This window comes from Abramis brama (assembly GCF_963993115.1).
Source record: "Abramis brama genome assembly, chromosome: 7".
In the NCBI taxonomy this organism is placed as follows: domain Eukaryota; kingdom Metazoa; phylum Chordata; class Actinopteri; order Cypriniformes; family Leuciscidae; genus Abramis; species Abramis brama.
In genome coordinates, this window is record NC_139969.1 from 37,968,119 (window position 1) to 38,107,731 (window position 139,613).

At 38.7% G+C, this 139,613-nt stretch overlaps 4 protein-coding genes and 1 long non-coding RNA gene across 9 annotated transcripts; 2 read left to right on the forward strand and 3 right to left on the reverse strand.

Annotated features, from left to right (window-relative positions):
* Positions 1 to 19,474: 19,474 nt before the first annotated feature.
* On the reverse strand, positions 19,475 to 31,479 carry LOC311086239 (uncharacterized protein). The gene is made up of 3 exons (XM_084119022.1): positions 31,364 to 31,479; positions 24,286 to 24,402; positions 19,475 to 22,788 (listed from the first exon to the last, which is right to left on the reverse strand). Exons 2-3 carry the CDS (start codon positions 24,341 to 24,343, stop codon positions 21,128 to 21,130), a joined length of 1,719 nt encoding a protein of 572 aa, XP_083975148.1. The 5' UTR covers positions 24,344 to 24,402; positions 31,364 to 31,479; the 3' UTR covers positions 19,475 to 21,127.
* Positions 31,480 to 47,264: 15,785 nt separating this feature from the next.
* LOC311087183 lies at positions 47,265 to 48,185 on the reverse strand. The gene is made up of 2 exons (XR_014607180.1): positions 48,058 to 48,185; positions 47,265 to 47,982 (listed from the first exon to the last, which is right to left on the reverse strand). It is a non-coding gene; the product is annotated as an uncharacterized lncRNA (long non-coding RNA).
* A 19,088-nt stretch (positions 48,186 to 67,273) lies between these two features.
* Positions 67,274 to 73,669, forward strand: polr2d (RNA polymerase II subunit D). Of its 2 annotated transcripts, none has more exons than XM_084118827.1 (4): positions 67,274 to 67,480; positions 68,695 to 68,875; positions 71,516 to 71,611; positions 73,456 to 73,669. In XM_084118827.1, the coding sequence occupies exons 1-4, from the start codon at positions 67,411 to 67,413 to the stop codon at positions 73,532 to 73,534; spliced, it is 426 nt and encodes a 141-aa protein (XP_083974953.1). In that variant the 5' UTR covers positions 67,274 to 67,410; the 3' UTR covers positions 73,535 to 73,669. The 2 variants fall into 2 exon arrangements, 1 of the variants encoding a protein (XP_083974953.1); XR_014607014.1 differs by having other exon boundaries at positions 67,280 to 67,480; positions 71,516 to 72,299; positions 73,011 to 73,669.
* A 1,690-nt stretch (positions 73,670 to 75,359) lies between these two features.
* Positions 75,360 to 94,860, forward strand: abcf3 (ATP-binding cassette, sub-family F (GCN20), member 3). Its single transcript, XM_084119419.1, has 21 exons — positions 75,360 to 75,471; positions 76,800 to 76,941; positions 78,434 to 78,510; positions 79,864 to 79,919; positions 80,056 to 80,153; positions 80,288 to 80,410; positions 83,509 to 83,775; positions 85,883 to 85,963; positions 86,161 to 86,220; positions 86,359 to 86,415; positions 86,595 to 86,617; positions 86,705 to 86,760; positions 86,929 to 87,129; positions 90,105 to 90,181; positions 90,281 to 90,325; positions 90,425 to 90,557; positions 91,584 to 91,672; positions 91,752 to 91,843; positions 92,638 to 92,770; positions 94,088 to 94,175; positions 94,366 to 94,860. The coding sequence occupies exons 1-21, from the start codon at positions 75,396 to 75,398 to the stop codon at positions 94,522 to 94,524; spliced, it is 2,133 nt and encodes a 710-aa protein (XP_083975545.1). The 5' UTR covers positions 75,360 to 75,395; the 3' UTR covers positions 94,525 to 94,860.
* A 7,248-nt stretch (positions 94,861 to 102,108) lies between these two features.
* Positions 102,109 to 120,158, reverse strand: LOC311086972 (oxysterol-binding protein-related protein 1). 4 transcript variants are annotated; one of them, XM_084120218.1, is made up of 13 exons: positions 120,020 to 120,158; positions 118,656 to 118,745; positions 116,103 to 116,178; positions 115,772 to 115,906; positions 113,124 to 113,221; positions 112,870 to 113,052; positions 112,616 to 112,723; positions 112,390 to 112,479; positions 109,265 to 109,388; positions 108,994 to 109,113; positions 106,450 to 106,573; positions 105,498 to 105,597; positions 102,109 to 102,799 (listed from the first exon to the last, which is right to left on the reverse strand). In XM_084120218.1, the coding sequence occupies exons 2-13, from the start codon at positions 118,712 to 118,714 to the stop codon at positions 102,697 to 102,699; spliced, it is 1,320 nt and encodes a 439-aa protein (XP_083976344.1). In that variant the 5' UTR covers positions 118,715 to 118,745; positions 120,020 to 120,158; the 3' UTR covers positions 102,109 to 102,696. The 4 variants fall into 4 exon arrangements, with proteins under 4 accessions (XP_083976344.1, XP_083976346.1, XP_083976347.1 ...); XM_084120220.1 differs by having other exon boundaries at positions 105,507 to 105,597; positions 120,020 to 120,151; XM_084120221.1 differs by having other exon boundaries at positions 105,507 to 105,597; positions 120,024 to 120,102.
* Positions 120,159 to 139,613: the final 19,455 nt, after the last annotated feature.

The following is a 139,613-nucleotide window of genomic DNA, read 5'->3' on the forward strand; positions in this document are numbered from 1 at the left end:
CTCAATCAGGATTATTTTGCTATTCAGGTGGTGATCCTATCACCTGGCTGCCTGTTACACAGTGCACACATTGCTTTGAACAAGAAATCAAGTAATTTAGAGGGTTTTTTTACAATTAAGGACGCAATTTTCATCAAAGTACTTTGCACTTCAGCAAGTTTTATAGATACCTCTAATTGTTATAATATTGTAGATGTATTATTTCTCTTCTAATAAATCTGTTAAGTTTAATCATTTGATAACTTCTAAAATAGATTTTTTTTGTGGTGCAGATGCAGTGACTGAGACTGGGAGATGGGCCTTCCCATTGCCTTGGGGTGGTAAGTATTGATCTATTGGCAGTGGAGAAGACACTTTTAATAGTACCACCTACTCTCTTCCTGCACTGTTCTCTCTGTCCACAGAAACTGCTTTTCAATTATAGCTGTGGCTTGTTTGTTTTTTTTGTTTTTTGTTTTGTTTTTTTGGATATCAGATTATTTCATTTCTTTGGACTTTTGTTTCTTTCTCCAACACTGCTGTTACTAATAACAAACACTGAAGCTGATTACAAGAACAACTGTGAGCTAGCTAACCTTGCTATTCTAACTGGAGCAGTGTAATCATCAACAAATGTGTTTATTTATTTCAGTGTTCCAGAAAAAGGTCCTGAGCCTACTGGTTGACATCCGCCATCGCCTGAAGGAAACGCAGCCTCTTCAGCTGTCCATATAGAGAGGATTGACACCATGGAGGACTTTGAGAAACAGAAGCAACATCTCTCTAGCCCCTTTCACACAGAGATCCTGGAAAATACACTGATAAAGTGACGCAGGATTTGACCCGGGTTCGTTTGATTTTGGTTCATTCACACTGCCAGTGATTTTCCGGAATCAGAGAGCGCGTTCACACACAACCCATTAATGTCCCGGGAAGACGCGTGATGTTAGGATGTGATGTGTAAGGTACATGTCGAAAAGCGGAAGTGTTTGCATTACTTTGAACAACATGGCAGCTGATCAGGCATTAGATGTTGCTGTTCAAACTTTGTTGTTTATGTACAACATGTTTCGTGGTCAAATCACTAATTTATTTTCAATTATGACGTGTTAATTCGATACGGAATACGCTGGAAGAAAAATTGGCGGAGAGTATGAAACAAAATGAAGCAGCGAGATGTAAAGCACGGAGACGCCATCAACACTGAAGAGAAAGCTTTTGAAACGTTTAATCTCCTTGCCCAAAGGAGAAGCTCTTCAAAAGGCTTTAAATGGGTTCGCTGAACGTGGGTATCCTTTGTGTGCTGGTGCCATAGACGGTAGCCACATCCCTATAATTGCTCCTCAAGAAGATGCTACAGCTTACTACAATCGTAAGGGATGGCATTCAATTGTACTTCAAGCTGTTGTGGACCACAATTTCTGGTAAGAATGTAGTTCCTAAGCTATTGTGATCATTACAGAAATTCAATTAATTTTTTATGTGTCCATATTTTAATGCCATGTCTCTTGAACTAGCTTTACAGATGTATATGTGGGCTGGCCTGGGCGCATGCATGACGCTTGTGTGTTGTCCAACTCTTCCATTTTCAAAATAGCAAAGCAACAGGGTGGATACCTGTTTCCTCATGAGGTACGCAATATTTGTTTTACTGGCACATTTTATTTGTCATATTTTGATATCAAGATGCAAGTGTATTAAACCATGTATGACATTAACAGCAGCATTGTAAAAAACTGCATTGTGATTTTTTTTTTATTTTTTTTTACAGAACTCCTGTCCATTTAATCGGCGATGCTGCATACCCCCTCAAGAACTGGCTTATGAAGGGTTTCACAAACCACCATGCCCTGACCCCTCAACAACGACACTACAACTACCGACTGAGCTCAGCACGGATGGTTGTGGAGAACGCCTTTGGTCGCCTTAAAGGTCGTTGGAGGTGCTTGCTTAAGCGCAACGATGTCGACACTGCTCTGATGTCTGATGTTGTTGCTGTTTGTTGTGTTCTGCACAATATTTGTGAGCTGAACAAAGAAGTTTTTTTGCCTGACTGGAACATCACAGATGATTTGCAAGAGCCTGATCAAGATATGTTTCAGGGGGTGGGAGGACATAATTGTCAAGGAATTCGTGAGGCTATGATGACTCTCTTGTCATGACTCATGTTACTTTACCTGCACAACCATTTATACACCATGTCAAAGTTTTTCAATAAAAATGATTTATTGTAAAACTATTCAATAAGTTTGTCATTTACTTTTTTTCATAATTGAAACAATGGAGTGTGGTCACAGATGATTTGAAATATAATTTGAAAAACATTTTATGTACATTTAATCATTTAGCAGCTTGTCCGAGTTAGCCCAGCATTTTTAGTTTTTTTAATAGATATAGAAAAGTGTTAGTTAAATATAGACGAAAAAGATTCGACTTCAGTAGTTTGTATTTCAATTAAATGAAATCTTTTTAATATTTATCTTTTTTTAAATGCATTTTATGTATTTTATATGTAATTGATGTAGTAATATGGCACAGTACACAAAGTTATATTGAAAAAGCAATAATGAAGCACACACCAAAGTGTTGCACACAAACTTTTATATGCAAATAAAACTTATATACTGTATACATTATATGAAACAATACAAAGTGTTTAATCTAGATTGCAAATATAAATTAGAGCACAAATGAAACCATTTAAAGAAAAAAATATTTTAAAACACTTTAAATATATACTGTATACTATATACAGGGAAGAATACACTTAATATGACATTTTGCACGTTAGATTTAAGTGCGATTCTGGCTTCATAAGCTTTTTTCACGTTCATCATTTTAGAATGTCCCCAACAATATAGCTAACGGTTATATAGAGGCAACTGAGGGCAAGGGAGAACTTTACTTATGATCTGCTCTTTCGATCTCGAGAAACCACGCTTCATCAGTTTTTTCCGGATTCGGTTGTATACTAACGCATCACTTACCGTTCCACAAAGCTGGCGAACGATCTCAGCTTCGGCGCAGATAGCAAGGAGCTCCCGGGTCTCTGCTTCAGTCCAGTTTGCAGACATTTTTTTTCGTTCTTTCTTGTATCGATGACGAACACAAACTTTCTTCTAGAGCAACAGAGTCGCACGATAACTACGGCATTGCGATGGCTCGTGCATCATCACTACGACACACCCCTTATGGCATTGGTCCTGGCTTTTGTTTGCACAGTGCACGCTCCGGGACTGAACACGGCAATGTTACTAGGTCCCCAACCCGGCATCGATCCCAGCATCAATCCCGGGTCGTGTTTGCGTTCACACAGAAGGCACTCTGGCAATTTGCCGGGTTCAAAGCGCTGTGCGAAAAGGGCTTTAGATGCACAGGCCTTTGATACCCTGGTAGGTTTTACAAGTCTGGAAGTAATGGATAGCCTAGAATAAAATAATACAGTGCACTCGCACACTGTCAACTTTATTATGGACTTATTCCAACAGGTGCTGCAAATTTCAAGAATTGGTGGGCGGAACACCGAGGACTGTGTCCACAAAGTGTTGGACAGGTATCTACAACATTTTTTGCATGTTCTAATTTGCCTTCTTTCTGAGCATGTCAGAATAGGTGAAAATTAAATGAAAATACAAGTTCACAACCAAATGCACTTGCTGCTGAGACAATCAAATGGAGTTTTTGGAAAATGATCTAGTCCCATTTCAGAAGGTGGCAGATCCAGATCCAGATCATTTTCCAAAAACTCCATTTGATTGTCTCAGCAGCAGGTGATAATTGGAGACAGCCACCCTCTTGAAAAATGGGACTACAGTTATAGAAGTTGTATAAAAAAGACGGACGTCTAAAATAAGTCTAAATTTTATGTTGAAAAGACATGCACAAATGACCACATTTGGACTATAAATAGCCCTTACACGGAGGTCCCACGGACGTCAAGATTAGACATGCGGTAGACGTCGAAAAAAGACATCACCTGGCAAAACAACCCCTTCAGTGGACCGAAATTGGACGTCCAAAAATTACATGGAAAAGACGTCACTCCGATGTCACATTGCGCAGTGGGTTAAGTCGATTACATACTAATAAGACTGCACGCTTAGCCACATTTAACTGTCATTTGTGTTCTTGCAGTGATATAGTGTCAGAACGGGAATACTTTTGTCATATCTACAAACACCTTAAAGGAGTCATATAATGGTACATGCACTTTTACAAGTTGATTGTACTGAAATGTGTGTTGGCAGTGCCTGTACACAACCATCATAAAATTATAAAAATCTATCCAGTTTTTTTTTTTTTATCTTCTTATATGTTTTCCCCTCTCTCAAATCAAGCCGTTCGATTTTGTGACGTCACAAAATCGACGCCCCTCCCACGATTGTTGATTGACAGCAGCGTTTCAACACAGACCCGCCCTCGCTTGTGAACGAGCTGTCAATCATAGTCCGCGCGGTCATTGTTGATACGCTGGAGCACTGTCTATGAGCAGAATGGCGTCTAATCGATTGTGGTGTTCTGTTCTTGGGTGTAATAAGGAACTCAGCAGTCATTTTGATGATCCTAAATCCGAACCGCTGAAGACGCAGTGGCTGAGTTTGTTTTCGAAGGGAATATTCCCCACGATCAACATCAATGCTTTCATGTTTGCACCAATCATTTCACCAGGCTGCTTTACAAACGAGGTCAGTATAAAGCTGGTTTTTGCTAAGAAGCTGCTCATGAAAAAAGGATCGGTACCAACTATTCGTGTTCCTGCTGAACCTCCAGAAGAAGAAGTGAGTGTAACGTTTTATTAACCTTTATATTAATATTAATCTTTGCAAATCGCTTGCTGCACGCTTCACGATGAATGCGGCTGTTTACACTCAGGGTACATTACGGCATGTTTTATATATACTACGTTCTCAATATAATTCATAATTCCACATTTATAATGAACAACGCGTTATGGTTATTGTGTTATTATTAAAAACGGTGTACGCACAGAACAGAGGGGCGGGGTGAGCAAAGCTCATTATCATTTAAAGACACATGCACTTAAACGGCGTGCTGAAAACAGAGCTGTTTTTGACCAGGTAAAATGAGTGTTTTCTTATAATACTAATGAGAATTTTTAATTAAAGTATATTACAAACTTTTAATTTAGACCCTAAAGAATCATATTAACTTGTACAAAAATGGCATTATATGACCCCTTTAAAACCATGAAACGGTGCGTTGCATGTTTGAGAATCGCTCTTTCCATACAAATGTGTATGGCACATTCAAGTCCCATAAAAATAGGAAGCACAATCCATATTCTCTTCAAGATTTCAAACAAGGGATCATCATAGAAAGTGGGGCCGAAATTTCCACTGATGAATTCAATGAGACTGAATTGCCAGTTGAGGAGGAGAATGTAGATGTTTCAAGTAATGTTGAAATTGGCACACAAGGACAAGATTTGTCTAAGATAATCGAGCGAAAATTTGCAAGTATTCTTCTAAAACTAGAAAATTATTTTAATTTTCCCAGCAGTGCAATTGATGAACTTCTGACAGATTTACGGTACTTACATTCTACACCAGTGCCCATATCAACTCAAGTTATTCTTGAGACCTTTAAAAAACATGATATCCATGTAGATCAGCAGGTTGTTCAAGAGCTTTTCAGTTCGTTATCATTGCACAACCCTCTGTTGAAATTTACATCACAGGATGGTCCTTTAGTCACTGCTTTCAAGTGCATGAAATATTACAGAGAAATTGTTGATGTCATTGATCAAGTGGAATACATTCTTCAGTCAGAAACAAACCATTCTTTTCACTATGGGCCAATCTTAAAATCGTTACAACAACTACTTAGTCGGAAAGACATAATTAGTAAAGTTGTTGACAGTCATAACGAGCAACACAACATAAATGGGGAATTTTACAGATCTTTCAAAGATGGTCAACATTTTTTAACATAATGAGTTTGTCTCAGACAATGAGCTTAAACTATCTGTGTGTCTGTACATAAATGACTTTGAACTGTGCAACCCATTAGGGACCTCTTGCAAAAACGCAAAAAAATGGTGCAGTTTACTGGATTTTAGGAAATTTGCCACCAGGTAGTAATTCATCATTGTCCTCAATTTATCTAGCACTGTTATACAAGAGTGATGATGTGAAGACCTTTGGCTACCAAAAACTTTTGGAACCTATTGTGACTGATCTCACCACTTTAAAGCATCAAGGGGTGTTTGTCAGTCACCTGGGAGCTTTCCTTAAAGGTACAGTGCAATATGTTTCTGGAGACAGCCTTGGAGCGCATTGTTTGGCTGGTTTTGTTGAGAGTTTTTCGGGGGAGTACTTTTGTAGGTTTTGCACTGCTACACACACTGAATTTCAGGCAAAAGAGGTCAACAATGGTGTTTTTCCTCTCAGATCTGAAGAGCAGCATGGTGTACATTTATCAGGTGCACGTGAAAAAGGAGAACATTGTTGTGGTGTGAAAAATGCTTGCCCATTAGCTGAAAATCTGTCTGTCTTTAAAGTCACTTCAGGCTTTCCCCCAGATGTTGCCCATGATCTCCTGGAGGGTATTGTACCTTTTGAATTAGCAGGGTGCTTTGAAATACTTCTAAAGAAGAAATATTTCACCTTTGATTCTCTTAACAAACTGATTAAAGAATTTCCATTCAAGTGGGGAGATAAGACCAACCGTCCTCATGTGCTTCCACAGACATTTGTCCAGAAAAAAACAATTGGTGGAAATGCACACGAGAATTGGTGTTTGCTACGGCTATTACCTTTAATTGTTGGAAAACTTAAAGATGAACCTGCTTGGGAAGTAATTCTACTCTTGAAAGACATCGTTGAACTTTCTGTATGTCCTGTGTATACTAACGAGTCTGTTGCATACTTGGAGAGTAAAATATCTGGGCTGAGTTTCCCGATAACGTTGTCTCTTAGCGCGCTACGAAGACTCTTAAGGTATAACTTAACTGAAGGTATACCATTTCTAGGCGTGTTCCCCGAACTATGCCTTAGGAAGCTGCTTAAGATATACCTTCTTACGTGCGACGTTACCCGGCGCTGTCCGTGGCGATGGTGCTGAATTGGTTGATATCGATGGCTCGAGAATCAATTATTCTCTCGTGCAGGGGCTGTTTATGTGAGAAAGCGGTGTTCTTTATAAAAGAAGCACTTCATAAATAGTTGAAATTGCATTTATTAGGATATTATAAAAAATAACCCAAACTATAATAGCCTTGCCTACATATTTTAAAATTGTATCATATATTGCTGCCGTAATAACCATTTCAAATATTTACGTGCTTTCATCTCTTTCCCATTTTTGTTCGCTGAGGTGGAGCTGTGATGAAATATTGTTCTTGTAAATACTTTCCAGCATTTCAGTAATAAAAGTGTACGTCATGTACGGTGCTCGGCAGTGATCAAAAAGGATTTAAACAGCGGATTTTGAATCTCTTTTTGTAAACTCGGAGATGTGGATTCAGACGGCAGTTAAATTAACGTACGACCTGTTTGTCAAAAAACAGTAGGTACTACTTTGGACAGGGATTTTAACGCGGGTTGGGTGAGAAAAAACACTGATATTATGGATTCGGACAGCACTAAAATAACCGACTTACTGTACGAGGCCATGAGAAACAATATTAGCGTCCGAATAGTACTTAACTGACAGTAGCCTATGCTTTCACTGGCCTTTAAAAGCGCTCTTTTATTAAAATAAATTTATAAAATTGTATTATATAATAATATAATTAAAATTCTAACAACAATCAGTGTAATGACAATTTTATTCTTTGCATGAAAACACTTGAATTCGCCTAATTGAACACTGTCTGGGTGTATTAAAACTTCAGAATTATATTCATATAGACCTGCAACAGTGATAAGGTAAAGCTAAGAGTGGTCCAGACCAACCTTCCGAACGTATGACTTACAGAAGGTATACTTAACTAAGAACGTTTCGGGAAACACGTATTAACGATAAGGTACAGCTTAAGGTGTAACTTAAGAACGACGTAGCGTTAAGAAGTTTTCGGGAAACCCAGCCCTGAACACCGAAATCGATACCAGGTACTCTTTTAAGAAAAAAGGCTATTGCCAAAGCATCAATTTCTGGAAAATTATACAGAAATGATTCGTCTGGATGGCCCACTTGTCTTGGTGTGGACAATGAGATTTGAAGCCAAGCACAGTTTTTTTAAACAGGTGGCTAGGCATACAAACTGCCTCAAAAATATCACAAAGACTTTGGCCAGGAAACATCAGCTCATGGTTGGTCAATTTATGCAGTCACCTATCTGTGACATTTCCTCTGTAGAGTTTACTCGTATTTCAACGGTCCCTGTTGATGTTCTTAATGAGGATGTTGCTCATACCTTTAATCAGAAATACCCAAATGCTGCTGCTATTAATTTAGCTTAGACAGTATTTTCTGATGGCATAAAGTTCACAAAGGGCATGATAATTGTGCATGGAACAGTCAGTGGACTTTATGCACTTTAAAATTATGCAGATATGTGTTCTGGATGATGGAATTGCTTTTATAGTAAGAAAGTTAGATTCCTGGTACAATGAACTTGAACCAACTCCTAGGGATGTTTCATTTATAGAGCTGAGTAAATTAGCAGATTGGTATCCTCTCTCTGATTACACTGTTGGATCTGTTCATACGGTTACATTGAAATGGTACATACATGCTACTTAATTCATCTTTCTCCTTCAGAGTGTTGGATATAACAAAAACAATGAGTGCTTCAGCAAAGTTTTGGTTTCCACCAGGAGACAATGACTCTGTGAAATTTACACTGCCCTCTGGAATTCCTAAGACCATTGAGGAGCTAAAAACTGAGATTAAGAAACAATGTGGAGTTACAGGGGATTTCAGGCTGCAGTATCTAGACACTGACTTTGAAGATTATGTAAATCGTACCTGTACTGTGGACCTCCAAGATAAGTCAACAATCAAAGTACTAACACAAAGATCATTTAATGTCTGCTCGCCCTCTTCTGCTGACACTTATATACGCTGATCATCATCTTCATCGTCAACACCTTGTTCTTCAGTTACAGCATCACAGTCAGATTCGTCTGGCTCAGCATCTGAGTCAATGTCGTCTTCAATAATGCTGAGGAGTGAAACCTGGCCAACTATTTTTCCAATCCCTCAGTTTCCCTACAAGGTAGAATTGGAACTGCAGAGAGCCCATGAGCAGTTCTTGAGAAAGAGAGATTGGCTCTGCTGTCTGAAATCCAGAAAAAGGACAACCATCAAACAATTAAACAGAAAATGAACAAAACTTTTGCTTACAGACGACATGAAGAAGTCCAAGATATGCCAAAATGCGGCATCATTCGCGCCGCAGGACCTCCAGACGAGCGTAAACTTTACATTGACTTAACATGGAAATCACTCGCACCAGACGCTCTATTCGCGTTTGGTGTGAACGCAGCATGAGAGTGCCTGGAACGAAACTGGCCAGAGTCTTCAGGAAAAAAGGAGGAGCTGCAGGGTGCAAGATCGGTGAATTGATGTCTACCATTGGCGAGGTTTGTGATGTGTTGATTGTGAATTATTTCCATAAATGATTTATAATCAAAAATGAAAAATTGCTGATAATTTACTTACCCTCAGGTCTTCCAAGATGCATCTGAGTTTCTTTCTTCATCAGAACGGAATTTAAATTTTTTAGGATTTCATTTCTGGCCTCCAACTTAAACATGCAGTTTTTTGATGGTCCATAATTCATCAAAATAATTTGCATGAATCCAGTTGACAAATAAAGTTTTTGCTGTTAAATAAAGCAATATATCTAAGAAGCTGTGGGTTTAAACACCCTTGGCTGTTCTAAATTCACTGTAATCCATGGCTTCACAGGACTTATTGCTTTTATAAAACGGTTAGGCCATAAAAATATTTATTTTTATATTTATTTTATTCATAAAGTATAAACAACAACAAAAATGTAATGATATTGATAACATATTTATTCTTTCTCGCAAATAATGTAGTTCTTTAGAAACAATTCAACAAAGTAGTTGCCAAGCAACACAGATGCAGCAACAAAGATGCAGTGCAAAGCATGCATAAAGATTGAGGTGATTATTACCATTTTCTGGATATCGGCATTAATTGTGCAAATGTTGAAGTATGTTCAAATAAGTAAGCACTCTTTGCTGGATGAGTTGTTTTTAATGGTGTACACGTGCGCTTTAACTGTGTGATGCCAGAGGCAAGGATGCAGCAACGCACAGAAGCAATGGCGGAGTAATACTGAGTAATGAGATCACTGGTGAATGTTTATAGAGTCATTTACAACAGCTTCGAAGGATAGTTCAGTATCCACTAGATATTAGTCTTGCCATGATGTCATAATTTTCATACCGGTATGCTATCTAGGGGTGGGCGATATGGCAAAAAATCATATCATTGCAGCCAAACTAATTTCCCTATTTTAAAAACAAAGACTAACAAGGTAACAAAATACAAAATAAAAAAGAATGGCAGACATTTAGGCCAAAGTGGCGAACATAGCATTCAAAAATGAAATTAAATGATCAAATATAAAAATAAAACACTACATAGACTTTATGTCAGGCCTTTATGTCTACTTCACTGTCTTCACCTGTTGAGTTCCTTGTTATCTTCAACATTATTAGTTTAGTTCTAGCACCTGTGTTCAGTTAATTAACCCATCATCATTATTTTCTTCACCTGTTGTTTTGTCATCAGTGTGGTAATCATCTGTGTATTTAAGTTCCTGTTCTTGATTCAGTGTTCGTTGGTCAATGTTTGAGCATGCACTCTCTGTGTAGTACCATTTGTTGTATTTTACCTTCTGGTAGTGGTGGGCAGATCGAGGCTTTGTGAAGCAATGAAACAGTTGAACCAAATGTGCCATATTGTTTCGAGGCTTCAAATCAATCCGATACCCGTCTCAACGGTGACACCTAGTGGTCACTTGCAGGTAGTATCTATCTATCTATCTATCTATCTATCTATCTATCTATCTATCTATCTATCTATCTATCTATCTATCTATCTATCTATCTATCTATCTATCTATCTATCTATCTATCGGTCACTTGCAGGTGTTGATCTGAAACAACCTTGACGAGCCATAAAAAAAGTGTTGTTTTTTTATTATTGTATTTTTCTAATATGTGAGGCTTGTAACCTATAGGCTCCTCACTGTGCATAATGCTATTTTGGTCCTGCAAAATGAATATTAATAAAAGAAATGAAGCCACAATGTCTCACTTTTTTAGAGATTTTTATTCAAAAATATTAATTTCTCTGCCGTGGAAGGACTTAGCCTACTTCTTTTTTTTACAGATAATTTCTCCAGCCATTGAAAAAACCTCTCACAAGGGACACTTGTTGCTGGCATGCAAAGATATTTTTTAGCTAGGACATACAAATGAGGAAAGATTACTGCTCTCTCTTTCCATTAAGTTAGTGGATCATGTGTTAGAGGATCAGTAGGCTGTTGCCGATCACAATACACGCATCTCACTTTATTTGGGGTTTCTAAATGGAAATGCTCCCACACCACAGATATACAGTATCTCTTCTGGGGAGCCTCCATTTTTATCTATCTATCGATCTATGTATCTATATGTATCTATAATCTATCTATGTATCTAGATATGTACCTAGATATGTATCTAGATATAATCTATCTATGTATCTAGATATGTACCTAGATATGTATCTATAATCTATCTATGTATCTATCTATGTATCTATAATCTATCTATGTATCTATAATCTATCTATGTATCTATAATCTATCTATGTATCTATCTATTAATCTAGCTGTCTATATATATTTATATCTATGTATCTATTAATGTGTCACTATATGTATACTCTGTCTGTCTCTAGCCTATCAGTCAATGTGTTGTGTAAATTTAAATGTAAGCATAAATAGCCTATAACTAATCAAATCGCACTATATCATAATGTCACTATATCACCAAAAATCCGCTATCTCAAAATCAAACCCACAAGTTCAATATGCGTTGATTACACTTTTATACAGATGTGCGATTGTGTGGTCTGTTCCCGACCGTGTCAATCAAACGCTGATTGGGCGGACCACACCTGATGAAACACTTAGTGAAACACTTAGTGAAATACTTTGAGGCTTCGTTTGGCCATAGTCACGTGACATGGGTGTTTTGAATCACGCTTCGGATCAGTGTTTCGAAACATCTGAGCTTCGGGATCTCGCAAAGCTTCGGAACGACTGTTTCGCGTCAGCCATCCCTACCTTCTGGAAATTAAATCTTTGATTTAGTGGTAGTTATTCGTCTGCCTCCTTCATCTCCAATCCCACGCTTGACAGATTGACCGACCTAAGAACGAGATGGAGGTAGACACTATGGATAAGTTCATTTTTCATCAGAACGGGAGTTCGATTGAAGAATTTGTGTAAGTATATCTTTATCTTCACCAAGATGTTTATTGGGAAGAGGAATACTTGAAGCGGCGTTTTTGGGAGGGACTAGAAGATACTCGCACCCAGTTACTTTTGCTCGGGGACTTTTGTTTACCTTTTGTAGAATTCTTGGACCGAGCTCTTTGGGTTAGTGGATCTTCTCTCAAAATAGAGCCAGTGCCAGAGCAGCCCGATCATCCAGTGCCAGAGCCCGATCCGATCCAGTGCCAGAGCCCGATCCGATCCAGTGCCAGAGCCTGGTCGTGAGCCTGAGTTAACAGGAATAATGGTTCCTCTCTCACTTTGGGAATGCCCTGGTCCGATCCTGATCCCAAGTCCGATCCTGTCCCAAGGCTCTTCTAGTCCGAACAGCCCAGCCCAAGATTCTCCTGCTCAGAGACGCCTTCATCATCGCCGGTCTCGTCTGGCTCAGAGACGCCCTCATCATTGCCGGTCCCGCCCGGTTCAGAGACGCCGTCATCTTCGCCGGTCTCGCCTGGCTCAAAATCCCCTGTCACCGCTGGTCCCGTCCAGCACAGAGCCTTCACCGCTGGTCCCGTCCAGCACAGAGCCTTCACCCCTGGTCCCGTCCAGCACAGAGCCTTCACCACTGGTCCCGTCCAGCACAGAGCCTTCACCACTGGTCCCGTTCAGCTCAGAGCCCTCTTCCCCGCTGGTCCCGCCCAGCTCAACGCCCTCTTAATCGCTGGTCCCGTCCAGCTCAGAACCCTCTTCATCGCTGGTCCCGTTAACAGATGGAGCTGCTGTCATGACTGGTATGCACACATGTTCAAAGGCTGTTTCAGTGTGAGTTAACAGATATTGTGGTGTATAACTAATGGTGTCTCCAAACAGGGAGAGTGAATGGTGTAGCCAAGCAACTTGGGGATGCCTTCCCCTGGATGGTGTCTGTTGCCTGTGCTGCCCATCGGCTTGCCCTGTCATGCAAGGATGCGTCAACATCGGTACCCTACATGGGAACATTTAGGGACCACCTGCAGAAGCTCCACCTGTATTTCCGCAACAGCGCCAATAGGACTGCTGCTCTGAAGATGGCAGGGCAGACCTTGGGCATCGATGATTTGAAAGTCAAGGCAAGTTTTGCTGAAAGTAAAACAATACTTGCATCACCAATTGTAGGTTGATTTGGATAAGAGCATATGCTAAATTAAATTGTAACACAACTTATGACTTGCACCTTCTGGGCCTGCTCATGTTTTTATCTTTTTACTCATTAAATATTGTTTAGGAGGTGAAGGGCACACGCTGGCTTTCGCAAGATGCAGCTATTAAAAACCTCCAGCGCAACCTCTGTGCAGTCCTGGCAGCCTTGGCTGAAGAGTCAGAGGTCAACAGATGCCCATCAGCCAAAGGGCTGTATTCCTTCCTGGCAACATACAGGTTTGTGGCAGCAGTCTACCTGCAAGCAGATGTGCTGCCACACCTAAGCTGCCTGTCCAAATTATTCCAGAAGGAAAAAGTAAATTTTCTGGCACTGAAATACCAGGTAAGAATTTATTTTAATAGGATATTTCAGAAGCTCTCTGCAGCATTTACCACATTTAATCCCTGTCTTTTTATTAGGTTCCTGTGACAGTGGCTGCTCTGAGGAAGATTAAAGATGATGGAGACAATCAACCTCCTGGGTCATTCCTGTCCCAGCTAAATCAAGACCTGGATGATCCAGCAAGACTGTCTGCCTTCAGCATAGTCCACGAGGAGGAGAGGGACCGGAGAGGGAGAGGACTTGAAGAAATGTCCAGCAGAGAACAGCTCTGGTCCAGATTCAGGAGCCAGGTAAGTGTTTGAAATGCTGTGGTGTTGTTGCACAGTTGTTGTTGAGTTTGGAGAAAAGGGAAATGGGAGGAAGGGAAAAATGGGGAGGACTTGAGCTGTCAAAGTACTTAAGGGAGGAGTCAGTTTGCTTTGCCCATAATTTGCCATTTAGTCCAAATATAAGCAATCTTTCACCATGATCACTGATTTCCTCTCTAAGACAAACAAATGAGCTTACTTTTGTTTGTCATCTTTAGGTAATGGAACCATATCTGGATGCCTTGATTGACAGCCTGGACCGGCGCTTTTCTAATCTGGACCTATTGAGCGCTTTTCATGTTCTTGGGCCTCAGGCAGCCAGAGGGGATGAAGCTGAAAATTTGTCAAACCTGACCTTGCTCTCTGAGAAATTTCAGATAGACAACCACCAGGTGCAGCAAGAATGGGCTTATTTCAGGCAACACATCCTGTGTGGAGCATTCCAAGTATGTACATAAAAGTGATCACCTTTCTGACAACAAGTAGTGCAAGCTGTGAAGGTTACTAAGTGTGTTATGTAATTTGTATGCAATATTCTTCCAGGACATGGACCAGCAAAAAATGGAGAAGCTTGCGGCACAATTCGATGAGTGGGGACAGCTCTACCCTGGATTAAGTAAACCGGCTGCCATCGCCCTCAGCATACCAATCTCCAGTGTGAACTGTGAGCGTGACTTTTCCACAATGAATAGGGTGATTTTTAATCAGATCCATTATTCTTTCATTAAGACATATTGACGTGATTTCTGTATTCTTACAGCTCCAGGCACACTGAAATCTCTTCATGCAGTGTTTGTATTTGCTTTATTTCTAGGTGAAGACAGACCTAAGGAATAGGCTACAAGGACAGCATCTGGCCACGTGCATGCGTGTCAGCATTAATGCCCCCCCCCCCTGTTTCTGACCAGTTCAAGGTACGAGCTGCAATAATCATGCCTTCCGTTTATGGTATGTCAAATTTGTATGTCTCAATGTCCATTTCTATCCACAAAACTTGCCAGAAGTCATGGTTTAAGGGGTTATAAAAAAAATAAAAAAAATAAATCTTCCCCCGCGCGCGGCTTGGTAACAACCTCCAGCACGTAACAGCACCGCCGCTGGAAAAATTTATAGGGGAAACACTGTACTGTGTAAGATGCCCTTTAGGTGACCATACATTTTAAAGCTATTTTATTCATTATGATATTAATATAGTGAGTGTTGTTGTCAAAGTAAGTTTCATGTTTTAAACTGTTTAACTTTTGTTGTTTGTTTTAGGATAATGACTTGGAGAAAGCTGAGAGAGACATGGCTAATACAGTCATTGTAATTTTCATTGTCCGAGCTGAGGAAGCTGAAGGTACAGGACCTGAACAACCACCGTTGGATGCTGGGATCCTTGTTGAAGGAGTGAAAGTGCGTCAGCAGCTTGGAGACGTCACCAAGGCTTGTGCTCTCCTCTTGGCGGTAATATATAGCTTGAATCTGAGCTATCCATCTGATCTCAAAAACAACTTTGAGTTTCTTCAGAAGGTGTTAATGGAACTTGATGCAAGCAAACTTTCTCACAAAATTCAGGCTCTTAAAAACAAACTTATGGAATAATTCATCAATGTTTAGTTCTCATTCCAGTACAATGCTGCTGTTTATATTGTTTTTGTTTTTATTTTTTGTTTAAAAAAACATGCCAGTCATAAATATTACTTTCTATAAGGGTCAAGTTCTGTAGCACTTTGGGGTGCATGTTAGACACGAGTCGTCATGCTCATTTGAAGAATGTATTAAAAAAAAGAAAAAGATTACAAGTTCAAGACTTGGTTGTATTGCAAATGAAAAACTATTTGTTTCTGAAAAATAGTAGTCTGATTATTTAATGGTTTTCTTGAACACTTGTATGGCAAAGCTTTGTAATTACAAAGCAACTGAAATCCATAATATTGCACACTAAATGTTCATACATTTAACCTAACAATAAGTATATGTAATAGTGACTTTACTAGGATTTCTTTAGTCCATGCAACATTTAAATTGTCAACTTTACACAAACAATTTAGTAAATGCAACTTACATTTTCTTGTTGAGATTACTTAGTTATGTGGAACCCACTTGACAGTTTTTTAAGTAAATCCAACATGTACATTTTTTGAGTGTATTACTGATATATTTTTTTTTTTAATATATATATATATATATATATATATAACTTTTTAGAGAGTGTTACTTATATTTTTTTATTGATAACTTTTTAGAGTCCTCTGATGAAGAGCAGCAGCCTCAGTGTGTCAGAAAAAAAGATAAAGACCCAAACCACCTGCACTTCAAAGGCATCAGCAGGACCAACATCAAATTCTCCTCCTCCTTCACACAGACTATCCTCAGATGCCAGGGTAACCAGGTTTTTGAAGGTTTATGGATAACTAGCATACAAGGAGGGGTTGGCCTCTAGACAAATGGTCTCCCTGCACCCAGAGGTGCTACCTCTGAATGCAAATTTATTTTGTTAGCACATGTTTCCATGTGAAAGAGGTCTGGCTATTTAATGAAATTCAGCAGGGAGTTCGGGGCCCTTTTCTTTACTTCAGATTGGCCCGTGAGGCTGAGAGAGCGATCTCTTAGCCTCACGTATTTCTTAAAGTTGGGTTTGTATCTTCTCTCTATTCCAGAGCATTTGATGTTTTGTATCGATTATCTTTGAATTGATTATGAAATTGGCATGATACATTTACCTGACATAATAAATTGTTACATTTGATTATTCTAACTAATAATAATAATAATAATAAAAATAATAATAATTCGTTACATTTATATAGCGCTTTTTCTGAGACCTCAAAGCAATTTACATAGAAGGGGGGAATCTCCTCAACCACCACCAATGCGCAGCATCCACTTTGATGATGCGACGGCAGCCATATTGCGCCAGAACGCCCACCACACACCAGCTTACTGGTGGAGAGGAGACCGAGCGATGAAGCCAATCAGTATATGAGGATGATTAGGAGGCCATGATAGACAGAGGCCAAGGGGCAAATTTGGCCAGGATAACTGACTTTGATATTATTTTCATTGAAGAGTTAAACGGAATAGTCAAACATTCACTCATGATTAATGATCCGCAGATATCATTAAAACCTTTCATTTATGGAGTCAGATGAATTAACGAGTAAATACATATGATTAATGTATTACAAATTTAACCAACCAATACTTTGCATGAGTGAGGACAGACCACGTGATACCTTCCCCGTGTATTGGCGAACCGGCAGATTGGACCAATATATCGGGCCTTACATGTGGCACAATCTTTCTGAGGCACCACCAATGCCCAGCTGTGCACCTAAACGGCCTCCTGGACCACAGCTCAGAACTGATGAGCTGTATTCTCCAATCCAGTTATTTCAGTTGTTCTTCAGCAAAAGTGTGGTCTCGGAGATCATACCGAGTACAAATGCACACACAGAAAAATTGTCTAACTCTGAGCAAAAATACAACTGGCAAACTGTCACCTTGAACGAATTTAATGATTATTTGTCTCTGATCATTTACATGGACCTTGTGAACTGAGTGATAACTGGTCAAAAAGCTGGGTTACGATTTTAGTTTCCCACCTTCAGTGATGTCCCGGGATAATTTTTGGTCGATTTGATGATGCACTGATTAATACGACCCTCTGTACCAAATAAAGCATCTCTACATAGGCCTCATCACTGCCTGCAAGACATTTTACCAACCAAATCAACATCTCTCAACTGGTGAGAGATTTTTGGCAAACCAAGCTCATATTGGCCTTAAGCAATGAAGGCCAAGCCCACTAGGTGGGGCTTTAAGCTTTTTGTTCTGGCTGAATCAATTACCAGATACACTGTCACGACACGCACACGAAACGGCAATAGTCCACGTGCAGTTTTATTTAGGGTAATCCGTATCATAATCCAGTAACAAGCAAAGGTCGAAATCCATATAGCAGTCCAAAACACAGAAAATAAACAGGCATGAAACACAGAGAAGCGGGTGACACAATACAAGGATACCAGAACGAATGATACAACAGGCAGGGTATAAATACACAAATACTGACAAGGTAAGTGAGAACAGCTGAGTGCAATGATAGTGATAAGTGCCGACAAAGGATTGTGGGAATTGCAGTTCATGAAGATGTGGTGACGGTATGGGGAGAGACCTCTAGAGGACAACCAGGGGACAACAACCAGACACTGTGACATACACATGGCATTTCTTTGTGTATGAGGGGAAAAGGGCCACATGTCCCTGTTAGGCTTTGCTCTGCTAGGCACTGTATACAAACTGTATGTGGACAATTTTCAAGACCTTTTCAAAGACCAAGCAGGGCTACAGACGGGTGCATGTGGCACGATCAGAACGAGAAGGAAGGGCTTTCCACAGACAAGGGAAAATGACATGCCCAAAAAAGCTGAAAGGAGAACCATCATATGGATAAGGAAATATGGCATTTTTTTGTTAAATGGATGAACACATGGGAGGTGGTCATGTGTTCCTCAATGCATAAGGCATATGGAGGACAAACTGTCAACAAGAGAGTGATGGTGGACCAGGGTCAGTGGATGAGGAGGACCATTCCCATTCCTGAGCTCCTGTACAAGTACATGGGAGGAGTCGATCTGTCCGATGCACTGATCGGGTTCTATAATCTGCTACATAAGACCCGGAAGTGACACAAGAAGCTGTTTCAGCGTCTCTTGGACATTGCAATTGTTAATGCATTTATCCTGCATAAAGGGCAAATGAAGGCCAAGCGTTTGCTGCCACTGACGCAGAAAGCATTCCAGGAGAAGCTCACAAAGGAGCGTCTTGAAGCAGCCCAACCAGACACAACTCAACACCAGCCTTCACAAATGTACAGGCCTGCATATGTACAAGAAGACAGCACTCTGGGATGGAAGAGGTGTGTGAGGTGCCACAATAAAACAATACGTTTCCTGCACAAAGTGTAACATGGCACTTTGCTTTTTGCCCAGCAGGAACTGTTTCCAGGACTGGCACACACGCTCAAAAATCTAGGGAGGAAAGAAATATTGAGCCTAACTGTTTTTGAACTCTGTGATGCTAGTATACACAAAAAATTATAAAGGTTCTTCATCATTCTTCATCATTTCATAAATAATTGTTGTTTTTATAGTTATGTTATATATCTGATTTGCAATAATGTTTGTTTCATTGTGGTGTTTGTGTGTGTAAATAATTGTTTTTCACACCAAAAAAAACAAAACATGAATTGAATCAGTTGGAGAGTTTTATTGAACACTTGGCAAGTAAAATGTAAAAGCCAGCATGGTTATGTCTATTTGTCTTTTTTTAATAACTTATCAATTCCATTTTTATAATTAGAAGTATTTTGTGATTTTTTTGTGGTTTCTGTTCATATGCGTAGGTCTTGTGTTCAATAAAATGACAAACCGAAAACACTTGTTTGGAGAGATTTTTGGATGCTCGGCTAAACAAAAATGCAAAACAAAAACTTTGTTCCTAAAGCTATCACCACAAAATTTCAATCAATTCTATCAATTTCTCAATTCCCACAGCAGTTCAGAGAGAAGCTGAAAGAATATTGATGAAGGATGATCAGAGATTGATTAAGCGTGTGAATGTGCACAAAGTGTATAGACAAAGGAACAGTTTGAAATTCAAAGAATTAACTTTAAGACTCCAGTTATGTGTGTCACCTAAGACTTTAGCATTATTCACAGCAGTGCAATTAGAAAATCATTTTAAATAAAACTATCCAGAAAAAAAGCTTTCTTGTATGGAATGGAAACTTTAGTAAGGGTCACAGGTGAATCATAATTTTCTTAAGTACTCTTCTCATCTGGGCCGCTGTTGAACTCTTCTGGAGACTATTCCTTTGGTATGGTCACATGCCGCTACTAATAAACAACCCCCGCAAACACAATTACAAAAAAATATAGACAATGTCTTTTCCCTTTGAGGCTGAGTTTTGTCAGGACTTCACTGGAACAGAACATCCACACAAGACACATTTCCATTTCATTATACAGTATAATACAAGAAAAGGGATTGTAAATACCATTGTTTTGGTGCTTTGGCTCAACGTGACTGTGCGAATGAACATGGTTATCTAATTGCTCATAAAACATTGACTACTAGCCTTAAGAGATACAACCAGCTTAGAAGAAAAGGATCTCAAGCTGAGGAGCTGAAGACGTTACTGTAGTTTTACCCATTAATAGACACGGTACTTCCTTGAAAATAAATTCCAGCACAGCGCTACGCTCACCATACTGAAATGAGCCTTCACAATAGATAATGCTTTACAATCAACTCTGTTAGAGAGATACATGTCAATTTATCTGTTCAATGAAATACCTTACTCACCTGTTCCGAGTCACTTTTACAACATTTTAAATCCCTACGTTTTTCGCCATCTCCAAAAAGCTAATGTTGATTCTTGTTTTATTACAAGCTCTTGCGTTCTCTTTTGTCAGCAGACTCTCCTCTGTCCAGCGTATGTTTGAAATGGGTGATTCCCCAGAGGTTTGAGATTTAGCTTCTCCATGTCAACCTTTCTGGCTTGCTGTGACAACTAACCTATGCCACTCCCACACGGGTCAAAGTAGCCGGAGCAACTTTTCTGCATTTATGGATATGATGAGACACTTACGGACGAGTGACGCAAGTACGCAATTACGCACGAAAAGCATCCCGCTTGGTCTGAACTATAAACACTTACAACGGGCTTACCATAGTGAATTAGGGTAAGACAAAAACACATTTTGAAAGAAGGATTGATGTATATTGACTCGTTATTTAAATTTGAACAAAAAAGGTTACATAGTGCACATTTAATCTGAATGTTAAATGATTTACTTGTGAGTGTATTATTTGTGAGTGATGGATCTGAACATGGACATTTGCTCATTGAGGCAACTTCGGGCAATGCTTTTTCTTATGAGTCTGTAGATGAGATATTTGGTTGAAACTCTTCCCACATGAAGAGCACTGGTGCGGCTTCTCTCCAGTATGAACTCTCTCGTGATCTTTCAAGGATTTTGAGTAAGAGAAACTCTTTCCACAGTGTGAGCACTCATATGGTTTCTCTCCAGTATGAATTCTCTGGTGTGATTTTAAAGCACTGGATGTAGTGTATGTCTTCCCACATTCAAAGCACATATGAGGTCTCTCACCAGTATGTACACGCTCATGCTGTTTTAAAGAGTGCATTTCTAAAAAACTCTTCCCACAAAAAGAACAAATGTGTGGCTTCACATCTACATGAACTTTAAGGTGTGCTTTTAAGCTAGATGCCAAAACAAATGTTTTATCACACTGATCACAGCTGAATGACTTCACTCCAGTGTGAGAGCGCAGATGACTGTTGAGAACGCTTTTGCGCTTGAAACTCTTTCCACACTGAGTGCATGTGAACGGTCTTTCTCCAGTGTGAACTCTTGTGTGCTCATTTAGGTGTCTTTTATGTATGAAACTCTTTCCACACTGAGTGCATGTGAACAGATTCTCTCCCGTGTGAATTCTCATGTGTCGCTTAAGGTCTGATTTATGCATGTAACATTTTCCACACTCTGTGCAGGTGAAAAATCCTTTGAGTCCAGATTTTCCAGCTTGTTTTTGTGTGACATCCTCTTCAGTGTTTGAAACGACTGCATTTCCAGATTTCCCAGCTTGTTTTTGTGTGACATCCTCTCCAGTCTTTGAAACGACTGCATTTCCAGATTTCCCAGCTTGTTTTTGTGTGACATCCTCTCCAGTCTTTGAAACGACTGCATTTCCAGATTTTCCAGCTTGTTTTTGTGTGACATCCTCTCCAGTCTTTGAAACGACTGCATTTCCAGATTTCCCAGCTTGTTTTTGTGTGACATTCTCTCCAGTCTTTGAAACGACTGCATTTCCAGATTTCCCAGCTTGTTTTTGTGTGACATCCTCTCCAGTCTTTGAAACGACTGCATTTCCAGATTTTCCAGCTTGTTTTTGTGTGACATCCTCTCCAGTCTTTGAAACGACTGCATTTCCAGATTTCCCAGCTTGTTTTTGTGTGACATCCTCTCCAGTCTTTGAAACGACTGCATTTCCAGATTTCCCAGCTTGTTTTTGTGTGACATCCTCTCCAGTCTTTGAAACGACTGCATTTCCAGATTTTCCAGCTTGTTTTTGTGTGACATCCTCTCCAGTCTTTGAAACGACTGCATTTCCAGATTTCCCAGCTTGTTTTTGTGTGACATTCTCTCCAGTCTTTGAAACGACTGCATTTCCAGATTTCCCAGCTTGTTTTTGTGTGACATCCTCTCCAGTCTTTGAAACGACTGCATTTCCAGATTTTCCAGCTTGTTTTTGTGTGACATCCTCTCCAGTCTTTGAAACGACTGCATTTCCAGATTTCCCAGCTTGTTTTTGTGTGACATCCTCTCCAGTCTTTGAAACGACTGCATTTCCAGATTTCCCAGCTTGTTTTTGTGTGACATCCTCTTCAGTCTTTGAAACGACTGCATTTCCATCTTCATTCTTTAAATGATGAGGTTTTTGAATCCGATGGTGTTTGTCTCCAGTCACTTCCATCGAGTCTAAAAATCAACATATCAAGTTCCCACAATTCAAAATAAAGGAGGACAAATGCGAAAAAAAGAAATGTAGCTGAACAAGTTACATTTTTAAAAGTTTTTTTTTTTTATTGTCAGTTTTCATGTAATGTTCCTCAGCAGTCATTAAAGAGAATTAAGGAAACCATCTCAGGTTATGACCATGTTTCCCTGAGAAGGCAACTTGGATTTACGCTGTGGGGAAAGTCATCAGCTTGACCGGTGTCTGAAGCACATGTGAACACACTCCAATATCATTGGCTGGCAACAGTCCATGACATCATTAGCAAAGCCCCCAGAAGTATAAGAGGGTGCCCATAATACACGTAATCAACTTTTTATGGCTGAAGGAGACATGCAGGCAGGCCCAATGGGATGGCAATCAGAAGCTCTCATTCCCCTTCTCAGGGAACCAATGCCTGCCTCACTGGGTGAGAATATGCTCAAGCATACATCGACTACTTTACTTTAGCTGGAGTCCAAGCATCAACACAAGGCGGCGCATCCATAAAAAGAGGTACATATCACATCTAGTGATAGCATCCCCTAACTCATCATCATTTCCTATAAATCTAGAAAATATTCCAGCTTCTATGCCTTCATAGCAAGGGAAGTCCTGGCCTATATAACATCGCAATCAAGCACTGCTCAGCATGCATCTGAAACAGACGATAGAAGAGCGGTTTCCGATTCCCGTTTTGCCAAGAACCTGCTTTAATCCTGTGTCAAAACGGCCATGGTTGCTCTCATCACAAATGCATCTCCGTGGAAAATATAGCAACCATTAAACGCCCAATTTCATTTGCCATGTGCTTTGTGGTACTGATGGCTAATTCTGCTGCAGGAGATAGTACAACCTTCTCCAGTGTGTGGACAGCAGAGGGAGCAGATTTATTAATAACATCCACCTCAACACTCTCTGCATCTAATACCTTAGAATTAGAAATTCCACATTAATCAATGAGATTAGGAACCCTAATAACCATGGGTGGAACTTCTCACAGCAACGGCATCACAAAGAATGCATTCAACTTGAGAGCTGAACGCGCTCCATTCAAACGTTAGATTATCTCACTAACGAGAGTCAAGTGAGAACAGAGTCTGCTATCATCAATGCATTGCTATTACTGCCTCCAACTTCCTCGAGCGCCAAACGTGCTTATGCAAACGCTAGATTACCATCCCTTGGGAGGAATCAAAGAAGAACAAAGCTCCTTACCACGAATGCATCATGATCCAGCTTCCTCGTGAGTCGGAGGCACTCCACCGGAGTGTTTGTCTTACACGCGCATACAAACAAGTGGAAGACAAAAGAGTAGATGACATGTATTACAGGCACCCTCTTATACTTCCGCTAATGACTTTTGTCAGCCAATGAAATTGGACTGTGTTCACACATGCTTCAGACACCGGTTACACAGATGACTTTCCCCATAGCGTCAATCCAAGACACAGTGTTCCACTTAAAAAGGGAGCACCAACCTGTTTGTTCCTCTGAATCTTCATCTCTCATTCTGCAGGGTTCTTCCTCAAACTCCATCTTTAAAATAATATGTCAGTTGTTTCTCCTGGAGTAATTCCTTCTGCTGTCTTCTTCACCTGTAGGAAGATGGGAATGTGGGTTATGCAAAACGAACTTCCATGTTCTTTTGAACAGGTTGCATCATTACTGCTTCCGATCCTTTGTAGTGTTTTATTAAATATAAAGCTATTTTACTCAAGATGCCTTCAAAGGAGCTACCAAAGATGAGTATAACCGATGTCCAGGGGCGTCTGACAGGGGTAATTAGATACCCGCTGATTTTACCTGCATTCAATGGTCCTGTGCGTATTCTTGTTTGTGCTCTGAACAGAGTGTAAAACATAACATTTGCAATGTAAATAGTTGCAGCATTGAACATTCTAGCCAATCATAGAGAAGTCTGTTGAGCAAATGAATGCAGTGGCCAATAAGACATGTTTATTTTAGTCAGGATCCCCTCCACCCAAATTGCCATAGTTTTCTTTCAGTGCGAGCTCACTGAGTTCTGAACGCACGCTAATTCTTTCATTATAACAAACAGTGAAGACTCAATATAAATAAGAGATTCATTGTGCTTCTTTGATTATAACAGGAGTTTTCTAAAGAGTGTAAAACTGAACTGAAGTGATTGACAGGTTCAGTGATTATAAAGGAAGCACACTTTGCAAGCTATCTGTATATAGGTCTATCCCATTCACTATTGCAATTGAAGTTTTTCATGCTGCTAACACACTACACACTGTTTCAGGAGTGACAACAGTGTATGAATAAGGGTGTGAATCCACTGAATTACCGCTCAGTCTCTCCTGAAACAGAGTGATTGACATAGTGATAACCATAGCAACAAAAATGATATGTAGGCTAATTTTATTTTGTTCTTTTTATTACTAAATTTTCACTTGATCTTTTTAAAGCAATGATTTCTTAATTGAAAAGGCTATATTCTAATGTTTTAATGCATTATTAACTTATAAATAAAGGTTGTAAATCGTAGTGAAAACAAAGCAGTCTTTGGTGTTTGGTGAGGGGCCCACTCCTTGGTTCTGTGACAGGGGCCCAACGTCCTTGCATCAATGTCCATCGCATATGAGGATATCTAAAAGTTTATTCTTTTTCTTCTTTTCATTAACACTCTCAGATGTTAAAATTTAATAAAATGCCAACTAGGGATGCACCAATTAGAAAATTTGGCCGATACCAATAATTCTTTATAATCAAAAGCCGATAATCGATATATTAGCCATTAAATCTAAATCCAAATTTGTATATAATTTTTGTGAGTCTGATCACAAAAACAAAAATTAAAAGCCATGTCCCAAGCACTTCAACATAAATCAAACATACAGTACAGTAGCCTAGTTTGAACCAGTGTAAGTTTCAAAGTTAATTTAACACTCCTGGCCAACTTTTCTTTAAAAAAAAAAAAAAAAAAAAAAAATCTATTGCCTTACAATTAAATTGTCACAGGTGGTTGCAGGCAAACAGATGAAGATGAAGTAAAGAGTTCCAACCCGAAGGTTTAATCATAAGAATCTAAATAACAGGCAAACAGGTAAAGCAACACACACTAAATGTAAGAGTGACTGGACAACAAACAGAGGAAGAGGAACTTAAATACTGACACAATTAAATTATTTGATCTTTGATCTATATAATTATTTACACTCATATATAAATATACAATTGTTAAATCTATGAATACATGAATGAATTTTATAAGAGTACTAATAGTAATTTGTTTTTATCAACATGTTTAGATTTTATAAAATTACTGAGCAGATTTTTTCAAGAATTACTTTTTTCTGCTGATTTATACACTCTCTAGGTTTAATAATAATTAAAAAATCCTAGCTATTGAATACATTTATTTAATATTTAAAGGTGTTAACTGTAATCTTACACTGCAAAATTATAACTTATAAAGGAATAAATTCATCAAAATTATTTAATGAATGAAGCACTATATATATATATATATATATATATATATATATATATATATATATATATATATATATATATATATATATATATGTGACACTGCACTCCCTTGTGAAGTTGATTGGATGAACCGTTCTCGAAATAATCAAAATGCAAACGGACAGACAGACACATAGAGAATACTGCCTTTATTAGAGAGAAGAATGTTCAGCCCCCTCTCTCCAAAGCTTCGAATATTCGATGTTCATTACTACTGAAGCTTTGAAGCTCAAAAAATGGTATTAGCCAAGTACAAGTCTTCAGAGCAGACAATTTGATATATTTTATCATACCAGGTACTTCACAAATGCAGACACTTTGAGACTTCGAAAGGAAGCATTAATGGTGGAGGTAAGAAAGATGGAGGAAGTGTTGAGGACTACATCTGAAACTACAGCCTCTGAGCCAGCAGACAAAACTCCACGGATGGAGGCGTTAGGCACAAGTACCAGCAGCCTTGGCAGCGTCTTTAATGAAATCCTGGAGGAGAGCCAAGTATCACCTGTTCCTAAGATAACCACAAGTGCACAAATTCAAGTGGAGACCTACCTAAGTGAGGCAAATATTCCAAGGTCAGACAATCCCTTGCTTTACTGGAAAGTAAACCAACCTTGACTGCCCTCCCTGCAGCCACAGCAGCTAAGTTCATCTGTGCTCCCTGCACAAGTGTAGAGAGTGAGAGGCTCTTTAGCACAGCCTCAAATATTATTGATGAAAGAAGGAGCAGGCTGATGTCGGAGGACCGCTGAAAAACGAATCTTCCTAAAGAAGAATCTGCCCCTCATGGTTTTGTGAGCAAACGTAAAACATGTTCAAGAGCTTTGTTACAGAGAAACGGCATCTGTGAAAGTGATTTTTTATTTTTATAATTGTTAAAAATAAAGCAGCTCAGTAAGGTCAAGGTAAGGTTTAAACTGCTTAAGTTCAAGGTAAGGTTTAAACTGCTTGTCAATGTTATGTTATTTATTTGGAATATTATACATATGTCTTTCAGTGCCTTTTTGTTATTACTACTGTGATTTGCACATAGCTGCACTGTGAGGGATAGTTCTGTATTTATTTGTTTTCAATGCTGAATGCTGCTGTTTAAGTTGTTTTAACTTTAAACCTGTTGGTAGCTTTAAGTACTGAAGTACCTGTATTTTTATTTATTTTTTAAATTTTTTGTAGTGTTTGAATAAAGGGTGAAAGTCTTTCATAATCAACTGTTGTTGTGGACTATATACTGGAGAAGTATTTGTTCTCCATTTGAGTGAGATGTTTTTAGGTGGCTAATTGAGCAAAGTGCTTCCATATATTTTATTATTAGTATTAGTATTAGTTCAAGTATTAGTTGATATCGGTATCGGCAAATAGCCAAAGCTGCGGCATCAGTATCGGTAGTGAAAAAGTGGTATCGGGACATCCCTACAAAAAACGTTTTTGTAAACTGAAATAAATTCATAATAAATGAAAAACTAAAAACTAACAACAGTTACCGAAATAACAAAAACTATTTATTTTTGCTAATTATTATTTTATTTATAAACTCTTTACTGTGGCAGAAAATCTGACCTGTGGCTGTTTAGGGAAATGCCTGATTAACCGCTCAATGAAGGGCCGTAACCTAGAACACATCGCTAGTCCTAAGCGGCTGATCATAAAGGATGCGTCTGTGGCAGTGGAATGGGAAACAACACAAGGTTATGAGACAGAAGTTGAACTTGAGCGCAGCATTTTTAGAGAATGCCGTTTCATGTGCGAGACGCGGGTGCAACAGCAAAACAACTCCGTCAAACACAAAATAATATTAATGTAGCCTCCTACTGCTGTATCTTTGAGATGTCATATTTTCATGAAGGGTGACAGGCTGAAAGGTGCTGTTATTATCTCTGTTTCTACAAAACATTAACTGCTAATAATATTATCATCCATGTGGAGACATTTCCCCACAATGTAGGGAATACCAGGACAACACACACACACGCATACACAAACAAACAGACACACATGATTTCATCTTTAATATGAATTAGTTTGTCTGAATTTGTCAGTTTTTTCTTGTATACTTTTAAGTTCCATTTATTTGGATCAATCTCAAACCATTATTGTATTTTTATTATTAAGATGTCTGCACAAGAGTTAACTATAATCTCGGCAAACATTAAACTTTGCTGAAATGAAGCGTCTCGCTTTGGTCTACACTGGAAGTGTTTTGTTAGCGCTGCTAAACTATGATTACTAAAACTAAACCTGAAACTAAATAAAATAAAAACGTGTTAGCAAAATAAAAAATAAATTAAAACTAACAAAACCATTGATGAAACTAACTAAAACTAAACTGAAATTTAAAACAAGTTTGAAAACGATATTAAAATAAAAACTAATTTAAAACTGCAAAACTATCATAACCCTGTGACGGACGTAAGGTTAACTGGAAGGTCGTTGGCTCGCACTCCAGCTTGGCACTACTGACAGAGACAAAAATGTCCATGAATACTTGTTTCCTAATTGGAAAACACATGGCTTAGTGCAATAATGAAATCGCAAAGGCTGCGATAATTGTTTTGGTGCATGGACAAATTGTATTGTCTGTACCACCAATCCCCCAAGAATGAAAGGGAGCTCAGTTCTGCCGTCTCTGAATTGGGAATTGTGGTTAAGAGGATTGGCAGAGTCCTGAGAGTGAGGTGGACGGCCTCATCACACAGAGCAGTGAAGGCAGTGTGGACAATGCATGAGGCGCTTTACGCTCACTTCTGCAGAGCCAGTCATGATGCTCATCAGGGGACTTTATAAAGAACATGGGTCTCATGCTTGATGCTTTGGAGGAGCTTAAAGAATTATCTGAAAGTTTGCAGTCACGGGCCATATCGTTATCTCGAGCTGTGCACCTGAGAGAGAGAGAGAAGTTGATACTTTTTTAGCCAGACAACACAACCCTGGACCATACTGTAGGCATATGGAAGCAGTGGAGACTGGAAGATTTTATGGGGTAACACTGCAAAAGGACCCTAGGGTGAAACCAGTTGATCCTCAAATGTTATGAAGCTCTGGCTGAAAGTGTGCGCTCAAGAATGGTGACTGAAAGTGAAAAATCACTTTTTGACAAAATCAATGTTCTTGTGGCAGAAGCCTGGCCATCACTGTTGCCCGTGTTTTACGGAGAGGATGAGATAAGAGAGCTCTGTGACCTTTTTGACATCAGCTTTTCTGGAGATTCAGAGATTTCAAAGGCCATCCAGAAATGCCTGTCACTGCTAAAACTGCACAGGCAGTGAAATCACCTGCTGTTAGCAGTGCTGACTGTGAAAGGGGATTCTCTGAAATGAACATCACAATAACACCTCTAAGAGCTCAACTAAAAATCCAAAGGGTGTCAGCACTGATGTTCATTTCTTTGGTTGGGCCTCCTGTGAATCAGGGGAATCCACAGAAATATGCAGTATGCTCAAGAAGAGCAGCTGATCACACCGCCTGTCCACAAGAAGACCACTGCAAATCAAGTCACAGTACCAGTCACTCTGGGAGCTATTTTGACTGGATGTGAGAATAGAAACACAATATTTGGACCATCATACATTGTTGTTTTGTTGTTGTTGTTATTGTTTCTTATGTTTTATGATACAGCAAAACTTGACTTTGACTAGGTTGTGATTTATTTCTGTTATAGTTGTCTTCAGCCATTTTGGTGTGTTAAATTCGATTCGACAGTTTCGACAGTTTTGGACTTTCCATTTTTATGTTCGAATTTACATTGTGAGAAACAAGGTTGTGTTCAGCAATTTTACCATAGTATCGTCATCATATCAGTGTAGATGTAGATGAACCAAAATAAAACCATTAAAATATCAAGTAAATAAGTATTTAAATAAGATGATTTTTGTGAGTTATCCGCGTACTGGTGTGCATGTAAACGTGCTCAATATTACTACAGAGAGATTTGCAACGCCTAATTGAAGAGAACGTGATGTTAATCGAGAATTTTTTTGTTTAAAGACCAAAAGATGTCCCGCTAAATTCAGTGGTAAGAAACAAATTTACTCAAATTTAAGTCAAATAATTGCTTATAAATTTTTTAATGTCTATGAATAAATGTCATTATTAAACAAATCTGTGATGAAGCCATTGTTATTTGGTGCTGAAGAAATGTAAAATCTGGGCACCCTGTGAAATTTAGTCAATCTTTAATGGACAAATTCAATTTTATTTAATCTTCCATATGATGGTTGATATGTGCTCGGATTATTTTTTATTATTTAAACAATAAATACAAACAAGATATGGTTTAGCCTATTTAATACTGAATCCATATAATATGGTTCTATTTATTATTAAAGATGTACGTTTGGTTTCTACAACCCAAAAACTAATGTTCTGTTTGTGTGAATAGACCTTATTCAGAGCGGGGCCATGACAAGTGAGGGAGAGACTTGCTCTGTTTTCAATGTCATACGCTGTAAAAGGCTGTATAAAGCTCCTAGATCACTGATAATTTTCCACAGCTCATATTGTCTGGAGTTTTTTCTCCACTGAAATGTCTTATATTTGTGCAGTGTTTCGTCATCTGATCAACCCACACACCCACTGAAGAGATGCATGTCCATCCCTCACAGCCCCGCTTTCATCCCCGTTCACAATCAAAGATGGCGCTGCCGTGAATAAGGTCTATTGTGGTCGCTGTTGCTCGTCACACTTACAATCGCTCTCAGTTATCCATGTTTTGTTTGTTTCAGCTTTTGTTTCTTTAACTGTTTAGAAATAATTCAATTATTTGAGTTTATTTTTTTTACTAGCTTTAACTTCTAACTCCTCTAGCTAATGTTTATGTTGACATTATATTCATCATTAAAAACAGGTTGCATTTGTTCATGGCATAAAATGAAAACAACTCAATCTTTAAAAAAAAAAAAAATGTGAAAAACAGTCAGTCAGTAACGAGTTTACGTTTCACGAGCGTAATCTACAACATCAGTCGGTTTATTTCGATGAATGTCTGAGTGATTCAATAATCAACTGACTCCTTTAACCTTTTGGATTTAGTTGTCTCCTAATAAATGATCAAATGAAAATACTCACCGTCTGAAACACATCAGATTTAGAGCAGAATGAACGGCTGTGTTCCACTTCTCATGTTTATGTTCCCTTGAATCCCTTCCTCGCTCACTTCTCTTCTTCTTCTCATACACTCGGGTGTGTTTCAGTGCTTCGGTTGCACGAGCGCCTCTACTGGCGGAAACTAATCTCTATTACACTATCTCACCTTCATAAATTAGATACAAGACAACCAAGATAAAATCTGTTCTTTTTTTGAGATTATACCCAAAAAAATCATCTCACCAAATATTTGATTTGGGATAAAGATTCAAACTTTAAACACCTGTTAAGGAGTTTGCATTTGTATTTACCTTCTGGACTCCTTCAACTGTTGTTTAATATAAATTTTGACTTAATTTTAAAGTTAGTCAAGTACTAACAAGTATTAGTACAAGAGGAATTATTACAACAAGTATTATTGATAAAAAATGTGAGAGTTATTCAGAGGCTTTGAATTAAATCAACATGGACTCAGCTAGAACACAAAATTTCAAAATCTGCTTAAAATGTGACAAGTTAACCTTCATTACTTTTTTGGATTAAAATAAAAAAAAATATTATCATATAATTTAAGATCTTAAATTAATCCTAATAGGCTATTTTAACTAGATAGGAGCTGTAAAACAAGTAGGCTATATTTAACTGCTCAATGCGTCAATGCTATTGCATTGAATTAACGTTGCAAAGTGATGTTATTTCAATTTTTGCACCCGCAATAATGTTGAAACAATGAGATTTCAATGAAAAATCAACAGTAATGTCACTAAATCATCGTTACATTATGATGTTGTTTCTACATCACTGCTGTTGAATCAACATTGAAATTAACAAAAATAATATTGTTCGATCAATGTTAAATCACTTTTGAACACTGAACTGACTTCAGCTGATCAATGACACTATTGTCTTTTTAGAGCTGCTTTACAGTAACATTGAACTGTTTGCATTGAATCATTATTTCCCATAATTTTTCATTATTACTCTGCATATTGGTTAATATATCTATATACAGTATATATTATATCTGATTTGAAACAATCTGTATTGTATAAAGCACTATAGAAATAAAGGTGACGACTTTTGTTAAAACAAAATACAACTGAAATGTAATGATGTTTGCTATCTGATGTATAGAGTTAATTTTGAAACAACATTAATATTTCATCTACACTTCAATGTCAACAAATTCCTGACCATTTCAAACTTAGGGGAAAACATTTTAAAATTAAAATAAAAAGTCTGAAATTCTTGCAAGTTACTTGCACTTTAAGAAGTCTGTTAGATGTTGTTGGAACTTTGTTAAGCGGGAAAGTCCTAATAAATATTACTAAAGCAATAATAATTGATAAGGTACAAGCTTAAACCTTAAACTCAGATCCCAACACTGTCTTTGGCCTAGAAGGGCTGAGTGACCCAAACAATAAAAAAAATTTAATATAAATAAATAACACCAGGAAAATTGCAGTATTTTTTATTTTATTAGCTGAAAGTACAGTACAATGGCATAGCACATTATTCATTCACGAGGCGGAAAAGCAGAGGCTGAAAAAGTGAAAATCACACCAGCGAGAATGTTTGCGTGCTATCAAGTTGCAAATTACGAGGACTTAGGACTATATATGAAAAGCTCTTTTCCAAAATGCGATAAACGCCATTAAAAAAAAAAAAAAAAAGAGTTTGTCATGTCATTTTGCTGTGTACTGAACAAGCGTGCCGCACAAGCCCTGAAAAGTGAAGCCAAAGCGTCTCGATCGCCCCCCGGTGACTGGTCCTAGTATAGGTCATAAGCCCCGCCTCCCTGTGTTATTCAACGGGACGTGAGACCAACTAAACAATCAAATTACACTTCAAATATCTTTTTCCCAAAGGTGGTTTCTTTCATTTGCTGTTGTTTTTATCACGCTGATGTAAGTTCAAGTGTCTGTTTCAAAAATAAGTTGGTTTTTAGTTAGTTACGTGATGCGGTGGTGTAACGTCATGATTGACAGCTGTGATTGACAGGTTCTCAAGCGAAGTAGTCACTGAAGCACCAACGGACATTTTTTTCGGGATCTTCGGAGGACTGAGGAGATTGTATTTACTTTATTTTAACAAGCCTCTTGTCGTACTGCAATCAATTTTTAAAAAAGTGTGCAGAATCCACTCTCCCTGAGTGCATTCTGCGAGAGTGAGGGCGGAGCGTTGATTTTGCGGCTTTACTTCCTGCTCACTACTGCGCAGGTCTGGTACCGAGATCGCTACTGCGCAGGTCTGGTCCCGAGATCGCTACTGCGCAGACTCAAGTTCCAATATGTCAGCGCCATATCGGGACTCTGGCGGCTTCAGTTCTCATCAATGGAAGAGAGCGAAGGGGCGTCGTCCATCTTTTTTTACAGTCTATGGTACTGAACCTAATCACTGCTCCATCAACGTTTCATGCCAAATCGCTATATTTCCTTGTTTAAAATGTACTGCAAGATGCAGTTTCTTTCCAAACTGCGATAAGTGCCGAACCTATTTTTAGCCTAAACGAGATACATCATACGAGATACTCAGCAATCTCACGCAATCCTACTTTTTTTTTAAAGACAAACCATCAATTTTTGGATAGATTTATAGCGCTTTGAAAAAAATAAAAAAATAACTGAATTTATCATCAACAATATTGTTGTTTGATTTAATAATCATTGTTCAACATGTTCAGACTGAGCCAAAAAACAACAACATTTTAACAGGATAAATTGAATATTCACAAAATGTGTGGGTCTAGGTAAAAAAATTAATTTTTCTGAAAACTATTAAAATGGATTTATAGCGTTTTGGAAAAGAGCTCCTCATATGTATCTTTATATGTACTGACTGATTTTAAGAGTTATTTGACTGGCATTAAAGTGGATCATACTAATGCAATTACCTGAGCAGTTGAAATACTCTATAGAAAACCTGGATCATTTGGGAACGTGCATTTATTGCATACACTATTAAAAATAATGGTTCCATCCTTTTCACAATGATAGAAGAGCCAATTCTGCCAGAATCAGAACAGTTCTGAAAAGAACCTCTTTTTTTTCTTGGTATGAAGAACATTTTAATAATCTGAAGAATGTTTTCCACAATAAAGGACCTTTTGTGCAACAAAAAAAAAAGGTTCTGTGGATGTTTAAGGTTCTTCATGGAACCACAGATGCCAATAAATAACCTTTATTTTTAAGAAAGCAAGGCTTTTGTGACTGCAGTGTCACATGTAACAGGAATAAAGACAATAGTCTAAAATCTCTACCGGTTGACAAATTTCTGAGTTTATATTGTCCACCTGGTGCGGCTTCTCTCCAGTATGAACTCTCTCATGCCTTTTCAGGTTTCCTGGCCAAGAGAAACTCTTTCCACAGTGTGAGCACTTGTACGGTTTCTCTCCAGTATGAACTCTCTGTAGTATTTTAATTCACCAGATCTAGTGTCTTCCCAGTCAAAGCACATATAAGGTCTCTCACCAGTATGTACACGCTCATGGTTTTTTAAATGTTGTAGTTGTAAAAAACTCTTTCCACAAAAAGAACAAAAGTGAGGCTTCACAGTAGCATGAACTTTAAGATGTGATCTTAAGCTTGTTGCCAAAGCAAATGTTTTATCACACTGATCACAGCTGAATGACTTCACTCCAGTGTGAGAGAGCAGATGATCTCTGAGAGCGCTTTTGGATGTGAAACTCTTTCCACACTGTGTACATGTGAACGGATTTTCTCCAGTGTGAACTCTCATGTGAACATTAAGATTTCTTTTATGTCTGAAACTCTTTCCACACTCAGAGCAGGCGAAAGATCCTTCGACTCCAGTTGTTCTGGCTCGTTTCTGTGTGAAACTTTTCAGTCTGTGAAATGACTGTTTCCATCTTCATTTGAGAAATTATGAGTTTTCTGCTGTTTGTCTTCATTCACTTCAATCAAGTCTAAAGTCAACATATTCAATTCCCATAATTCAGTAAAAGAAGGACAAATGGAAACAAACAGAAATAGTAGCTTAGTATCTAGTTTTAGATGTACTGTTACATCTGTCAGTTTTCATCTTAATGTTCATCTTAAGTCATTAAAGAGAATGAAGGAAAGCACCAACCAATCAGTTTCTTCATCTTTTACTCTGCAGGGTTCTTCCTCAAACTCCATTTCTACAATAATTTGCAGTTTCTCCTGGAGTAATTCCTCCTGATGCTTCTTCTCCTGTGGGAAGATGGGAATATTCATGAATGGCTGTGGGATCTTCACTGACTGAAGGAGTGAATTGTGGTCGCTGTTGCTCATTTAGCAGATGATGATCACACTTACAATCACTCTCAATTTTCCAGGTGCAAATGTTTGAGTTGTAACTATCTTTAACTTATAATTCATCTACACTCAAAGAAATAAACCGCTTGGTTGTTCATTACAATGCAATATTTGGCAAAGATGCATGCAAAAAAACATGATTTTATAACAGTACAATACAATACAATACAATACAATACACTGTTTATTTATAAAGCACAATTTAAAAACAACCAAAGTTGACCAAAGTGCTGTACAAAAATAAATAAATTCTAACAATAAAACACAAGCTGTAAAATAGGCTGTAAAATTGAATAAAGGCTGAATAAATAAATTCTAACACATGAAAGTAAAATCATAGAACAGCAAGTCAAGATATATTAAACACCAAAGAAAATAAATGAGGCTTAAGAGTAGACTTAAAAGTAGATAAAGTTGTGGCAGTTCTGATATGAACCGGGAGACTGTTCTATAGTTTAGGGCCGATGACAGAAAAGCACGATCACCTCTATTTTTTAGTCTTGTCCTGGGAACTTGCAATAGACCAGAATTAGCAGATCTAAGTGACCTTGACTGAGCGTAGGGATGTAGCAGATCTGACAAGTACTGTGGTGCCTCATTATGAATAGATTTAAAAATAGAATAAATAGAATATGCACCGATGTGCAATGAATTACAGTAGTCCAGTCGAGATGTTATGAAAGCATCCATAACGTTGCGATTTTCTTTAGGGAAAGAAATGGCTTCCCCTTTGACAGAAGACGAAGATGATAAAAACACGACTTAACCACAGTACTTATCTGCTTATCGAATTTAAGCTTATTATCAAGCCAGATGTCACAAACTGCTCTGAGACACAAAGGTTGAGGATCCAAATGCAGTATTTATTTAAAGGGTTATCCACTAGTGATGTTACATTTGACACTGAAGCTTCAAAGCGCATATCGAGTACGCAGCGAAATTTCTCATGAAGCTCCGTGCCGGAGCGCCTATTGTTTTCAGAGAAACACGTGATCAGCGAAAAACAAAGCCTCACTTTTTTTTCCAGTCACGTGAATGCTTCACTTTGTGAGTCAGAATGTTTGAACCAAGACCATTCTACAGGTTTTTGGAAGTTTAAGTCCATTTACTAACATTCTTTTTTCACATTCTTTTCCAACATTCCTTTTTAATATATATATATAGATAGATAGATAGATAGATAAAGGGTCATACACAAACAAACATACAAACAATGACAGATTAGGGCTGAGGCAAAGAGAGAAATCCAAGGGGACAGGCAGAGAATCAGGGGACAGGATACAAACACGCTCAGAAATGCAGTGAGACACATACAAGACTTTACAGACAATGAGTGAGAAAACCAGGCTTATATGGGGTGAGCTAAACTAGATAATGAGACACAGGTGAATGTGATAATGGATGAAGAGTCCGGGAAGTGAGTTATGGGAAATGTAGTTTGTGAGGGAATGACAATAGTCTGATGTGGAGTGCCCTCTGGTGGCTCTCAAGGGCACTCCATCTGGTGACCGTTACACCACACACCCAAGTTTCTGACACATGTAGTACTATAAAATGACAAAGATGCAAGTTCAAAATCATGTTCATAGTGTTTGTTTGAACCAAACACAATTAATTCAGTTTTACTCTCATTAAGACTCAGGAGGTTAGTTGCAAGCCAGAGTTTTAGTTCTTCCAAACAATCCATAATAGGCTTTAAGGCCTGCTTGTTTTCACACTTCAGAGGGATATAAATTTGGGTGTCATCTGCATATAAATGAAAAGAGACCCCGTGCTTGTTAAAAATAGACCCTAGTGGAAGCATATAAAGGGAAAACAGTACAGGACCAAGAATTGAACCCTGGGGAACACCAGAATTTAAGGTTATTTCAGAGGAAGAATGGTGTCCAATATTGACAACATACCTCCTGTCAGAGAGATATGACCGAAACCACTGTAATACTGTGCCACGAAGACCAACACACATTTCAAGATGTGATGTAAGAGTATCATGGTTGACTAAAACAAAGGCAGAACTGAGGTCTAACAGAACCAGAGCCATAGACTGCCCAGAGTCAGTGGTTAACATGATATCATTTAATACTCTTAAAAGAGCTGACTCAGTACTGTGACAGGATTTAAAACCAGATTGAATTTTTTTGTGAACAGAATTGATAGTCAGATAAGGCTGAAGTTGATTTTAGACAACTTTCTCTAGAATTTTAGAGAGAAAAGGTAAATTTGAAATTGGACGAAAGTTAGCCTACAATGTGGAGTCCAAACTTGTTTTTTTAAGATGAGGCCGCACTGTGGCGAGTTTAAAGACAATAGGTACAGACCCGGTATGGAGACATTTATTGATTACAGACAACAGGTCAGAACCAACAGTCTCAATAACTTGCCCAAGGATGGAATGACATCGTTGGGACATCGTTGGGTTTCAGATGAGACATGGTCTCGATCAGAGTATTCAGGTTAACAGACTCAAAGACAGACCAAGTGGAAGATGAGAATGGAACATAAGACAGTTTATACGCCGAAATATGCATTGTAGATGTAATTTTTGAGATCTTATCGTTGAAATATGTTGCAAAGTCCTCACATAGAGAAACAGATGCTTCAGGGAAAACATTAACACTTAGATGGAGAACAGACTCGATAGTGGAAAATAGAATATTTGTCTTATGGCTATTCCGTAAGATTAACTCTGAAAGGTATCTACTCTTTGCAACCTTAGCAGCTCGATTCATTATGCCAATTATGTATTGAATTATGCTTGTGTTTTTTCGCTTTTATAGGTGCGATAGAATTTAAGATGTTAAAGCAAGTAGTATTGAAACTACTTAGATGTTCATCAGCATCTAAGTGACATGTGGAAAGGTTCATATCCTGAACAGCACTTTTTTTTTTTTTTTTTTTTTTTCTGAACAGCACTTAAAGGGATAGTTCACTTTGAAATTAAATTTTGGTATGTTTTAGCTTACCTCAAGGGCATCCAAGATGTAGGTGTCTTTTTTTCCGCAGTAGTTTCAATTTTTATATTTTAAGGTCAAACCGTTCTTATCTGTCAGTCATTTAATGCAGGTCTATGGTCACTGTCTCAAAGAGCATGCACAGAGTCCAAATTAAAACAATTCCCCGTCGTCCAAATTAAACAATTCCCCATCGTAAGTACACATTGATGGCCTAAGACACGAAACGAGCGGTTTGTGTGAGAAAACGAACAGTATTTATATCGTTTTTACCTCTTATACACAGCCACGTCCAAGTGATCTGATCTGACGTGTACGCAGACTGGTGCATAGATATATACACTAGATGTCGCCTTAAAGACATTCGTTCCAATGAACTGCCGTAGACAAGGCGACATCTAGTGTGTATATCTATGCACCAGTCTGCGTACACGTCACACACTAGGAAGCGCCCGCGCCCTCAGATCACTTGGACGTCGCTGTGTACAAAAGGTAAAAACGATATAAATACTGTTCGTTTTCTCACACAAACCGCTCGTTTCGTGTCTCAGGCCATCAATGTGTACTTATGATGGGGAATTGTTTAATTTGGACGGCGGGGAATTGTTTTAATTTGGACTCTGTGCATGCTCTTTGAGACAGTAACCACAGACCTGCATTAAATGACTGACAGACAAGAACGGTTTGACCTAAAAATATCAAAATTGAAACTACTGCGGAAAAAAAGACACCTACATCTTGGATGCCCTTGAGGTAAGCTAAAACATACCAAAATTTAATTTCAAAGTGAACTATCCCTTTAATTGTACATACTTGAAGGAAAATTTATCACATGAACAATCTGTGAAAATACGAGTCCAGCGTGGCGGTGGAGAATGTCCATCAGTATTTCCATCAAATGGCACAGAAAACAATATGGGCAGATGGTCAGAAAAGCCAGCCTCACCAATTTTGATGTTGATAGACCACGAGATAAAATCAAGTCCAAAGTATGTCCCTGAACATGAGTTGGTCCAGACACCCATTGCACAAAGTCAAAAGAGTCGAGAAGGCTAAGAAAGTCTTTTGAAAGAGGCTTGGAGTCACAGCACACATGGATATTAAAGTCCCCAATAATGATTGTTTTTAAACACTGTCGCTAAATCTGATAAAAAATCATTTCATTTTCTGATGAAAAATCTGATATTTGGGGAAAATTATCATATGGGGTAGTACAATAGAATCCTGACTTTTTTTTAGAGAGACTTTCACGTGCAAGGCGTTCTGGGATGTTGCAGATTTGCAACATTGGCCCAGTGTGGTAATTAGACACTGACGACTGAATATGATATGAACAATAACTTTTTATATACAACTTTTCAAACAATGTAACAAAGTGCTTTTCAGTGGCAGAACAACAACAAAAACAATATGGGATCCAAATCCAATATCTCAAATCCTCATTGAGTAGGGCATGTTTCCAAGTCACTTTGTCATGTGGTACTCCAAGAAACAGTTTTTGTCTTTTGTAAAGCACAGAAGTACTTTGCACTTCAGGCAGGCCATTTGCGTGTAGCCATTCTTGCACAGTCTGCATCGTCCACGTTTCTCAGCATGGATGGGGAAATGATCGCATCGGTCTAATCTGACATCAACCGATGGTGCAGAGATCCTCTGAAGTGGAGGTGGAGGTGGGGCAGCTTGATGGGACGTTGGATCATCTTCCAATGACGGTCGTCCTCTTTTCCTACTGTTCAAGTCAGCCTGTTTGCCAACCTTGATGAGGGCATCTGCAACTTGAACAGGGAAGTCAAGAAGTGGCATATACTTCTTCTCCTGCTTCTGGGTGAGATGACGGCGATAGAGGAGCCAACCATTGACCAGTGATAGGTCAATCAAGTAGTACAAGATGCGCAGATACCAACGACGTGGGCGGATGTCAATGCGATAGAGAGCTGCAAACATGTCTGCTAAGTCTACTCCTCCCATGTTGTGGTTGTACACCTTGACAATGTGGGGTCTGTCCACTTCCACATATTCCTTCTTCTCTTTCGACCACCTTCTGCATGTCTCAACAGGTTCAGGGCCAATGAAGGATGATGCCAGCAACACTGCCTTGTTATCATACCACTTCACGATGGACATCCCACTTGTCTTTTCGTATTTCACTTCATACGCACCACGCCCGGCCTTTGAGAGTTCCTTGTCACTCTTGAGGGTACATCCACGGAGACGGTTACGATTGATGGTAACGAACGAACGAACAAACTCCAAATTATTAAATTTTCCATATGATATACCCTCAGTGACACCTCAAATACGTAAACACTGGTGATAGGAAAATAACCCTAGTATAAACTGTTGTTCAAAATATAGGCAAACTAGTATATAAAGCATGTGGTATCCAGTGGTACCTATCTGGCCACACGTTGCAAATCTGCTACATTGAAATAGAGCTGCACCAGGGGAAAAATCCAGAAGAGATAAAATCTACTAATTGGCATTTACTGTGTCTATATACACTTATGATTCTTCTTATGCAGTTTTAGTTTCAAATTAATGGAGGTTGATAGTGATACTTACACGAAATTGATGCCAAGAAAATCAGTTTCAGGGAACCCATGGAAACAGACATGTTGGAAGTGAGACTACTCTGCCATCTGGTGAGCAAGTGGGAAACTGTTTGTTGCTAATGGACAACCAAGTCCTGCAGTGGTACTTCTGAGTAAAAAAAACTCATAAAATATGTATCTGGAGTAATAAGGTAGTTAGTTTTTAACTGTTGCAAATCAGCAACGCCTGCCTTGAGACTGTGATTTTTGTATTTTTGCTTTATTTACTATTGTCTTTTGACAATACTATTGTTCATTAGTTTTAGTTTGTTTGTTGGCCCATGACTAGTCAGTTTTTACATGGTTTATTTTGTGAACTATAGCTAGGCCATTATTTACAGCCTTGAATATTGTAACCAAAGGGGGAAGCCGTTCACTCTGATTTGTACAAGTGTGGTGTGGAAATAGTGTTTTTCTGGTGAGTGTATTAGTGCATTTAGTGTGGTGTGTAGGAACATTTTAATTTATTTTGGGGTTTATTGTATTTATTCATTTGTTGTGTGCATTTTCTTTTGAAGTGTTATGTTACCCTCCACAGTTACTTGTACTGCCATCTTTCATGAGTTTGGCCAGCTTGAAAGTGAGATCAAATGAGACCAGAATCCATGTATTTAATAAAAGTGATTCTTTGTTTATAGTAATTTTGCCTTAAGTTTATTCATTTAATTTGATAGCTGAGCGGGAAACCCTCTAGTGATTTGGGATCTCCTACCCAAACAAAATTGGAGTGGCGTAGTCAAGAGCAGTTAAAAAGCACCCCTATTGCCACATTACAAAACACACCAGTATATGATGTGGACTAACATACGACACCATCTTCTGTCCAAGAACATCTTCTCCCAGCACATTATGACGAAGGAGGCCACTGTATGAATGGTGCTTCTGCATGTCCTGAGAGGTTGCAGCCTCTGCTCGGTCCTCAATCAATCAATCCAACAAATCAATCCAACAATCAATCAATTAATCAATTAATCAACAACTAATCAATCCAACTAATTAACAACTAATCAATCCAACAGGTAGGCCTGGAAAAATGTCCCATCGTCCCTAAGATTTAAAGGAAAGAACACTTTAATATTACGTTACTTACAACCAGGGGCGGTTCTAGGATGAGTGAATATCCGGGGCTTAGTCCAGAGAAATCCATGTATGTGTCAGGACAAACTTTAAATTATTATTATTATTATTTTTTTAAACAAGGTAAATCTTTCTTGCTTATTAAAATAAAAAGTAACAATGTCACACTGAGTTAAACTGAAAACATCAATCCGCAATCATCGTTAATACTGAACAGGTTTAAAATCTACAATAGCGACACCATGGGACCAAGCTTTTATTGCTTTCCTACTCATCAACAAAAATTCAATTACGCATTCCAACGTAAGAATACCAGACATTCCAAGATGCTAGATTTACAAACAAAGGGAACAGCACATTAATTTTTCCTATACTATTCTGCTGATGTTGTGTCTCCATCTCACTTTTTTTGTCTCCGTCTCTCAGTTTTCTTTTCTTTTCCAATCAAGCCTGACTGGCCACACTAGTCCTGGTAGAACAGGGATATTAAGAAGCAAACATTAAGCATTGCACTGACATACTCTTACTCTACAAAGATATACCAGTCAAAGGACGTTATCTCTGTTTAAATGCATTGCAGTAAACCGATTCACTGATAAACCTTACCCTCTACTGAAGTCTGTGCATCATTCCTGTCCTGTTGCTGCCTCATACAGTTTTGTCCTAGCTTTGCTGTTGTCTGCTTTCCTCTTTTTTTTCTTTTTTTCTTTTCATCATAACATCTCTCCTTTTGATTTGGGCTCTCCTCGCCTCTCTCCACTCCTTTTCTCTGTCATCTTCTTAATCTAATGTCTTCATTCATCTTCTTGGGACAGTGGAGACCGAGAGAGGCCAGGCCTGGATTTATGTTGTGTTTTATTTTGTTATATGTGACAGCAGTCATCCGTGAGGGGCTGCTGTCTTTACTTTCATTTTGTATTTGTGTATTTATTTAGTTATTAAAGTTTTTTTAATGTTGGCCTTCTTCCCGCAACAACGAACCGTTACCAGTGGAGTTCCTTTAGTGGAGCCAGTTAAGCACATTCTTGGAACCAATAGCCAGGGGAAAAAGGACACATTTCAGTATGTGCCTATCATAGATGTTCTGAAGACTCAGTTGGAGAAACATGACATATTTGAATCATATCGAAGAACCTGTGAATGTAGTACTCCTGTAAGTAACAAGACAATGAAGAGAAGAACGCAATTGTGATGGCTTCTCGTCTCTGCATTTACTACGAATGAATCAATAAAAGTATATGCATATTACAACCTTTCAGCACATTACATGGTCAACACATGTATGACTTTTACTTACTATGCCTGAATAAAACATTTCAACTTTAAACATTTTGCACATTCAGGATTTACAATTGCCAAAGTGACACCCTAATGTATAATTTTTATATATATATCACTTTAACTAGCATTTACCCTTTATCTAAATAATAACATGAGAATGATGATGTAAAAATACATTACGAATTCACTCCCTATTCTCAGTTTAGAACACATACAAGTTCGTTGTCTGATATATTACATTGAATGACAAGACATGTGAAATTCACTCAAATGTAACGCATTACACAGTTTACAGACATCACCGCCGATTAACGACCACATATGTAAATTAGAAATAAATGTATAACGCTAAACAATATTATACATTATAGATTCAAATAGTATTTATACTTTAACCAGTTATGTGGCGGACTCTGGCGCTAATCGCGGAGCACTTATGCTAACCATGTGCTCAACATGACAAACTCATGACGCACTATTCATATAACAAAACAACTGCGTTAAACATGCGCACAACTCATTCATATATTATTAACAGTGTTTATGCTTAAATCGGAAGTGTGTTTTGGCATTATACTTTGCAATAGGGGTTATGCGGAACGCCCAACGTTCGAACCGGAAAACAGGTATAAACATTTCTCTGAGGTAACTTATTTTGCGCTTTTTTTTAGAATACAATTCTTATTTCTGTTTTAATTAAAATGTCACGAATGCTTAAGTATCAGAAAAAAATGTTTTATAAAAAATAAAATGCAGTCTTCATTTGATTGTTTTAATCGTCTGCAAGCAAATATAAAAGGTTAAACTACTATGATAGCATACAAGTCTAAACTAACTTACTGATAGTTAGCTAACTCTACATCGGGTGCCATTAGCAAAAGCTACATAATTAACGTTATACTAACTTACATACCTTCATAATCATGAATAAATGAGGAGGCGTAAAAACTTAAATCCTTTATCTAACGGAGTACTCGGGGCTCTGGAAGTCCGTTTGGCAATACGATGTACATCTGAAATGGATAGGATGGGTAGCTCCTGTAAACACCGGCTATAAAAGGTCGCCATTCCTACGCTGTGTTTACCTCAGTAGCTGACGACCGGAAGTAGTTATATCTGTTTTGTAGAACCCGGAAGTATGTTGCGCATAACACCTATTACCTGTAAGTAACAAGACAATGAAGAGAAGAACGCAATTGTGATGGCTTCTCGTCTCTGCATTTACTACGAATGAAGCATCACTAGCGCGCGCGTTACTATGCGATGCGTGCGATGACGTCATCACGCTGGTATGCCAAGCGAAAATAATTATATGAATAAATGCGCATAACACACACTCCTTTTTAAACATAAAGCACAAATAAGCATTTAAACCATATTTAAAAGTATTGGAAAATTAACATCACACTATATTACAAAGAAATGTACAAACACAAACGGCCTGTACTCACTATTACATGAACAAGCCCCAAATACAGATTTTTTAAGCAGTTACACAGATGGAGAATTCTTTCATGAGAGCCCCCTTTTTTGGAGATCCTAATATTGTAAGATTACCCTTGGGGCCTAAAAGATCAGTTCACAAATTAGCAGTCTTCTATTTTATGATTGGCAATCTTGAATCTAACTGCAAATGAGGCATATACATTTGTGCTTACTTGTAAGAAATCAATTTCTAAAGAAGTATTCATACTGAGACATCTTGCTGCCCCTGATTAATGACCTGAAACTGAAGGACTGCAGGTCAGTGTAAATGTTCACAACATCAATTTGAAATGCGCTCTTGCCACTGTTTCAGCTGACATCTTGTCTGCTCACAGCCTGGCAGGTTTCACCTGCTGCTTTAGCAGTGGACGGATCTGTCGCTTTGTATGATCCATGTTAGGATTCAGATTACAGGGGGGGTTCTAAACAGATAAAAATCATGTCTCACGATTTACAAAACAAAACTTCATTAAGTGGTAAAAACCCAATATATTGGGCATCTTATGATCCTATATTTTATTACAATTGTTTTTGAGCTAAAATGTAATACACATCATATATACACACTGTATATTTCTTTTATCAAACATGTTTGGGGCCAGTCAAGGGGTAATTAAACTGCACGATCAGTTATCGGTTATGATACGTTGTTTATTATTGCAAATGTTTGTTCTGACCAAGCAATTACAGGAACGTGGTTATAGGAAAAGTCCACTTCTAAACAGATCTATTAACCCCTTGATCGGCAAGGATCACTGGTGATTCTGGCTTATTTATTTTTTTATATTCATTACTCGTCAAAACATCACACTCTTACTTGATCTGGACAAACTCAGCTTCATTAGAAATATTTAAGACTCCAGCTTCGATATTTGACCACTGTTTATAATTAAAATGGTTTGCAGTGACATTAATTTCTTAATTTATGCCAGGAGTGCAAAATATTTGTAACGTTCGTTATTTTGAACAGAAATCATCACTCATACAGCAGCCATTCATCTCATTTCCGGTTTATTTGTGTTCGTATACAATAATATCCACGATCCGCCAGCTATTAGTCCAATGGTGCGCTTGTTTGGAGAAATAATAATTATGACATGTTTGTAAAATATTTCGTCATACAGAATAACATTTCTATTCATTTTCTCAAACAGCTAATAGAGCTAGCGATGACTCCCCTCTTCCTGATTCGCGTCAGCTATGACATCAGCGTGATATGATTAGGCCGGTGACACACTGGATGCGTGGCGTAAGCGTCTCAGCTGCGTGGCGTGTCCGTTTTTATTTCGGCTCCCATGTTAACAGGTTAGAGCTTGCACACTGCCTGCGTGACACGCGCGTCTCAGGGAAAACACGTGCATGCTAGAAATAGAACCGACACCTATTTTTCACGCGACACGCAAGCGTCTTGGAAGCGTTTCCAAGCAAAATTGAATAGGAAAAGATATTTATATGACATTTTGACACGAATACATATTAATAAATGTCATTTTGATGTTTGAAAGTGTCTAGGGTTTGACATAAATGCAAATATAAATGCAATTTAAAAAAAATATTATTGATTTTCAAATACTGCACCTGTCAATACAGAACGAAATATTCTGTAGCCTATTTTGCCGTCAACACTGCCGACGTTGTCTTTGCTGCTATATATTTATGTTTAACATGAAGTATCCATCCACAACTCTCTCCCCATATGTCAAATATATCACCAATGAGGCTTATCATATGTCACCTAGCAGCAGCAGCGCCGCGTCAGACACGCTTCTGGTGTGCAAAGACATGGAAAACGCCACGCACACGCCACGCAGCTGACACGCAACAGAAACACCACGCTCACGCCACGCAGCCAGTGTGTCACCGGCCTTAGTTTGTAAAGCTGTCAATCAGCTGTTTACACTTCCTCATTCTGAGCTACAAGACAAACAAAACTAAACATCTCTTCATCTGATTCAAGAAGCTAATAAATGCAGGATTCAAGTATATCTGGTTTGTGTGTGTGATTTCCGTTCGATTTTGGTTATTTTATGGGAACAAAGAAGGTTTACAGTATGTATGCTAGTGTGACCACTACGGGTTTTCTTTATATATTCTCAATACTACTTAAATCAAAAACCCATAATTATAAAATAGTCAGTTCAAAGAACTACCCGGTGGCACGCAAGCCACCCTAATTAAAGGACGTAGATGGAAGCTGGTGTGTCAAAAAAATATACATTTATTTATTTCACAATAGTTCAATTATATAAACAATTCTAAAAGACAACAGTAATACTTTATGAAACTTCTCTCAATCAAAACACCAAATGGTTAAGGGTGTGTACAGAGTTTCCCTCCTGAGACATGTCTGAATATAAAGCACACCACACGTCACTCTTAATAAATAATTTAAGAAGAATACATAGGTGAAACAACCCAGTTACATATTGCACGTGATTCACAGCAATTTCCCCCCTTCACTTCACACACACACACCACTGCAGGCGTTTGTCCCTTTAGGAAACTACACATTACCCAAGTATTTCAATTAAAAGAACCTCACCATGTATACATGAGTTATCAGAGAGAGTCAAGACAAAACAAAACAAACAAACATACAATGTAAAAGCTCAAACCTCCGCTCTCTCTCTCCCTCCTCACATGCCCCAAGGGCAGTCAACAAACAGTCGTATAAATTATGGTAGGCAGTTGGTATAACTAAAACTAAAACAGGAAAAACAGTGACTGGACACACGTCCTGTAACAATAATAAAATGTCATGAAATAGGTTTCTTTTGTAACAACATACAATCAATAGTTATAGGCATGTTCATACCTGAATAGCAAACAAATGTTTGCACAATGCGTCTTCACCACAATCGCACTGCGTTACCGTGACAGAATAGGATGCATCCTCACCACAATCTCAAACTGTGTTACTATGACAGAAGATACAAAATCAATATACCAAGCTTTTACGATCATTCACAACATTTCATAATCTAACTTGGTACCTGCAACAGTTTTTCCCAGAACAACCGTTTTGTCCACTGGCCAATCTCCAGCCTCAAGCAATGACAACAGCACTGGTTTGAACCATCGATTTTGGTGCTTTCATTCCCCACGCTGTACCGACACACTATACTGGAATGCTAGCTTGGCTTGTCGCTCTGTGACTACGTCACACTAAATAGCCGGCTGAGCAATGACGCGCTCTGAGGTGGTGTCTACTGGGTCCTAATGTCCTACCCCTTACATTCACCCCCCTCGTAAAATGTCACCGTCCCGGTGACAGAAACAAAATAAAGTCAACACCAGGGTCTAAACACAGCATATAATGCATTGACTGTAGGGTGCGTTGTAGCCTCCTCCCCACCCTCCTCATTTCTTACGGCTGCACGAGGGAGATGAAAACGATTTGAGTGCTGGCCTGCTGTTAGCCGGGTGGTTCGTCGAGTTGTTTGAATTGATGCTTGTTCTTCTTCCTCCGATCTACCACACTCAAGGTCTTGACTCAATTCCATGGAATCGGAACTTGGACTAGTAGGTTGTTCATTTAGCTGCCCGGATAACAACGGGGCTGCAACACATCTCGGTCTTTCTGAATCATATGGATTCAACGGTGCACACACCCCCAAGTCAAATTCCTCGTCTGTGCTAGGGTCAGGACTAAGTACTACATCCCCCTTGGGCACATCTCCAAATAACTCCACCTCAATCGCACATGGGTGCGGGGAGCCTAAATGGATTGGCAATGGGCGCAATTCTTGTCGATGGATATTCCGCTCTGGGCCTGACTGACCCTTGGGCTTGATTTTGTATAATGACCCAACCTCATCCAGACATCGCACTACTTCATATACAACAGGCTCCCACTGATCTTGGATTTTATGGCGACCAGGGGGATGACTTCGCCTGTACACAAATGAGCCAATAGGCAGAATTGGCAATGGGACCGAACGATGTTGTGCTCGAGAAGCGGCTGCGTCTTCCAATTGAGTTCGCGCTTTAAGATAAATTGATGTTAAATGCTTCTGATGTTCTTGAACCCAATCTTCTACTGTCCCACCCGATGTCACCTCAGTCAGTCCCAGAAGCGAATCTATAGGAAGAAGAGGCTTTCTCCCAAACATCAACTCGTAGGGAGAGAATCCTGTAGAACTATGCACTGAGGTGTTATAGGCAAACAACAACTGAGGCAAATGTTGAGGCCATCTCTTTTTCTGTTCTGGAGGTAAAGTGCGCATCAGATCGTGCAATGTCCGGTTGAAGCGTTCACATTGCCCGTTTCCTTCTGGATGGTAAGGGCTAGTTCGTGACTTCTCAATTCCATACACTTGACAAAGGCGTTTCAGTAGCTCTCCCTCAAAGTTTCGTCCTTGATCTGAGTGGATCCGTTTTGGGACACCATAGGCATAAAACCATCGTTCCGTAAGAATTCGAACGACCGTCACAGCTCTCTGGTCAGATGCGGGATATGCTTGTGCAAACTTAGAAAACACATCGGTCACAACAAGGAGGTTCTCTCTACCATCACTAGCTCGTTCAAGCGTGGTAAAATCAATGGCCACAATCTCTAGGGGTCTAGAAGCAAGCAGGCTGCCCATAAAAGTTCTCACCTTTGGCTGTACAGCTTTGGCTGTCAGGCACCTAGTACACTCTTGACACCAACGTTCAATATCTTGACGCATGAAGGGCCAATAACAGCGTTGACGTACAAGGGTGGTAGTACGTTCCACCCCTTGATGACCGTGATGGTCATGGAGATTAGTAAGTACTTCACTTCTCAGCCTCTGTGGTAACAACAGCTGTAACACCTCCTCTCTACCCCCAGGGACATGACTTCGCCGATACAAGACTCCCTGCTGTTCTTGGATTCTACTCCACTGGCGAACCATTTCCAGGACTGCTGGAGATTCCTTGGTCCGCTCCACAGCTGAGGGAACGCCACCACGTTTCCAATACACCAAGAAAGCCTGTATCACCGCATCTTCTGCCTGTAACACTTGAAGGTCAGCTTTACCTCTTGCTGGAGTTGCCTCAATAATAGATGTAAACGCAGAACACCGCTGAGGGTTTTTAATGCAAGCTTGTTCAACCTCTTCAGGAACTGAAATACCAGGGGCGACTTCTCCCATAGAACTTGGCAGCGGGGCAGGAGGCAAGCGAGAGAGTGCATCTGCATTTTTATTAGATGTTCCAGGTCTGTACATTAGAGTGAAATCAAAGAGTGCCAGCTGTGATGCCCAACGTTGTTCTACGGCACCTAGTTTAGCAGTACGGAGATAACAAAGGGGGTTGTTGTCTGTGAAGACTGTAAATTTAGAGCCGAGAAGGTAATCTCTAAATTTTTCCGTTACCGCCCATTTGAGTGCAAGCAACTCTAATTTCATAGCTGAATAATTTGTCATATTCCTCTCGGTAGGTCTGAGCCCACGGCTTGCGTATGCGAGTGGCCGACGTTGCCCTCCTTCCTGTTCCTGGGACAAGACTGCCCCCAGCCCCAGATTACTAGCATCCACTTCCAGGACAAATGGTCTGGTAAAATCTGCATACCCCAACACTGGGGCCCCAATCAGCTTTTCCTTAAGCAAATGGAATGCCTGTTCGCAACTCCAATCCCAGTGGTCACTCCAGGAGCTATTTGATCTGGGCCTAGCTCTTTTACTAGAAGGCTGCAATTTTGCTACTAATTTGTGGAGAGGGGCGGCATACTTTGCAAAATCTTCCACAAACCTCCTATAATAAGAGGCAAAACCCAAGAAGGAACGCAGTTCCACAACAGTAGATGGAGTTTTCCACTCCTTAACAGCACTGATCTTTTCGGGGTCAGTGGCAACACCAGATGCGGAAATTACATGCCCAAGGTACTTTACCTCTGGCTGGAAGAAGTGACATTTTCTGAGCTTAAGTTTCAGGCCATTCTGTTGCAACCGGTGTAACACTAGCTCCAACCGCTCCAGATGATTCTGAAATGATGATGAAAAAACAACCACATCGTCCAAATATAGGAGGAGGGAGTGAAATCGTTCATCTCCAAAGATGCGCTCCATCAATCTCTGGAATGTCCCTGGTGCATTACAAAGGCCGAATGGCATTCGCTGAAATTCAAACAGACCAAAAGGTGTACAGAAAGCAGTCTTAGCTTGATCCTTCTCAGCTACGGGGACCTGGTTGTAACCACTCGCCAAATCCAATGTCGAAAACATGCAAGCACCAGTCAGGGCATCCAAAGATTCCTCTATGCGTGGAAGGGGGAATGCATCCTTCCTGGTTTTCGCATTTAATTGGCGATAATCAACACACAGGCGAATTGACCCGTCCTTCTTCTTGACCACCACAATGGGAGAGGAGAAAGGGCTACAACTCACCCGCACTACCCCCTGCTCTACCAAATCTTGAATATGAGCCTTCACAAGATCATACTGAGAGGGAGGGAGTCGTCTATAACGTTGGCGAATAGGTGCATTATCTAGCAAGGGAATCTCATGCTCTATCAAGTTTGTGCATCCTAAATCCCCATCATTCTGACTGAAAACCACACTATACTTCGCCAACAAAGCCTTAGCATCTTCCTGTTCTACCTCTTCTAGATTAGGCCATGATATATTGGCCAAACCAGGGACAGTTCGATTCACTACTTCAGCTGACTGAATGAACACGGTAGGGCTTTCACAACTCTCTTCGCTGCCGAAAATTACGGGTTGACTATGGGGACATACACTCACCATTTGAAGTCTACCCAAAAAAGTACGGGGTCTTAACCACCTGTCCTGAGTACCTATATTAACCACGGGTACAGAGACAGTTCCCTCCCCAATAGTTACCAAGGAAGATGGAATAAGGAGGTCTGCAGGTAGTTGCCAGTCACCTATACCTGGGGGTTCTAAAAATGCGGCAGGAATAAGTGAACCAACTCCCTGTCTACATGAGGCTGTGACTAGCTTAAATGACCCAGAGGGAACACAAATGGAGGGACCTGGGGGAATTGAGACACTACCAATAAATTCTGAATCAGTTAAACGTTCAAGAACCTGACACTCAGACATAGCGTTTTTCAGCACATCAGGTACAGCTGGTGGGGAATGAAATAACGCAGTGCCATGTTGACCAAACAGCTCTTGATAACAACTTTGCAGAATATTCATTCCCAACAAACCGGGAACATTGCGTTTTCTTGTCTGAGTCTGTACATCAGGGGGATCTCGTACAACCAAAATACCCATTCGAGACAAAGTCCTACCAAGTACTTCTACATCCAACTCTAAATATCCTTTATACGGGATATCTAGTCCATTGGCGGCTTTCAACTGTAGCCAGCCACATGACTGCAAAATACCCTGACCCTGGGGTTGGAAATGTTCTGCAAAAAATTCCTCTGTAATAGTTGACACCATTGAGCCTGTATCAACAAGACATGGCACAACTACACCTGCCATTACAACCTTCATTACTGGACATTGACCAATGAGTATAGAATGTGAAGGTACCGTTGATTTTAAAGAGGAGCCACCCAATCCACCATCTAGAGCCTGACTCTGAGCACTAGATGAAGCTAGTTTCCCGAGGGCCCCATGACATTCCTGCCCCGACCCCCAGCTCTACTCTGAAACTCCCCGGCTGCAGCAGCTTGATGGGCTCCCTCCCAATTACGACAACGCCTAGCTATATGACCTGGGTGTCCACACCGCAAACAGATAGGTTGACCTTCTGAATCAAACCGATATCGCCTAGGCTGGGTGCTAGGGCCACTGGGGGCAGCATGCCAAACTGGGTTAGACAAACGTTGCAAAATTGCATCTAACTGTACTTGTTGCTTGCGCAAAGTTTCTTTTAATTCACTAATTTCTTTAACTGGTTCTACCGCTACCGCACTTGAGTTTACCCCCAATTCACAGGCATCAATATGGGTATCACAAGAATAGGCTCTAGCCCGGGGAAGGCTAGGACGCTCCCCGTCATCTGACCAACGCAGAGCTTCACTGCGAACGTCAATAAAGGACATACTAGGTTGTAATCGTATGAGACGTTTTAACTCTCTGCGAAGCATATTATCACGGACATACTCAGCAAAATGATCACGAATTACAATATCAGAATCAGGAATTCCCCCTGGATTCTTACGCTCAATTATCTCCATTAAAGACATTACTGCATGAGAAAATTCACGTAAAGATTCCCCATCACGCTGGCGTCGTTGAAAGAATTGTTTCTGAGCTTCAATATAAGATTGAGGGCAACCAAATGTTTCAAGCAAAATAGCCAGGATTCGATCAGGGTTATTTCTATCTGCAGTGGGACGAAATCGGATCTCTGACTTAGCTTCCCCATCCAGATGGTCATACAGAAACAATGCCTGCTCAGTAGGGGTCATATGTTTGGAATTAAAACATCTACGGGCTTCTTCTACCCACTCCTCAACCCCCAGACATCCAGTACTATTATTACCTGAAAACCTTGGGCATTTCCGCTCTCTTGGGATAATGACATACCTTGGGTTGACTAAACTTTCTTGCTGACTGCTGGTTGCCCCTCCCTGTCCTGCCACAGCATTTGGTTGTGCTACTGCTTCCTGTTGAAGCCTGGTATTAACAGCCTGCAGCTGCTGGAGCTGCTCGGTCAGAGCCCTAACCTGATCTTCTAAACCTACAGACATGACAACAACAACAACAAAAAAAAAAAAAAAAAAGATAATAATGAAAACAACAATGATAAACAAAGTAACAATAATGATAAACACACAAAAAAAAATTTGTCTTGAGGTTAAAGTCCAGCTGGTCTTGGGCGGCTTCTCCGATCCTCCTTGCCAGCCACTGTTTTTCCTTTACCCCAATAAACCCAACTGCCCACCAATTATACAAATAAACACCAAAAAAAAAAAATTTTTGTAAAATATATATATATAAATATATATGAGGAAGGGGATGACACTACCAGCAACCACCCTAACGACCCTGCCGTCTACGCCAAATGTGACCACTACGGGTTTTCTTTATATATTCTCAATACTACTTAAATCAAAAACCCATAATTATAAAATAGTCAGTTCAAAGAACTACCCGGTGGCACGCAAGCCACCCTAATTAAAGGACGTAGATGGAAGCTGGTGTGTCAAAAAAATATACATTTATTTATTTCACAATAGTTCAATTATATAAACAATTCTAAAAGACAACAGTAATACTTTATGAAACTTCTCTCAATCAAAACACCAAATGGTTAAGGGTGTGTACAGAGTTTCCCTCCTGAGACATGTCTGAATATAAAGCACACCACACGTCACTCTTAATAAATAATTTAAGAAGAATACATAGGTGAAACAACCCAGTTACATATTGCACGTGATTCACAGCAATTTCCCCCCTTCACTTCACACACACACACCACTGCAGGCGTTTGTCCCTTTAGGAAACTACACATTACCCAAGTATTTCAATTAAAAGAACCTCACCATGTATACATGAGTTATCAGAGAGAGTCAAGACAAAACAAAACAAACAAACATACAATGTAAAAGCTCAAACCTCCGCTCTCTCTCTCCCTCCTCACATGCCCCAAGGGCAGTCAACAAACAGTCGTATAAATTATGGTAGGCAGTTGGTATAACTAAAACTAAAACAGGAAAAACAGTGACTGGACACACGTCCTGAATAGCAAACAAATGTTTGCACAATGCGTCTTCACCACAATCGCACTGCGTTACCGTGACAGAATAGGATGCATCCTCACCACAATCTCAAACTGTGTTACTATGACAGAAGATACAAAATCAATATACCAAGCTTTTACGATCATTCACAACATTTCATAATCTAACTTGGTACCTGCAACAGTTTTTCCCAGAACAACCGTTTTGTCCACTGGCCAATCTCCAGCCTCAAGCAATGACAACAGCACTGGTTTGAACCATCGATTTTGGTGCTTTCATTCCCCACGCTGTACCGACACACTATACTGGAATGCTAGCTTGGCTTGTCGCTCTGTGACTACGTCACACTAAATAGCCGGCTGAGCAATGACGCGCTCTGAGGTGGTGTCTACTGGGTCCTAATGTCCTACCCCTTACACTAGTAAAGATAGCCCATATAAAATGCTAAATATACATTTCAAAATCTTTTTTTGACTTGAAACCATTTTAAACCGCGACCGGAATATGATACAAATACTCGAAAGTGTTTTATGTGTCTATTCAGAATGACTTCTGAGCAGAAACGTTTTTCTTTTGGGTAACGTTATGTCATGAATGCATCACTTGCCAAAATTGGGGGTGACTAGTAAGGAGTTAACTACTAGTACCTAGAAAAGCGCTATATAAATGTAACAAATTATTACTACTCTCCCTCAAAACCTTTTTTTCCATTTGCATTCACGCAGGCCAAGTGGCCATAGGGACTATAGGAGGAGTAAGGGAGTGATGCAAGCACGGCAACGATCTTTATAGCGTTAAAATCAGAAAACAAATAGCCTACACACACACAAAAAAAGTCTAGTAGGCCTATCTAAATATGTTGTCGCGTGCATATAAATTAAAATGTCATTTATAACCAATGTAAATTATATATTATTAGCAATACATGCATAATCAAAATGCCTAAAAACAAGGAGGTCGACACCAGGATCGGTTTTCTAGATGGCAATGTATGTTTATTTTAAAACAACCACAAGTAGATTAAGTGTTCATAAACTGCATAACGGCCAAAAAAAGTAACAGACTCTGCAAAATCTGTCTTATATATCCGACAGTAATATGTGATTCTAAATTAAATAAAATTCTAAAAAGTTACAGACTATTCGTTTCTTTATAATAGGCATGCATAAATCACAATCATATAGGCTACCATCTGGGCCTGCACGGCGGCAGGAAAAAGACGCAGAGATGTAAGACACCGTGTCTCTACCTTACGATGATTTTGGTACACCAAAGGTAGATTTGCGCTCTGGAGTTCGGCTGATAAACTTTGCCATGAGACCCTGAATATCCAGATCATCCAAAATGTTTTTGTGGATGTGAAGCAGTGCCATGTGAGAAAGTCTACTCTGAGTGATAGTGCTACGGAGCCAGGTTTTCAGGCGGCGAAGAGCTGAGAAAGACCTTTTGGAGCCAGCAGTAGACGCTGGTAAACAAAGGCACAAGTGGATCAGCCGTTCCACCTCGGTGAAAAGTCCTCTTGTTTGTGGATGCAGAGCTGATACAAAGCGAGCAAGTTCTTGGACTGAGTGGAATGCATGTTGTTTGGTGAGGCCACCCAGCATCCTCAGTTGCAAGCCTAGGGACGCAATGTCCATCTGTGGAAGCTGAAGGTTACTCAAGTCAGCATCTGAAACAAGGCCCTTTGCAGAATCCAGCAGCACTCTCTCCCTCTTTGCAGCTGTTGACAAACCAGCTTGATCGAATCTGCGCTCCATTTCCGAATTCATTAAATCCACTGCCTCAAAAAAGTCCCGTCGCCACTTTAATTCACCACTGTCTGCTAAATCCTCCAGCACAGTGTCCCGAAGACGATTTGGTGTTCTGCTGACCCTGGAATCTTTTGGCCACTTCAGGCTGAGAGCAGATGCAGACGCTTTTGCTTTCAACAAAATAGTGTCCACAACTCCTTCTCCCCTCAGTGCACCTATAATAATAATAATACATGTTATTATTTACGTTTAACCCTCTGAGGTCGCCGGCGCGTTTTGCTGGATTTTCTTCACATTGTAGCACAATAAACTTAAATTACTTCGTCATTTATGCTCATACAGAAAAAAGAAATATGAAAAAAGAATCTGTGATATTTCTACTTTTTTATGTGTCCACTTACAATCAAATCAAAACATTGTGCTTTTGTTAAATAAAGAAAATAAACAGGGTGTGCTTTCTTCCTCTCCGTCTGAACTTTTTTTTTTTACCACGCCAACACGCGTAAAATTTGAGGGTTTTTTTTACCACACCAACGCGCGCAAAAGAGATTGACATGCAAATCGTCCACAAAAAAATAGCAATTATAGGTAACAAAAGCAAAGAATAAAGCTTACCTACAGTATGCGCTCTTTGAGAACTTTAATGCACTCAAGTGCACCAGAAACGCTTGCATTAGCCTTCTGCAAACTTCTTGCCACAGCCTCACAAGGTCCAAACATAGCCTCACAGCACAACAGCCCGAAGACAGTTCTGCCCTTCATAGCTTGCTTGAGAAGTCCTGATATTTTCGACCGAGTCTCCCCACGAACACTCCGGTCCTTTTCGAGAGCTCGTAGGGTCTCCAACAGCGGCCCATATCCTTGCAGGAGTCTGGATATCGCCTTGGTCCTTACGCACCATCTTGTCGGACACAGAGCTGCGACATTGGACACGGGTTCTCCGTCAGGGAAAAGAGACTGATACAAACTCTTGCGTTTTGCTGACTCTCGGATGAGGTTGGAGGTGCTCTGTACAAAGTTAAATACGTCTGCGACGAGAGCCACATCCCGAGCCACCTCTTGCAAAGCAAGATCCAACGAGTGATTGCAACAATGGACAAACAAGGAGCCAGGGCAGGCTTCTGCAAGACGCGCACGTACGCCGGTGAAACGTCCAGACATATTACTTGCCCCGTCAAAACAGTAGCCTTGAAGCTTTTCAATCGGCAGGTGCAAGCGCAAAAATATGTCAGTGATGCACCTGAATAGAGTGTCTGCTTTCGAATCTGGCGCGCTGTAAAATCCCAAAAACACACTCTGTTGACACAAATCAGCATCCACATAATGCACATGGCAGGAAAACTGCTCGGATGAGCTAATGTCTGTAGTGCCATCAGCCGTCAGTCCAAAGTTATGAGAAACCATTGCCCCAGAAACCAACCTTCGCTGCACAGCATGTGCAAGCAGTTCTATCATCTCGTTTTGGATCCAATTCAAAAATCCCCCTCTGATGAATACGGCATCAACTCTGTAGAAGTCATGTACCAACTTTTTGGCTACCACAGAACAACAAATAAAACACAGTGCTTTGTCAGTGTCATTGACATAATGGAGCCATTTCCATCTTTCAAACCAAGCTGATTTAAACGATATTGAAAAACCTTCAGTCCCAAAACGCTTGGTGGGGAAGTCAAAATTCCTTGGCTGAAATGGCTCAGATGGTAAAGGTGATGTCCCTGCTGCAGCAGTCTCACTCTTGTCGGGGGCAGACTGAGAATTTTTTTAATATGAAGTGCTAGCGTTAGTGTCACCAGCAGCCTGGTCGTATTGGCTAGCACCGGGAACGACAGAAGCTAGCTTGTCCTGCTCGGGCGGGGCTGTAACGTTAACGTTACCTCTGGATGAGGAGTCAGTTGGAGAATTCTTCTCGCTAGTCCTCGGCCTCAGGTTTTTGGGGTTGGATTGAAAAAAATCCAAAATTCTCTTTTGAGACATTGCTAACTAATTCTCTTGCTATAGCGCTGATATTGATATAGACTAACGTTATATCACTAGTAGTTTTTTAGACTAGGTTTTTTTTTTTGTGCTGCGTAGGCTGAATCGTAATCGCGTGATTCGCGTCAAGACACCTGATTGTCTAATACTACACACTGAAGATAAATTAAATAATTTTTAATTAAATAATTACCACAACGACTTCAAGCCTCCAGAGCAAGTCATGTAGTCTGAACAGCACAGCGATCTGCCGACGTTTAAAGTTGTGTAGTGTGAACTAGGCATAAGTTGTTGATTGAGCAGTTTGCCAGATCGGGGCGTCAGTTTTGAGAACGTTACTTTTGGTTCACAACTTGTCCTAGTTACACATCCATTAACTTGCATTTAATACTGACTGATATTACTGATGACTAACTGTTTGATTATGTTATTTTGTTAATTTAGATGTAATAAATTCCTTCTTTTGAGCTTCTGTGTCGTCTCCCCATAATGTCACATCCTTGAGCCAGCTGTGACATCAGCTACAAAGACCTAAGGTCTCACGTTAACGAAGATGATGTAATAATTCGATCTTCTCAGGTACATCAGTACCATCTGCAAGCACTCAGGGAAAGTGCTGGAATATCCAAACAGACATATGGTGTGGTCAGTGAGGGCCCTTTCACTGAGCTGAACTACTTTGATGTAACAAACTTTCCCTTGTCTTAATGCACGGTTTTCTGGAGGGTGTGGTGCCTCTTGCATTTAAAGGGGACCTATTATGCCCCTTTTCACAAGATGTAAAATAAGTCTCTGATGTCCCCAGAGTGTGTATGTGAAGTTTTAGCTCAAAATACCTAACAGAATTTTATTTACAGCACGTTTAAATCATCATTTTTTGGGTCTGTGAAAAACGCACTGTTTTAGTGCTTCTCCTTTAATGCTAATGAGCTGCTGGTTCACGGCACAGGGGGCGGAGCCTAAGCAGCCGCGATCAGAGCCAGAACAGGGAAGATGATAATAATAAAACAGACAGTCACAGTAATGGTGTTCATTTCGACCATAAAAATGCCTACAGAGTCAGAGAATATATGCTGTATGGAGTTGGAACAGGTGTAGTTTAGTTTAATTACGATTATAACCTATTTGGCATTGCTTGTATACACTATTAATGCAAGCCTGCTGTAGGACTCCGTCTGACGATCTGAATTGTCTGAATGATGACACAAAATATACTGATGAGTTTAATAAAGTTTACTGTATGTCACACAAAAGATGAAGCATCAGTTTTTCTTCAGAAAATCACTGTTAGAGCTGAGTAAACAGTATAAGAAGTGCATAAGTAACTTACATAAATTTCTGTAGAGTTGAGGGAGCATTTTCTTTGAAAACAAAATGAATCCACCTCGTCTTCAGTGGCTGGCAGATTTCAAGAGTAAATAGAGCTATGTGAATGAATACATCCAGCTACAACACCTTCAACGCTTGGGAGATGCTTCGACGCTTCTCGTGAGTGCATTGCTGCAGCAATGGCTGATGTGTACAACTCGCAGTGAACTCGATCAGGGCCGGTCTAAGTTATAACGGCAGTGTCAGTCAACACTCGTGGGCAGGGCCTGTGGCTTTAGTGATGTCACTAAAGCCACATTCTGAAAACAGGTCGTTTGGAGAGACTGCTTATGATTCATGGGGATTAAAAAAATCCAATGAGTGGATTTTTATCACTGTAGGGTGGTTGTGTACACACACTGCCAACACACATTTATGTCCAAACACCATACAAAAGTGAATTTTGCATAATAGATCCCCTTTAACATACGGACTAACCTCCCTCAGAAACTTCCACATTGTGTGCTAAAGAAAACACACTATCAGGGTCTGCTGCTCAGGTCTGGTGCCTCTTCAGGATTTTGCCATTTCTCATTGGACATTACATTCCGGAAGGTGAGGTGCACTGGGACATTTACCTGAAGTGTAGGGATATAGGAGATGTGATTTTGTCCCCCACCATACAAAGGAAAATCATCCCTTTCCTAAGCCTTCAGGTAGGCGAATTCCTGTCCTCCTTCCAGTCTGTATTCCCTGAGACTTTCACTCCGAAACTACACTTTCTCATTCATTATCCACAACTGATACTAAAGTTTGGGACACTGAAACAGCTGTGGTGCATTAGATTCGAGGGAAAGCACCAATACTTACATTACATTACTTACATTACAAGAGGCACCAGTTAAGGCAGTGCTGGGAACTGTTTTAAACAGTTTTTTTCAGTGCTTCGAAACTAGACGGTCATTGGATAAATGCTGTGATTATGTCCCGCCCACGACGCTCAGCGTCTCTAGAGTGAATGGAGGAGTGGGCTGGCCTGGACTCCGGGCTTCTGCGTGATGATTGGAGGGTCTGTCGAAAGGCTGCATCTCCTTTTGATTGACAGAGATTTCATACAATAAAAAGTCGCTGATGCTGAAGCTATTCGAGCTCAGTCCCATCGCGGATTTTGCAAGTGTAGTCGAAAGACAAACTGCTGCAACCTATTTCTTGATATTTGCTTGGCGAAAATTGCTAGCCAATTTTCATCATACATTTCACACAATTATACACCACATTCCTTGTTTCAGTTTAACCTAATTCCCACATTTCCTCCATCGAGTTTAATATCTTTGTTTTAGATCGTTTGTTCATTCATTCATTCGTACAGAGCATTTTCTTGAAAAGGAACGTAGGGCAGAATTTACGTATAAATAAATGGACAGTATTTATGATGTAGGCCGAAAATTAGCTTCCCCTCTTTGAAAGACCAGCAGCCGCCACTGCTAGAGAGTGACACAATGGGCAATAGGGGTGGGGAAAAAAATCGATTCTTAGATGAATCGCGATTCGGGACGTGGACGATTCTGAATCGATTCACAAATGTCAAAAATCGATTTTCAAAAAAAGCGGACGTGCAGTGCGCGGACAGTCTGTGGCGTGCACATAACAGAGACGAGCACATAACAGACGCATGATGGCTGAGCGCCAAATCCGAACGGCACCAGATAATGTCTTCGTTAAAAGCTAACGTATGGAACATTGGCAATTTCATTGTGATCTATTTAGTATTTTTTTGTATGAGAGCTAATTTCTGTATTGTTTAGTTTTCACATCAATATGCTGTGTAAACCGATCTGATCTGTATGCAATATGTGACCCTGCCTGTGATAACCCAGCTAAAGTCATTTTTTTATGGTATCTATTTTTTTACATCAGGTAATTCTACCCAGTATAAGGAATAGACTGTGATAGTTTCTCATTGATATACCTAATATTGACTGAGTTAGGCCATTTCAAAGATTTGGAGAATTCCGAGCTCGGAATTTTAGGTTTTTGAGAAATTCCAATTTGAAAATAAGTAAAATTTAAAATGGCAATACCTCTGATCCATAATTTTCCTGACTATGTGTCATATACCAAATTAAAGCTTACATCCTGCCCTATTCAGTGATGTATGATACTTTTAGGGGGAAATTCTATTAATTTGGTAAATATGAGTCTTTTTACATGATACGCATGACCAAAATGCATACAGATAGCATTGAAGCGCATGGGGAGGAAAGAGATACTACAATACTGTGTACAGAGTTACTGTACAGACTGTACTGTAAAGGCCTACCATTACCAGCACTCTAATAGTAGGATATGCATAATCAAGAAATAACCTGCCAATACAACTCAAGTATAATTCATAATAATTTATTTAATAATAATAAAAGAGAGAGAGATCCACTTACAAGAGAGTCAGTAGGTAGGTAAATAACGCATATCAGAAAGACACAAGTGAAAACAACATTCACACAACCTAGAACAGTCTCACCCTGCAGTGATTAACAAAAAAGAATAAATAACACTGTACAAAGACGTGGTCAGTCAAGTCAACATTTCTGCAGCAGATCTCCATTGATGGCCCTGCGGTGGGCCCAGCACCGGAGAATGGAAAACGTACTCCGCCTAGGCAGTCCGCCAGACGATGATGTGGTCAGTCAATATCACAATAACAATATCAATTACAATAATAACCAATATAATCACAAAGGTATTTTTTTTTAATTATTAGTAATCTAACTCTAAAGGGAGTGCATATGCATGTTCTATGCCAGTTTTATTCTTTTGGCAAGCGCTCGTGGGGTCTTTTTTGGTCTTCCCACACCATGAGTTGGGGGTGGAGCAGGTGTCACAACCTCTGATTGGACAGCATTTTCCATCTGCATGTTTGGGTCAGGGCAAACCAGATCCCTGTAATTTTCTGCTACAAATTCCCTGATATCATGGAAAAGGTACTTTTTCCTTTCTTCACTAAGACCCTCTGGTTTTAAAGTGGCAGGTTTTTCACACGGTACATCTGCTAGGTTACACTTCAGCAACTTGTGTGTGACTGGCTCAGATTCTGACAGGGTCTTGCACATTACAGTCCCATCTGCTCTGCAATCAATGTGATGGAGTGGCTTGATAGAGGGGAGCTTCCTGAAAAACTGTAACAGGTAACTGTCCCAGCCAAACATAGGAACGATGACATTGCCCGCCTCGTCACCACACAGTTGAGGGATCAGCACACCACTTGGAGAAGCCTGGCGCACAACATTCTCAATGTCAGCCAAGCAGTCAACTTTTGAAATCCTGTACTTGCGCTTGAACAGGCCAAACATAGAGTCAGGAACAAACTTGGTGTGTCCGGCTAACATGAATGAAAGGGTGATACTCTGATGCTTCCCTGTTACAACGCGCCAAAGAAGATATTGAATGACTGCATTGTTTTTATTTTGGCCAGAGCAATTGTCTGCATGTAAGTGCAAGTGGGTCTCCTTCAAACCATAATTGTCGAAAAAGTAGTCCAGAAGACTGATGACACAGTTGGCCCCTTTGCCTACCACAGTTGCCTCATCTAGAAGGAAGACCACCATCTGTGGAAGCCCTTCCGTCACGACGCCGAACACAGCACACTTCCGTGGTGTCTTGAAGAAGATGGGTCCTGGTTGCATGGGATTGTGAGGGTAATGGAGCTGTTGCGCAAAATCAAAGCTGTAATGAACCTTAAAGAGATAGAGAGAAGACAGATAATATTTACTGAATTTGTCAATGCATCATCAAAAATTAAGATCTATTCAGACACAAATGCTGCCATGTTGTCAATTACATAATTTTAACTAAATACATGAAATTGTAACAATTATAAAACAATTACATTAAGCTAGAGCTTAATGACAGACATCACAAGATAGCTTAGTCAATGATGGATTTTATGCAATCTTGTGAGGTCGACTAACAGCAGATGGAGAGTATGCTCGGTAATCTATTGCTTTTCCTGCAGTTCCTGGACGTCAATGTTGAATTTACTGTCGAATTTGAATCACTGAATTTGTGGAAGCGAATTTTGCAAAGCGAAATAAAATGGCCCGAAAATTGCCTGTTGAATATTATTGGTTGTATTTTTAAACAGTTTGAATATTTTGGAAGTGAAATATGAAAGGTGAATATGGATTATTGAATTTGTAATAATGAAAAGGTGTTTGAAATGTTTTTAATTGAAATATTCACAGCTTAAATATTCAACCATGTTGAATTTCAGCCCATAAAAATGCAAGCCCTAAAAATACAATGCATTAAAATGCAAGCATGGTTAATGCAATGCCTTTTTTTTTTTCAAGTAGTGCAATTCAACAGGCTTTTTATTTCAAAAACATTTGACATTATTTTACTTCCATACTATTTTTTGTGCCAAATTCTATCACGATTTATACACATCTAAATTTAGCAAACAACATGCTCATCAGTATTGACACTGATCAATTAGGTAATGCTGATCAAGCCTTCTGCGATTCTCCCATTTACTTTAAAAGAAATTGATGAAGCAATTAAATCTTTAAAAACAAACAAGTCACCTGGTACAGACGGTCTAACTCATAATTCTATCATGTATTCAGTGAAATCATAGCTCCTTTTTTACTGTCTTCAAGGAAAGCATAAACAAATCGTCTCTCCCTCCTACATTATGCCAAGGACTGATCACTTTAATTCCCAAACTAAATAAAAACATTACTTTAATAGATAATTGGCGTCCAATAACGTTATTAAACAATGATTATAAAGTAATTGCTTTAGTATTAGCCAAAAGATTAATAGGAGTATTACATTATATTATTGATGAAGCACAGTCTGGCTTTATGCAAAATAGACAAATATCTAATAATATAAGATTAATATTAGACATTTTAGATTATTCTGATATAATTAATAATGACAGCTTCATTTTTTCCTTAGATTATTACAAAACATTTGATACTTTAGAACAAGTTTTTTTTTCTTCTTTTTTTCCTTCAAGCACTTAAAAAATTGGATTTGGTGATTTTTTTTCTGTAAGATGGTTAAAATGTTACATGTAAATGGAAATAGTTCTATTAAAATAAAAAACGGTACCTCTCCCAGATTTTTCTTTAATCGTGGTGTTCGACAGGGATGTCCAGTGTCTCCTTATATATTTTTTAATTGCAGTACAATTTCTTATAACAATAAATATAACAAGGAGCAACCTAAAAGGCATCACTGTTGGAAATACAGAATGAATCATTAGTCAATTAGCTGATGACACAGCGTTGCTTTTAGAAGACTCCTCTTACATATCCTTCAATCATTCTCTAAAGCTTCTGGTCTAAGTCTGAATAATGATAAATGTCAATTATTTCCCATTAAAAATTGTAGTGTTTATTCAATATGTGGCCTAGCTGTTAAAAGCACTGTAAAGTATCTTGGTATAGAAATAACTAAAAGATAAAAATAGATGTGCAACAAATTTTAATCCGATTATTGCTAAAACAAAGAAAAAACGTAATGGTAACACTTTACAATAAGGTTCCTTTATTAAACATTAGTAAATGTATTAACTAACATGAACTAACAATGAGCAATACATTTACTACTGTTTTTGTTAATCTTTTGTTAATCTTTGTTAATGTTAGTTAATGAAAATAAAGCTGTTCATTGTTTGTTCATGTTAGTTCACAGTGCATTACCTAATGTTAACAAGATTTTAATAAAGTATTAGTAAATGTTGAAATTAACATTAACAAAGATGAACAAATGCTGTATAAGTGCAGTTCATTATTAGTTAATGTTAACTAATGTAGTTAACTAATGAACCTTATTGTAAAGTGTAATTGCTGGCTTCAAAGGGATCCATCTATTAAAGGAAGAGTTTTGCTCACTAAGGCCGAGGGACTGTCACGTGTCTCTTATCTCTTTATGTTGATAACTCCACATGTAAATTGATTGATAGAGATCTGACAGATTTTGTCTGGAAAAATAAAAAACACTATATGAAGAAATCGGTTATTCTAAACTATTACAATAAAAGTGGCTTACGTTTGATTGATTTTAGTTTTTTTAAATTATACTTTTAAAATAAATTGGCTTCATCTGTATTTGAGAAATCAAGACTCCATCTGGAATATGTTCAACCCACATCAAGCATTTTCACCTTTTATTGATGTGCAATTACAACATATCAAAAATTCCTATCAAACTTTAAAATCTCCACCAACAGGTACTTTTGGCATGGGCTTTAATATATAAACACAATTTCACCCCCCATAAATTCTTTATTTGGAATAATCAAAATATTTGATACAAAAATAGATCTTTATTTTTTGATAAATGGTTTAATAACGGTTTATATTTAGTACGTCAGCTATTTAACAACCAAGGCTTTTTAATGAATTTCTTTCTGAATACAATATGCCAGTTATCCCCAAAGAGTTTGCCATAGTTATGGGAGCAATACCAACAGGAATCTATAATTACTACTTTTCCTGAGCCAACTGAAACTCCTATAGTTAAAATATGTTTTTCAGGGGAAAAAAAAGATATAAATAATAAAGTTAGATCCCTTTTTCTTGAAGATATCATTTCTGTTTCTTACTGGACTAATTTATTAAAAACATTAAATTGGAAAAAGATTTGGTCCTTACAACAGAAATATTTTCTAACTAATAAAGTAAAAGAAGTGTCCTTCAAAATAATACATACATTTTACCCTGTTAAATATTTTAAAATTAAATATAAAAATTATATTGACACAAGATGCTCATTTTGCCAAGTTCAAACAGAAACTGTTTATCATTTATTTTGGTCATGTTTCTATACTGAACAACTATGGAAAAATATTGACATATTTATTAAAGATAATATCCAGCAAGATATATCGGTAACCTTTAAAGACATTATTTTTGGATACTTTATTCTGATACCACTAAAAACAAAACTTGCTTTGTTACTAATTTAATATATTTTATTGGCCAATTTTATATCCACAAATGTAAATTCAACAACAACAAACCAATTTTATTGTTTTTTTTTAAAGAATTTAAAAAGTACCTCAACACCATTTCATCCTCAGCAAATAAGAAAGCAATTAAAACAATTTCAAATTGTAATGACTTTAATTTGTGTAGTCTACACTAAATGATGTATAAAATAATATCTTACCCTCATGATCTTTTTTTTATAATTATTGTTTTTTCTATCATCTATTTCTCCTTTATTTTAATTCTACTCTTTGTTTAGGTAGTTATGCATTGCTAACTTCTTCCTTTATTTTGTATATGTTCAGATTACATTGTTCATATTGTTGTTACATTTTGTACAGACATTTTTGTAATTTTTTTACAAACTTGTATACCATGACTGTCATCTGTTTACAAGCATAATAAAATAAATAAAAATAAAATAATAATAATAATAAAAAAGACCCTTCTCGCAATTTTTGGCGGCTGCTTCCGGTTTTCTATTGTGATGCGATAAAGGCCTATCCGGTAGGTGGCGGTGATGCTCCTAGGAGTGAACAGCCATTTAGAAGAAGAAGAAGATAACCGGAAGCAGAAAGTGTTTCATTGAACGGCGGTAGCTGTAGTGATGCGACTGTATGTGCAGCACACAGGGAAGATTTACTCATTTTCACAACATCTTCTTCATTACACAGTTATTGTGTGATGGCGGCGGCAGGAGCGACGCAGGTGGGCGATGTGGAGGAGGACGCGTCTCAGCTCATGTTTCCTAAAGGTGAGAGTGATACAGTAAACACACCATCAGCTCTTCTTCATTATGGACAACACACACACACACACACACATTCACTGGAGTCTGTACTGTAAGTTTCGTGTGATAATTCAGTTTTATCTGACTATCACACAGTCCGCAGGGCTGCTTTCTCCAACATGGGATGAAAGTGATACAATATTATCATATATTCAGTGGCGCTGTTCAATGAGGAGGCAAAGTCCTCAGTTTTATTTGTTGCTTTATATATATATATATATATAGCTATTAATATATATATATATATATATAATTAGAAAAAACAAATACAAATCTATTTTGTATTTTTACGTTATGTAATAGCTAATTATTCATATTCAAATATTCATTAAAAACCAAATATAAATGTCGTTAGTTTTTTACCATTTTTACATTTATTCCAAAATAATAACTAAAGACTCAATTTAAACAATATAATTTATTTATGAATCTTGTGCTCAGCTCTTCTTTTTAATAGTCCACTTATTTTCATCAGCCAGTCGTCAATCTTGTACACACGCCACAGACACAGACACAAAAGATGTATCTTTAATTTCCCCAGGCTGATTGCTCACTAAAAAAAACCCCACAGTCGTCATGTTTTCAAGCTATCTCAAGTTTGATTTTGACGTGATATGAAGCGGTGATATCTAAAATGAATTACTTTTTTATTAGTCTTCACATTAACGCCATCATTTTGGTCATTCAGTCCGATTCGAGAACGTGCACGAAAACAAGAGGTGGGATTTATCGCAATAACCGATCATAGCCAATCACAGCGCGATGGAGGCGTTGCCTCACGTGACTTTCCTCCATTCATTCTCAATGACCCCCCACTAAACCCACCACATGCTTTAGTGGATCCGATAAAAGTCAATGGTCTCAGGGGAGGCAAGAGAGAGGCGGCGTCCCGCTGTAACTTCACCTGCTGGTGACAGTGTTCCTTTAGAAAAACGACTGATTTATACACTTTTTAATGTCACATTTTGTAATATTCGCTTTGTTTTATTTTTTTAATATGCATTATTGTCTTATCCAATTGTTTGAGGAGGCACTGCCCCCCTCGCCTCCTCAGAGGAAACGCCCCTGAGTGTGTTTTAGTGGTTGAGTGTTACTTTCTGCTTGATGTCTTGATTGGTTAAGGGTGTTTTTTCAGTGTTGTTCATTTCACACGCTGACCGATGTCTGTTGTGTCCCAGAGTTCGAGAACTCGGAGACGCTGCTGAACTCGGAGGTCCACATGTTGCTGGAGCATCGCAAGCAGCAGAACGAGAGCGCGGAGGACGAGCAGGAGCTGTCGGAGGTCTTCATGAAGACCCTCAACTACACCGCCAGATTCAGCCGCTTCAAGAACAGAGAGACCATCGCCAGTGTGCGCAGGTCAGCGGCTTCACACAGCAACACACACTGATCTCTGAGAGACACACTGACGGCACTAGCTTCTTCTTGCGATGGTTCTCCTGTGATAGCTTGTTTCCGCCACTAAATATAGGCAAGGTCATTGTGCCTTTTCACCTCGATATTTTTCTCTCAGAATTGTGCGATTTATAAACTCACTTTCATGAGGGGAAAAAGTCTGAATTGTCAGATAGTCTCAATTACCTTTATTATTATTTTTTATTCTGTTTTCTATTTTTATAGTCTAATGCCTGTTACAGACATTACCAATCACACTGTACGACATGGATCTAATAAACGTGGGTACGACATGTATGTACGATGATGACACCTATTAAATCATAGGCTATGGCGCAAGTTAGTATAGAGGAATAAAACATCATCAGCATGCGCTGAACCATTTTTATTGGCTAATCAGCGTTAGGGGTGGGCGATATGACCTAAAATTAATATCACGGTATTTTTCATCTTTTGAACGGTGACGGTATAATATCACGGTATAACTTTTTTTTTTCACCAATAAAGAAATTTTCATTGATTTACTCCTTGATATTTATTCCTTTATAAGCAGTTATATATTACTGTATTCTAAATATAATTAGCCTATGTTTTATCCACAACTTTAAATGCTTTAATTTAGGCTCTTTTGTAACAGCGCCACAGTTTAGCGCACCACGTAGAACACTCGGGAACCGCACCTGTGGCTGGCTGCACTGCTGCTTCGTGCTCAGTAAGGAATATAGGTAGTAATCTCTATGTGTCTGTCTGTCCGTTTGCATTTTGATTATTTCGAGAACCGTTCATCCAATCGACTTCACAAGGGAGTGCAGTGTCGCATTTGGTGCAATATAGACAGACACGCGAGACGCGACACGTTCAGAATTAATAGTAAACTACAGAACAACGCGAGCGGGAAGCGGCGCACCTCACGCGAGCAGGGCGGCTATATTCTCCGAGAACGGACACTGCACTAGTGATATAAAACGCACACAGTCTGTTAATTAAGCAATACTTTTAAGGTAGTCTAATATTTTTCTGACTAACAAATTACTGACACAGTAAAGGGTAGATTTAAATAAAGAAAAACGAAATTTAAATAAAGAAAAACGAAATTTAAATAAAGAAAAAAACGAAATTTAAATACAGAAAAAATGAAATTTAAATAAAGAAAAACGAAATTTAAATAAAGAAAAACGAAATTTAAATAGGCCTAAAGAAAAACTAAATTTAAATAAAGAAAAAACGAAATTTAAATAAAGAAAAACGAAATTTAAATAAAGAAAAAAACGAAATTTAAATACAGAAAAAATGAAATTTAAATAAAGAAAAACGGAATTTAAATAAAGAAAAACGAAATTTAAATAAAGAAAAAACAAAATTTAAATAAAGAAAAACGAAATTTAAATAAAGAAAAAACGAAATTAAGTTTGCCTAAATTAAAAACGAGATTAATTTAGATTGATAATAACGGGTAAAAAGTCTAATACATTTTGTTTATTCTATTTTCCACAATGTCAAAGCAACAGCAGCAATACAAGCTCAGGCATGCACTTCGGTTCATACAAACTCCGCTGTTCTGCGCTCTAGCCAGAGAACACTCTTGTTGCAGGAACACTCAGGCGTCGGTTCTATTTCTAGCATGCACGCGTTTTCCGCGTGGCTCGAGCCGCGCCTGAGACGCGTGTCTCACGCAGGCAGTGTGCAAACTCCAACCTTTTAACATGGGAGCCGAAATAAAAACAGACACCCAACGCAGCTGAGACTCTCACGCCAGCAGCCAGTGTGTCGCCGGCCTTATTCAAGCGCGAATGAGAACCGTTTCGCGGGGGATCCCAGGTGTCAATAAAACAAAAACGTTTTTTCGTTGTTGTTTTATAAATGCTCTGACAATTGTTTAATAAATGTTCAATCAAAATGCAAAACATCGCGTCTTTTTTTTATTTTTATTTTTTATTTTTATTTTTTTTAGTCGACTAATCGTTGTGCAGGACAGGACTTTGGTCGACTAAGCATTTCTTTGGTTGACTACAGCCCTAATGTAAATGCAGCCGTTCAAGGAACATAATTGATTTATTACGGTATTGACGGTATTAGAAAATCCATGTCGTGGCGCAATGTCACACCGGTGATGACTATGACACCGGTGTACCGCCCACCCCTAATCAGCGTAGTAAAGTAGGTCGTGTTAGCAAAACATTTTGAGGTTTTGTTTCACATGTGGTTGTGTTGTATTGAGCTGTTTATGGTGGTTTGTGTTTGTGTGAATGACACTGTGTGCATCTTCTACATGTCATCATCAGCTTGGGGGAAAAGCTACTTGCATGAACTTTGGTTCATTATATGACCTTCTCTTTACTCCCTCTGTTTAAGGTGGTTGTTAGTATATTATAAAGGTAAAGAACACATTAGTATTTTTTATTTTACTATAAATTTGACAGGTTTTTTTTTGTTGGTTTTTTTTACAGCAAGATCATTTTTCCCGAAATCTTGATTTAAACTAAATGGGATGTTTCTGAGATTGTGTAGTTTTTTTTTTCTTGTATAATTTTACTGTCATTTCGTGAATATGACGTTCATATGATTTTTGGTTGCATTGCTGTTAACCGTGGCCGTGTTTCACAGCTTACTCCTGCAGAAGAAGCTTCACAAGTTTGAGTTGGCAAGTTTAGCCAATCTGTGTCCCGAGGCTGCGGAGGAGGCCAAAGCCCTCATCCCAAGGTTGGTCATGATAATCTGCAGATTTGCTTTATTTCAGACAATCTCATGTTGTGTGTCAGTCTGTCATGTTGTTGATTTTTTTGTGCAACTTTATACATGTTGTCTTGAATTGTGCATGGACTGCAGATCTTGACCCAGGACTACATTTCCCAAAAGCATCATAAACCTTAGTAGTTCGTCGAACCATTGGTCTCAACCACCAACTTGGCTCACAATGCTTTTGGGAAACGCAGCCCAGAACTGGGATTTACACTATTGGGCCACAGTGAAAAGTAAAAAACAGAAGTCGTGCTACTCTCATGTAGTGTGTAATAAAGCTGTTTGTGACAGTAAAAGGTCTGCAAAGTTACAGAGATCCAAGTGCAGATAAATAGTTATTGTCTCCCAAAAGGAAGAAGCGATTCTTCATCGTCCTCCCGCAAAAAACGTCTAATTTTACCCACCTTCAAAAACACGGTAGTTGTAGCTGAGACTGGAAGAGTTTGGTTAGTGCTGTTCAAGTCGAGAAGACACTTGCTGCGTCCTAATTCGCTTCCTATCCGTCCTAAATTGTATACGAAATTAGAATTAGTGAGTCTCAAATCATGGCATGTTGAAATTAATATCTAAATAACCCTAATTTTCATGAGAGTCCTTCAGACCCACAACTGACCAATCAGAGCAGAGTAGACCAATCACAACAGACTGAGCCATCTGACCAATCAGAGCAGAGTAGACCAATCACAACAGACTGGGCCATCCGACCAATCACAACAGACTGGGCCATCCGACCAATCACAACAGACTGGGCCATCCGACCAATCACAACAGACTGGGCCATCCGACCAATCACAACAGACTGGGCCATCTGACCAATCACAACAGACTGGGCCATCCGACCAATCAGAGCAGAGTAGACCAATCACAACAGACTGAGCCATCTGACCAATCAGAGCAGAGTAGACCAATCACAACAGACTGAGCCATCTGACCAATCACAACAGACTGGGCCATCCGACCAATCACAACAGACTGGGCCATCTGACCAATCACAACAGACTGGGCCATCCGACCAATCACAACAGACTGGGCCATCTGACCAATCACAACAGACTGGGCCATCCGACCAATCAGAGCAGAGTAGACCAATCACAACAGACTGAGCCATCTGACCAATCAGAGCAGAGTAGACCAATCACAACAGACTGAGCCATCTGACCAATCACAACAGACTGGGCCATCTGACCAATCACAACAGACTGGGCCATCCGACCAATCACAACAGACTGGGCCATCCGACCAATCACAACAGACTGGGCCATCCGACCAATCACAACAGACTGAGCCATCCGACCAATCACAACAGACTGGGCCATCCGACCAATCACAACAGACTGGGCCATCCGATCAATCACAACAGACTGGGCCATCCGACCAATCACAACAGACTGAGCCATCTGACCAATCACAACAGACTGGGCCATCCGACCAATCACAACAGACTGGGCCATCTGACCAATCACAACAGACTGGGCCATCTGACCAATCACAACGACTGGGCCATCTGACCAATCACAACAGACTGGGCCATCTGACCAATCAGAGCAGAGTAGGCTCTTGAATCTTTTATCGAACCGTTTAGACACTGAGAAAAAGAAAAAAAAAGTAGGCCTATATAATGAGAAAATGAAATTGTTTCTTGACCTTGGATGCATGTGAGCGTATTGTAGGACATTTCAAAACAGAAGCTTTCTAATTGCATAGAAGCGGCACTTTAAAACATTGGCCCACCGATGGCTAATGAAGGTGTTTAACTGAACAGCACATTAACGCATCTAACTAGCTGTTGTCTATTCTCTGTCTAGTGTGGAAGGCCGGTTTGAAGACGACGAGTTACAGCAAATCCTGGATGACATTCAGACCAAGCGCAGCTTCCAGTACTGAGCTGATCTCTCCATCAGTCACAGTGATGCTCCCTGCTCTCTCTCCTCTCCACGGCTCTATACATCACACCAGTGTTCACGTCTGTAGTTGCTTATTATGTCTTTGTTTGGAAAAAATAAAGTGTTTTTGATAAAATTTATAGTGTTTCTCAATGTGTCACTGTACAAAATATACTATTAATGTGCAAAAGAACTATTAATAATTATATTAATTCAGATATTGGGTATCATGAGAATGTTAATGTCTGCTTAAAATAAAAAATACATTTTAATTAATGCTTTGGGTTTTAGTACATTTAGTCTAATTTCAGCCTCATCCCTGAATGTTTACCCAGAAAGTGAGACTGCGTCCCTGTCCATCATGGCTAGATCCCAGCATTTTGAAGCAAATGTCACTACCGAACACATTTTTAATGCAATTAAATAAAAATGTTGTTAAAATGTTTGTTTTTTTATACATATACATATACATATACATATATATATATATATATATATATATACACACAATTGTTTAAAGATGTGTTTGTCAGGCATGTGCTCAGTTATGCTAAAAAATACCTAAAATTGTCACTACCAAAATAATCATGTCACTTCCAAAACTTTATCATACGTTAATTGAAAGAAATCTGTGACGTAGTCCCCCAAATAAAAAGGATTTTTAGTTTAAGAAAGTCAGATTTAAAGATTTTAAATGTGTTTCACGTGTTCAGAGATATAAAGATCCCTGTGTCAGATAAGTGAGCCACGTTATCCAGATATTAGATAATATCTAATAATACCAGATAGTAGATATTTTTCAGTTATTATTAATGGCTAAGGGTCCGGTTACTGCAAATCTAGATAGTCCAGATACACATTTGTGTAATTCCTGAAGAAGAAGCAACACTCATTTGATTTTCATTGTGGTGATTTCTGTTTTTAGCATAGCCCTAATTCTTTTTTTCTTTTTTTTATCTTGTAGTGTTCATCCTTACAAACACATACAATTGACACATCAATTTTTTTTATTATTTTTTTTATCATAAAACATTTGTTTATAATTTATTTTTATGGAAGAATGTGATAATATTGTGGTCACTACCGAAACGTGATGTTGTCAAAACATGTATAAACATATCTTTCATTTCATCATGAAGTCTGAAATCAATTTGATCAAATTGCTGTGAAAATGAACAGATATATGATGTTTGTTATTTAATGCATTTCTATAGTCATTTAATAGATTTCTATAGGGTTTTCGGCAGTGACAAATACGTGAAAATACTAGAAAAGTTATAGTTTGAAAAAATAAGCAACTGCTATATAAGAGTAGCCTAGGCTAAATGACGAAATATTACTTAATATTATAAGAATATAATTTTTGCAAAAATAAATTATGTATGTTATGCGAAATGCAAAAGCAGACGTTCTATTTTTACTATTATCTATGATTGATATGTGAATAATAATTCCCCTTTTTAATATATTCACTGTGTGTTTTCAGCTCAATAGACATTAAACTTTCTCCGGGTTTTTATTATTTATTACATACAAAACAACTGCGTACATGGACAGCGTTGTCACGTGGTACATGTTACTTTTTCCAGCGCTGTTCACGATGCACCAATCACAGTGCATTCTGATACATTTTATTTAATTGTTCATATTTTTGCTGAAGTGGCTTTTCATTTGAATGTCAGTCTCCAATTTTGGACATTTAGAAGAGTGCACTGCTATAAGACATAAAACGTGGTGAGGTTTGAATGTAACAACTCCTCCTGAGCCGCAGAGCGCAGAGATTCTTGCTGCGCTCGTCCACGTGTTATTGATGCGCCAGTGCGCATGCGCGTGGTGTCCGGCGGCCCGGTGTGTGAGTGTGTATGATGGCGGCGTATGTGGAGATACTGAAGAACGAGTTTCCACAGATCGACTCTGAACTCTTCGATTATATCACTGGTACGGTACAAATATATGACATTAATATACACACGTGACGCCTTATATGCGCTGTTAGTGTCCAGTCCTGCGTCAATGACACGAGTTCATTCATTATATAAAGTAGTTCTGGTGATGTGTTGGTCATGCTAGCAGACAGTATCTGATACATCTGATCAATTACTGACATTAGCGCTTAAATACTTTCATGGACACACGAGTTATCGATTCAATCAAAACATAATTGCATTATAAGTTGACATTTGTGAAATAAAGCAGTTTGACAGTGACACTGGTCTCATGTTTCCAGACAGACAGATGGTTTACTGCAATATAATATATAATATAGTGCTGTTCATAAAAGTTTTTGTTTATATAATATATATATGTGTGTGTTTATACATACCCATATGTGTGTGTGTGTGTGTGTGTGTGTGTATATATTATATATATATATATACACACACACACACACACACAACATGTATATTATATTCATATATAAATATTATAATATATATACACACATTATATAAACACACTTTTATGTTAGATGTGATTAATCGATTTGGCATCACTCATAATATAATATAATAGTTTGTGCCTGACAGATGATTTTCTTGAGCAATACCGCAACTTTGTGAAAGATGAGTTCTGCAGATGATCATAGTTTCCCAGGCATCACTCGAAATAACTTATGAATGGCGTTAGAATGAAATGAATAAATTAACACATCTTCGTTCCATCTTAATTATGCCTTCATTTGTTAATATATTTTCCCCTAAAAGATTTATATGCAGCGACAACTGTAGATTTCACTTATTAATATTAATTTAAGTTATTATATTATTAAAGTGTATGCGATTACTTAGTATGCAGTGTAATTTTAACTAGTGCTTTATTTCCTCAGGTGAAAACCGACTCTTTTAGGGCCCTTAATAAAAGGACGGGCACTATAGAGTCGGCCCAGATCCGGCCCACATCTGGCACATGTGGATTCAACCCGGACCAGATGTGGGCCGGATCTGGGCCGACACTATGTTGCTGTCTGGGTAGATCTTCACATTTAATCATTAAAAGATCGCGATTGTACCTTTGACAAGTACGATCACACCGTAACATTCATGAAATGAAAGCATTGCTCAATAAAATCATCTGTAAAGTGTGATAACTGCCCTTTAACAGTTCTGAAACTATATTTTTCCAAGTGTGTTACGCTTGCAACTAGTTCTTTTTCATGTTGACCTCGCAAATCCAGAAGAGCAGAGTGTGACAAGGTGCATTGATGGAGATGTTGAGGATGAGGTGTGTGTTCTGACTGTGTGTGTGTCGTGTGTTTTACGGCACAGGAGTGTTGGGCAGTGGCGGCTCAGATTTCGAGGATGGGGAGGAAGTGTTTGAAGCCATCGGTGGCGTTCTGCAAGAGGTCGGGGACAAGAATGAAGACGACATCCGAAACATCTGCTTCCAGATGTTCAACACACTCCAGCTGTAAGTGCCACACTGCAAAACATGAATTTCTTACTTAGTATTTTTATCCTGTTTCCAGTCCAAATATCTAAAAATTCTTCAATCAAGATGCATTTACTAGGTGAGGAAAATTACATAAGATATTATGTCACTAATTCCTGTTTTCCGGGGGAACTAATAATAAACTAATACAAATTAAGTGAGTTGATGCTTAAAAAAAGCTAAATTATTTGCCAATGGGGTCAGAAAAATAATCTTAATTCAAACAGAAACAAGATTATTTTTGGCAGATATTTTAGCTTGTTTTAAGCAAAAACTCACTTAATTTGATTTATTTTTCCAGAAAACAAGACTTAATATCTTATGTCATTTTACTACTTTAGTAAATGCATCTTGATTTAAGAAAAGTTTGACATTTGGACTGGAAACATGACAAAAATACTAAGTAAGAAAAGCAGTTTTTGCAGTGCTGTGAACCGATCCTCCATCAATGGAAATATTCTTTCTAAAATAAAAACATTGCATAGGGGGAACTCGCTAATAATGAATTGTGTCCGCTGATGATGTTGTTTATGTTTATTGTTTTAGTGTTCACTAAAGGAATTATGCAAATTTAATGATTACCACTCGTGATCTGAATGATCCACTGAATGATCATCGTGGTTTAGATATAAACGTATATTTGAGGTCTAAACAACCACATGCTCACCTAAAAAGCTCTTAAACTACATTCAGTGTGTGTTGTGTTTGCTGCTCCGCCATTGACGCTCGCTGTGAGAAATGAGTGATTTCAATAATTAGTGATTTGTGATATTAGTAGAATATCGCATGGCTGGAAAAGGCTCTCAGCCAATCAGATTCGAGATCCAGAACTAACTGCTGTAAAAAGTTTATCAATAGTTTTAATTTCCGAGTTATGAAAGGGAAACTCCTGCGGCTCTAACGTCTTCTGCCGTGGTCGTTCTTTAAGATGAGCTGTCAGTCTGTGTCACACATTGAGACTTCAGCAAATGTGAAATGGATGCATGCAGGGTTCCCACGGGTCCTTGGCCCTGGAAGGGTTTGGAAAATAAACACACATAGACACAGGTCCTTGAAAGTGCTTGAATTTATTTTGTGCAAGAAGTTTTCTGGAAAAAGTGAAGTGTTTCCCGCGTGAGGTACCTTGTGTTGTATGTTGCCATGACGTTCACGCGCGCACAAAACTACTACGATCGTACCTCAAGGTTTGTTGTTGGACACAACAAATGTGTTCCCACATTAAGTCCTTGAACTTGAGGGTATTGGACCTGGAAAGTCTTTGAAAGCTCCTTGAATTTGAAGTTAACCAAGGTGTGGGAGCCCTGAACTATTTGAGACTTCAGCAAAAGTGAAAATGATTTAAAAATGAAATGGATGCCAAATTCAGTGACACACATGTGCTTTTCTGTGACACTGGCCTTTACTAAACCTCTGTTGAGCGATGAGAGAACCTCATCTAACCCATGATCTCGCTTGCTCTTGCTCTTGCCAGGACGAAGTGTGACTCTGGGCAGCAGCAGATGCTGCTCGAGGCGCCGGTGCAGTTATCTCAAGTCTCTGCTGACGCAGGTGAGTGACATTTATTTACATGTATTTCAACTTCATTGTTTACACTCTCAGTGCTGTTAGACAACAGCTAGATGACATAAAGCATACAGGTCATGGATTCCTGTTTTGACATAAAGGATGATAATACTTTATTATTTTATTATTTCATCTTAGGTCCACTTAAAATGTTAACTTTTTTTTTAATAAAACCAAAAACCAAACAGTCATAATTGTAATACACCATCATTTCTTTAGCTATGAGAATGAAAGGATTTGTTTTGGTGCTGCATGGAATCAATAATTGTATCCCTTAAAACTCATCTTTGATCACCATAATGACATATTTAAATGTTTTGTTCCTTAAAAACAAATTTATTCATGCCTTAAAATAGCTTGAATGTAACTCGACACCCTTGCCTCATTTAGTATGCGCGGGTCTATGAATATGCAAATGAGCCCCGCCTCCACTCACTCACTCAGCTCAGAGATCCACTGGTTGACGATCACACGTTGATCTGATTGATTACAAGGTAGTTTGTGACGTCAGAAACACCAGCGATTTCAAACCGTGCTTTTGAGACTGTCTTTGGTTCACTGCAGTTTTAAGGAGAAAATACTCAGCAATGGTGTCGACTTATGTATTTGCACATGGTTTGTCTTAAAGCACATTTAAAACACCACATAGACATATAAACAACATTAAAAGCTTGATTTTCACCACAGGGGGGACTTTAAGTCTTTAAGGCTATTTTCAAAGATCATTATTTTGTGTATTGGGTGTAATAGAATATGTTAACATGATTTAATGCTCAAAAAATACATTATTTTCCACATGCTGTACATTTTTATAGCTCCTCTATGCCCAGTCTTTCTAAAACACGTTGATTTCTACAAAGCCCCTCCTTCCGAAAAGCGTGGTGCGTTGTGATTGGGCAACAGACCTGGTGCGTTGTGATTGGACGAACACTTCAAGCGGGTGTTGGAAATGTAACGCCCCTTACCATAATCGTGAGCTTCAGCTTTCAAAGCTATTATAAAGCACACTGTGCTCTGATTGGTCGGCTGGATCAGTGTGTTGTGATTGGTCGAGCGCTTCGAGTGTGTTTGGGAAATGTCCCGCCCCTTTCCATAACCACCAGTTTCAACACACTACTAACTAACTCAACCAGGCCCCGCCCCTTTATTCTGCAAATTAATTATTTAAATGAGGAATATTGTGACGTGTTCGTTCCCCGAAGAAACTCAAGACTACAATGGAGGTGTTTCAGGAGTTCAGAAACACTGACACTGATATAGAGAAGAACTCAACATTACACACTAAAGAGAGGTCCAGTTTAACATCAAAAGAGTGTCTCAATGTTTCTGCTCTTTCAGCGACGTCTGCTAATGACGTTCATGGTATCTGGATGATGAAGAGGAATCCGAGTACAGTAAGATCATCTCACCTCATACAGTCTTTCATATACTTGATATGATGTTTTGAGCATGTCTATGTCCAGCACCATCAACTATGTGACACTTTACTTCTGGTATAATGTAACTATCACTCTCTTCTGTTCATGTTAGACTGTGAATGCCAAGAAACTAGAGAAAGCTGAAGCCAAACTGAAAGCCAAACATGAGCGCAGGAATGAGAAGGACTCCCAGAAAACCTCCTCTCCACTGTGAGTTCTTCATCGCGGGAACGCTCCAGTTTCTGTTGCTGACTTGAGATTCTCACAGTGCAGCGGTGTACTGATAAACCTGCGACTGAGATCACTGAGCGCCTGTTGTTCTGCTTCTGAACGTGTTTCCTCAGGGTTTTGGAGGAGGCCTCGGCCAGTCAGGCGAGCAGTAAGAAGGAAAACCGCGTCGACTCCTCTGGGAAGAACCGCAGTTATGACATACGCATCGAGAATTTCGACGTGTCTTTTGGGGAGAGGTGAGAGATCACATGATCAACAGACACACTGGTATCTAAACCACCACAACATGAGTTACGAATATATGTGACCGTAAGCACACAAAACATTCTTGAGACCGTAATGATTACTTGCGTGATTTAGGGAAGGATTCGTCAGACTAACTTTGGGTTCGGAAAGTTTTTTAATGTTTTTAAAAGAAGGCTCTTCTGCTCACCAAGGCTGCATTTATTTGATTAAAAATACAGGAAAAACAGTAATATTGTGAAATATTATTACAATTTAAGCTGTTTTCTATGTGAATATATTTTAACATGTAATTTATTAAGCTGAATTTTCAGCATCATTACTCCAGTCTTCAGTGTCACATGATCCTTCAGAAATCTGTCTAATATGATGATTTGATGCTCAAGAAACATTCATTATTATACAGTTGTGTGTAAATTTTCAGTTCTTTGATGAATAGAAAGTTCAAAAGAACAGCATTCATCTGAAATAGAAAGCTTTTGTAATATTATACACTACCGTTCAAAAGTTTTGGGTTCATTTTATTTTATTTAAAAAAAAAAATGATGAATTAAATTGTTCAAAAGTTACAGTAAAGACATTTATAGTATTAAAAGTTTCTGTTTAAAATAAATGAAATGGAACTTTCTAGTCATCAAAGAATCCTGAAAAAGAAAATTGTACACAACTGTTTTTAACATTGATAATAACGAATGTTTCTTGAGCATCAAATCATGATGTCAGACTGATTTCTGAAGGATCATGTGACACTGAATATTTAACAATATTAGTTTTTTTTGTTTGTTTGTATTTTTAATCAAATAAATGCAGTCTTGGTGAGCAGAAGATCCTTCTTTTAAAAACATTAAAAAACGTACCGATCCAAAACTTGTGCAGTGTATATTGGATCATATTAACCTCGTTTTTTTTTTTTGTTGCCAAAATTATATTATTTTGTACTCTGTCTGTTGATGTCATCACATTCACAACTTACCATTATGACTTTGTCTAAGGGGTCATGACATAGATTTTTTTTTATTTTAATGTTCCTTGAGGTTCACTTATAATGTTAATAAAAAAAGTTTGCAGGCACAAAAAACAAATATATATGTATATGCTGAAAAGGTATAATTCTCAACCCTCATTCTCTCACTCTTTCTGAAATAACCAGTTTTTAAGGCGTGGCTCCTTTAAGGCTTGTCAGTAAATGGCCAGTTATGATTGGCTAACGTCATTGCATAATAAACAGTATCAACGCACACTCGCTGTTGGATGTGAGTAAGTGTTTTAAAAACATTATCCATATAAAACCGTCACTTACAGACAAAAACATTATGAGATCTTTTACTTGCTGTTTGTGATGCAGCTGCTGTCAGATCCAGTACAGGTAATGCTCATCTGTCAATAATAGTGTATTTGCGAACTCTCCATTACACGGCCTCGTTTACGAAACATAATGTTGCTTTTCTATCAGCTGAACCAGTCTGGTCATTCTCCTCTGACCTCTGACCTCAACAAGGCATTTTCACCCACAGAACTGATGCTTACTGGATATTTTTTTTATTTTATTTTTGGCCATTCTCTGTAAACACTAGAGCTGTTTGTGTGTGGAAATCCCTGTAGATCAGCAGTTTCTGAAATACTCAAAAAATATAATAAATTAATACAATTAAATTCATAAATTAGCCCATGATTTATTCACCCTGAAGTCATCGAGCACACGAATACAATCAGAGTTATGTTAAAAAAATGTCCTGGCTCTTCCAAGCTTAATATTAGCAGTTGAATTTTTTAAAATATGTCTTAAATATGTGCACTGCAGTTTTAAGGAGGAAATACTCAGCAATGGTGTCGACTTATGAATTTACACACGGTTTGTCTTAAAGCTAGTGGTCGACCGATATTGGTCTTTTGATGGCCGATGCTGATATCTTAGAGAGCAGGGTGGCCGATAGAAAGCTGATTTCTTACCGATATATATATATATATATATATATACTTTATTTTAATCAATATTTAATAAATTATAAATAAATTACGAAACAAATCCTTAAAATAAACATGCATATACTTTAGATGGCAACTTCTTGAATCTGCAATCCTATTACAGTATTTTTCACAAATAAAGTAATTGTTTAAAAATATATGAATATGTGAATAAAAAGGAAGTAAACACTGTAACAGGCTCTCAGTAACCTGGTAATTACTTCGCACGGACCGACCGTCACTCGCAGAGTAACACGTTTATCAGGCTACAAATGCACACTTCACAAGATATCACAGCTGGACTCTATTAAATCTGCAAGGTTTGTGAAATTAAATGTTTATTAGATATTCAGAGATTTGTTTAAATTATGTAGATGCGCATTTGCTGAATGTTGACAGTAAATGAGAAAGTATTTTAGCCTGATTGTTTGCCTTTTCTGTTACAAATAATATAAAAGCAACACTTTACTTTTTCGCATACCATTTACTTTCTTTGTTTACCAGTTCTGTCTAACAAAGTATTAGATGTGACTGACAGAGATCGTAAACTAATGAAGACGGAGAATGTGAGTGAGCGCTGTTTGATCTTCTCGGGCGCCGTCAAAATAAAAGTCCCGCTTCCAACACATCGGCCAATCAGAAAAACTCATCGGCCGATGCCGATATTTTAAAAATGTCAAATATTGGCCGATATATTGGTCGACCACTACTTAAAGCACTTTAAAAACACCACTTAGACGTATAACAACATTAAAAACCACATATTTTCACCACTGGGGAACTTTAAATCACCTGATGCTCAGTTTGAACTTCAGCAGATCATCTTGACCATTTCTACATGCCTAAATGCATTGAGTTGCTGCCATGTGATTGGCTGATTATATATTTGTGTTTACATAAGATATAGTTGAACAGTTTTACCCAATAAAGTGGCCATTTTTACATACCCAAAAAAATGAATATCAATTTGAATTAAATCGAATCGAATCCTGAAATGTATGTCAGACACTTTACTCTTGCGTAAGACAACCCTCACACTTAGAAAAATGTCTGCATGGCCTCTTGTGTCTTATTGCTTTAATAGAAGTGCATTAGTTGGTGTGTTAACGCTTGTTCCCGTGCGCAGGTGTCTGCTTCAGGGCGCTGAACTGTCTCTGGCCACCGGCCGGCGCTACGGTCTGATTGGCCGTAACGGGCTCGGTAAGACCACTCTGCTGAAGATGCTGGCGAGCCGAAGCCTGCGTGTGCCCTCACACATCTCCATTCTGCACGTGGAGCAGGAGGTGGCCGGAGACGACACCGTGGCTCTGCAGAGCGTCCTGGAGAGCGACACCGTTCGAGAGGCGCTGCTGAAGGAAGAGCGCTCACTCAACGCACACATCGCCAACGGGACGTACGTCAACTACTCTCACCAATGCCTCACACACTTCAATATGCTGTTGGATGTTTGTATCCAGGGTTTGACATGAACCTTTTTTGCTCAGCAGCCGCTTGTGGTTTTCTAAAGTTACTAGCCACTCATTTTCACTGGCCACAATTTTGACATCGATACCATAGGGAAAAATCTGCCGTATTGATATTTTTAATATTATCTCATATATATCTCCATAATTTGGCAGCCGGTAGGCTATATTAGGCTGCTGTAACTTTAAGACCTGACGCACGGACCCATTATACTGTGCGCGCACTTTGGATGCGAGTACAACATCTGCGGGAATAAGTAAAATTAAGCGCAATGTGATCCTTCACACACTGAAATGAAAGCCCTGTAACTGTGACAATATTCACCCGGAACAAATGAAACGAGTGAGTAACAGGACGGTTTATGTGTGACTCGCTGTCGGAGCGATGAGAGAGTGAGAAAGCTCAGCTGGTATTGTGTATCTATTCTGTGGAAAATGAGTATTAGAAGCGCTTCAGATATCGAAAAAACGCTATTGTACTTATGGCGCTTTTCCACTACACAGTACCAGCTCGCCTCGGCTCGACTCGACTCGGCTTTGTTTGGTTTTCCACTGTGTAAAAGTTGTACCTGTACCTGCTTCCAGGTACTTTTTTTCGTACCACCTCCGGCGAGGTTCTAAGTGAGCTGAGGCGGGCTGAGGCGATACTAAAATGTGACGTGAAAACACGGCAGACTGCTGATTGGTCAGAGAGAATCGTCACTATTCACTGCGTCATCATTGCACACGCCAGACGGAGTATCCTGAATAAAAAACAGCAAAAACAAAAACATCCAAAAACAGCATACACTCGATTTCCTCCATTGTCCTGTGTGTGTGGGTAGCTCTGTGTGTGTGAGGAGTCCGTAGGCCGTCCCATTCAGCATTTTACTGCTCTGAAGTGTGCTCAGCAGCGCCCCCTTTGTACCCTTGAAGCGGTCTTCCGCGAAGCCCGCATAGAAGCAGGATCCACACACTTTAACTACCCAGGATTCCTAGCAAAAGGCCAATCGGACAATGGATGGGAGGAGATTTCGCTCATGGATAATTGTTGACATGGCTGAGAAGAAAATATTACGGTTTTTATGACCTAGATGTACATTTTACCAGTTGTTACCTACAGTTTATACAAACATTATGGTCATCGACCAGTGGTTGATGTCTCAAACATAATAATAGTGCGTTGGATAATACGATCACATTATGATTCATTAAATAAATAGAACCGAATGTCAGGGCTTTACTGACTCATATGTAATTTACATAGTATGAATATTGAAACCTGTAAATTCATCTGAAACTCGTGCACATTTTCATTATGTGTTAAAATTGTAATGTTAGTTCAAATGTAACATTATGTATTATGTAGAACTGTATACATAATTTAAATAAGCATGATGTATCTCTAGTCTAAAGCCCAGGTGGCATACACAATATCAGAATATAGAACTGTAAAATTAGGCTGTGTAGTTGACATGCAGATAAGACGTCGGAGTGCAAAAATGTGATTTCTCCTGTCCAGCAACAACCAGGCCGTTATTTCCGGCGTGACGATCGAGTCTGTCCCAAAAATACCTCTCAATGCGCCCTCGTGGACTCGAGCCAAGGGCCCTATAGGTCTGCACTACATGACGTCACCAACGTGTGGACTCTGAGGAAGTCCACAAGTCTAGAGTATGCCATTTGGGACAGGGCCTTAGTTAGTAGTGTGTTGAAACTGGCGGTTATGGTAAGGGGCGGGACATTTCCCAAACACACTTAAAGCGCTCGACCAATCACAACACACTGATCCAGCCGACCAATCAGAGCACATTGTGCTTTTCAGAAGGAGGGGCTTCATAGAGACAGGAACTAAACAGAGTGTTACTGACAGACTGGGGAGAGAGGAGCTGCAACAATGGAGAATATTGGAAAATAATCAACATTCAAGCAGGAAAACCTGCTCTAGTAGAGCACAACAACAAACAGACGTTGTAAAAGTGCATAATAGGTCCTGATTAATACATTATTAGTGTTAGCTAAAACCTCTGTGTCTGTGTGTTTCCCTCAATCTTTCAGTGCTGAAGGGTTAGAAAGTGTCCGTCTTTCTGAAATTTATGCTAAACTGGAAGAAATTGAAGCCGATAAAGCGCCCGCCAGGTGAGTAGAAAATGATTTGCATGTTTATCAAATAAATTAGAATTAATTTAGTTTTTTTTCGGACCGGCGCAAGATCATTTTACACATAAGTTTCATGTATTTGTAGATTCCATATTGTTATTCAGGACATGCAAGCATAGGCAAACAGTGTGATGGAGAAAGTCATGTGATGCTCGTTTTCCTCCCCACTCTTTCAGAGCATCAGTCATCCTTGCCGGTTTAGGCTTCTCACCTAAAATGCAACAGCAAACAACCAAGTGAGTATGTAGCCATGCAGTGATGGCTGATGTTTCGCTCGTATAAATCTTCTCTCTTCATAATTGAAACCTTTATAAGTGAATGTGTGTTGATTTATCAGTGGCTGCGGTGGTTCTTGATGTGTGTGTTTCCTGTAGGGAGTTTTCTGGAGGCTGGAGGATGAGGTTAGCTTTAGCAAGTGCCCTGTTTGCACGGTGAGTTTATTATATGATGGTGTATCCTATACTACAAATAAATGCATTACACTATTATTTCATAATTGTGTGAAATTAATATATAAGTATAATTTAAAAGGCTGCATGGTTAACTAGTCAGATTATTCAGTGTACTGTGAGATAATAATGATTGTTTTGTCTGATGCTATTTTTTTCAGGCCTGACCTTTTGTTACTTGATGGTGAGTAAAATGTTCTGAATATGGTGGTAATATTGATAATCTGCGTTAAATATTGATGCATATCTTTTATTCATCACTTCTATACAGAGCCCACAAACATGTTGGACGTAAGAGCCATTCTGTGGCTGGAAAACTATTTACAAGTGAGTGTCTTCTAGACGGTTCGATAGTTTGCTTTCGTGGCTGACGTCTCATTTATCAGCTCTAAATGAAGCCTAATGGAATGTTAAAATGTTTTAATGGCCGAAATCTGATAAGATGGTAGTTCCTACAAACGTTTTGGAAGTGATTGTACCTTTCTTTCACCCTAGACATGGCAGTCCACCATCCTTGTGGTGTCTCACGATCGTAACTTCTTGAATGCGGTGGTAACGGACATCATACACCTGCACTCCCAGCGGCTGGAGAGTTATCGCGGCGACTATGAGAACTTCATCAAGACCAAAGAAGACCGACTGAAGAACCAGCAGAGAGAATATGAAGCTCAGTTACAGTACAGAGAACATATACAGGTATCAACCAGCTTCTCAGAAGAACATCTTCCTCACCAAGACTGTGTCTAAAGCAGGAGGAGGAAGTCAGACAGAGGTCTTACATTTGAGTGAAATCGTGTCCTTAAAAGTCTTAGTTCACGCAGAAATCATTCTAATATGCTGATTTAGTGCTTTGTTTTAGTGTTATTATCACTGTTGAAAAAGTTTTTCTGCTTAGTAACTTTGTGCAAACCGTTATACACTACCGTCAGGGTATCCGCGGGGTTTTGAAAAGTATTAAAAGGTGATAAATCAATTTTGGGAAAATTAAGACCCTTAAAAAGTATTAAAAAGTCTTATCACAGCTTTATAAAGTCTTACATTTTGAAAGTATTTTTTCTGAATTAGCTGTCCAACAGTTTGAGTCCCAAAAACATCGTAAAAGTGTGTGAATTTAGTCATTTTTATTAAAAAAACGAACAGGTACATAAAAAACTAGGCTATTGTGGGTGCGTTCGTGAATTGCCTCTGAGAGCACCAGAGCGGGCGGGCGGAAGTTCAAAAGCACAATGTACGCTCTGGCGTTCCCAGTGCGTATTACAACGCACCGAAATGTGTTAAGAGAAGGTTGGTGAACGCATGAACAGAATGCAATAATATCTGTCTGCAGAGCCACAGTTTTACCCCACGCATGCGCAGTTTCATCACAACAGTTCGTTTACCGTTACATTAACCCATACAATTTGTATTATGCATTTCCTTAACATGTACTTGCTAATCAAACACTTTATATGAACAAACTACTAATCTATAAAACACAATCGGTCTTCTGACCTTTTACTATTGTGTTGATATGCGCGAGGGAGAGAGAGCAAGACAGCGCTCGTGTTGTTTGAAGGCGGTGAGAGTGCGCGCGCGCGGGGCTCTCTCTCTCTGTTTGTTCTTGCGCCCTGTCCACTGATCTAAATAATTAGTTGTCACGACGACTTATTTGTTCCCTCATTTTAATAAATCGTGGACACGTTGAACTAATTCCCTCCTTCATTTTGATTTAACGAATTACAACGTGGCCAAAAACAGTTTGATACTATTAATTAGTGAATGCTAAAGACCTATTTTTGTGAATTGGTGAATATTCAGGTGAATTATTTCGTGGCCACGAATTAATAATACCTCAGCACGTTTTACAAATTTACAACGTGGCCACAATATAGTAAAACGAGGGAACAAATTAGTATAACCTGCTGAGGTATTATTAATTCGTGGCCACGCTTGAAGTGGTGGTGAGGTATTAAAAAATATTGAGAAGGTCTTGAAAAAGTCTTGAAAAGGTATTAAAATTAACTTCAAGATTCCTGCATATACCCTGACCGTTCAGAAGTTTGAGGCAAGTAGTGTTGTCAGATATTCGATATGTATTGATACTGAAATATCTGAAACGGTTCCAATACTCCTTTTCTGCAGTATCGATACATCAATACCAGCTGCACGCTCTTGCTTTCTCTTTTTTCTGACGCTGAATTGACACACACCCGCCTCCGCTCACTCACTCGTCTCATTCGCTCCGGTTGAATAGTGTTACTGGGCCGGGGTTGCAGGTATTGCACATCATTTGAGTCATTCCCACAGGCTTTGCGCGCACATAAAGCCGCCTCTCAAACAGCTTGCGAGTACTAACATTTTGTTATCTTTCTTGGCTTATTGTGTTTAAACGGTCAAATACACACAATATTATGTCAAAATGGCCATCTTACCAAATATCCAGGTAAATGCAGTCAGTTTTGTAATGGGGGGGGGGACGCATGTTGTGTAACAGTATATTGGATCCGTGCACAAGCTCTTAAAGGGACAGCAGCCTAATAAACCGTCAGCTGTCTGTCATTAATGCTAATCAAAGAACAAAAGACAAAGAGAACATCACTCACTGCTCTTGAATGAATAACTTTTGTAAATTTGATTGTTAGCATTAATCTGGATTCAATTTTTACAATGAAGACTATTCAGTATTAATTTCTGTAGTATTTATTACCTGAAAAACTTAAACTTTAAACCCACCTGAAAAACTTAAACCCATGTTTGTTTCATTTGTATATATAATATCTAGAATATCCATCTATTGATATAATAATATCTATATGGAAGTTTTTCGCCATGGTATCGAATATGGATATTCTTCAAGGTATCGTATCAAAGTAAGTAATAGAAAGACAGAAAGACATAAAAGACTGAAAGAAAGTTTATTATTGAATTATTGAATTATTATTGAATAAAAAAGATTTATTCAGCAAGGATACATTAAATTGAGTGACAGTAAAAACTTTTATATTACAAAAGATTTCTGTTTCTAATAAAAAATCCTGAAAAAATAAATGCATCACGTTTCCACAAAAATATGAAGCAGCAAAAACGAAGCAAAAAAAAAAAAGTTTTCAACATTGATTGTAAAAAAAAAAGTTTGAGCACCAAATCAGCATATTTTTATGGTTTCACCTTTTAAGGACATTGATAATTTATAATAATTGAGCAGCAAATCATCATATTAGACTGATTTCTGAAGGATCATGTGACACTGAAGACTGGAGTAATGATGATGAAAATTCAGCTTTGATCACAGGAATAAATTACATTTCACAATATATTTGCATCGAAAACGAATTATTTTAAATTGTAATAATATTTCACAATATTACAGTATTTACTGTATTTTTAATCAAATAATAGCAGCCTTGCTGAGCATGAGAGGCTTCTTTCAAAAACATTAAAATATCTTAATGATTCCAAACTTTCGACCAGTAGTGTAACTTCTATATGAATTATGGCTTCAAAAAATTTTCTTCAAATATTGTGAGTATAATTTGATCGATGTGGGTTTTTCCATGCCTGATGCTGATTCACCACAATTACTGAATTACTTTTTACACACAGTTTTCTCAGTCCACCATAAACTGACAGTGCTTCTGATCTGTAGACAAAGCTGCCAGTTGAAACGCATGTTAATGTTGTGCTTGTGTCAGGTGTTCATCGACCGCTTCAGATATAACGCCAACAGAGCGGCTCAAGTGCAGAGCAAACTCAAGCTGCTGGAGAAACTGTAAGTGTGACACGAGCAGCTCATGTTTACTCACTGATCAAACACTCACACTCGCTCACTCGCCCTCTGTGTGTGTGTGTGTGTGTGTGTGTGTCACAGGCCTGAACTCAAGCCCCTGGTCAAGGAGTCTGAAGCCATCTTACGGTCAGTTTCGCTCCGTCTTCCTGTGTGTGTGTGTGTGTGTGTGTGTGTGTGTAGTGTGTGTTCAGAAGTGAACGTGTGTTTGGTTCTGATCTCCAACAGTTTCCCGGATAACTTTGAGAAGCTGTCTCCTCCGATCCTGCAGTTGGATGAGGTGGAGTTCGGATACTCGCCCGACCAGCGGCTCTTCAACGGCCTCAGCGTCTCGGCGGATCTCGAGTCTCGCATCTGCATCGTATGTGTTCGCAATAACACTAAACAACTTTGTCTAGCTCTGCAAACCAATTCCAGAGCTTACTGGCCTTTTCTGAGGCGATCACTATTACCATTGTTTAGAATGATTGTAAAAGCCACATTTTTTAACGTAACAGCTGTGAAACCTAGATAGTTATAAATATATATTTAGTTTATTGAGTAGTTGTAACAGTGTCGCGTGATCGAGATCGGCCTGCGAGTAAACCTGTTATGACGCTGCTGATAAACGGTCCGCGCTGCAAAGCTCACACTAGAAGAAGGGTTTAGCCAAGCTTTCGTGTCGTTTGCCATTTGATGTTTCTCAAATGCAACAGAAATGTTGTAACTACTATAATAAGTACATGGTATTTACAGTAAATGCGAACAAGACTGTGAAAGGTTACACTTTGTTTTTAGGTGACGTAGTTACATTGTACTCGCAATCTTAATTAACTACATGTACTTAATATATAGTTAGGGTTTGGTTAGGGTTAGTTGCATAATTTACTGTTATTACTATACGAAGTACATGTAGTAACATGTAACTACGTCACCTTAAAATAAAGGGAAACACTTAATTTTATAGTGTCCTTGTTACATATGTTACATGCCATATTACCATAGTAATAACAGTAAATTATGCATAATTACATGCAACTAAATCTTAAATCCTAATCCTACCCTAACCCTATAGTAAGTACTTAAATATATTATTACACTGTAACAATGACACATTAAATAAAGTGTAACCAAATAAAGTGTTATCCTCGGTTACACTATATTTTACATTACGTATACTTAGTGTGATTACAGTGTACTTATCCAAGAAAGTACTGGTAATAAAAGGTAACTACATGGGTTTAGGTTAGGTTTAGGGGATCGGGGTTAGTACCTAGTTATTGTAAATGCTATAATAAGCACTTAGTATGTACATGCGGAACAGGACTGTAAAGTAAAGTGTTACCAGTAACTCTTATCAGTTAACCGAGAGCACATCATCTTTCATTGATGGTCTTTGTGTCTGTAGGTGGGAGAGAATGGAGCTGGTAAATCCACTGTACTGAAGCTGCTAATGGGAGAGTTGACGCCTATCAACGGTGTCAGATACGCCCACAGGTGAGCTTCACTGCCACACCGAAGAGACTATAACCTGCCTGTCTGTCTGTCTCTCACGTTTCTGTGTCTTTTCAAACAGAAACTTGAAGATTGGTTATTTCAGTCAACATCACGTGGATCAACTGGACCTCAATGTCTGCTCAATAGAGCTGCTGCTGAACAGATTTCCCGGTAATGCCTCAAATTGCCACTTACATTATCATCAAAACCATCAGGATTACACCCCTGACCCCTACAGAGACACTTCTGATGTCTCAAGTCCTGTTCATTAATGAAGATATTAGTCACATCATTCACACTGAGAATGTCAAACTGTTATTCTAGGCCTTGTCACTCATGTCATATCATCTGTGTGATTGACGCATTTAAAGTCAACATGAAGTCAATCATTTTTTATTGTCTTTAAAACATAGTTGTGTGGGTGGGGAAAGTAATATTAACTAATAACAGTGTCATCCAACCCGCCCTGCATTACTTGCCAACGAATATTGTTTCTACTAATATTAAAGTCCCCCTGTAGGCAATAATTTTATCCCTTAAAACTCATCTTTGATCACCATATTTAAACGATTTTTCCTGGAAAAAATGTCATCGTCTTAAAATATCTTGAATGTAACTCTACACCCTTGCCTCATTAAGTATACACGGTTCTATGAATATGCAAATGAGCCCCGCCTCCACTCACTCAGCTCAGAGATCCACTGGTTGACGATCACACGTTGATCTGATTGGTTACAAGGTAGTTTGTGACGTCAGAAACACCAGCGATTTCAAACCGTGTTTTTGAGACTGTCTTTGGTTCACTGCAGTTTTAAGGAGAAAATACTCAGCAATGGAGTCGACTCGCATATTAAAAACAGCACATAGACATATAAACAACATTAGAAGCTGCATTTTCACCACAGGGGGACTTTAAGTCCATTTAGCTGAAGTTTGAACCGTCTCCTCTGTGTTGCTGTGATCAGGTCAAACGGAGGAAGAGTACCGTCATCAGTTGGGTCGATACGGCATCACGGGGGAACTGGCCACGCGGCCGGTGGCGAGTCTGTCAGGAGGACAGAAGAGCCGCGTGGCTTTCGCTCAGATGACCATGCCCTGGTAAAACACTAATCTAACCAGTGTCATAGTAATATCATTGAGATACAATTTTTACAAATACAATTTTTTTTTTTTTACTTTTATATTTTCCATTTAGTTAAAGTTCTAGTAATTTAGTTGTTTGTTGTAATTATATAAATATAGTTATTTTTTATTAATTTCAGCTTTAGTTATTTTAGTACATCAAGTTAAACTAAATGAAAATGAGAAATGTTGCCTGAAATAAAGTTTCTATTTTATTCGATTCTATTTTATTTCAGTTAAAGGTACAATAAAATATAAATATCCCACTAAAACAATGTTATATATTTTGTTGACTTGTGTACTTTACACAAGTTATCCCAAATGTTTCCAACAATGTTTAAATCCAGAGTAGTCCCCAATTTAAAGCTGTGTCTTTATTGTTTTGAATAAGTGACCTCTAGTGGTGAAACTTTCATATTGTGCCTTTAACATTTATTTTATCTCAAGTAACAAATGTTTCTTATGGTTTTAGTTAACCACAATAACCTGCTTCTAATGGACATTTACACCTGCATTTACATCACCTGACCCTCAGGCTCTGTTTACACCTGCTATTATGATGTGTTTTGGTCGATCAGATCACAAGTAGACGAGAGACATTCCCGTTTACACCTGGTGTTTTAATCCGTCTCTTTTTCCACTTTCAACCACTGATTTCTTCAAGGGGAGGGTCTACGGGAGGGTAAATATATGGGCTTTTTTTAAATCTTTTGATCTAATCGACTAAAGCTCATGCAATTTAAAAATGAACACGCCCGGAAATGACGGAAAAACACACGGAGAGCTTCAGCTTTAGTTTCTGCTCTGACAGACACAAGACCAGCCGAACGCTGTGAGTGAGTGTTAGAAATCAGGAATGGTGAGAGAACATTGTGCTTGGTACATTTTCACCTTTAAACCAAACTTGGGTCTCCAGCCGACAAAGTTTAAATCCCGTCTGGCTCGAGCTCTTCCCATAATGTTACTCATGAGGTCAGTAGACGGAGAGAAGACGGTCTTTAGTGGCTGTTTGAACACATTCGATCACATGAGTGTTTACACTACGAAAGCAATCCGGTTAAATGTGTTTTCAACTTCCTGTGGAAGTGGTCAAAAGTGGACAAGCTCAAAACCTCTTAAACCCCGTTTACTCCTGTATTTAGTGTCATCCACTTGTGATCCGATCGACCAAAACACATCTTAATACCAGGTGCAAACAGGGCCTCACTTTCATTGACTGACCTTCACTTGCGCCCTCTGAACTGTGTTTACACCGTATGGCCTTCATTTACATATTCTGACTTTCATTTATAGCCCCAACTTCTACATTCTGGATGAACCCACAAATCATCTGGACATGGAGACGATCGAGGCCTTGGCAAAAGCCCTCAACGTTTTCAAAGTAAGTGCAGAATCTGCTAATGTTGTCCTTCACGTTGAAGAAACAAATCTGATGTGAACTTCTGAGGTGTTTACAGCATTTTCATTATGTAATTGTAATCACTTGATGTAAAACAAAACAGCAGGGAGTAGCAGCAGCTAATTAAGTGTTGTCTGCAGAAACTTGACGTGTGTGTGTGTGTTTCTGTCAGGGTGGTGTGGTTCTGGTGTCCCACGACGAGCGTCTGATCCGGATAGTTTGTAAGGAGCTCTGGGTTTGTGAGGCCGGGCGAGTGCACCGCGTGGACGGAGGCTTTGACGAGTACAAGGATATCTTACAGGAACAGTTTCGTCGGGAAGGATACTTGTGATAGTTTCCTCGAGACGTCTGTTTACCTGCTCTACATCACAAACACCAAAACTGCCATTTGATGAGTGTCCACAGTCCCACGCCAGCAGGTCGGATGTTCTTACTTGCCAGTCGGATGTTCTCACTCAAACCCATTCAAACTCCCTCAATCACGCGGCTCAGACACGTCCTCCGGGTTCAAGGCTGGACGCCTCCTGAACTTTTATGTAGAACCACATATTAAAGTTGAAAGAAAGGCGAAGTGGACATATGCACTAACAGATGTTATACACCATACCGCTTTTAAAAAATAACTCAAAATACAGAAATAAAATAATAACTGTCCAAATTTTTTTAATTTTGTGTCTGGTCACTATTGTTAATGTTTTTCATTTGATTGTGTTTCTTCATTTGCCGGATAACCAGATCCATCAGATGTAGTTCACTTGCTTAAAATAATGCATTTTGTATCTTCTCACTCTCTGGGAAAATGTTCTTTTTATTTATACATATACAGGTAAAACTCGAAAAATTTGAATATTGTGCAAAAGTTTGTGTATTTCAGTAATTCAAATTAAAAGGTGAAACTAATATATTTAGTATATATAACTATATACATATATACATGATTATACTTTTCAGAGGGCCGACATTTCTGTATTTAAAATCCTTTTTTTTTTTAAATTGATTTCATGTAGTATTCTAATTTTCTGAGATTTTGAATTTGGGGTTTTCATAAGCATCAAAATTGTAACTTTTGCATGATATTCTAATTTTTCGAGTTTCACCTGTAAGCTTATCACACTTCCTGAAATTAGGGATGGGCAATATGACCAAATTCTTATTTCACTTTAACCAATATATATATATATATATATATATATATATATATATATATATATATATATATATATTATATATATTATATACTATATATATGTATATACATATATTTGTTTAAGAGCTCTCCTTCAATTGGTTTACATGTATCCAAGGTCAAAAAACACTTCTCACACAAAATGTTCTCATAATATACATTGCAGCATCAGATTTATTCTCACAGTGTCTAAAAGGGGATCACCTGTTGTGATTGGTGATTTATCAAAATTGAATAGCTATTAGCATATCTGAATTTCAGCTCCGGAGGCTTCCTCGGCACTTGATACACAGCAATACGAACAGTAACGATGGCGTTCGTTTTACTGTATCAATTCCAGCATGAGTCCGCATCCTTTGGAAATGCATGCAAAGTGGATTGGCTTCTCAACAACACGAATCAGACAATTCCAGTCTCGGCTACAACTACATGAGGCCGGGGTAAAATGGTCGTATGGTCAATGAAGACCACAGGCTGGCATTATGCAAGTTTGTTACAAACATGCGTGGGTTCGAACAGGAAATCAGAATGTATTTTACTGAAGAATTATTTCAGGCTGTTCAGAATCGCTTTTTCTTTTGGGAGAAAATAACTCCATGTATCTGCATTTGGATCTTTGAAACTTTGCAGACCTTTTAAATTCATAAACAGCTCTATTACACACTACATGAACGGTCATATTCGAACAAGCATAAAAGGACCACTTAATTTGAAACGCTTCACACGCCAAAGAAAGTTGAATATTTAGCTCACATTTATTTTAATCTGACATTTTTTGTACGTCTGAACCGTGCAATAAAAGGATAGATCACCCAAAAATGTCATCATTATTCAATTAGAAAAAGAACGTGTAATTAATATTGAATAATAAGGTTTTATATTCTTAAAAATAGCACCAAAAGAAGGCAACACATGAAGTTTTTCATGTCAATTTAGACTAAAACCCGCTCTCGAACAGCGTGTACGAGTAGAGTGACCGATTTAGTCTCCGAGACCTCAAAGCGTTCTGTAATCACTCCAGCAATCATGGAGGGAAAGAAAGCGCAGACAATCTGGCTTTCCAAAAAGAAAAAAGCCAGATTGTCTGCTTCTACTATGTTCCTTTTTTTGGGATTGCCAATCAGGATTTAGACCGTATCTTAGTAGAAGACTGCTCTCATCAGAATTACAAATGGCTTCCTCTTATCATCCAATCGTGGTTGTATCTCTCTATTAGTGTTACTTGACCTTAGTTTTGCATTTGATTCTGTCAACCACACATTCTTTTGAATAGACTCAAAAATTATGTTGGCATTAGTGGAATTGCATTAGCATGGTTCAAATCGTACCTATCAATTATTGTACCATTATTAATTTGTAGCAGTAAATCAAGAGAATGGAGTACCTCAAGGCTCAGTACTAGGACCGTTGCTTTTCACCCTGTATATGCTACCCTTGGGAGATATCATTAGGAATCATAGTGTTAAATTTCACTGTTACACAGATGATACTCAGCTCTAATTCTTCACAGCCTGACGAAACATACCAATTCACATAACAATCAGAATGCATAGTTGATATATAAGAAAAATATGACTAGTAATTTCCTGCTACAAAATTCTGAAAAAAAATAAAATAATAATTATATATATATATATATATATATATATATATATATATATATATATATATATATATATATATATATATATATATATATATATATATTACATGGCTTGGTTGAATTCCAATGTAGAATGTGGTCTGTTATTTCTTGATAACAGACCGCTGTGAAGTATAACACACCGTTGCCATGAAAAACATAGCGTTGCTATGGACGCAACCGTAGAGACGGAACGGACTATTTTCTTTAGCGGAAGCAATACAATCGTTTTTAATCAATAAACTCCTTTTTAAATCAATATTTTGTGTCAAATTATTGATTTATTTGGTGGGTAGCCATGTAATAAGCGGGATAATGTAGAGTGAGGCGGTTGTTATAGCGAATACAACCCCGGCAGGCTGATTCGCGACCGCGCCTCGCTCTACATTATCCCTTACATATATGTGTGCCTTATGTATCTGGGATTTGTCTGAGATTTTTGTTATGGTGGATAGGGACAATGATCTGTTCCTCACACAAAGCAATTTGTTTGGCTTTGGAAGGCTTGGAATTTTTGTTAATTTCTTGAACAAAATGTGATACTTTTGTCTGCATGTTACATGCTTTATATTGTTGAGAAGTGGTTATATATCGTCACAGTTGAGTAGTTGAGCAGAGCAGCAGGGTGAACATCAAACCACACCAAAATGTAAACAACAGGTGCGTAGATTAAACCCAGATGCAATGAAAGGAAAAAAAGAGGATATTCACACCAAAATGTAGGCAAAAGCTCTCATCAGTTTTATTCCATCAAGACCACCAAAAAGTAAAAGAGTGTCAAGTGTAAAACTTTTCGAGCTCAACCCTTTGCCAGTGCCATTCAATTCCAAGCATACGCTTATGTAACCGAATGAATAGGACGAGTGGTGGTGATTGACGGTTGTGAGGACCAATTAGCAGGGAGGATCCACTATTTAAGAGCTGGTTGGTCATGGCCTGGGAGGCGTCACGTCCGGCTCCTCCTCTCTTTCCGTTGTTGACAGTGAACACAGCCTGTCTTTTCTCCTCCCTGGTTCCCTCGGCTTGTGTTAAGTGGATGCTAAGACTACTAACCTTTCAGTGTTCCCTGTATCTCAGCTGAACGGCAGTTATATGAATATCGTATATCTGTGCCTGTAAAGGGATAATAGAGCTTATCTCCACTTTTTCGGATTCTCTCTCCCGCTCGTGAGCGATTTGTTTCTGCTATAGTTGCCGTCTCGGTTGCTTCTCCGTTGCCATACTGCGAGAGCGCCGCATCGTCCAATTAATCAGGAGGATTGTCGCTGTCTGGTTTCTTTAAATATTAGTGTATTGTATTTTGGAGTCGATGTTCACTACTTTGTGAAATAAGGAGAAAGTAACCTCGCGGTTGCTCCTTTTAAGCTGGTCTGAATTAAGTTAACTTGTTTTGTTTTTTTGTTTTCTTTCTTTTTCTATTTGTACCAACATCTATATTGTTTGTGACTTGATATGACTTTATTTTCGTCTTGTTTTTGTGATCAGTGATATAATCAATTTGTGATTTATTGTAACTGTTCTGAAGTGTTTTGTTTTTCTTTCTTTCAGTCGCCGGGTTCCCACGGGTGACGGGTCTCTTGTGGTGGTGGTGGTGGTGCTCCTCCTACGGGCGGTGCCACACTTTTGAAGTGTTGTGGTTGCGTAAGCTGCGTGCACGGTGGTGTGTGTGTGCAAGTGTGCTTTTGATTTACTAGCTTTGTGACCCCTTCTCCATGTGGTGAACCCTGGCCCTGTAAGGTTGTATTTCTTTTCTTTTCAGTTGTGTAATTAATAGTGATGTGAGTTGTATGTCATTTGTTGTTTTTGTTTGTCTTGAAGTCGATGTCAGCCATGCACTAACAAGTCATCAGACACATCCTGGTGCAATGGAGATTATTTTAATGTGAATCTCACACTCTTTTTTAAATAGTATTTTGTATTAATAAAGTTTTGTATTTCTTCATGATACCCACGTTTCCGCCCACTTCCTTACGAGAGTCGAACCTGTGTGACCTAAATTTTTAGGTATCATTCATATTTCCCGGGGTGAAATTCCCATGGGTGGCGTAGTCGAAACTCCTTGTGTCTGAAACCTGGTATTGCTCTGTCACACTTACATTCATTTAAATTCTAGGACATTATCGCAATCCTACTCATATAAACATACAGATATACAACAAATGTTTTATTAATACAAAGGACATACAGTAAAACCAAAAATTATTCAGACACCATATATAATTTTTATATATTTTTTACTAGTGGTACATAGGACACTAGTTAATTTATGTAAGTTAGGATAGCAAGGTGTCTGAATAAATTTTGGATTGACTGTAGTTTATATATTTGTTATATGTTCAAGTGCATTTTTACAATTAATTTCCTTACATTTTATCATTAATAAAAGTATCTTATATAACCTTTTAAAATAATTAACAAGAACTTTGGCAATATCATTGTTGTTTGTAATTTTCATGAATAATTTTATGTATTGTAGGGGTTCTCACAAATACCACCAAAATGGCCTGGTTTCACAGACAGGGCTTAGATTAAGCCAGGATTAGGCCTTAGTTCAGTTAGGAAATTTAAGCAGCTTTTATAAACATGTCTTTGAAAAAATCATTACTGGTGTGCATCTTGAGACAAAACAATGGCACTGACATATAAGATATGCTTTCAGTTAAAACAGCTGATACATGCATTTTAGTCTGGGACTAGGCTTAAACCTTGTCTGTGAAACCGGGGATAATGTTTTAAGGTGACTGCGAGAGTGTCAGATGACTCCTTCCTTCTTTAATTGTGGGGCACCAGCAACGAATTCCACCCTTCCAGTGAAGAGCAAAGATTGTTGAACAAATAAAGATTATGTAAATTGAAAGAAGTTTGTCATCTGATCAATCTGTTGGATTTGTGAGATATCAGACAACTTCTAACTTGCCTCTTACTGTATTATCAACACAAAAAGGAAGACAAGTGTAATAAAATAAATTGTATTAACAAAAAGATAAAAAAGAGTAAATAAAGTAAATAAACACAAATAGTAAATGAATACCATAAATTATAAAGGAATAAAATGCATATTATGCTTAAAATACAAGTGGTTTAAGATGTGTGTGGCTATGGCAGTTACATTATCTTAGTGAAAGATAAACTGTTGTTTCTCTGAAACTAATATGGTGATGAAGAACCGTATGCATAAAAACGCATATGAAATTATTTGTTTTTAACTGGCATCAGCTATATAATCTCTAATGTAAATTAGAAAATCATATACTATAATATATTATACAACAATGCCATGGTCTCTGGAAAGAGGTTTGCATTGCACGTCTTCCACTGGTTGTGCTGGGTGACAATGCATGGGATGCTGATCTCCTGGAGCACTACAAGGGTCCTAAAATCTGGAACACACAGAGGTGGGTACCTTGAAGTAAAAGTTTGTTCTCTGGAGCTTAAGCTTTTTGCAAATTTGCTTCTCTGAGCCAGAGACTCAGAACTTGGTCAATCCGCTTTTGTCTCTTTGGCATGGAGACTCGGGATATGCTGTATCTGTTACCGTCCCGCTGGATGAAGACACTGAACATAGTATGTCTGTTAATGTCTCTTTCCTCAGACTGGAGACTCAGAATGTGGTTGTATCTGTTGCTGCCTCAAAAGCTGCAGACTCAGATCATGGAATCTTTTCTTTCACAGGTCAGAGACTCAGAACGGTGTATGTGTTAATTCCCTTAAGAGACTCACAATGGTACAGTGTATCTGTAAATGGACGGACCGGTGACTCAGAACTTGGTCATATATGTTGTTGTTTCACTGGATGGGAGACTCAGAACAAGGAGTGTCTGTTGACCCTTCTTTTCCCCTGTGGAACTCATTTACTCACAGTTAGAACAGTGTCTTTAAAGGCCGGGACACACCAAGATTTTTGAGTGTCAGTCGGCTTAGGTTTCTCAGTGTGTTCCGCACTGTTGGCTCTAGTTGGACGCTTTCAGTTTTTTTTTTTGGCCGATTCAGCATGCTGAATGTGCGTCGGGCCCTCAGTGAGAGAGAGAACTCTGATTGGCTGTTCAGCTTAGCGAACGAGTCAGTGCACAAGAATTAAAAGCAAAAGTGAGCAAGTCAAGACGGCACAGAGAGATGGCTGTTATAATTTTACGTCATCTTAGCTGAACATTTGAATGATTGAATATTTCCATAATAACATGAGATTGATACTCATAATGGTAAGCAAGCGCTGCTTTGTTGACGGTTTGTATATCTGCAGTCCTAGTTTCGGTTTCCCTTTTTGAATGACGAAAATAGACTAATATTGATACCTGCTGGTATAGACAGATATTTCCTTTCATGCAGGCTCAGAACATGCTTTTTGACAGTCGCCTTTAGACATTTTTGTGTGTTCAAGCGCAGTTTTTTGGCCGGGATGCAGCCGGCGAGAGGTGACAACACAGTCAGCTTTCGCCGTCGCTAGTTCTTTGATGTCGGCTTTGTGTGTCCCGGGCTTAAAGTTTTAACAGTTCATTACTCACTTCCCAAACCGCCACCAGAAAACCTTTGGCAATGTTCTAAGCATATATGGTCCAAACATGATGGAAAAAGACTGAATTGTCATGCATGCATTCATTTGTACGTTGTACCTTAATTTGCACTACAAATAGAATACTCATCGAGAATACTTATTTCTCTGAGTGTGAAATGAATGTTGTATGTTACATCAATTTTAAGGTTTCAAACAGTTATGAATGGATTTGGATGGATTATTGTGGCCTCTCTTTGCTTCAGCCAGCCACTGCTACTGCATCCAAATGGCCCTAAAGACTTTTTATGGTGGTCTGGACCTAAACCTTAGGATTTAGTCTCAAGAGGTTTAAGGGCAGAAACTGAATGTGGACCAATGAGAAGCCGGACGGTCGGAAGTCATAGGCTTAGGCCGTCACTCCAAAGACCAGGATGGATCTGGCGGGCCTGTAGACCGAGGTCGAGTTGGTGAAGACAGAAGAATGGGTAGATTCGGTGGAATTTACATTACACATTTTATTTTATTCTCCTCCAAACCAATAGATGGCACAGAAGCTCATGGTATCACTATATAATTTACATTTTGTCACAATAAAGAAGTTTCAGAAAGCCTTTATTTAGCAACAGTAAAAAGTGTTACATGGAATGAATAAACATTGTGTTTACATGATGAAGTTTTTGCACTTTTCAGGGTGCAACGTTTTATGGACATATAACATGAATATACAGAAAAAAATGTGCCATTTCTTTTAAGAATTTTATAACTTGCTTTAAAATGACACAAATTATTGTAAATGCAGAGTGCCATCATTGTCAAACACAAGCAGATTTTAGGTCCTTCCAAAACACTCTTCAGCAAAACTTTTCAATATTCACATTAAATCGATTTAAATCTAAGTTGACTAGAGTATTTTCACATCATATATCTTCAGAATATTTATGTCTCACCCTGGAACATTTGAAATGGATGTGAATCATTTGCTCTTTTAATGAGATCCTAATCTATTTAAAGGAGTTGTACAAGAAACACTATTATATTTTACATCATGATGCCCTTTATCATCTTTGTCAGTTTATCACCATATCAGTGATGCATTTATATAAACTCAATGCATTTCCTCAACAGTAGGATGTTTGTACTGTACATGTACTCCATTCCCCCAGATGTCTGCAGTAGTTTGAGGTCAGTATATGTCAGGCAGTTGTGAGTAGTTCCTGTTCCAGTAGCTGCCGTTGTAGAGCCAATCTGGAGCTTTGGTGTGAGGGCTCGACCCCTGATGAAACCACCTGTGTGTAAACATGAGTTTGATGTTAAGGTGTAGATCAATGCTATCATTCTCTCTGTAACACACAGACTCATGCAGATCGCAATCACTGCTGATGTCTGTAAACACACAGACCCTTTAGGACCATGACACACCAAGACGACTGTTGGGCGTTGGGCCGTCTGTGAGCGTCTGTCAGGGTAGTTTTTGAGGTATGTTCCACTTGTCAGCTCTAGCGAGTCAGTGTATAAGAATAAAACTGATGAAAGCTAGCAAAGAAGTCAAGAAGGCACTGACTAGTCGGGCTTATGTCTGTGGCAGTTCACCCGATTCAGCATGTTGAATGGCCGTCTGTGAGAGAGAGAACTCTGATTGGCTGCTCAGTTTAGCGAATGAGTCAGTGTATGAGAATAAAAGCAAAAGTGATGAAAGCGAGCAGAGAAGTCAAGACAGTACAGACTTAGAAGGCTGTTATAATTTTGAGCTTTCCAATACGCAAATATTTTCATAACGAGCCGCCAGGAATGAAGAAAGTGGTCAACGTGATTGATATTCAAAATGGTAAGCAAGCATTGCTTTGTTCACGGTTTGTGTCCTAGTCCTAGTTTTTTTAATGGCGAATATAGACTACTGATACCTGCTGATTTAGACGGTTATTTCCTTACACGCAGGCACAGAACGCACATGCTAATTGACAGTCAGCTGTAGTTTTTGCGGTGTGTTCAAGCACAGCTTTTTGTCCCAGATGCAGTCGCCGCTAGTTCTTTGACGTCGGCTTGGTGTGTGAGGTCTGGAAAATGAGTCAGCTTCTCTAGGTAAACACTGGAATTATACTGCTTAATTAGTTTATCATTATGATAAATGATGATAAAGACAATAATCATTGTTTTGTTCTTAAATTTTACACAGGCATTATGTTTTGGTATGTAATTGGTCATTCCTAGGATATCTAAGTCCACTAAAGGAGGGAGGGCATTTTCATATTTAGCTCCTAAACTGTGGAATGGCCTTCCTGATATTGTTCGAGGCTCAGACTCGCTGTCCCAGTTTAAAACTAGATTAAAGACGCATCTCTTTAGCCAAGCGTTCGCATAATACTACCTTTTATACTACAGTTGAATCATATCGAATGCATTAATATTATGAACAGCAGCTATGCTAATTATTTCCCATCTGCTTTTCTGTTGTTATCTCAGGACGCTAGTTCGACTAGAGTTCGTCAGTTCCAGTTTGTATCCAGCCTCTCATGGAACCTTCAGATGCCCCAACACTCGTGAAGAGACGACTCGACGCCTGTGAAGAGACAACTCAACGCTGGCGATATATTATGCCCTAAATTAATACATGATTAACTAACTGTATTTTTCTATGTACATTTCTGAAATGCACTTTCTGTAAAGCTGCTTTGAGACAATATGTATTGTGAAAAGCGCTATACAAATAAATTTGAATTGAATTGAATTGAATGTATCAAAATGTTGGCTACACCCACAACAACTGGCTCTATGCATGATCGCTTCCGTGTTTTGTCTCAGCCCGCCCAGTTACATCCGATGCTGCGTCGGAAGCCGTTTTTGCATTCGGTGGAGATAATGGTAAATTACACTCGCTGTTTACAAGAAGTTCCAGCGGTTAACGTGAATGATGTTAACAATATTGTGAGGCAGTTAGCTGTCACACCTAAGAGTAAGAAAGAGAAGGGCTTTAAATGATATATTTCGAGCTACATCGACAACATTGAGGGTGAGTATTCTCTCATATCATGCGAAATCCGACTAGCAAATCGGTTTAAAAAATCGTTGTCTCCGTTTCGGAGAAAATGAATTTTAAGAAAGTTTTGGCGCTAGTACACGCGCTATAGAACGCGCTATGCGGAAGTAAAGAAGCTGGCTGAGATTCTACCGGAAATATGTCAGCAGCGTTCGTGTATAGAGCGTATTTACATTCATTGTTACATGTGTGATGAAGTTCAAATCTGTGGAATCTCCTCCTGTCTAGAACTAATGAATATTCATTGCTTTACCTGTATAACTGGATCTTAAACTAATGGATCAGGATAAATTCAGTAACAGTTCATTTCTGATTGTTGTGCAGATCAACCTCACTTAGTGGTAAGTAGTCGTTTTAGCACAAAGAAGACTCTGTTACGTACTCTGATGTGTATTTATTAAAGAGGACCTATTGTGCCCTTTTACTAACTCTTGATGTTGTTTTTAGGCTCTACAAGGACAGGTTTTCATACTTTAATGTTCATAAAACACCTTATTTTTCCAATATTCTCCATTGTTGCAGCTCCTCTCTTCCCAGTCTGTCAGTAACACTCTGTTTAGTTCCTGTCTCTATGAAGCCCCTCCTTCTGAAAAGCACACTGTGCTCTGATTGGTCGGCTGGAGCAGTGTGTTGTGATTGGTAAAGCACTTTGTGTTTGGGAATGTCCCGCCCCTTACCATAACCGCCAGTTTCAACACACTACTAACTAACTCAACCAGGCCCCGCCCCTTTATTCTGCATATGAATTATTTAAATGAGGAATATTGTGACGTGTTCGTTCCCGGAAGAATCTCAAGACTACAATGGAGGCGCTTCAGGGAGTTCAGAAACACTGACACTGATATAGAGAATAACTGTGTTCTTTGCAGACCTTTTTCATGCTGAAACAGCAACAAAATTACACACTAAAGAAAGATGAACATGGAAAAATGCAGAAAAACTCCTCTAACATTTCAAACCTTATTTTCCATTCTTCATTTGTTTGGGAGCGATTTTTCCGAGCCATGCGTTGTTTTTCCTCCAGTCTGTTCTTCTCTGCGCTGGCTACATCTGGGGAAACAGCAGCAATGCAATATATAATTAAGTCGTTTTATATTATGTCATTATATATAAAGTTGAACAATAACTGGTGATGGATGGATCAAGGACTGATGATCTGTCGTCCATCATTGAGGGCAGGATGTTGATATACGTTTAATATTAAAGATATTTATTACATGGCTTGGTTGAATTCTAATGTAGAATGCGGTCTGTTATTTCTTGATAACCGACCGCTGCTAAGTATAACACACCGTTGCCATGAAAAACAGAGCGTTGCTATGGACGCAGGATTCTAACTGTAGAGACGGAACGGACTATTTTCTTTAGCGGAAGCAATGCAATCGTTTTTAAATCAATAAACTCCTTTTTAAATCAATATTTTGTGTCAAATTATTGATTTGTTTGGTAGGTAGCCATGTAATAAGCGGGATAATGTAGAGCGAGGCGGTTGTTATAGCGAATACAACCCCGACAGGCCGATTGGGACCCCGACACAAAGCTCTACATTCGCTCTACATTATCCCTTACATAATATTTAACGAGCACTGCAACAGCATTCCAATGTTCCAGCGTTATTTCATTTTAATTTTAGTTGAACTTTTAGTGCTTTTGTTGATGTGCTTTTGTCATTTTCATTAGTTTTATTTGCATTATGCAAATGTACAAAACAAAGGAGTGTGGTGTTTATGATATAAGCACCACCTTAATGGTCAGTAAAACAGGAGGCTTGACTGCAGGCTCAACATGGGCTTTAGGTATAAGGACAAAACAGGTATCAGCCTAAACTCAACCATCCTGCATTTCAGAAATTGGTTGGATGTTGTTTTATGGGTGAATGAATACAATAAGAGGTTAATGTACCTATGTGTCCGCTCTCCAGTGCTCTGATATCAGGTCTCAGACGACAGTCTGTTTGTGGAAGAACTCGCTCCATCTCTGCATCCAACTCATTCAACTGCAGAGCGAATGATGTAAAGGCATAGTACTGACAGAAAGAGAAAGAAGACAAAGAGTTTGTCACAAAACAGGAATGTTAATCTGTATGTATTAACAGGGGTTGGTAAAATGCATATAAGAAAATCATTTTCTTGGTACAAACATGTTTGTTTGTTGTCTTCTTGCATATTCAACATTGTTGAATGCTTGATCATGTCTGCCTGACAGTCATTCTTAGGTGATGATTTTTTATTTTTTTTAAATAACTGTACACTTGTACAGTGTCTTGATGACATTAGTTCTACATCACTTCACCAAAGGTTTTTCCAGACACCTACAGACTTTGCTGGAGGGACGGTATCATCAGGTGTCTGCACTCGGGGGATCGTCTACCCCCGATCCCAGCCAAGCCCAAAGCCCAGCCCGTCATCCCTGTGATTTACAGCACCTGAGCCCCGAGAAGACTGGAAGCTTCCACCCACCATGACGAGTAAGCTTGTGCCCGAGGAAGGGAAGACAGAGCACACCATCACCCTGGTTTTCCCAGCAGGGATTTCCCCTTGGCTCCTTCATCCACTCCGCCTTGGACTATCATCCTGAGTGTTACCTGGCTCCTCCCTTCATCGCAACCTTGGTTTCTCCATCTGTCTTCACCAACTTGGTTTCATCTGCCTTCTTCTCCAACCCTCGACTATCCCTTTCACCATCCCGACGCCATCACCGCGTCCCCCTCCCAAACCTCCACCCTTCTCTCAAGAACCTCTGCGCTTCATTCATGGTGCGAGGTCGTGCCTACCGGGTGGGGGCGTTATGTTACACTCCGTCTGTGTCATCTTAGTTTCACTTTCACAGACTTTTAGTTAGTATTCATTGGTTCCTGTTTTCCTTTGTTCTGTTCCCGCCACTCGTTTGTCACCTAATATGACTTGTGTGATGACCTGGTGAAGTCCGACCGTTAAATGCTACAATTCAAGCTATTCAAGAGTACCCTGCGCCTACTACCAAAAAAGAGCTTATGCGTTTTTGGGGTTTAGTAGGTTACTACCGTTTCTTTTGTCGCAACTTTTCAGCAGTTGTCGTACCACTTACCGATCTTTTGAAAGCCAAGGCAAAGTTCATACGGTCTTCAAATTGTGTGCTAGCTTTTGAAAATATTAAGTCTCTATTGTGTTCATCTGCTGTCCTTACTGCTCCTTGCTTTGAAAGATCATTCTCTTCGCAGGTTGATGCGAGTCAGGTTTGAGCTGGAGCTGTCCTCCAACAGGCTGATGAGCAGGGGGTGGTCCGGCCTGTCAGTTTCTTTTCAAGTTTAATTCTTACCAACTGAATTATTCTGTGGTGGAAAAAGAGGCTTTGGCTTTGATTTGGGCGTTGCAGAATTTTGACATCTATGTTTGCTCAAGTCAACCAGTTGTCATTTATACCGACCAAAACCCACTGACGTTTTTGAATTCTCTTCACTGCTCGAACCAAAGGCTGATACGTTGGTCCTTGTTTCTGCAGGCCTATTGCCTTGGCATTCGGCACATCAGAGGGTCTGAAAATGTCACGTGCCCCTATGAATGATGCGTAATGTGTATTTTAACTTTATTTACTTTTTTTCCTTCTTGCCCAGGCTGCTGTCCTTGGCTCTTAACTTCTTGGGAGTCATGGGGCTTACATTTTTGGCTCAATTGTCTTGTTTGGTCATTTGCAGGGATTCTTGACTGACCCGTTTTAAGGGGAGGAGTGTGCCGACCTGTGTCTTTAATGGGGTTTTCCCCAGCGTTGGACGGATTACTCCACCCTCCCACATGATTACATCAGTGACACGCGGCCTATTTGATTTGATTGCTTTTGAAATTTGCTTGGTTATGTTTCTTTTTTGCATGCACCATGACGCCACAGCACATTACATTCCCATGCATTCATCTAGCATGACACTACTGACGCCTGACTACTACATTACACAGTTTTTGTATGGTTTTCCTTTTGTTAATAAATACCTTGCTATAAAAGTTTGGCTTTCTCAGGTGTCCAAATTTTGTTGCGTCCCTTTTGAGCCACGGGGCGTAACACTTGTCATTCGGTTCAGCTGTGTTCACCTTATCATCGTCAGTGTATAAGTTCCTGTGTTTTCAGTGTTCTTTGTCTGGTCTCGTTTATGCTATGTTGATGTTTGCCTGCCTACCCATCGTTGGAAATGCCTGTGGATGTAATTAAAGTACTATTTGAACCTGATTCTTCTTCTTCGTGCTTCTTCTCACAACATACCGTGACAGTTACAGGGTTGTACAGGTGGCCCATCGACAATGAAACAAATGTTAATTTACACATAAATATTGCTGTGCCCCATAGGGTCACATCTCATATGATCATGACCGATCATGGCAGTCACGTCCAAGTACTTGTGCTCATCTCAAGCCTAAATTAAAGCCACATCATAATGACAAGGGCATATAATGACAAATAGTGAAATATTCTGCATACTTTTCCCGAGTTGTCTGGTCGCGGTGATATCCTCCAGATGAGCTCACTTCCTGGAATCACCTGCACAGTCTCTGTCTCTGGAGGAGGCATTTCATCCGGCTCCTCGTCCGCATTATTACTCTGCAACATTTGTAAAACACATTACATTAGACATTAGTAGTCTATAGTCAATTTCTGCTCTGACGGTTTAAAATGCATATTTATGTTCAACAACATATTACATAAAAATGTAAAACGAATCAACATTCGTGATCATGATCTCGACAGTCACCTGTGTACTTCCCTTCCTGTCAGAACGCTTTACGTCAGATTTTCTGTGAGCGTCAAACGTCGCTGGATCCACAGAATACAAACACTCCGTCCACTTGCCATAGAGAGCACACACCTTTTTTTTACTGGACAGACATAAAGAAAACGATCGTATTACAGACAGCTTACTGTGTGTGGCTCTTCATTAATGTACACACTTTTGTTTGTTAAAGATTTTCCTTTTGACCAATTGTTAGTTAGATGTAGCTAATTTTTTTTCAAGAACAAATTTCATATATAAGTTCAATCCAATATCAGTCCAAGTCATAGCAAATGTAATGTAAATGCATCACTTGCAGTCATGCTATTGTACTGAATATCAGTATGACTGTCACATACAGTATAACATCTTCTGTACCAGGGCCGTAACCACCAGGGGTCTGTCTCAGGCGTCTACCAGCGCTCGTCAATGTCAAAACGACTCAAATGGCCAATCAAACCAAGAAGGCGAGCCTTACTGTTCACAGAATCTGAGCGCAAATTTCAGCACAACATTTGATTTTAACAATCAAAGAGTGCGAAGTAAGATCAATATTCGCTCAATTTCTTTTTCTTGCTGAGCGAATTGGGCGGACATTCTTCGCCACCTGAGCAAAAACATTCTTTATACCAGACCTGTACAGCGTATGTACTGTACACACACACAAAAAGTGGTTTCATCATGCAGTTGTAACTATGTAACTATGTTATTTGACCCTTGATGTAACTTAGTGGTATTAAATCATATTTTTGAAAACAAGCAGTTAATTAAGAAGTCACTAAATTACAGTGGCGGAGCCAGAGGGGGGTCCGGGGTGGCACTGGACACCCCTGACAGGCGATTGGCCACCCCGGGTGCCACCCCAAAATTTTATTTGCTACTGGCAGTTGCTGATTTAAAAAAAAAATTACGTTCGCCGGCAGCGCGGCGCGCGCGCAGTTTTCAAACGGACGAGCAGAGGACGAGAGATGATTGCAAGATACCGAACTTCACCGAATAAGAAAACATCATATCTGAAGTAAGTTTTTAAGGTTTAGCATCAGGGTGGTTTGCTCCGAATAGCCTACATTAGGCCTAATACACGCATATGCAGTACCTTGCCGTGTGTACGTTACAGTATACAAATGTTCTAGCTAATGTGAGGATAGGAGATCAAAACGCAGGCAAAGAAGAGCAGAAACAAGTGATATCATAATGCGATCATAGGACTATGAAGCTTTATGGGTGTAGGGTGTTGATGGACTCGATCTACTGTGTTTTGATCATCATTCTGAATCTGATCTAGATGTAGTCTTTGATAAAAATGCGATTTTCTCAGCTTTTTGCTCATGTTGCTTCTTATGAAACTTGCCAACATTCAAGTGTTGATAAAAAAAGACGCACAAAGCTAGAATAAAACAATTTTTTGTCTGTTCATTCTTTTGGTATGTTCAGATATTCATACAACAAAATATTCTGGGGTGCCATGAAATTGTGAAAATTACCAAAAACACCATTTTTTTTTTTTTTAATAGATAAAAATGTTGGTAATTGGATGATGATTAGAATATAAATATGAATGGAATCATATTTTAAATTTGTCATATTTTTGAACAGGGTCAATTAAACATGAAAAGAAAGGGAGAGATATCAGAGTACTTTTTAAATAAGCACAAACATAGTCCAGTCATTTTATGAAAAAAGGTTAAACAAATTGCAACAGAAGCAAACTCAAATAATTTTGTATCCTCAATATGTCCTGAGTAAGGAAAAAAAGTCCAGAAGAATCCCATTAGGGGAAAGTTTCGAAAACTGTTTCTGGGGATTCACTTTTTATTTTACCTTTTGTCCTTTGCATTCTCCTTACCATTGTCTCCTGTTCTTCCCTCAGACTCGTCCCCCAGAAACAGTCCCACAGACCCAGTCCCAAACCCAATCTCTTGCTTCTGTTGAGTTTGCTTCTGTTGCAATTTGTTCAAGGTTGACCCCCATTTTGGCTTAAAATGACTAACAGGCAGATCAGGTGCAAACAGACCCCAGCCCTTGCATCACCACTGGCTAGTCAGAGTCAGTGTGGTCGGACTTCAGGACCAGCAACAGGTCAGAGCATCTACCAGACACAGGCAGTCAATCACATACCCAATTCAGGAATTTAAGTTGAGATGATTTTGCCAGATTAAAAGGATAGTTCACCCAAAAATGAACACAAAAAAATAATTATAATTAGAAAGAATAATTATAAATTATTATAAAGAAAGAATTATGTTGTATTAAATCTTCCTAGGATAAGATTTTATATTGATGGGCAATACAATTGTTTACATTTTTCAAGTACAATTAAAAAAACAGTTTTTTTTTTGTAAATGTGAGCTTTTTTGTAAATAAACGCAGCAGTACATAACAGACACATGCTACGGTATCTTATCTCCTTGGTGCTTAAGCTTTGTTTTCTGCAAATATTTTGGATGTTCAACACTTATAGACACAAACAGAGTGACCCAATTCCTTCCATAAGCTTTTCCACTGTGTGTGTGTGTGTGTACTGTGTACCCCCGAAAGTAGCAGTGGCCACCCCCTGGCCACCCCATGTATAAAACTCTAGTTCCGCCACTGCTAAATTACCTGAGAATTTTGTACCAGATTCGAGTACCAGTCTTTACCAAGAAATTCTATTAAAAAAATAATTTACAAAATCTCCTGCAGGACAGTTCAATTCTTTACAGTAATATAATATAGTATGAAAAAAATTAAGCAGTGACACTGACATGGTTTGAGACAAAAACGTGTTTTTGTACAGTCAATTATAGGCTACTTGCAGCATTAAGCCATCAAAATTAAATTAATGTTTATTGCTTATGAATTTCCAATATTTTCTTTATCAGGGTTTTTTTTTACCCAAAATGGCCTATTTTGTGAATATAAAGTGATACTAAAAGTGAAATGCTCCAGTGCTGTTATATGAAATATCAACCCTCTTGGAACACCTCATATCCAATGAAATTAGTGGATCAGAGCTGTTTTAAGTTGTATTTACCACACTACAGTCATGTAAAACTGAATAAGCCTATTTAGAGGCTCTGGGACAAAAATATCATCAGATATTTGTCATTTAAGTAGTGTTTACATACCTTTTATCAAGTATGTATCCTTCCACTTTATGCAACTCTTTTCCAAACATGCCACATGACTTGAAAGTCAAACAACATCTTTCCCCAGTTCTGTAAAAAACACACAGTGAAATCATTTGTGTGTTTGTCTTCTGCAGTAGTTAGACTCTTTGTTCCTCTCAAACCTTAATAAAGCAACAATTATCTAATTTACACCTAATGATACTTTCATGATATTTGCTCTTACTTATGATTAATAATTTCAACATTTCCATATTGCTCAATCCACAGTTGTCCCATGATAATGTTATGAACACAGCAGATAGGGTTGGTCCATGTGTAGGCTTCATTGTGACTGCGGAACAACAAATTAGAAATAAATATGTCAGTGATAAAGCTGTTTAATAAATGTTTATGTCTGTGAGAACATGACATGCTCTTGAATACACACATGCTCCTTATGTTTACTGGAGCACACATGTAAGGCTGGAAACCACTCACTTGGGAAGCTCTAGGGTGATGATTCCACGAGGTTCGGCCTCCACACTCTTTCCCCAGAATTTGAGTTTGGGATAAATGGAGCCATGAAACATGAAGTCGTTCTTTATGCCCTCGGCATGGAAGGCACTGACCGGCGGGTGATGACTGACCTGCTCAGAGATCCATCTGAACCCCAGATCCTCTCTGATGACAGAAGAAACACTGACGTGATCAGCTCATTGGAAACATTGACATGTACATGAGCAGACACTGACCTGAGCAGCTCATAGGTTTCTCCCAGCAGAGGGTTGAAGGGTTTGCCGGTCCTCTCCCACTGCGAGGCCACAGCTGACACCGCAAACGCTGCCACACTCTCAAAAATCAAAGAAACCTAACATTACTGACATGTTAAGAGTTTGTTTCAGTTGATGGTCTCAGAGCCATCACATATACATTTCAGGTTTATAGTGTATGATTGTTATATCTCAGATCTTTTGCCTGTAGTCATAATTAATTTTATGCATAAAACCTAAAATTCCATCAATGTAATAGCTATTCGCTGCTAATAAAACGCAGTGTACTGTATTTACATAAGATTACATAAAATCTAGATAATGGATTCTGTATGCTGAATAATTAAATGCAAAGCATATAGTATAATTCAGGTCAAAGTTCTGCCAATTATTGTTTGACCTCAAAGAAAGTTTTGTGGAAGCATTTTAATCAGTAATTATGTCCCCAATTAAATAAAGCCTTACCAATCTGATACGATCTGGTCCAGTCGCGCTGGCAAAGTTGATCGATCAGCTTGGTCATCTGCATTTTCCGGATCAGATTCGGGCTTGAATTGATAAGGTAATGCCGACATTATCACCTGTCATTATTGCTTTGGGAGCTGATGTTCCAAATATGGTAACGGGTGGGACATTTCCATCACACGCTTAAGGTTTTTGGGCCAATCACAATGCACTGGATCGCTGGCCAATCAGAGCACACCACGCTTTTCAGAACGAGCTTTGTAAAAATCGACGCATTACAATAATGTACAGTATGTGTAAAATAATGACTTTTTTTAACCTAAAACCGCGTAAACACATTGCATTAAACCATATACACAAACATTTTTTTTTTTAGAACCATCATATGACCCCTTTAAGGAGTTTGGAAGTCGTCAATTGATTGGTTGAATTCTACAGGATTTCCGTGTGTGTCGTGTTCTTTAACGGTCCACCTGGAAACAAAGCCGTTGTGATGTCAAACCCCCTCACGGAAGAATAAAGCCATCATGTTTACAACTGTGACAATACTGAGTGCTTATCAAGATCAATTAAACGCTGGATTTTTAAAAGTATGTGAAGTTTGTGGCACCATTGTTGTAAGTAAACTTGCAAAACATTCATGAATGAATAATTTATTAGATGCAGGCCAGTCTGTGAAGAGACATCAACTTTACGTTTTCATACCCCTTAAAGGCCCACTGAAGTGCCTTGGAACGCGCAGCTTTGTATGATACATTGATGTAATTTCCACTGAAACAGAAAGCTAAGGCAGGACATATTAAATGGCTCCTCCCCCTTTTCAAATAGCCAATAGCGTTTAGTTTACCTTACAGACTGCAAGTCGTACTTGACGGCACCAGCGGTGCGGCTGCGTTGTTAATTAGAAAAAATTACGGAAAAAGGCTTCCTGCTGACGAAAACCCTCTCAGTCGGTGGCAAAGATTGGTTGACCAAAACTTGACCATTCCTGGCACATCGGTCAGAGATGAGCGTGTGTTTTCATCAGCTGAAAACATTGTCAACAAAAAGCGCACAGCACTCGCTGCAGATCAAGTTGAGCGTCTGGTGTTTATGACAAACAATATGTGGATGTGTAGTGAGTAGAAGTGGATTGTTTCTGAATGGCAGTTTGCTATTTTGTGTTTATGTAGTACTGTCTGTTGAAGTGTGTTTTCTCAGGTATAACACAGTTTTATGCACTATTGTAACCTAATTTTCCTTGCATTCACATTAAGGAAATTATATTTTATTTAAGAACAGTTGTTTCAAAAGTTAATGCACTTTAAAAAGTGAATGTCATTTCATTTCAATAAAATATGCGATGCTTGATTAGGTTTATATTTGCTAATTTCACTTGCTTGCGCCCTCTTGTGGGCATAGGAGACAATACAGTACTTTTTTACTGTAACATTAAGTATTGCCTTTAGAATTCGAATAATTCGAATTGTGCTAATATTTAAGAAAGAAATTTGAATTTAGCTTTTCAGCCATTTTGACAGCCCTAATCTCCAACCCATATTTATTTATTTATTTATTTATACAGGTAAGTTGACTGAGAACGAGTTCTCATTTACAGCAACGACCTGTGTAGGTCAACACAGAAAAAAAGAGATATTGCTCGTGTCAACGTGTCAACAGTCGCTTTGGCCAGGTGGTATTTATAGCATAGGGGTCGGGACGCTTAACATTCTAGAGAGCATTTGATTGGACAGAAGATGTGATGAGAGGCTGAAGTCCGCGGTGATGTCATAAAAATCTGTGATTGATTTTAGCGGAAGTGAGAGACTGTAAGTTTCTCCTAAAACGAATTTTGTCATTGTTTTGGAACACACCAGCTTATTCATAACCTTAAGGCTAACATATTCATTCTAAAAGCTAAAAAACGTAAATTTTGATTTCAGGGGGCTTTTAACATGACGCGGAGCAAAACGAAATGTGATTGGTTTCTTTACATGTCAGTTAGACGGCCCTATGAAAAGCCAATGAAAGTCCAGACCTTCTGTCGTCAGTCTCAAGGTCTGGCTACGCGAGACTAATATACGCCAGGCTTAAAATGCAAAGCTCTGTTTTACTCAATAGGTACCTGCCCTATTTTTCTCTTCACCAAGGGGTATTTGGCCTAAAAAATTATAATATATAGTTACCTTCATTCTGTGGATGGAGTCTTGTGAAGCGTTGGCCTTCTGGATGAGGTATGTGTGTTCCATGTATTCAGTCAATCTCTGAAGAAAACTCAAAGGCTCATTAAAAATCACTGGCATTGTGATTTTCGACAGTTCCTGTGAAGATTTAAAGATGAGAATAACTGATTAACAGGCTGAATTATAATTAATCTGGCAAAAAACATAATGCAAACCTTACAATACAAACATTAAAAAATTATTTCAGATTACAATCAAATTTTTGGAGCATAAAGTGCCTGAAGTTGAAGAAACACTAGTACAGTAGGCTATGTGTAAAATTAATTTGACTTACCATCCCGATGCATTTTTTGAGAACGCTCCACATACTGGCATTGTGTCGAGAGAACATAGCAGCGGGAAGAGCCGACCTATTGCAAAACGGATAATGAAACAAATTGCAGAATTTGGGGGGACACAAAATGCAATTTATTTAAGCACTTTACATGAGCAATTTACATGAGCAAAAGTGCTGTTGTTCCAAATATTAGCATGGCTGTAGCCTTGTGATACTGCTTATACACAACAGTTCTACAGAAGTTCTTCAACGAAAATAGACCAAAGCAGAATCAACCATTGCAATGTCTCAAAGCAACACACAGTAGTGTTGCTGTGATGACATCAGGTATAAACCCGGCTTAACCCCGTAACTTTTACATGAGGTTGTTCGCACAAGAAGTGAGCAGATAGTCTACCAGCATTGTCTTGAATCACCACACAAACGTCTGTATTTCTGGTTTGTCTGCAAGCATTCACAAAGTCTTACAATGACGACTAGCCAGAAAAAAATCTAAACATGTCGTATGTCTTTACCTAACAACACACCTCTGTTACAGTAATGTACTAGCAATGACTGAACTTTACTCCCACTGAACTCTGAACATTCCTTTAAGTTAACTTCAGGCAGATGAAAGATTATGTCCAATGCATTTATTAGATTGTATTGTAATATTAAAATATTAAATTACATTGTGATGCAAACAGCACCATCTGACCAAATGACGGACACAACAAGTACAAAAGGACAGTTACGAAGAGACGGTTTGACATTTGGTTTGAAGGAGAACCATTTGCTGGTATCTGTAAGTATTGCATTTATTTTTGTGGCACATTTGCTCTCGCGAATAAATCATATTATCATATTATCATATCATATTGACAGGTGATTGTCATATTCAAATTTTATATACACTTATATTATATATATACAATTTTACTGAAATTGTTGTAATAATCCAATCATTTAAACTGTATATACAATTATTTATTTATATTTATTACACATGTATATACACACAATTTTATTTAAATTAAAAATGCAATCATTGGAACTTTATATAAAATTAATTACAATTTCACTTAAATTATTGTAAAAACTAATTAATGTTGATGTCAATAGTTTAAATTATGACTAATAAATTGTTTAAATGTATTTCAAAGTCAAAGTATTTATTTTTTATTCTTATGGAGCCTGATTGATTTAGTTTATCCCTAAATGTTAATTAATGCATTAACTATCAAACATGTACTAACAAGTTTAAGGCTGCTGTTATTCAAGCATGAATCATTATGACTCCTGTTGTAGTTGAGGATCACTCTTCATTGGTTCATGATTAGTTCATATCTTCACTAATCATAAGTTCATGTTGAAGTAACTATTAATTCAGGTATTAATACATTAACATTCATGCCCTGTTATTGTAAATTGTTACATAGCCTTATATTAGATATGGGCAGCCAATGAAGTGAGACCGAAAGAGGAACATTTCTAGTTTAGGTTCCACTTTACATTAAGTGTCTTTAACTACTGTATAATTAATGTATTTAAATTAATCGTTTGATACAATGCACTTTTTGTGTACATGCATGTTTTTACATTGTACTTATTTTCTTTTTTTAAAAAAACTTGCATTTATAATTAAAGCTGTAATTAATTTAAATTAAATTAAATTAAATTAATTTAAAGTAAATTAACATCTATAATTACACTGTTGTAAACCGTATCCCTTAACCCACCCTCATACCTGTCCTTAACCTAACCTGTATCCACCTTAATAGCAGCACAAGTGTTTTGCAATACAACAAAATAAGTACATTGTACCTAAAAATTATTATGTAAATTCATAATAGTTAAAGACACCTATAAAGTGTGACCCAATATTCATACAATCAACTGTCATTAATTAATGCATTAACTATCAAACATGTACTAACATGTTTAAGAGCGATCCTTAACTACAACAGGAGTCGTTATGATTCATGCATGAATAGCAGCATGAATAATAACAGCATGAATAATAACAGCTGCTGTTATTCATGCATGAATCATTATGAGTCCTGTTGTAGTAACCTGAACCTGATAAAGGCTGAAGACCCCTGATCTAGATACTAGAAAACCAATTGTGCAACCAAGGATTTAGGTCAAATGGATCATGACATTCCCTTAAACTGGCTGGAGAAATGTTTGCAGGTGCTTAGATACTTCCTATCTTTTGTGTTACAATCACTTTGTTTGTGTAAATCAGATATTGTCAAACCTAACACAAGCGTAAGATTACGGAGTGCCACAAGGCTCTGTATTAGGTCTTCTATTGTTATAACTGACTCATAATGTGACCATAATTATAGGCCATATTCTTTATGTAGCTAGTCAATGGCGTATTGTTTCACTCAGCTAAACACATAAAATGGACTTCACTTGATTACATGAGGTTTTAACTGCATGGACAGCAGCAACAACAATAATACTAATATACAAAAAAAAAATTCGTTTTTTAACAAAAATAAACAAGATGAACTTTTTAAAAATGAAATAGGAAAACCTAATCCCATGATAGAAAAGGTGTACCTGTGATTTTTGACTCCATTGCTCTGGGTCGTGTCTCCCTGGCTACCGTCCCCTGACATGATGTCTCAGTCTCTGGGGTCACAGATGAAGCTGTGTCAAAAAAACACCAAACTGTTTACTGATCTGGCTCTAGAAATGCATAAAAGTATAGTAAAAACGTGGTCCTTCAAGGGAAAATTAAGAATAGTTCATTATTTTATAAAGATAATGAAATGGACAGACTGTCAAGACCAGAGCTATTTTATCCAAAAGCATTGTAAGTAGATGTAGAGAACATTGGTGCCTGTGGTTTCTATGATCTGTGCAGGCTTATGATGCTTTCGGGAAACACAGCCTAGAACTGTTTGAGTGATTAAGAGTTGACAGCACTCCTGTTAAGAGAATGTGGACAATTAACATCAACACATGGATTTCTATTGGATAAATTCTTTGGATTGCTTTTTTATGTATATGAAACATAAGTTTACGCAAATCATTCACACATTTCTATCACTGGAAAGCATGTAGGATTATGAGATTATAACAGTATTAGATTCAGCAATATGATGACATCTGTCGACGGCAGATGAGCACATGCCCCTTCACCTTAATCAGTTTTGTTTTTCTTTTCAATTTAACGTGCAATTCCACTTTATAAATCTCACAGCTCATCCTGAGATGATTCATGGGTTTTTCTGGCTTCAGCACGCACTGCTATTTTAAGTGTGTTCATTCATACTGCACTGAACTGCTGAATCTGTCAACTAACAGAGCTCTAAAAATACCAGAGCTCAGCTAACTTTAACCTCGCCTATAATGACAACCAAACATATATCCACAATTTAACAAGCATCATGTACTACTGACATCTATCAATACATGTATTTTATTAGTGCTTTAAAAGCTGGATGGATAATATGACATAAATAGATGGACTGCATTAAATTAAATAATATAGTTATGTTTATTCATGTGTTGTTATTGGTGACAGAACTAAGTTGTATCTAATTAGATTAGACTCTGCTCCCAAGCCTGTCCTACAGCGTGTGTCTGTGATGATGTCACACCTGCAAACACACCGATAACAGGACATAAAACTGACCCTTGATGTAAAAAAGATAAAATATAGCAATTATTATTTGCTACATATAATATTTGACATGATACATTCAGTGTAAATGTGCAGGTTCTGATCAGGATTAAGGTTACTGTACCTTCAGTGTGACATCATGACAAATGCTACTGTACCGGTCTCATTTACAGTCACTTGACCTGTCTTGACACATACTCTGGGCATACCTCTGACTAAATCTACTGCCCAAATCTTCATTTGACAGTGAAATAAGTGAAAATGTGAGCAGAGAAAAGCAGAAATGTGAATGTACCTGCCTGAATGGCTGCTGAAGGTGTCACCTTGTTTTGCGTCCTCTCTGCTGTTCCTGTGTGTGAGACTGTAGGTGCGTGAACTGGAGCACAGGAGAGACGGGAGGAGTGTGTGTGTGTGTGTGTGTGTGTGTGTGTGTGTGTGTGTGTGTGTGTGTGTGTGTTTGCAGAGCTCAGCATAAAGAGGATCGGAGAGCAGCTGATCACACTACACCTGGGCTATGATGAACACACACACTGAGACAACATACACATATACAGCTATAGTACGTACTTCAACTATTAATAAATCAGTAATGTTTTCATAATTATCAGTGTTTCTGTAATAAATGTGATTATCTCAATGGCTGTATTTTCACTGCATACTGATGTCATCGGATTCACACCCCAAAACACACATTACAGAGTAAAGATGGTGTGTCTACAGCCCTTGTCGAGAAATGAATAAATAAATATACATTATGATAATTGAATGTGATTAACATGATTATATGACAGGTTTATAGATAGATAGATAGATAGATAGATAGATAGATAGATAGATAGATAGATAGATAGATAGACAGATAGATAGATAGATGTGTGTGTTCATTCCAAGTGTGTGTCTACAGCCCTTGTCGAGAAATGAATAAATAAATATACATTATGATAATTGAATGTGATTAACATGATTATATGACAGGTTTATAGATAGATAGATAGATAGATAGATAGATAGATAGATAGATAGATAGATAGATAGATAGATAGACAGACAGACAGACAGGCAGTAGCTGAAGTGTGGACGTGATTATGAAGGGTGTAATGGAACAATACTGCTTACTATACACTGAGCTGTCGTAAGAGGCTTACTGTGCTTTAACAGAGTAAGCACCCTTCAAAAATGCTCTCATTCATTTTAGGCTATCAATCTGAATATTTCCCCCCCAGTACAGTCTTTTTCTTAATATTCAGTCTTACTTGAGTTTGACTTTATGTAAGGACTGAGAAAGTTGTTAAAAGCTAGATAAGTTTTTGATAAGTACACTCATACTGTAATTGCACACATACATAATAGTAAAAATATGAAAATGTTGATTAACCTGCAATATCTTGCCATTCTCTTAATTATCCATCATACTCTTTCACATTTACAAACAGACACGGCAAACACTCTTTCGCACAAACACAGTTCATTGTTAATTCGTTAAAATATTAATGCACTGTATATGTTTAAAATGTTGGTCATTTTGTGACTAATAATAGTGTGAGTAATAAGAAAGTACTGTATGTACATACAGTACAGCATAGCTAGAGTGCATTTTAACTTCTGCTTTAGGGGCTAAAATCAACAAGCAACGCAGTCTTGTTATTATGAAAATAATCTGTTTGGTAACACTTTATAATATGCAATAATTCATGCTTAACTAATACACAGATAATCTTAATGCAAGACTCATAAAGAACTAAAACATTAATTCACCACATCAGTCTGATTAATATAGAATAAAGAATCTGATTAATACATTAAGTCAAATATGAATTGCTAATTGAAAATGTCATCATGGATACACTTTCTGCCAACATTTAGTACTAATTGTCATGAATCCTGTCTTGTGTACCCCTTGACTTGTGTGGACTTTTATGTTATGTCCTATTTTGCGCCATGTTTTGTAGTCCTTTGTAGTTTTTCTTGTTGACTAGCTCCTGATTGTCCCTGGGTGTGTCTTGTTTGCCCATCACTCCTTATGTATATATACCTCAGTGTTTCCAATGTTCTTTGTCTGGTGTTGTCCTTCTATGGATGTTATGTGTGCGCTTGTTGTCGGTTTTGTTTGCCTTCCTTGCCCATGTCTGTATTTATCAGTTTTGTCTGGATTTGGATATAGGAGCTAATCAACAAGAAGAACTGACAACAAGCACACACATAACATCCAAGGACATCACCAGTCATTGAACACTGGAAATAGTGATGTGTCGTTCGTAAACGAGCCGGCTCTAAGAGCCGATTCTTTGTAGCGTGGAGAGCTGAATCTTTATTTGGGATGGGACTTTATTTGGATGGGCACCGAGTGATACTAAACGAAGAGCCCTAAAAGCCGGCTCTTCTAAGGGAGCCGAGCCAAAAGAGCCGAATCTTTGAAAAGAGCCAGACTTCCCATCACTAATGGGAAACACTGAGGTATATATACACAAGGGGTGATAGGAAAACAAGACACACCTGGGAACAATCAGGAGCTAATCAACAAGAAAAACTACAAAGGACTACAAAACATGGAGCAAAGCAGGACATAACATATAAGTCCACACAAGACAAAGAGGTACATAAGACCAGAATCATGAAACTAATAGTGTAAATGAATGTGTTCATTACCACAACAGCGCCATGTATTTCAACATCCAGCTGTTTGTTTTAATAAATCTTTGGCTAATGATTTGCTTTCTTTTAAAGGCTTGGTCGCATTTTTCATCATAAGGACAGTAAGTTTGATCAAGATGATCTTCTCAGACCTGTGATTGATCTCCTGCTCATCCTGCAACTGTTGGCAAGTGAGTATGGCTAGGAAGCTCATCAAAAGAACTATGTTCACCTGTTCTTCTCTCTAGAATTTTTATTTATTGGGTATTTTTATAACCGTGACTTTTTTTACGCGGTTCGGCCGTTCGTCCACACGGAAACGCAGTATCAGGTCACTGAAACCGAACATTTTTGAAAACCCCTGCCAGGGTGAGGATTTTCAGAAACGCTGGTTGCAGTGTTGTCGTGTAGACAGTAATACCGGGGTTTTTGCTTCTGATTCAGGCTTCTGATTGGCCAACGTGGCTTTACGATTAGGGTTATTTCGCCGCCTGCTGGTGTGGCATGCTCTTGACAGCGCGTGATAGCCTGTTTTTGCGTTTTCATGTAGGCGGAGATTTCTTTTAAACCGAGCATGTGTGGACGGGATTTTTTTTTTAAACGCAGGAGGAAAAACTCCGTGTGGACTAGGCCTAATAGAGCTCAAGGCAACACTGACTTGTGGAAATTTGTAAAAATCCCAAATTTGACTAAAAAGATATTGAGCGCTTTTCGCTGTTTGGACATATAGCTGATGCGTGAGATTTGCCAAATAGACTTATGCTAGACAAAAATTGAGGTCTTGGAAAAAACGTGAAAAACAGACGCATGTTGAGTTTGCATGAGATATCTCAATGCATTTTAATCGCTGGTGTATGGTTTCTAATGTAAAAACACTTGACAATTTAAAAGATTTATTGGCGCTTGAACAATTTAAGAACTCTGTTTCAGACCGTGTAGCAACTTGCATAAGTGAATGTAAACCTATCATCGCATATGATGCTGCAGTTTTGGCTGACAAGTTCTTTTTGATTTACAAAACCTCTTTTAGCTACAAAACCTATGGGGAAAACGTTAGGAAAGAGCCCTGGCATTAGTCTGTTCAATTTGCCAAATTGTTATATGTGTTACAGAGCAGGCTTCCTCTCCACCTCCTCTTCACCACCAGAGGGAGTCGTCGCCAGAGTATTAACTTCTTTTCACCGAACTCCAATTCCCATAATGCCTCTTACCTGGGACTGATTGCACAACACACCTGCATCTCATTCACACACACATATAAGCCACTTCCACACACACACACACATACATGTCTATATTACTAACAGGGGACTATCGCTCTACACTGACCAAGAGGGGACTATGGTTTCTAGACATTTTGAAGAAACAAAAATGACATACAAAATGTTCTTTTAAGGTCTTTTTTCATAATATAACTTTAAATATGCATTTTTTTATTTTTTAAAAAACATGCCAAGTGGGGACCTGAAACTCTGAACGATCTCTACCTATACAACAGGGGACTCCAGCCTGCAATGGAACTGTGTGTCTGTGTGTGTGAACAGTGAAGTTAACTGGCAGTGAAGTCTGTCTTCATTTTGTAACTTGTGTATATATATATATCAAAAATGTAATTGCTTGAGGAAAGACCATTTAAATCTACAACAGGGTAAATAATACAGACTGCCCGGAGGCAAATGTTTTAAAAGCAGAGGCGAGAAGACGCTTCTTATCATTCATAATATTATTTTCTTTTTTAACACTCTCTCTTCCTAGACACTTTGAATTGGTTATGTAGTCCCTAACAATTAACTTGCTATTGCATACACACATACACACATACATGTCTATATTACTAACATAGGGGACTATCGCTCTACACTGACCAACAGGGGACTCCTGCCTGCAATGGAACTGTGTGTGTGTGAACAGTGTCTTTATTTTGTAACTATAACTATAAGTTACATTATATATATTTATATATATGCAGTCCCTAACAATTAACTTACCATTGCATACACACATAGATGTCTATATTACTAACATAGGGGACTATCGCTCTACACTCACCAACAGGGGACTTCTGCCTGCAATGGAACTGTGTGTGTGTGAACAGTGTCTTTATTTTGTAACTATAACTATAAGTTACATTATATATATTTAGATATATGCAGTCCCTAACAATTAACTTACCATTGCATACACACATACACGCATAGAGCGATAGTCCCCTATGTTAGTAATATAGACATGTATGTGTGTATGTGTGTATGCAATAGCAAGTTAATTGTTAGGGACTGCATATATATAAAAGATATATAATGTAACTTATAGTTATAGTTACAAAATAAAGACACTGTTCACACACACACACACAGTTCCATTGCAGGCTGGAGTCCCCTGTTGTATAGGTAGACATCGTTCAGAGTTGCAGATCCCTTTGGCATATTTTTAAAAAATTAAACAAAAGTTATATTAGAAAAAATAAATAAAATACATATATATATATGTTTGGGGATGTTTGAAAAGACTTGGGAAGTTCCTTAACTAAGCAGCCAGTTAAACATCAGCTCTACAGTCTCAGAGCCTCTCTAGGACAGCAAGCCATTCAAACAATAGAGAAGTGTGAACGACTTGTGTTAATGGGCCATTGCAGTTCCTGCTCCAGCCTACAGGAGCGCTGCTGAGTATAGACTTAAACACACACACACCTGCAGGTCCCCACTTGGTCAAAACTGTAAAAAATTCACCAGAGCATTTTTTAGCTGATTCTAACATGTTTTAAAGCATGACCAACAGGGGACTTGAAAAATGTCCCCACTTGGCTCGGCGGTCCCCTGTTGGTGAGTGTGTGTAATGACACCAAGGTCCCCACTTAGATAGGTAGACAAGTACACACATATATTGCGAAGTCTTGATTTTCCCCAGCCATCATCTCTGAGCGTTATTTCCCCGTGTTTGATTTCTGTGTTTGACCTTGGACTGCCTATTACTGCTGAACCCTTGCTGCCTGCCCTGACCTGGATTGTTTACTGGACTTTGATTCTTGCTACCTGCCCTGATCCTTAGCTCGTCTACCTGGTTTGTCTCTGTCTCCTCTTCATTGCCCTGTCTGCTATTGATGACCTTGCCTGTTTTGATTATTCTTAATAAAAGCTGCAAATGGATCTCTCTGAGTCTGCCTCGTTACAACAATATGATTCTGCTAGGGGCAGGTGCATAATTCATTTGGGGATAAAGGCAGAGATAACGTGCAATTATTGCCATGTGCATGGTCATTGAAAAAAACGAATGTTCCCTAAAAGGACACATTTCTAAAAGGAAGTTTAAATCTTCTCCTCCTCCAGTAAAACTAGTCGCTCTTGCCGTGTCTGCCCCGACTTTTAACAAGCAGAACATTTTTGCACCGTGTAATTCAACATATACTCCATTTTGTTACAGACGGGTTTGTCAGATTGACTAACAGATGAAGTACCAGTAAAAATCCTGCAGGACACATGCTCATTAAAAACTTTTGTTTTAGAATTTGTTGACTTTGTGTTGACTAGGGTGTGGTGTGGAATAAATACAACCAGGCCAGACATGTAGTGAACAACTCTTACTCTTACTCGCAACTCTCTTTTACATGTACAAATTTGGCTGAACCAATCGCCCATAGCACAAAGATTACAGAACAGTCTATCTTTTTTAATAAACATTGCTTTTCCACCCTCTGGTGGACACACGTTAGCCACGAAAGAATGTTGGTAGTGGAGCAGTAAAGCTAGGTCTAACGGTATGTTGCTTAGGCTAATCCAAAATAATCGTTCGGTACATACACAATGAACTAAGCAAAGAGTATTCAAATACGGGATAATTACGGGAAAATATTAAAATAAAACTTGTTTAAGATGGTTAGCATCTTAATACAAATGTCAAGATGAAAAATGTGATTTAAAATGATCTAGTAATGTGCGCATTCTGTGTTTATTTATCTGAATATAACACGGACAGGACAACATCATATCTCTCCACACCCAAATGGCTACAGAGGTGATCGTTGACAATCATCACATCAACAGCACCATGATGGAGCAGGTCAAGATCACGGAGTTGCTTAGTATCCACATCACAGATGACCCTTCTTGATCTATCGACACCACCAACAGAACCTGGCCAAGAAAGTCCAAAAACCTCTGCACTTCCTCCCACAGTTGAGGAAGGCTCATCTCCCAAAAATCCATCCTCTTAACTTTCTATAGGGGAATCATAGAGAGCCTCTTCCTTCCACCCCCACCCTCCAATAACCTAAGGGCAGCTGATTGACTCTTGCACAAATACACTGGTAGTTTACACTATGATGCTGCTACATTGGTTTATTTTTAAATTTGCTATGACCATTTGACCCCACTTACACACAAATTGCACTGCCTTTTGCTATACTTGTCATGTCATCCACTTACACAATAATACTATATTAATTAGGGATGAGTCACGATTTTCGAATATTCGATTAGCTGATTTTATTATAGAATAGGATGTGCGGGATGATTGTCTTTAAAAAATCCCCATGTTTTAGTTGTGGTTATAAGTTGCAATCCTAAATTCACATAAATTTTTTATACATTTAATAATTATATTCTTAATATTTGTTGTTTTTGTTTCTATGTTTGAGCTTACATATCTCAATATTAATAACAGTCTGGTTAATTTTGAGTCTTGAAATGTAAACTCTCAAGGGTTGGATTTCTAAATATATGTTGGTTATGTGTCTATTCAGAATGACTTCTGCGGCTGCTGCAAGAACTCAACCCACCAGGGACAGAACAAGGACACGTCGTAGATTCGTTAGACGTACCTATCACTCCATGGGACCGAACTTTGCTCCATGGCATGTTGATGGGTACGATTTGTTTCTACCGGTACTTCCAGACAGTATCGCTTGATTCCGGTTCTGGCTTGATTGACAGGTGTCCCGTCCATTCAGCGATAAGTACGTCATTCTCAAAATATATCTACCTTTTCCGTTTTTTCTGAATTGTCGTTGTGTTTTCTGAATTGTCGTTGTGTTTTCTGAATTGTTATTTTGTTTTCTGAATTGTCGTTGTGTTTTCTGAAATGTCGTTGTGTTTTCTGAATTGTTATTTTGTTTTCTAAATTGTCGTTGTGTTTTCTGAATTGTTATTTTGTTTTCTAAATTGTCGTTGTGTTTTCTGAATTGTTATTTTGTTTTTGTAATTGTGATTTGTTTTGCACCTCTCGGCCACCGTAGGAAACAGATAGACCTGGTTGTGCATTATTTGCACGAAACCATTTTCTCAGACAACAATCTGCTATTATCATGATAAGCAATTAGTTAAAACATTAAAACACAGCATGCCAGAGGAAAAGTTGGATGGATAAAACACCTCATTTTTACCTCAGTATTACTGAACTACATTACTAAAATTACATTTTTAATGATTAAAGCAAAATTTAAATTTCAAGAACGCAGCTTCCTGGTCACTGACAAAGATTACTTTGCCTCTGCTGTAGAATCTGTGTTCATTATTTACATTGGTTGTCAAGGAAACGGGAGGTTTTCTAACGTTATGATTAGTACTCCTGCTTATTTGCCGGTTTAAAAAAGTAAGAGTTTGTAAGGACATTTTGCGTCAAATGTGCATACAACAAAGTTTGAAACAATGTCTGTAGTACTTATATGATTTTATTACATGACCTCAGCAAAAAAAACCTTACACAGCTGTGAGGTAGTATTCAATTTGTAATTTCGAGGTCCGGCCCAACGCCTACGGTGTCAGAGTGTATTGTTAGAGGATGGCGAGTCCAAAAAGACAGTCTTAAAAATGCTAATCGTCAAAGAAAAGCTTACTGCGGTCCTAAAAGCGGCTGCTTTGAAGAAACTGACAGGCAAGTGTGTCAGTACGTAGCCGAAAAAAGAAATGAGGGGCTGCCGCTGCCCATAACCAAAGCTGTCATCCAGCTGAAGGCAATGGATATCGCCAAAGAGCTGAACTTACCCTCCAGCGAGGCCGATCATTTCTTATTTCGGCTACCTCGAAGCGGCCACTTTGATGTGGCGTAATGTATAAGCACTTGCCCTCTGACTTCAGGGAGAAACTGCGGTCTTTTCAGCGCTATGAGATCAGTCTAAGGAAAAAACATTCATATCCCCCCTGGGTCAGATTATCAGGTAATGCGGATCAAACACCTGTGTTTTTTGACATGCCAGCATCTGTCACTGTACATAAAAAAGGTGAGAAATCAGTCATAGTGAAATTTACTTTAGTTTATTTTTATGGTAGCTATGCCATAACGTGTTTATTACTGAATGTGATTGTTATTGGTGCATTTTACCACTATTTCCCATACTTTAAATACAATTTTTTTCAATTTAAATATTCAATATGACATATGCAATATGCAAAATTAAAATTATTTTAAACAAAGTATTTTCTTTAAAAGACAAGATTTGGCCTTCAAAAAGCCTTTTTCCAAAAGGTACATCTTGAAAAGGGGGGGTTGTCTTATATTCAGGGTCATCTTATATTCGGAACAATATGGTATTAGTGTGTTCAATCAGCTGGTCACGGATCATTTCACCATGCAGCCCTCCGAATTTACAAGGATTCGCTAGCCCTCTCAGATTGGCCACATACTGATGCACAGACTCACCGGGGAGTTGATGGCACTGGTGGAATGAACCGCTGCAGCAAAACACTCTGTGGAGCGCCGAAATGTTCATTTATAGACTGTTCAAAAGTGGCTTCGCTACTGTCACTGATTGTTCCGAGCACTCGCTGTCCCTCCACACCCAGGCAGTGTTGGAGAAGTGCTTTTTTCCATGCCACACTCACCTCTGTGAGGCCGGCTGCGATGAGATATGTCTCAAAGGACTGCAGCCAATGGTTGGGGCCACGGTATAGGAGGTTCACCCGGGAGAACGAGGAAGGGCGGTGGAAGAAGTAGAGAAAAATCAGCCATCCTTGTCACCAAAATGTGGTGTAGAATAAATACAACCAGGCCAGAAATGTAGTGAACAACTCCTTGTTTACTCTTACTCTCAACTCTCAGACATGCATTGTGATTACAGAACATTCCATCTTTTTTTGTAAACAATGCTTTTCCACTCTCTAGAGGAAACAACATATGGGCATTGGATTAAATGTTGTGTCAGTTCCTATATTCTGCAGTCTGATTTAATCCAGGGAGAAGTAAAAGTTGGTGTGCGCTCCTGCTTGCTGGTGGATGGAGTACATGTAATTCTGGCAAAATATTGGCTAGTGAACGAGTATGAGCACATTGAGGATCTGGAGAACAGAGGACGGCACAAAAATATACGTATTGTTGGCTTACCAAAAGGAGCAGAGGGCTCTAATGCAGTGGCTTTCCTCCAGAATTGGATCCCAGAGTTTCTTCAACGGCAGACCGAGGAAGGCTATTTCAAGATTGAAAGGGCTCATCGCACTCTAGCTCCCAGACCAGGTGTCAAGGAGAGACAGAGACCGCTGGTGGTGCGCATGCATCACTTCGGAGACAGACAGAGGATTCTTGATGCAAATGGAAAGTTGTCCATGGCTGACAACCTGCGATTTGAGAACAACAAAATCTCTTACATTTAAGATTTCTCCGCTTTAGTGCTCTGAAAGCGTAGGGAATTAGATCCGGTTAAACTCTGCTTGCAGAAGGTTGGAGCCTGCTATGCAATGTTACATCCAGCTAAGCTGCAAGTAACAATGGGGAATACCACCAAGATCCTTTCCACACCAGTAGCGGTCTCGGATTTTATTGCTGAGTATGGGTCTCCACCTGTTGAGGACAGTGGAGAAGTGCTCTAGAAGTCGTGGTTGAAGACATTGAAACACCTTACTGCCTTGGCTGTTGGGGTATTCTTTATATTTTCTTCTATTACCAAAGAGATTGAAGATAAGGAAATCAACAGGCCTAGCAACAGCGTTGGAACCGTAAGTGTGCTTATGACATTATTGTAAAATACAAAAACTCACCAAGAAGGCTGCAGAATCTGTTCTTTTGGTGTTTCACTGTGGACTCACAGGTTACCTTGTAACAGATTGACCTAATTAATTGGTGTGCCAAGCAGGCGCTTGAACCTACTAAATTTCTTTGAGTCGGTCAACCATACATAGGATTCACACATTTAAAAAAAAAAAAAAAAAAAAAAAAGTAGGAATCCTTAATATGTGGATGAATTATTAACACACAAACAAGGCAAGGCTCAATCTATGCAGGGATTAACTTCCCACATCTTTCCACTGCACAAGCAATTGCCCTGAACCTGCCATCTTCCAACTCTCTTCAGCCATGGCTGTGTCCGAAAACTGATAAATGCTGCCTTCGCAGGACGCATTCCAAAGTCAGAAGGCATCAAGGCACGTCCAAATACAATGTAATTTTTTGTTCAATGTTTATTTATAAAGCACATTTCATACACTATGGTAATTCAAAGTGCTTTACACAGAAAGGAATTAAAATAATCACAAAATAAAAGCAAGGAAAATTAAACCAGTCATAAAAGGAATTAAAACAGATATAAGGATGATACAGTTATAAAAGGAATTAAACGAGTAAAAAGATCATACATAGATAAAATTCTCATCTGGTAAAACACCGGTGGATCATATTTTTCACAGCTCTCAGTTTTACTCTGAGATTTTTCTCATGGTGATTATACTGTCTGTGGTGTTCTTTTCGGCACCTAAGAAATCTATTAGACGTCTCCAATAGACCCGACTTTCCCTAAAATCAGACAGGAGGAGCTCTAGGACTGACTCACGGGGTAACCTCGGGTTCACTTCCCCACCAGTCCGCACCCCAAAGATTTTATTCTTTGAAAGACATTTTTATTCAACGTTTTCCACCTATGATGTTATTTCTTCCTAGAAATGGCTGTTGTAGTCATTAAATATTTACTTAGTTCTCACCAAAGCTCGCTCTATTTTGCTGTAGATCATTAAACCGTTACACAGCCTCAGAAGTCTGTCTGAAATCAGTTTCGTGAGGAACCTTTGTGCGAAAACGCTGCTTGCAAAATCGTCGCCTGATAGGACAACGAGGCAACAAGTCAGCTGCCTACGTTTTCGGACGCAGCCCTTGTGCTCCAGAACATTATGCGACTCAGTGCATCACGTGATTCAGAACATCAATTGACGCAGGGCATTATATGATTCAGAACATCATGTGACTCAGGGCATCAAGTGCGTCACAACCTTCATGGCTTTCTGCAATCTTGGGGCACATTGACTGATAGGTTGACCTTCTGCCAGCTTTTTTAGCTTCACCTTTCTTTCTTTCTGTTGGTGCTGCTCCTCAATAGCTGCCAGGAACTCTGACAGCTTACCATCTGGTTTGACTCTGGCTGCCATAGTTTGTATGGTAGCAAGTAGACTTCCAATTACACTAACAACCTGGGAAGACAGTTGTTTTCTTACTAACATGTATGAAGCATATTTAGGGGTCAGATAAAAAATAATTATATATATATATATATATATATATATATATATATATATATATATATATATATATATATATATAATATATACTCTTATACAACACCAGAGTCAAAACTGATTTCAATAATGTTACAAGCCTGGCTCAAAGCAAGCAACAGAGTAGGGAAAGACCACACGCGGAATAGCAATAGATATTAGATTTACTAAATAAATAGAATTTAACCGAATAGATTTTATACAGTCAGTAATGAAGTTGGCTTTGAAAAATAAAAGTGTAAGCAATCAGTGTAGTGAAGTGCATGAATAAGCAAAACAAAATCCTAAACGGTGCGGGAGAGATGGAACAGCGGCAGATCTCCTCCCGGTCTCATCTGAAGCGTCTTTAAAGGCCTAGACCAGGAACTGATTAGCACAACTCCAAACACCTGCGCCCAGCTCACCTGTAGGAGACAGACGCAGCACACAGACAGGAGGAGGAGCCAGGCAAAGCCGTGACAATAATGAAATACTATCCAACTCAAAGCAGGTGGGTAGGCACCAGCCAGGTGGTCCATGTGCATATATATACTGCAGCAAACTTTCCAGAGCTCTGGGGGTCGCCATCGTTCCCTTGTTTAAGGAACGTGTTCAAACTGCGGGACACATGAGGCAGCCACCTGCATTTACTGTGACTCCAATTTCAGCTCCTAAATCTTTAAGCTCCCTCATTGATTTAGGTCTGAAGTTGTAGGTTTTACAGATGAGGTGGAGCAGTTCATATACTAATCATAGAGACATCCTTTTGTACATTCAACAATCCCAGCTCCAGTATTTGTGTGGAACATAATATAAAATGGTCAGGTATAATGTAATTAGATTTTGTAAAAAGAATATGTATAGCAGATGTTAAATTGCATCACACCTGTGTGGCATGCAGTGGAATATTACTGCACCTTTGTGGCCCAGATTAACTGCTGCACCATCAGCCCCCAAGGCTACGGCTTTTTCCAAACAGTTCTCACATTTTGGACCAAGGTTAGCGAAGGCTTTCTTGGTTGCAGCATACCTTAAAAGCATACCTGTTTCTCCTTGTTCTCATTTTCTTGCTATTTAGTGTCAGATTATTAGAGTTATCACTCATCTGTGCTACTCTGATTGTTAGAGTCTTTATCTTAGTCAAGTCTGTATTGTCTTGTCCGTCTCACCTGCTTTCTGTCCAGTACCCTTCTGCTGGCATGTTGACCATCTGGAAGCTATCTGTGGTGCTGTGGGCATCGACTGGGGCTGTTCGCTAGTGATGGGAAACCGAGGCTTTCTGAAGCATTTGAGGCTTTCATGAAATTGTGCCGAAAAAAGGTTAATTACTCAAAGCTTTTAACATAATGCGCATTAGTGACATCTGGTGGTCAGACTTGTTTTCTCCACCATATCTAACAAATCACAGCAGAGCAGAGAAAGCATGGCACCAAACAAAGTTTTCCCGGCATTGGTACACGCCAATATTCTGGGAAAAATCGTATATTCAATATTCTAAGTATTCTGGGAAAAATCGTCTGACTTTTGACATGTCTTCTCCACATTCCCAGTTTCACTAGTGTTAGCGAAAACATCCTGCTAGAACGTTTCTCCCTGTACTATGCTTCGGTTGATAATGTTATTAAGTTAATCAAGCTGGCAGGATATGGAGCGTTGCTTGCTAAAGCCGAAATAACTGATGCATTTAAAATCATGCCTATTCACCCATCCGAATGGCCGCTGTTTGGTGTCAAATATCGAAATTCTTCTTTGCAGTTAGACTCACATTCGTTTGTAGGAGTAGTCTGCACATCTTCAATTGCCTTTCAGAAGCTTTGTGCGGGATTCTAGTGAACTTATGCAAACTTCTCTTCATGCTACACCTGGGGCCTGTTTCAGAAAGAGTATGTTAACCAGGCACGTGCACACATAGACATCAAAGGGGGCTTGAGCACCTGCCCTTTTTATTCCTGGAGAGAAAGTGCCCTTTTTTCCGGGGTGCTTTTTTTTTTTTTTTTTTTTTTTTTTGAACAATAATATATATTCCTGTTTGCGCACAGCTTCCCTGTCAAACAAATATATTTATTGAAGAATAGTATATCTAAATATCAGGTCAGGAGTTCTGAAGCGCTCCCTCTCTCTCTTAGTTTGTTTATCCTATTTACCTGCATTGCCCTGTCAATTAGATGCAAATGTGCGCATTTTAACTAGTTGACGCCTAATTTGCATACAGAACGTCCCCAGTTAATGACTTACATCAAGAGTCTTTCCCCCTGAAATTTAGAAATCTAAATTGGTGAATTTAGAAGAAATCTACAGATGCAAACAGATGGAGGATACACTCTAAAAAATGTAGTAAATCTGAGTAACTGCATCTGGTACATTAATAAATAAAACTGAGTAGAAATAAGTTAACATTAAACTTTAAAAATAACAATATTTATAAATTAACTTTTTATTTATGAGTAATTAATAAATTGGCAGACTTTGCTATCTGTAACAGAATAGCAGCAACAACCCTCTTCAGTTTAGAGTGAATATTTGTGTTGATTTTAAAGTGTTATGTATTCTGATAACACCAAAATAATTAAAATGATGTAGTGCCTTGTGCAGAAATAAACAAATTATTAGTAAAACACGCCCCTCTGCTTGATGCAGTTATTTAGGTTATTCTAAATATATACTTAAAACTAGTAGCATAGAAAATGTTTTCAAAACATGCACATTGTGGAATGGTTTCCTTTGCTGCTCTATAAACCTAGTGAATACTAAGGAGACCATGGTTTCTGTGTGAACTGATTATTTTGTAGACATCTTTTGAAAATGAAACAATTGCGTGAGTTTGAGGAAGATAAAATTAATTAACTTTTTAAATTATTTTTTTAAAAAGGAAGTCAGAGTTACATTAATATATATATACTTTTTTGTAAAAAAAAAAAAAAAAAAAAAAAAAAAACGTAATTATGAGAAGTGCCCTTTATTTCACTTGAGCCCCTGCCCCTCAAAATGTCTGTGCACGTCCCTGATGTTAACCCTGAAATGAGGGAAACTCTGAGTTTTCTGTTTCAGAATGGGAGGTATGTTAAACCGGAGAAAGCAGAGTAAGTCAAGCCCGTTTCTGAAAGAGAGGTAACTTATACTCAGAGTCAGTTACCATGGCAACTTACTCTGTGAATCTAACCTGGTCGGGAGCAGGTTTTCTTCGGGAAACCCAGAGTTTCTTTCGGTCTCCTCCCCTTTTTTAAAGAGGAAGTGGTATTTAAACACCTCATTCATTATTTCGGTACATTCATTCATTGCGCACATTTCAGTCACGCAGAGCGCATCAAATTAAGTGAATGAAATGGCATGTCCTTTTATGGACGATCCTGTGGATGAAGAGGCTGCATTAATCTGTAGGGAGTTACATTTACGTCGGGAGAGGATTTTGAGGCCCAGAGTGGATTTTTTTGTCATATCCATATTCATTTTTATTTGAGCGGTACCGTTTTTCTTTACAGTCAATAAGATACATCCATAATCTCATCCATCCTTACATCAGAAACATCAGCCATCGCGGCCGTGCTCTTACATCTGAGCAGATGCTTTGCGTTGCATTACGTTTCTTTGCAAATGGTAGTTTTCTGTATAACATCGGGGATGCAGAACATATTAGTAAGGCTACTGTTTGCAGAGTTGTAAGGAAAGTGTGCCTCGCTCTCAAGCGCTTTCTGAGAATTTTTGTGCTGTTGGATGATGCGACGGCAGCCACAGTACAACGGCGCCAGTGCGCTCACCACACACCAGCTATAGGTGGAGAGAGGAGAGAGAGAGTGATAGAGCCAATTCAATGTAAGGGGATTATTAGGAGGCCATGATTGGTAAGGGCCAATGGGTGGAATGTGGCCAGGACACCGGGGTTACACCCCTACTCTTTACGAGAAATGCCATGGGATTTTTAATGACCACAGAGAGTCAGGACCTTGGTTTTATGTCTCATCCGAAGGACGGTGCTCTTTGACAGTATAGTGTCCCCGTCACTACACTGGGGCGTTAGGACCCACACAGACCACAGGGTGAGCGCCCCCTGCTGGCCTCACTAACACCTCTTCCAGCAGCAACCTGGTTTTCTCAGGAGGTCTCCCATCCAGGTACTAACCAGACTCAGCCCTGCTTAGCTTTAGTGGGCAACCAGTCTTGGGCTACAGGGTGATATGGCTGCTGGCTAATGGTCAAAGACTACATCACAATACTGTAACATGTCTCATTCTTTGCACTGTCAAGATCATATGTGATGCTGCACATCTCATTACAAATGTGGAGGCCAAGTGGCCCGGTTCTGTTCATGACTCACGAATGTATCGTGAGTCAACCCTGAGCAACAGACTGGAAAGGGGTAAGTAAATGCACGTATTTCATATGCACTACACACTTACAGGGGAACTTCTATGCAACCCTAAAGCAATGTGAACTTTCTTACAGGAGAGACTGATGGCTTTCTGCTGGGAGATAGGGGTTACCCATGCCGACCAACACTAATTACCCCTTACCCAGAACCTGAACCAGGCCCCCAGCGCCGCTTCAATGTGGCACACTGCAGGACGAGAGGCCGGGTGGAGATGACCATAGGCTTGTTGAAAGCACGTTTCCAGTGCCTACGTTACCTCAGGGTAACCCCTGAAAGGGCCTGCGACATTATTGTGGCATGTGTTGTTCTCCATAATATTGCCATAATTAGAGGGGAGCAACACCCTGCCCTACAAATACAAGACCCCGAGGAAGACCCCATCAACCCGGCAGATTTGGATCTGGCGGTCCAAGTATGCAAACTCTTTGCTGTTTTTTTCTATCTTTTTAATAAGAAGAAGTCTATATAACTCCTTAACTGCCAACTGAAAATACAGTAGATTACAGTTACATCATGGGGGAGTTATTTGTGCTACTCCACAAATAATAAGGTGTAGAAATGTGAATGTGTAGATTGTTTGATAGACACATACTATTAACATTACCTCTGTAGGCCTGTCTGTGGCAGCTGAAACTGTTTCTTCATCCCCATCGTCCTGTGAAGATGAGCATTTGAGTACACTTTATAACACTTTTTGTCATAATGTCTGGTGTATTGAGTAGGCTGCTTACAACTGCCTGGGGTTCTGTTGGGACAGGAGGCTCCAAAAGACAGATTTTACCGTCAGAATCTGTTGGGACCAACGAAAAACCCAACCCAAAGTAAAATAAATGGAAAAATCACAAATAGCCTATATAAAAAAACAACACATAGGTAGACCTCTTACATTTTATGAAGGCACTTAAATCTTCTGGAGTGACTGGCTCTGATGAAGTCCCTCCAAGAATTCCCTCAGCCATTGGCCTTCCAGCATTCAGGCTCAGGGCCATCTCCTCTGCATTTGTCAGAGGTGGTGGAGTAGTCAAATGAGAATGAACATTTAGACCTATGTCAAAAATGCTGATGCACTGCTAGACACTGGATGCTATTTAGTTATTTAATATGTCAAATGTTTGTAAAGTCAGGTAGACTACAACCATTATATGCTCAAGCCTTACCTGATTGAATTATGTTTTTATATTTCATTTTCAGCTGCTGCCATGTTCTTTTAATGCCTGCAGGATTGCACCTACATGAAAATTAAAATTAGGTTGATGAATAACATACTATTCTTCCAGTTTCACCTCTGATATTATAACAGTTGGGCAAGTTACTTGTATTACTAACTACAAATGACATCTTCAACAGTGTAATTAGATTAATGTAATAATTACTATCTCTAGAAAGTATTGGTCTACTTATTACTAATTACTTTCTAAATCCCATATCAACCTCAACCACTTGAAAAATACAAGGAGAGACAAGAAACTGCACTTTTAATGCTTTCAAATAAACATTATACAATTGCATGAATTATTCTTGAAGAAATATATGTTAAATCCACTATTTGTTTTATACAGAATTGCTTTATAGTCTATGCAGCATTTAATGCAATTACATCAGATTTTACTTTAAATTACGGAGTAATCCCTTTAATTAAATTACAGTTTTTAGATTACTTAGTAATAATTACACACAACGTTGTATAACAGTAATTCAAATGTAAACTTACGCATTGACTCGAGCAGCTATTTTCTCCCAAGCTAACTCTCTGTCCTTCGCCGCTGTAGCCGTGTTGCTTTTTTTTTAAATATATGTTTGTACTCTCCATATGCTTGCATAAGCACATCCAGTTCTGCTGGTGAAAAATATGAAGACCTCTTTTTGTCCGGCGCTGTTGCCATGGTGACTCATAATATCTGCGCTTCATTGATAATGGCTTTTTATAGTTGTGGTGCACGCGCTTAACTCAGAGTCAGTCAACTCAGAGTTGATTGAACTAACTCATTTCAGCTGTTCTGAAACACAAAACTCAGAGTTTCCCATCTCAGGGTAAGTCAACTCAGAGTTCAAGTTTCAACTCAGAGTTGGTTGAACCTCCTTATTGAAACAGGCCCCTGCTGTCCAACGAGAGCTTCAATAAAAAGTTATACTGAATCCTTCTACCTTGGTATCCGAGTGTACAGTGTTGGTCTTTGTGAAAAAGTGCAGATACACCTAAGTATGATTAGTGCACAATTTAGCACAAACTCTTTAGTACTATTTAGTTTGCTCCTGCTGACTTGAGCATATTTTCTCCTCTCTGTGTCGGACACTACAAGAACAACATAGAGGAAAGGACAGACAACATGCTTGACGTACAGTTTATTAGACATTTATAAATCCCATTGTGCTAAATCAGTGCAAAAGTATATAAACACCTTTTTTGAAGGTTTATTTGTCAATGACCTATATATATATACTGTATATAGGTCATTGACAAATAAACCTTCAAAAAAGGTGTTTTTAAAAAAAAAAATGTATCTTTTTAAAATAACATTGCTGTAACTACATACACATACTACTTTCACATATCAGTGTATTATATACATATTGCATGTCACGGATCAAACAGTCCGGCAATGAGTTTCTTGTTGAAAAATTGTTTTTTTTATTTACCCCAAAAAATACTAAATGGATGGGCCATCACATTGCAAATCAACTAATTTATTGACTACAAACTAACAAAAATCACAGTTCTGCTCTCTAACTCCATCGATTTGAATTGGTTGATCTGTTCATTTGTGCACTAAACAAGCAGTGTAAATATTAAGTAATACTACATTTCAAGCATATATATATATATATACACACACTACATTCAAAAGTTTAGGGTCAGTAAGATTTTCTTTATTAAAAATGTCTTCATTAAAGTTTTCAAAAGTGACAGTAAATTATAATGTTACAAAAGATTTCTTGTTAAAGTTTGTTCTCACAGTCGGTTACCTTATATTATCAATCCAGCAATCAGTTCCAATGGGCATGAACATGTTCAGGTCCATCCAGAGAGGAAACCAGTCCTCAGTTTTCTTGTAACACATCCGCACTGGTGCACTACCAGTGTGGGCTTGTCTATTAATTTTGGCCTCCAGGCGATTGCCCAAATTTCCAGGTACTGTTTCAAAGGGGTAAAAAAGTATTATTATTTTTTATTATTTTACCAGACACATATTTTGTTACCAAAGATGGACCTTACAACAAACTTCACAATAGGCTATATGAATTTGAACTTGTCTAAAAGTGAGGTCACTCTGTTGTCTATGTTGTACACAAGATAACAACATAGGCTACAACACAATGGTATGCTTTTTTTTTACTAAATTAATGAACCAAACACTTTAAACAAAATATCCAAACTGTGTAAGATCGCTTACCTATGATAAGAGGAGGAGTGCTATTGTTTATGACCATGACGGGAGGTTTGGCTG

Coding starts and splice junctions, on each gene's coding strand:
- LOC311086239 (XM_084119022.1), bottom strand. CDS start 24,343: ATGGAGTTTGAGGAAGAACCCTGCAGAATGAGAGATGAAGATTCAGAG. Junction 22,789..24,285: donor AGATTCAGAGGAACAAACAG/GTTGGTGCTCCC, acceptor GTTGATTTTTAG/ACTCGATGGAAGTGACTGGA.
- abcf3 (XM_084119419.1), top strand. CDS start 75,396: ATGATGGCGGCGTATGTGGAGATACTGAAGAACGAGTTTCCACAGATC. Junction 86,761..86,928: donor GGCTGGAAAACTATTTACAA/GTGAGTGTCTTC, acceptor CTTTCACCCTAG/ACATGGCAGTCCACCATCCT. Junction 87,130..90,104: donor AGTACAGAGAACATATACAG/GTATCAACCAGC, acceptor TGCTTGTGTCAG/GTGTTCATCGACCGCTTCAG.
- polr2d (XM_084118827.1), top strand. CDS start 67,411: ATGGCGGCGGCAGGAGCGACGCAGGTGGGCGATGTGGAGGAGGACGCG. Junction 67,481..68,694: donor TCAGCTCATGTTTCCTAAAG/GTGAGAGTGATA, acceptor GTTGTGTCCCAG/AGTTCGAGAACTCGGAGACG. Junction 68,876..71,515: donor ACCATCGCCAGTGTGCGCAG/GTCAGCGGCTTC, acceptor CGTGTTTCACAG/CTTACTCCTGCAGAAGAAGC.
- LOC311086972 (XM_084120218.1), bottom strand. CDS start 118,714: ATGTCAGGGGACGGTAGCCAGGGAGACACGACCCAGAGCAATGGAGTC. Junction 116,179..118,655: donor AATGGAGTCAAAAATCACAG/GTACACCTTTTC, acceptor GTTTTGCAATAG/GTCGGCTCTTCCCGCTGCTA. Junction 109,114..109,264: donor ACAGGAAGGGAAGTACACAG/GTGACTGTCGAG, acceptor CAAATGTTGCAG/AGTAATAATGCGGACGAGGA.